Source organism: Bos grunniens, chromosome 5 (assembly GCF_055505025.1).
Source record: "Bos grunniens cultivar Pamir isolate PY7600 chromosome 5, Bosgru_T2T1.0, whole genome shotgun sequence".
NCBI classification, from domain to species: domain Eukaryota; kingdom Metazoa; phylum Chordata; class Mammalia; order Artiodactyla; family Bovidae; genus Bos; species Bos grunniens.
The window spans coordinates 76165089-76308642 of NC_141169.1; the positions used below are offsets into that span (position 1 = coordinate 76165089).

Here is a 143554-nt window from a genome sequence, read left to right on the forward strand (position 1 = left end):
TGCAAGGAGGCTGGAAAATGTAGTCTTTCTGGTGCTCAGGAGGAAGATGAAGCAGGGTGGGTTTGGCACACAGCTTTGTGTCTCCTTTCCTCCTCGGCTTTGTTCCCTGCATGAATCTCTCTCCGTGGCCCCGTTCTCCCATGAGACGATAAGTTCTCTGAGGGTGTGACAGCATCTGTGCATAGCACAGAATAGATGTTCTAGAGACAGTTAGTGAAGAAAGGAATGAACCTGTCTTTCTTGCATGCTCCCAGAGCTCTTTGTAAATACCTCTGATCTGGCACTGACATCACTGTGTTTTACTCATTCTGCGCCTGTTTCCCCACTCAGATTCCTCTCTCTACTCCAGTTTATTTTCCAGCATCTCCTGTACAGGAACCCTGTGCTGGGCCCTGAACATGTCTCTGTGAACAAAACAGACCCAGCCTATGTCCTCAGGGAGCTTGCAGTTGAGTGGAAGAGACCAGAAATGAGCAGAGAGTCAGAGAATTACAATCATGCAACTAAATTTAAGGTGACACCATTATTAAATGCCCTGAAAGAAGAGGTGAAGTAGCTGCTCTGAGCACATCTCAGGGAGAGATTTGATATCATCCAGTGGTCAGGGAGGGCTTCCCTGAGGAGGTGACGTTTGGGCTGTAACCTGAGGCAAAGGCACACATAACCAGGTAGAAGAAGGATGAGCAGAGGAGTGTGCCAGGCAGGGGAAACAGCCTGGGCAAAGGCCCTGAGATCAGAGAGAGCTTTATGTCAGTCAAGACAAAACAAAATGACATTAGTATCACTATAGCTCAGACTCAGTACCCACTATGTGCCAGGCACAGTATTAAGCATTTTACATGTATTATGTCAGTTAGTTTGCACAACACCATGAGAGGGATATTCGCAAATTGCAGAAGCCATGAATGCCCTGCCCAGATAGCTTCTGCCTACCCCAGGGGACCCGTGAGGACAGTTCACATACTTGCTGGTAGCTTCTGCTGGCTGGATGTGCCAGAGTCTGCACTTCCCAGGACTGCCCTCACCAACAACTGATGGGAATTGGAGGATAAATATCCCCGCTCCTCTCCCTTAGCGGGCATTTCCGAGGCAGCTGGAGACTGACTCTCAGAGGCTCCCAGGCGACTCGGAGGGCCCATGCCACAGGGTACCCCCATCAGTGTGCACTTCCTCAGCATTGCTCCTCCTTCTCTCACTGCCTCCCCCACACCGTGTTTCGGAGTTCACCTCAAAAATAAGTACTTGCTCCTGAACATTTGTCTCCGTGGCTGTTTTTGGATTAACCAAAACTAAGACACTATTAAGTAGTCCATTTAATAGATGAAGAAACTGAGGCACAGAAGAGTTGCAAACACAGAACTGAAAGAAGGTCTTTGAAACTGAAACACAAAGTGTGGTGTGTGTGTGTGTGTGTGTGTGTGTGTGTGTGTGTGTCTGAGATGGGATATGATGGGACAAGTGAGACAGGTGTGTAGGCTAGGATAGGGATTTGGGTCATTAACTTAGGGACATAGGAGGACTTCAAAGGGCTTTATGCAGATTGGTGACATGTTCTGATTGATGCACGGACTGTATCACCATGGTGCTGGAGGCCAATCAGGTTTAGAGGGGCTCCAGCGGATGCCGGGGCAAGGGTGGGGGCTCTGGTGGTCATTCTGGGGCACTGAGTTCTCTCATGGGTCTCTGGAGCTCTGGGGGACCCCTTGAAGGCCAGGGAGTATTGGGGCATCAGAGAGGGCTCTGTTGCCTACCCCTAGTCTGCAGCGTTTGTCTCAGGGGGAACAACACACTCGGTCTCAGCTCCACCGTCTGCATTCCCTTTCCCACCCACTCAGGCCACAGAGTCACTCTTTTCCCCCACCCCCGGGACATCCATTGGGGAGGGTTGGGGCTGGAGCCTGGCACCCCTACAACCCAGCCAGGGCTGGCAGCTGCAGTGGAAAGGCCAGCCAGGCCTCCTGACTGGGCAGGCCCCGGAGGCCAGCACGTGGCCAGCCTGGTGCTGGCTGTTTCTGCCCCAGTGCCCTGTGCGGCCCGAGCCTGGCTGAGCAGATGGTGAGCGTGGTCTGAACGGGGTTGGAGGGTCTGCCGGTCCCATTTTGTTCATCTTTGCCTCCCCTGGGTCCCGCTGCCCTTGCTACTGTCTCAGAGAAGGCGACAAGCTTGGCTGGCCAGGGGTGCCGTACAGCAGGGTGAGGTGTGAGGCGACATGGGCCAGGCTCGCAGGAGTGCTGGGTGTGTGGGACGTGGATCCCGGGGGCTCTGGGGCAGCTGACACAGGACTGGAGGGTGGGAGGGTATCAGGAGAGACTGGGGGAGGGGTGCAGGGCACCCTAGGGGAGTGCCTGACCGCACAGGGAGGCCCTCACTGGGTGGCCTGTGGTGGCAGCAGGACCTCCCTCGGGGAGGTCAAGGGAACTCACATTTGAAGGCTTTCTGTGCGCCGGGTCCTGTCAATGTGACCTTGGGCTATTATCTGTCCCCCCACCCCTACCACTTCATAATCCCTACCTCATCCTCCCTGGGGGGCCTTTCTCCAACTCCCAAAGCCCACAGTGTTTATTTTTATTTTTTTTAAGGTTTTATTTTGTATTGGGGAAGTGGGTGGCCATTCCCTTCTCCAGGAGATTGTCCTGATCCAGGGATCGAACCTGGGTCTCCTGAAGGCAGATTCTTTACCATCTGTGTCACCAGGGAAGCCTGTATTGGGGTATAGCTGATTAACAATCTGCAGTGTTTATTATGTGGATCAATTTCTCCAAGGCAGCTTCCCTGCTGGCTGTCCTCGAACATTCCTGCCCACGGTGTCCTTCCTGGGTACCTGCTTACCCACCTGGCCTGCTTCTTAGTGACCAAAAGAGCACAGGTTCTAGGTGCGTTCCACTTTCTGACTGAACTTGAGTCATTGGCTTTACCTCTCTGAGCCTGTTTTCTCACCTGTAAAATAAGCCACGTGAGAAGACTCTTGACAGCAACTGCCTTGGACGGCAAGGAAATCAAACCAGTCAATCCCAAAGGAAATCAATCCTGAATACTCATCGGAAGGACTGATACTGAAGCTCCAATACTTTGGCCACCTGATGCAAAGAACTGATTCATTGGAAAAGATCCTGATGCTGGGAAAGATTGAAGGCAGGAGGAGAAGGGGACGACAGAGGATAAGATGGTTGGACAGCATCATCAACTCAATGGGCATGAATTTGAGCAAGCTCCGGGAGACAGTGAAGGACAGAGAAGCCTGGCATGCTGCAGTCCTTGGAGTCACAAAGAGTTGGGAATGACTGAGTGAACAACAACAAAAATAAGCCAAAACACGCCCACCTGAAGAGGTGGTGGTGAGGGTTAAGAGAGATGAAGAATAGGAGAGGCCAGGCACAGGGGAGGTGCTAGGGAGGGGCTCCTCTGCCTCCCCCACCCCAGGTTGACAGTGGGGCTGGGATGAGCATTTCACCTCCCTGGGCCTTGGTGTCCTCAGCCCTCAAATGGGCACACTCTGCCCACTGGGGGGCTACATGGTATGTAGGCTGCCTGTGGCTGTGCACTGCTCGGCTGTGGGGCAGGACATCCGGTTCCTGTATTATCTTTCCATCCATGCAGTGGGAGCTTCAGGCAGAGGAAGGTGCTTCTCCACCCTGCCCAATTATAGTCTGGGGGTCTTGGAACCTCTCCTGCTCCACATGGTTCTCTCTGTCTCTGTTTTTCATTCCCACTGGAGGCCTCTCTCAGGCCTGATTTTGCAGCCTGTAGATGGGCCTGGTGATGGGTCCATCCTGTGCAGAGCCCCAGGGCTGCCCAGGCCAAAAGGAAAGAGTGGGCACCCCTGCCTTAGCTCAAGGCCCATACCTGAACATCTGTTCCCCTATATCTGGTATCCTCCCACTCTCTTAGGGGTGAGAGTCCCCTCACGTGGAAACCTTGGGAGAGTGAGGGCCAAGAAGGAAGCTCTGCTGAGAAGGGCTAAGGGACTGGAACTGCTACTCCTCTCTGCCTCAGGACATTTGAACATGCTCCCGCTGGTTGACATGCAATTTCCCTGTTTCACACACAACTCCTACTCCTTCATATCTCTTCATATTTCAACAGAGGGTTTTTTGCCAGACAACCTTCTCCCCAATTTAAAATAAGCCTCCTTTGCAGTCTTGTTCAGAGGGCTCCAGTCTTTTCCTTCAAGCAGCTTTTACAACTTGTTTGTTAATTTGCTTAGTCTCTCTCTACCCTACTAGATCGTATGCTTCATGAGGTGAGCCTCATGTTTCCTGTTCAAACTTTTAAAAAAATGTGCATTTTTATTTAATTATTTGGCTACACAGGGTCTTAGCTGCAGCTTGTGGGATCTTTGGTCGCAGCATGTGAACTCTTAGTTGTGGTATGTGGGATCTAGTTCCCTGACCAGGGATTGAACCCCAGCCCTCTGCATTGGGAGTCTTAGCCACTGGACCACAGGGAAGTCTTCCTGTTCAGCCTTGAAGATCCTGCACCTAAAACAGGGCTTGGCATGTGGTTGGTGCTCAAAAGACCAGGGCTGATCGAGATGCATCCACTCTGTGTCCAGAGTGTGTGTTGAGCCCTTCTTCTCTGCCTGCTGGACAAGGAGAGCCAAAGAAGTTAGAACAGTGAAGACTCTTAGGGATCATTAGTCCAATCTTGTCATTACAGAAGCTTCTGGGGCAAAGGCCCTCTCAGTGAGAGAAAGAGGTGGACTTGAACCTGGGTCTCCTGCTGCCTCTATCCACTATTCTCTGGGCCATGGCAAACCACTTCCCAGGGGTTATTTACAGGGGACCCAGGCTTCTCAGCCCCAGAGCTCCTTTGGATGAAGGGTGGAGGGCAGCAGACTCAACTTCTTGTGATGACTCAGGATGGGGACCTTGTGTGCATGCTAAGTCACTTCTGTTGTGTCTGACTCTTTGTGACCCCATGGACTGTATCCCTCCAGGCTCCTCTGTCCAGGGGATTTCCCAGGCAAAAATACTGGAGTGGGTTGTCATTTCCTTCTCCAGGAGATCTTCCCAACCCAGGGATCGAATTTGCATCTCTTATATCTCCTGCGTTGGCAGGTGGATTCTTTACCACTAGTGTCACCGAATGGGGACCATGCAGCCACAATAACAGTAAAGCCTGAACAGGGATTGTCCCAACATGGGCTAAGCATTTCAGAAATTCCTTAGCAACCATTCAAGGGAGGTGATGTTATAGGGCCCGGAGCAGTGAAGTGACTTGCTCAAGGTTGTTCTGTGACAAGCAGCCTGAGTGGAGACCTGAACCCAGAGCCGTTTGACTCCAGAGCCTAGAATGCCGTGGGCAGGTGCCTGGCCCCGTGCTCTGCTTCTGGGAGTTGTTATCACCTTCTGCCTGTTAGAATAGGGAGCTGTTAGAACAGCTGAAGGGAGCTGGCTGGGAGGGACCCGAGCTTCCCCAAGGTGTATTCTGAGATTCACAGGTCCCCGAAAGCAGCTATGGATGTTCCTAGAAAGCTGCATTCAAAACCAAGGTCACAGGCCTATTGTGTCCTCCGCGGTGAAACTGGAAGATTGCCTCGTCCTCCTGGGTTGCCTTGTGTGAAGGTCGGGTGAGAAGAAACAGGTTTGAAGGGGACTTGGGGAGTCCTGGCACCAAGAGGGCCTCACAGGGCTGTCTCCCCGCCAGACCCTCCTCTTGGCTCCTGAGCCCTGGCACATTTGGGAAAGGGAGCTGCTGTTGGAGTCTGGGGTGAGGCATGGGGTAGACAAGGCTCACAGATTCTGAGAAGGCAGCCCAAGACCATGGAAAGAGGCCTGAGTGGAGGAAAGGCAGGTTCAAGACGTGATTCCTACCAGCCAGGAGTCATGTTACATTCATGTGAAGTTGGGTGCAAAGCATTCGCTTCACAGAGTGGGAACACAAAATAAGATGGTGATGTGTGTGAATTGTCGATATGTTATTCATAAAGCTGCTTCTCTATCTTTGCTTGAAAACATCCTTTGATACCAGCAAGAATCCACCATAGTCTGGATCCCACGTGCTGTTAATTTAAATACCATCTTGGGACTTCCCCGGTGGTTCAGTGGTTAAGCATCCTCAGCGGACACGGTTCAACCCCTGGCCAGGGAACTAAGAGGCCAAATGCCCTGGGGCAACTAAGCCAGTAGGTCACAGATGCAACAAAGTTCTCTTATGCCCAAACTAAGACCTCACACAGCCAATAAATAAGTAAATACTTTAAAAACTAGAAAAAATAAAATAAACACTATCTTACAAATGAAACAGCACCCCAGGAAGTTCTGAACCATGAACCTGCCGCAGTCCTGATGTTAGGATGCTCCATGCTGACAGTTGGAATAGCTTTGTCACTGGAGCTTGGCTAGCACTGACCCTTGAACCAGTCCTTCTTTGAGGGTGTGTACTCCATGTGGGAAGAGCACAGTGCAAACAGGAAGGGGAGAGCAAAAGGCAAGCAGAGCATCATGACCTCTGACTACAAACCAAACCTCCAGTGTAACCCAGCCTGCAAGAGCCAGAAGCAGCCTGGTCTCCATTTTTGCACATACAGCCAGGCCTCAAATGTGATCTTAATTTTAGTTCCTCTTCTCAAACCTGAAATAGATTGTAGGTTTTAAGCAACAGCAAAAAAGAAGGAGAAGCAGGGTAAGAGCCTACACTTCCTTGTCCTCCTCTGCCGTTAGCAAGGGCAAGAATAGAAAGTATTCCCCCTCCACCCTTTGGGGATGGAGATCCTTGGCCCAAACTGAATTCCATAACCTTCAGAACGGGGTCCCTGGATTGTGCGCACAGCGGATGGAGCTCTTTCTTGGGATTTTCGGAAAATAGACAAGCACAGCTGGGCTGCAGTTTTGCTTTTTTTCCTTTTCCTTTTTTTTTTGTTTTCTGCTTTCAGCCGTGGCAGCCTGTTCCTGATTTCTCTGGAAAGGCAGCTCCTAATTAGAATGGATCGAAGAGTCTTTGCTCCAGCTTTGTTCTCAGTCTCGATGGAATCGTTGCTTTAGGACTTAATCTGCTGAGTCACTGGTGGGCTGGGACCCTTGCCTGCCTCCGCTGCTCTCAGGAGCAGGCGGGCTAGTCCCCAGGGACCACCAAGAGCACCGTCTGCAAGCTCTCACTCCAGCCCTCTCCTCCTTTCCCCCTTTTTCTCCCCACCTGCTTTCTCCCCCCTTAATCTCCTTTCATTAACAACACAAGGCCTTCCAGGGTGCCAGTTCCTGCTGGTGGGAGTGTCAATTGGTACAATTTCTCTGGAGGGCAATTTGTCAAATGCTATTAAAAACCTTAAAAATAACGCACAGGCTTTGACCTGGAAAGTCCCCTTCTAGGAATTTGTCCTGTAGAAATAATTGGACAGGGGTCCACGAATGTGTGCAAAAAGATGTCGCCCTCCGTGCTTTTCATGAGCGACAACTTGGAGACCTGGTCTCCAGCTACAGGGGGTCATTACAAAGGGTCATGTGATAACCAACTGGCAAAGAACCCTTTGGAGCTAATTGGAGAAATTTGAATCCTGACTGGGCATTAGGTGCTTGTGAGGAATGACCGTTAATTCTGTCAAGTGTGATAATGACCTAGAGATTGGTTTAGAGACACACAGCAGGAGGGTAGGTATTTGGTTTAAACTGTTACAGCAATAATAAGGGGCTTCCCTAGTGGTTCAGATGGTAAAGAATCTGCCCACAATGCAGGAGACCTGGGTTCGATCTCTGGGTCAGGAAGATCCCCTGGATAAGAGAATGGCTTGTAAGGGGGGATAAGGATGAAGCAATGGAGGCAAAATCTTACAGGTTCTGAATCTGGTGGATGGGTAGATGAGTGTCCATTACACTGTTGTCTTTATTTTTGTGTCTAACGTTTTCATGATTTAAAAAGAAATAAAATGATCACATAAAACTGTATTTTTTAATGATGTCCACAAGATATTTTTAAGCAAAAAGAGAAACATTTCAAATAGCATATACGGCATTATCACATTTCTGGTTTAAAAAAAAATGTATGTATTTTTATAAGCAAAGGGAAGAGGACGGAAGTACACACACCAGAATGTTAATGGTGGCTATTTCTGGATAGAAGGAGTTGGGAGTAATTTCCATTTTCTTCTTTATACTTTTTAGTAGTTTTGGACTTTTTTTTGCAGTAACCATACATTCCTTTTTTTTTTTAACAAGTCTTTACTGAATTTGTTACAATATTGCTTCTGTTTTATGGTTTGGTTTTTTAGCTTCAAGGAATGTGGGATCTTAGCTCCCGGACCAGGGATCGAATGTGCATCCTCTGCATTGTAAGGTGAAGTCTTAACCACTGGATCACCAGGAAGGTTCCATACATTACTTTTATGCTCATAAAAAAGCCATTAAAGAAACTTTGGAAATCACCTGTACTTTTTTTATCATGCCTTGTAGAAGGAGGTTTACAGATCTTAATCTGCACACAATAATAGGTAAGGTTGATGCTATCATCCCCATTTGATAATAGGGAAACTAGCCAACAGAGAGGGTGAGTGCCGTGCCTACAGACACACAGCAGCAATTCTAATTCCGCTCTTCTGAAACCAGTGCCCTTTCCACTAAACCGCAGATGCTTCTAGAGGACCCACGGCAGTATCCAATGTGCTTCCTGCCCCCTAGGAACCGACACTGTCTTTGTTCTCTTGGTCACTTGCCTCCATGCTCCATTCTGGAGGCACCCCGTCCACCCCTAGAACAGTTACATAATGGCTTTTTGTACAAAATAGTACAAAAATGCACTATTTCCCCCTTCACATCACAGGTAAAACTCAAACACTGGCTGTTCAATATTTTCTCCTAATGAGCCTTCCCAGTCCTCTTGCCTTTTTAGGATGGAAGTGAGCTCTCTGCTGCTGTCCTCTTCATATTTATCAGCTCTGTTTACTGGCAGAGCAGAAGAGTGAGCGGGCATCGTATACATAAATATCATAAAATCCACTGAGGGCTGGCAAGACTGAGTTCTTAATCCTGGCTCCATCACTAACTATTTGCAACCCAAAGAAGTCACTCTCTCTGCGTTTTCTCTGTCTCTAAAGTAAATAAAGGATAACACATTAAAAAAAAAATCAATTGGTGTTCTGAGGAAAAGGGGCGGGCATGGGGGAAGACAGCTCCAAGTTGGGCTGAAAATATGAAGTTTTTATTAATGCTGGAGGTAGATAAAGCCTTGTATCCATGTCTTCACCATCAGTTCTTGGCCAGAGTACTGGGACATCTCTGACCCAGTCTCCTTAAGAGTACTTCCTCTCCCACTCCCTCTTCCAGTTCCCCCAGGCTGATCTTTCTAAAGTGGAAATCCAGGTGACTCAACTGTGTTAAAAACCTTCCAGTTTCCCACTTCTGGGTCTGTGTATAAATGAGCCATGCTTTTGCTCTGTCCTTCTCTCCGGCCTCTCACCTGCTGGGTGCCCCTCGCTCCTCACTCATGCTTCCCACACGATTCCACAAGGGGGACCCTGCTTCATGCCTCAGTGCCTTTGCATGTGTGCTTCCCTTTTTCCAGAATGCTCTTCCCTGGCTAGCATCGAGTGTTTCCCTGCAAGGTCCCTGGAAACACTTCTTGCCCATAAGTCTTGAGCTCCTTGAAAGCACAACCTCAGACATCCCCAGTACACAACCCTGGACCCTGCACTGAGATGGATCCAGGGATCCAGGTGCAGAACCAAAGGCTTCTCTCTGCAGCTTCAGGATGCACAAAACTCCCCCAAGAGATTTGGGTTGGCATGATTCTCAGCTCCCCTCCTGGGCTCCACTAAATTTGTGCTGATTTTTATCTCTGTTTGGGACCAGAAATTTAAAATTTTCAATATATCATTTTAAAATACACGTCCTGAGATTTCCCTAGTGATCCAGTGGTTAAGACTTCACGCTTCCATCTCATGGGGCAGGAGTTTGACCCCTGGTCAGGGAACTAACATCCCACAAGCCTTGGTGTAGCCAAAATGTGTGTGTTTTTTTTTTTTAACAGAAGAAACCTAAAAAAAGACACATTTTAGCATCAGAATGCACGTATTTTAGCTACAGCAGGTAGCCTCCTGCTCTCTGAGTCTCTTTGCAGAAGACCGTCTAACGAAGGCCATTTTCCTAACCATAGGAAACTACGGGCTGGTGCTCATGTGTCAGTGTCAGGGGGTGAACCACTGGGCGCAGGGACACCCCCTGGAGCTGCCTCCCATCCCATCCATATCTGAATGGGGAACCCGTCCATGGTGGGACCCCAACAAAGGACTGGGCAGGCAAAGTGCCTGAGAGCCCGTGTTGGAACTGGGGTCTATGTTTATAAATGATCACCCCAAAACACGACAGGCCCCGCTGTGTTTCCACCCTCCAGGCACCTGGGCTTCTCTGCCCTCTTGGTAGGAACCCAAGCGATGGCAGCAGTCAGCAAAAGTTACCATAGAGGGGTCAGCCTCACAGAGCCAGAAGTGAATAGAAAGAGGCCGGGTGCCCGCCCCCAGCCCACTCCTTGCAGAAGGAAGGAAACTGTGGAGGGGAGGGGATGTCTCAAAGACCCTGGGAGAAGTGCTCAGCTCCTGCGCGCCTCCTTCACATTGCTGGGGGAGCTGGCGCTGGTGCTTTGGGGCCCCACTGGGGTTCAGAAGTGAAGCACTGGCTCATCGTTCTCTCCTATGGCTTGTAGTTGATCCCAGGGCAGACGCTGAGTCCCATTCATCTTCAGGTCTCCCAGGAGTCCATGCATACAGCTGAGTCCCAGTATCAGTCATCAGGTAAAGAAAGTGGAAAGTGGGCTTTCCACTTCTAAAGGGCCCATGAACCAACCACACTGAGAGGGGGTCAGATGCTCTGCCCTCGTTCAGATCTTGCTGAAAAATCCCCTTCTCCGGAGGATCTTTTCTAGACTCCTTTTCCTATCGCCACCCTCTCCCTGGCATACCCTCTGTGCCCCCTGCTGTTACCATCCGTCAGACTGCAGGACTTCTCTGTTCAAGTGAACCTTTTTATCATCCCACTAGAATGTAAGCTCCCCGAGGGGAGGAATTTTTGCTATACCCTCAAAGTCCCCAATACTTTGGCCACCTAATGTGAAGAGCCAAATGCTGAGAAAGAATGAGGGTGGGAGAAGGGGGCCACAGAGAATGAGATGGTTGGATGGCATCACCGACTCAGTGCACATGAGTTTGGGCAAACTCTGGGAGACAGTGAAGGACAGGGGAGCCTAGAGTGCTGTAGTCCATGGGGCCACGAAGAGCCAGACACAACTGAGCAACTAAGCACAGCACAGCACAGTGGACTGGGGGATCTCAAGTCAGTGGGCTCCAAGCCTAACTCGTCTTACTTTTTCTAATTGCTTCATCCTGACACGCTCTGCCAAGTCCTGCTTCCCACTGGGTCTTCATGATGCGGGTGGGGGGGCATTCCAGCACATTTCAGGCTCTCCTAGCTATTAAAACTCAGACCAGGCCAGTTTAAAACTCCAAGTCTTGGTTCAAAGCTCCTTTCTGGAATGCCGGGGGGAACACAAGATTTTCCCCGTCTCTCTGGGGCAACTTGAATAGAAGGGCAGAGGGTGGGTCCTCTTCTTTCCTCTCAGGCCCTCCCTTGGTTGGGTTCTACCTGCTGAAATCCCTCTGGAGATGGGGTGTCTGGCTCCTTGGGGGCGGAGCCTCCTCTGTGGCTGGCTTTTCCCCAGGAGGGGTCAGTCCTGCCAATGGAACAGGCACCCCTTGCCAACTTCTTTGGTGGGGTGGGGGGAGCCAGAGCCCCTCTCCTGCAGGGGCCCTTTGCCACATGGAGGGTCCCACCCTCCATGTGGCTCCCTACATGAGCCCTGGGGGTCCCTGAGCAGTGGAGGTGGGGCACTGGTTTCCCCTGCTGGCCGGCAGGCTTCTCCCCCTCTCCCCAGTCTCCCTGGAGGGAGCCCTGCACAAGTTGAGAGGATGCGTGCCAAACTCCCCCAAGGACGCCCTCAACAGCCCATCCCTGCAGCTGGCACCAGGCTCCTGCAGCTCCGCAAGCATGCAGGTGGGGAGCAAGATGTCAGCCTCCTCTTCTGGGCAGCATCCTCTGTCTGGATTTAGGATTCTCCTGGGTGGGGGGGGGGTCTCCTTTGCCTAGTTCTGGGGGTGGGGCTGGAGAGGGAGTGGTACCCATTCACCAACACCATCCACTCTGACTGCCTCCTCCTCTAAACGACTTGAGGTTCTAATGTAAACAGGAAAGAACGAGGAGCTGAGGGGCTGGAGTGGCTCCTGGCAGCAGGGCCAGTTCTGCCACCTCCAGGACACCCCTGAGGAAGCTGCCTGGCTCCAGCCTTCTGTGATCTCTTTAGGAAGTGGGTTTCTTAGCATCTTTGGCCACAGCTGTGGGTCTGGGTAATGAATTTTGGAGCAACTGGAAACGTCCCCTCCATGTCTCCTTGGTTGTTTATTGTAGATCTTCCCATCCTTGGAACATGGGCCAAAAGACCAACAGCTTGAAATGACCAGTGCCTAGAGAAATGTCCGGCACATCGCAGGCCCCTACCCTCTGAAAGGATGTCTTGGTGGGAGGACGGTTGTGGCTACAGTGAGTTTGTGCTGAGAGGTAACAGGACGGGGAGGAAGGGGCCTGAGGTGGTGGGCACTGTGTCAGATGCCCTTCACATGCTATTCTGAAATAACCTTCAGGGGCAGCCTAGCCATCACCGCCTCCTGCTCCTGGTCAAGCTCAGGTGGACTCAGGAGAGGGTGGCCGCTGTGGGCTGGGCTCTGGAGTCCGTGATCCTGACTTCGGTTCCTCATTTGTAAAAGTGGGAAAAAGACTCCACGTTGTGAATTTTAAATTAGCTAGTACGTGTAACATGCTCAGCTCATGTAGAGACATGGCAGGTCATAAACAGGAATGAGAGTAATTTCCATTCTCATCTCTATCCCTGGGACAGACCCAGGTCTGTTTACCCTCAAAGCCAGTGCTTGGACATCTCCACTCCCACCCAGTGGGGGACTGAAGGAGGCCTATGACCCTCTGGGGCACTGGAACAGAAAGAAGCCAAGACTCCGGTGTGAGGGTGACAGTCGGAGGTGGGCTGTGATACCAGACCTCGGCCCGTAGCCCTGATGTAAGAGGCACTGAGGAATTTGCGTGGGTCTTTAATCAGGGGAGTGAAATGATGAAAGTGGTGTTTTAGGAAGATTAATCTGGCAGCAGAGATAGGATGGAAAACAGTCAAGCTCAGTGCAAAGAATTACGACTGCTGCCCGGCTCGCTGAGAGGCGGGGTCATTAAAGGAAAGTGGCCTCGTTCTTGGCTCCCTGGGTGCTCAGGGTTCCTGGCAGCTGGGAGGGGGCTGGGTCTTTATCAAGAAGAGGCACCCAGGGCGGCCGGCAGAGGGCACTATTTTGCCAGGGACAGTAGTCATCACCAGGGAGCTCTGGCATCTGGAAAGCGGGCAGACAGACAGCAAAGCTGAGTCTGTTAGAACAAGGAGAGGGCCATCAGCCTCGCGGCCAGGCGGCAACATCCAAGCTGAGCATCTCGACTGTGGCAAATTGTGGGTGGGCTCTTGTTGGGGAGTGTCCTTCGGGGAGGGCAGGATGCCCACTGTCCCAAGGGCCAGCTGCCACCACTGGAGGCTCTGGTGCTACTCTGGGAGCAGCGGCCAATGTGTAAAATGGCTCCAGGGCTGCCCTGGCCAAGAACGGAACGAGCTGCTGCTTTTCCATTTTCTCCTTTTATTTAAAGCTGTCACAATAGACTGGAAGTGCCAGGCAGCTCCATCTTCTCCCATCTTCCGAGGAGACGGAGCCCAGGGCTGGGTTCCACCGCAGGGAACGGTATGGCCAGCCTCTCACACCAGCGCCTGGAAAACCTCCAGCTTCTCCCGGTACAGGTGGTGAAACTGCTTGGCCAGGTAGTGGAAGGGGGCTTCATAGTTTTCCATCTCCTTCTGGAGAGACAAGTTGAAGAAGGGTTGGCTGGCTTTAGGGATGTCACAGACAGCTGGCATTCCCCATCCCCTCCTCCCGTCAGGCGCTCCGACCTGTGACCCAACCTCTTCTTCCCAGCACTCGGGGCAGCTACTACGGTTCCGCCCATTTTACAAGAAGGCAGCTGAAATGCAGAAAGATGAAGATGGCTTGCCGAAAGCCACACACTTGCCTGTGATGGAGCTGGGTCTGAACCTAGACATGTTCCCACAGAGCCTGTGCTTTTAGCTAGTCTCACTCTGTGTGACAGGACATCAAAACGAGACTCGTTCTTACTTAGCTTTGCCTGAGGTCCCAGAGGTCAAAGCAAAACAACAGATGGCATGCTCTGGAGGGAGGACCAAGCAGGATGGAGGCGGGGGTGTGTGTGTGCTGTGGTATTTCCCCAAGGATGGGATGTGGGCGCTTCTCTTTTCCCTCACCCTGAGGTCAGTGGGAGGGTCCCAAGAGAAGCCTACAGCCCAGGGACTTAGGAAGGTGCTGGGCCCAGGCTTGGAAAGCACTGAGGTGAGGCTGGGGCTGGCTGTTTGGATGGCTGAGCAGGACAGGAAAGACTGTCTGCACTACCTCCTCTGTCAAACTGGGGTTGCAGCCGTGCTTCCCTGGACCAGCAGAAGGCCCTGCAGGAACCCAGTGTGAAGCTGTCCTAAAGGGACCTCCCAGGGACAGCCCCCAGGAGGGTGATGGGTTCCACCACCAATGGATGGCCTGGAACGGAGGTTGCAGGAAAGGTGAGCAGGTGTCACCTGTGAGGCGGAAGCTGCAGGTGAGCAAGCGCCCCCTATGTGGGTAGGGAGGGCATCTCAGACACCTGGCAAGTCCAGAAGGGCCAGAACAGGTCCCAGCAAAGAGAGCTGGAGGGGAAGCACAGGTGTAGAAACACAGACGCAGAAGCCCAGTCCTGCTTCCCACAGCAGGCTCAGGGGGTGGAGCTGACTTTAAATCAAGAATTTTGACAGTCACTCAGGACTGGCTACTTTTATAACTGAAACAATGAATAATTTTGTGACTAAAGGTGCCCCAAGGATTTTTTATTATCTGAGAGATTAAAGTTCTGGAACTTGCCCTAGATTTTCTCCATCCCGTGGGAAGAACCTGCCCTATAGGGTGAGCATGACAAGCTCTGGGGGAAAGAAAATGATACTCTCTCCACTTAGCTATCATTTGTCACTCTCTATAGGAGAAGGCAATGGCACCCCACTCCAGTATTCTTGCCTGGAAAATCCCATGGACGGAGGAGCCTGGTAGGCTGCAGTCCATGGGGTCGCTAAGAGTCGGACACGACTGAGCGACTTCCCTTTCACTTTTCACTTTCATGCATTGGAGGAGGAAATGGCAACCCACTCCAGTGTTCTTGCCTGGAGAATCCCAGGGACAGCGGAGCCTGGTGGGCTGCCGTCTATGGGGTCGCACAGAGTCAGACATGACTGAAGTGACTTAGCAGGAGCAGCAGCAGTCACCCTCTATGTGTGTGCCCATGAGTATTTAAAAAAAATTTTTTTAAAGAAATATGTTGGCAGAAGAAAGCACCCACTACTTTCAAGACAGTAGCTCAAACTATGAATTCACGAGTACTTGTTTTCAGACAATCCTTGCCTGCTGGCAAAAGTGCAGTCTTGAGAAGAGACAATGAAATAGTCCCACTAAAATGGAAGGATTTCCAAACCAAAGTATGTAACGACGTTATCAAGCTCAGAGCCTCTGTTCTACAGTGGTCTGGGGTGCCAGGCGTGCAGTGGCCCAGCTGGCTTAGGCAGAGCCCAGCCTATAATTCAGAGGCTCCAAGTATGAGAAGAGCAGCCTTTCCACTCTGCCAGACAGGGTGACAGAAACAGGTATGTGAAACCAGATCCTGCAGAGAAAGTTACTGGACTTTCCGGGAAGGCAAGTCCCAAGGTAGAAGAGACAAGTCACCAGCAGAAGAACCAGAGGTGTCAGTGTGGAGAGGGGGCTGAGGAATGAGAGGACCGCTGGCGGCCCAGACAAGTGTCGATACTAAGTTCACAACTACCAAGGACCAGAAGGCTGTCACTCTCCAGCAAGACCAAGAGGAATAACTCAGTTGTATCTGCAAGGTGCTTTGGGTTGTACAGAGTGTAACATCCTAGGACATGTCAAACAGCAAAACATTACCTCGGTTGAAAATGTAGTTAAGTGTCGAATGGGAAGAGAATGAGGCTGGCAAAGCACACACTCGAGGATTTCTAAATGAACCTGAAAGCTCTTAAAAGCTATATCTTAGGGAAAATGCAACATAAAAAGTAGGGAATTCAATGGAGACAAGCCTTTTTATACACATGGAGTGCTCCTGAAGTAGCAGATGTAAACGGAACCATTTTCCAAATGCACTAGGAGGGCTTGCCAATGACAGGAGTCCTTTTGTTAAATGACAAATCATAGTCTCACGGACATCTTTGGACACCTGTAGAGTAGGTCTGCTTTGCATGAAGAATCCTTAGAGCAGGGTCAGACTAGTGCTTAATCTGACCTAGAATTCTCCCCCTGCTGCTGCTGCTGCTGCTGCTAAGTCACTTCAGTCGTGTCCGACTCTGTGCAACCCCATAGACGGCAGCCCACCAGGCTCCCCCGTCCCTGGGATTCTCCAGGCAAGAACACTGGAGTGGGTTGCCATTTCTTCTCCCCCTAGAGACTCCCAGAGTGGGCTCTGTGGGAGGCCATAGCCCCTTCGAGAAGGTTATCGAGCTGGGCAGGGCTGTGTTCTAGTTCTGGTTCTATGCTTGTTAGCTGGGTGACCAGAGAAAGCTACGCAGTCTTTCTGAGTCTGTCACCAGTGAGATAAAGAGAGCAGCAGGGCTGCTGGAAGCCTAAATAGATAATGTGTGCAAAACACCTGGTACTCGGAGAAGGCAATGGCGACCCACTCCAGTACTCTTGCCTAGAAAATCCCATGGGCGGAGGAGCCTGGTAGGCTGCAGTCCATGGGGTCACGAAGAGTCGGACATGACAAGTGACTTCACTTTCACTTTTCACTTTCATGCATTGGAGAAGGAAATGGCAACCCACTCCAGTGTTCTTGCCTGGAGAATCCCAGGGACGGGGGAGCCTGGTGGGCTGCCGTCTATGGGGTCGCACAGCGTCGGACACGACTGAAGTGACTTAGCAGCAGCAGCGTAGTTCAGTCTGGTTGGTGATTTCTTTTTTTAATTCATGCTGACAGTCTTTGTCTTTTCAATAGTGTATTTATGTCATTGCCAAAGAAATTATATAGTTTATATAGTAGTATTGATATCTACAATGTTCATTATAACATGTATACAAGAATGCATAAGATAACAATGAGATAAAATTTTCGTAGATGTCCCACAACTTGCGGTAGCCTTGTACGAACTACTTAACATCTCAAAGCCCAATGTAAGCTTTGTTCAAGTTTCATTAGCGAGAAGTATTTGTTTCTCCATTTTTCAAATTAATAATTTTTTTCTTCTCTAATCTGCTTAGGAGATAATAAAGTTTCTATATTCTAAAAAAAACAAAACAAAACACCTGGTACACGGTGCAAACACCAGTTCCCCTCCTCTCTTCTTTCTGCAAGAGAAGCCATCCCTATGGATCTTTCTTGAACTTTCTTTTATTTAGTATTGCCCAACTTCTTAGAGCAGTAAACAATGCATTAAAATTTTTTAACTTCTGCTTAAAGAAATGCTTTAAGTTTTTTTGGTGTGAAAATGCCAAATATTGAGGGGTGTCAGGAAGTCAAAGAGGAACCACAAAGGATCCCAAATAGCCAAAGCAATCCTGAGAAAGAACAAAGTTAGAGGCATCATAGTTCCTGTTCAAACCATACTGCAAAGCTACAGTATTCAAAACAATATGACACTAACATTAAAAACAGATACAAAGAGCAATGGAACAGAACTGAGAGCCTGGATATAACCATATACAGATACGGCCATCTAATATTTGACAGGGGAGTCAAGAATACTCAAAGGGGAAAAGACAGTCCCTTCAGTAAACAGTGCTGGGAAAACCAGATATTCACATGCAAAAGGATGAAACTAGAACCCTAATTGGCACCACTCACAGAAATTAACTGAAAATGAATTACAGACATGAAATCATAAAATTCCTAGAAGAAAACACTGGGGAAAAGATCCTTGACACTGGCTTTGGCTATGGTTTTATGAATATGACACCAAAAGCATAAGCGACAAAGGCACAAATCAGTAAGTGGGACCAAAGCAGACTAACGAGCATGTGCACAGCCAAGGAAACCATCAGCAGATGAAAAGGCAACCTGCGGAATGAAAGAACGTATTTGCAAGCCACACATCGGATAAAGGATTAACATCCAAAACACACAAGAATTTGTACAACTCAACAGCAGAAACATAAATACTATGATGAAAAAAAATGGGCAAAGGATCAGCAACAGATATTTTTCCAAAGAAGGTATTCAAAGCACCAACAAGTATATGAAAAGGCGCTCAACATTATTAACCATCGGGGAAATGCAAATTAACCACATTATGTCACCTCACACCTGTGAAGATGACCATCATCAAAAAGACAAGAGATAACAAGTGTTGGTGGCGATGTGGAGAAATGGGAAGCCGTGTGCACTGTTGCTGGGTATGAAAACTGGTGCAGCCAGTGTGGAAAACAGGATGGAGGTTCCTCAAAAATTAAAAATAGAGTTGCATGTGATTCAGACTCAGACCCACTTCTGAGTCTGTAACCAAGGAAATGAAAGCACTATCTTGGAGAGATTTCTTCATCCACGACAACAGTCACAACATAGAAATAACATAAGTGTACACTGATGAGTGGATAAAGGCAATGCGGGCCACACACAGAGGAATATTATTCAGCCACAAAAGAGAAGGACATTCCGCCATTTGTGACAACGTGGATGAATCCTGAGGGCATTATGCTAAGTGAGATAAGCCAGACAAGAAAGACAAATATTGCTATGTTGTCACTTATAAGTGGAATCTAACAAAAGACAATTCAGAAACAGAGCAGATTGGTGGATGCCAGGGGCAGTGAGGGTGGGGGCAGGAGAAAGGGGTGAAGGTGATCAAAGGGTACAAAACCCCCCGTTTTAAAATGAGTATGTTGTGAAGATGGAACTATAAAGAAAAAAGAAAATCAAACAGCAGTAACTAACACAACATTTTAAAGCAAATACACTCCAATAAAAAATAAAACAAAACAAATGGCCATGTAAGACAACTGTGGCTGCATTTAGTAAGAAGAGAGGAAGAGATGGGCTTGGCTAAGTCTCAAATGGCATTTGGTTGTATTTCCTTTTTAATTACAGCTTTCTTAACCGCGCTGCTGGTGGTGCTTCGTTGGCATCAGCTCAGGGGGGACTAGTTAACCTGCACGGTTAATATCAAGTGTGAGCCGCAGCCTCCCCAGACATCATTTACACCCGCCCATTTCAATCGTGCAGAGGTAAACACCTGACCAGAGCTTGAACGTCCAGCCCAGTGGTCTCTCGTGATGAAAGCTGGGAGTGAAGGTTAATTTCTGAGTTCTATCAAGAATTCCAGAGAACGTGGGATATTAGGGTGAGGAGGCAATTTCATGAATGTGAGTGGAGGAGGAGGGAAAATGAAGTATTGTTTGCTGTGGGTGGAAGAGTTACTGCTTTGCTCAAAGGCGTGCTGCGTACAACGTGGGTAACCCTCCGTACAGTAAAAGCTCACTAACTGGAACTTCATTAATGCAGCATTTATGATTACTGGACCAGAGGCAAGACGGACATTTACCTCCGTACAGTCTAGGAATACAAAGATTTGGTGAGTAATAATAGTATAAATGAGATTACTGGGGGGAATAGTTACACTTAAAAAAAGCTAACATTGACAGAGCGTTTACTGTGCCCCAGATTTTGTGCTAAGTGTTTTTATATTCACCATCTGACTTAATTCTCATATTTATTACTCAATGAGGAATATATTTTATCATCCCTATTTAATAGGTGAGGAACCTGAGGCACAAAAGGTTAAATAACACTCAAGGGGCCCACAGATAGGGCTTCTATTCACCATCAGAGGACAGAGCACCCGATTTTACTTGCTACACTTTCCCTAAGGAAAGCATGCTGCTTTGGGGTGTTTAACAAGTTCACATCCAGGGACTTCCACGGTGGCCCAGTGGCTAAGACTCAACCTTGCAATGCAGGGGATGCAGGTTCGACCCCTGGTTGGGGATCTGAGATCCCATATGCCACAGGGCAACTAAATTTGCACCCTGCAACTACCGAGCCTGCGTGCCACGACTGGAGAGTCTGTGTACCACCATGGAAGATCCGCATGACAGTGCAACATGTACCACAACCAAGACCCGATGTAGCTAAATAAAAAAAACAGTTCACCGCCATATAGGAATTGAACAGCAGCACCCATCGAGTTTTGTAGATGCAACAAGAGTACCTGTAACTTAAGTGGAGTTTGAGCAGAAAACGACCTCAGGGCTATTTATTAAGTAGCCCACTGACTCTCTGAGAGAACCAAAGAATCAAGGCCAGAGGCCACAGGGCCGGGAGTGAGGTCCAAATGACCACTAGGGATGTTTCAGGCTGTGCCAGGCGTGGCGAGTCTACCCAGGAGCCCCAGGAAGGGGTTGGCCCCTGGCCCCTACTGGCTCTGAAGTGGATGTTTCTGGGTGGCTCCTGCAGGGGGCAGTGTTCACTTGATTCCCTGCCATCATCGCACAAACGTTCATCCAACTGGTATAGCCTGGGTCACATGCCTGCACCCTGGCTGCAGGGAGGCTGGGAACTCAGAACTCCCCATACAGGAGGGGCTTCATGTGACACTGTGAACACGCCAAAATCATGATATCTCGCATTGAAAGTGCTGGGAACAAACCACTCTGTCCCAATTCCTGAGGGCTCCTGTGGCTTGGAGTCACTCTGGGGCTGCAGCAAGGTGGCGACTGGAAGCAGTGAGGGAAACCAGAAGTCGGGGGTCCCAGTCCTGGTGCATCGTCACCCCATCAGGAAGTAGGAAGTGTGGGACAGCTCCTGGATCAGGGGACTGATTCTGAGGGCCTATAAAATAATGTGCCAACAATGCCATAACCACGTGCCTCCTGCAGACGTCCGGCGGCACTGTGGCTGGACACAACACGTTTGTATTCCTTACTAACTGGTATCCAGCTTTTCCCAGGGCTGGCTGGCTGATCCGCTTCATTGTAACCACGAGTGACTCTTGCTATATTGAGACGAGATCTCAGGCGAAGGATGTAACATCAGCTCCAAATCTGCGTATGGTGTGGTAACAACTTGATGCATGCAAGGTCACGTGAAAAACTGCTTCCAGCCAAGGCCCTGCTGCAGACTGGGGCTATGGCGCAAGCAGCGGTACTTACCACGGATGTTTCAAAACATTCCAGGCCTTGGCCCAGTGCCCACGCCTGGGCCTGGGCCACATCCACCACTCGCCTGCCCGCCAGGTCTGTCTTGTTCCCCACCAGCACACCTACTCGAAAGAGACAATCAGAGCATCACATTATAACCATGGCTGTCTGGGAGGACAGCTGGAGAGAAAAAACAGCAAGCAGCCTACTTCTGAGGGGTGTGAAATGTCATCTGAGAGAGGCCGTCTGACCCCAGGTGGTGAGCACCAGCAGACTCTGCGCTGGGCCCCAGGGGCGGAGGCAGAGGGGGCAGCATGCCCTTCCACCTGCAGTTTTTGTTCAACCCCTTTTCTAGATCTTGAAGGTACCTGCCTGTCTTGTCTCCTTAAGGCTCCGAGTGCTGTGAAGGCAAGGACCAAACCGATGTGAGCATTTGTGATCATTTCTAGCGCATGGAGCAAACTTTCAAAACGGTCATTAATACTAATCTGAGGGCTGGGCTTGGAGTCAGGGATGCAGAGGTAATTTAGTTCTGTTGCCAGCTGTATCCGCTGCAGCTAATTTTTGAGCCTGCCTCTGGAGATTGCTTTCCTTGGTCTCTAATGAGGAGAATTTGTTGATCTCACATAGGGATGAGAAATAAACTGATTGAGAGCATTCAGAAGTGACAGCGGGCCTTGCATGTTTCCTGGTGCCCCACATACAGGAGAAAATGAGGGCTGTTTCCCTGGGGTGAGCCTTCCAGAAACAACTCGCATTCATATCCCAACACCTTCCCCTTAGTATGTTTGAGTTGCTCCACAACCCTGCCAGATGGGCATCACCAGGTCCATTTTACAGACTCAGAGGTGTGGCAACTTACTGAGGTTGCAAGGGCTCCGAAGGGGCAGAGCCAGGGTACAGTCCAGATTGCTACACCCAAAGCCCAGAGCATCTTGTTTTTGCACCCACAGGTACCTCTGCAGTGACCTTGTGCCCTTGAATTTGAAGGACAGAGGAGCTGCTGGAAACCCTGGATGCCTGCAGCTCTTACCTGGGAGGGTGGTCCCTGGAATCTGAGACCGAGCCTTCTCCAGCCACTTGCTGCAGTTGGTGAAGGACTGCTCGTTGGTCACGTCGTAGACAAGACACAAGACATTGGGACTCTCCCACTAGGCAAGGCAGACAGGATTCGAACACGTCACTGACAGAGAAAGTGACTTCTAGGCGGGGAGGCAATGTGGCCTTCTAAGGGAAGGGACACGTGAGTGCAGGGAAATGAAAAATCCAAAAGGGGATATGAGTCAGAAAACTGAGCCACACCCATGGATGAAAACGATTTATCCACAGGTATGAATGGGAAGGCCTAGGCGCAGTGACCATGATGGCGAGAGCTTGAATCCATGCCAGGCTCTCTGCTGGGCATTTTCTGTGTGTCACTATGAAACCTCCCAACTCTGCAGGGCTGGTCTGAAGATCCCTACCATGTAGCTGAAGGTAGTAAGTTCAGAGTGGGTAACTGACTTGCCCAGGTCACATGGGATTCAAACACCAGGGTGGAGCTGATGCCTTTCTCTACCCAGAAACACTTTGTCTGCCTCGGTTCCATGAACTCATTCTGCTACTTGTTCTCATCGAGGGCCCACTCTTATGCAAGTTGATGTGCTTTTCTGCTCTGCAGGCCTGAAAGCGCATCCTTTTTTTTCATTAGCCAGTTGCTGGAAGCTGGTTTGCTAACATCTTCTTAATAAGGGTCAGCTTTTTAAAATGCAAAGGGTATGTTCTGCTTCTCCAGCAGTATGTCAGCCCTAATCCAAACCAGATCGGCCACTGGACAGGGTTCATGGTCCCAATTAAGAACCAAGGCTAAGCTCTCAGGAGCCGGCACCTTCTGGGGCTGCTCAGAGTCCTGGGCCAACCTGCTGCCTGGCACAGGCTATGGGACCGTGCTGATACTTGTCCTGGTCTCTGGGGACCCCCATTATGCACAATTAGAGACCGGTTTATTTCTAAGGTGTTATCACCTCCCAAGGTGTGAGGGAGAAGCCTTTTCCTTTTAGCTGTCCTTGGAAGGTCAGCCTGGAATTGGCTCTGCAGGCCTCTAGGATGGGAGGAACTTAGACTAAATTGATGATGCCCTTACACCTTCACTTCACAGACTAACTCAAGAAGTCTAGCTGAAGCCACACTGACCACCTCTGTGAGCATGCAGGAGAGACCTTCTTCTTCCAGGCCTCAGTGAGCAGACCCAGGATGGGCAGCAGGCGGCCCTGATGTCCCCAGACACTTTATCCCCTCCGCCAGGCAGTGCTGGCCATTACGTAGGCACGTGGTAAAACACCAAGAACTCATGCATGAGGCCAGCCCTGTGTGAAATTACCATCACTAGATCTATTTCTCTTAGACAAAAAAAAGAAAAAAAAAAGGAGGGGGGCAGCAAAAATTTCTATTAAAATGTAGCTGTTCTTGGAAAGGCAGGGGCTCTGGAGATCTCAAACCTTCTAATTAGCTCACTGGCCCAGATTAGCACAACTGTTACCTTGGAAGGTACAGCAAACTGGATCCTAAGAGGAAGGCTATTCCGGCTGGAGGAGCCTGGGCAGCAGGGGCGGGTCCCAGAGCAAACCTAGATGGGGTGGGCTTGCAAATATGGGCACAATAAAGGACAGAAATGGTATGGACCTAACAGAAGCAGAAGATATTAAGAAGAGGTGGCAAGAATACACAGAACTGTACAAAAAAGATCTTCACAACCCAGATAAACATGATGGTGTGATCACCAACCTAGAGCCAGACATCCTGGAATGCAAAGTCAAGTGGGTCTTAGGAAGCATCACTATGAACAAAGCTAGTGGAGGTGATAGAATTCCAGTTGAGTTATTTCAAATCCTAAAAGATGATGCTCTGAAAGTGCTGCACTCAATATGCCAGCACATTTGGAAAACTCAGCAGTGGCCACAGGACTGGAAAAGGTCAGTTTTCATTCCAATCCCAAAGAAAGGCAATGCCAAAGAATATTCAAACTACTGCACAATTGCACTCATCTCACACGCTAGTAAAGTAATGCTCAAAATTCTCCAAGCCAGGCTTCAACAGTAGGTGAGCTTCCAGATGTTCAAGCTGGTTTTAGCAAAGGAAGAGGAACCAGAGATCAGATTGCCAACATCTGCTGGATCATTGAAAAAGCAAGAGAGTTCCAGAAAAACATCTACTTCTGCTTTACTGACTATGCCAAAGCCTTTGACTGTGTGAACCACAAAAAACTGTGGAAAATTCTGAAAGAGATGGGAATACCAGACCACCTGACCTGCATCCTGAGAAATCTGTATGCAGGTCAAGAAGCAACAGTTAGAACTGGACATGGAACAACAGACTGGTTCCAAATAGGAAAAGGAGTACATCAAGGCTGTATATTGTCACCCTGCTTATTTAATTTATATGCAGAGTACATTATGAGAAACACTGGGCTGGATGAAGCACAAGCTAGAATCAAGATTGCTGGGAGAAATATCAATAAGCCCAGATATGCAGATGACACCACCCTTATGGCAGAAAGTGAAGAAGAACAAAAAAGCCTCTTGATGAAAGTGAAAGAGGAGAGTGAAAAAGTTGGCTTAAAACTCAACATTCAGAAAATGAAGATCATGGCATCTCGTCCCATCACTTCATGGCAAATAGACAGGGAAACAATGGAAACCGTGACAGACTTTATTTTTTTGGACTCCAAAATCACTGTAGACAGTGACTATAGCCATGAAATTAAAAGACACTTACTCCTTGGAAGAAAAGTTATGACCAACCTACAGCATATTAAAAAGCAGAGACATTACTTTGCCAACAAAGTTCTGTCTATTCAAAGCTATGGTTTTTCCAGTGGTCATGTATGGATGTGAGAGTTGGACTATAAGGAAAGTTGAGTGCTGAAGAATTGATGCTTTTGAACTGTGGTGTTGGAGAAGACTCTTGAGAGTCCCTTGGACTGCAAGGAGATCCAATCAGTCCCTTCTAAATGAAATCAGTCCTGAATATTCATTGGAAGGATTGATGCTGAAGCTGAAACTCCAATACTTTGGTCATCTGATGTGAAGAACTGACTCATTTGAAAAGACCCTGATGCTGGGAAAGACTGAAGACTGGAGGAGAAGGGGATGACAGAGGATGAGATGGTTGGATGGCATCACCGACTCGATAGACGTGAGTTTGGGTAAACTCTGGGAGTTGGCGATGGACAGGGAGGCTTGGTGTGCTGCAGTCCATGGGGTTGTAAAGAGTCGGACATGACTGAACTGAACTGAACTGGAAGGGGAGTCAGGCTATGGGACCTCGAGGGCACCCCCTAGTGGGGAAGGAAATCTTTGCTCCAGGCCTAGGAGGTAGCATGCATGCTAAGCTGCTTCAGTCATGTCCGAATCTGTGACCCCATAGACTATATGCCAGGCTCCTCTGTCCATGGGATTCTCCAGGCAAGAATATTGTAGTGGGTTGCCGTGCCCTCCTCCAGGGGATCTTCCCCAGCCAGGGATCGAACCTGAGTCTCTCAAGTCTCCTGCATTGGCAGGCAGGTTCTTTACTACTAGTGCAGGAGGAGGACTGAAAAAAACATCCGTAGGAGGTGGTTGCCTAAGAGAAGAGGGTCACCAAGTCGGAGGGTACTCTGGCACATTGGGAGCCCAGCTAGTCCAGAGTTGGGGGGAAGGGCAATCACAAATCACATGCAAAAGCTGCTTTACCTGCCAAGGGGCCACAAGCCCCAAGGTTGGGAGGAATGACCCTTAAAGAGTGTTGCCACGGTCACCTTTCCTGGCGACTGGAGTGCAGTGGCATTGTTAAGGGGCAAATCTTTGGAGGGAGGCGGAGGTTAGAAAAAAGACTGATACTTGCCAATTTATCCAGCATTTCAGAAAACAGCTCTTTGCCGGCCGAGTCAAAAATGAAGAGTTCCTGGAATCAGAAAGGCAGGTCTCAGAAAGTTGAGGAAACCCCTGGCTGCACACGTGGATAGGACTCCTGCTTACCTTCAGGGTGATCCATGCATGCACATGTGCACATACATTTATCTCTTGTCCTCTGCAGGCAGAAGAGGATGAGAAGAGGAACGAACTCAGGTACAATTGTTTCCCACCCCAAGCAGCCCCTTCTGGGTGGCGTCTCACCTCTTCTAACCCTGAGTGCAAAAATACCAGGAACAAGCTGACTCCCCACCTGGCAGAACAGAATGCTAAACAGGCTGACAAGTGCTCTGGTTTCCGAAAGGTCATTCTGCACTTTGTTAACCAAATTGATTTTCAAATCTTGAAAAACGATCCTGTTTAAAGGAGGTCACGGAGGAGGCCTGGGGAAGGCATTTAAAGTAGGACAGTCTGTCAGGGTTCTGGACAGCTGAGGCTTGATGCTGGCGGAGGGCTCAGGATGACCCTTCCTGCCCGTGTCCCAACCTTCGCCGGCACAGGTGAGAGCCCCTCCCCGTTGCTGCCATCCAGGAAGTCTCCCCCAGTGTCCCTGTAATTTCCCACTGGCTCTGGTGACCAGCACACGCTGTCTGAAGGTCAGCAGCATCCTCTGCTTTGCACATTGGCGATAGCTGCGTTCATTTTATCCCTTCTCACTGCATCTCGGGTACTTAAAATTGCTTTTTGCTCATGGACTGCTTTGACAATCTGGCGATTCTTAAACCTTCTCTCCAGGAAAGTACATGCAAACATTATTGTTTGGTTGCTAAGTCGTGTCTGACTCTTCTGTGACCCCACGGACTGTAGCCCGCCAGGCTCCTCTGTCCATGGGATTCCCCAGGCAAGAATACTGGAGGGGGTTGCCATTTCCTTCTCCAGGGGATATTTCTGACCCAGGGATCTTCTACATTGGCAGGCTGATTCTTTAGCACTGAGCCACCAGGGAAGCCCACAGGCAAACGTAACAGCTTGGAATTCAATTTCAAGGGTTGAGCTTTACCACAGAGAGATGTGGGTTAGGAACTTTGATACTCAGGAAGTTCTAAGGGTGAGGTCCAGAGTCCAGTCTTTCTCACTTCCTCTTCTTTTTCTCTATAGATTTTATTAACTGAATATAGACTTCTATTTATTAATAACGTAATATATGGCAGCCCAAGTCACCAAATACTGTTACAAAATATCCCCTCACTTTTGCTAACTGAAAATCAGGATATTGCTTTATTCTTTTCTTCAAATCATTACAAAACTATGGTGTGGTAGAGACAGTCATATAATTAGGTCCTGGTTGTTAACTCAATGGACATGAGTTTGAGCAAACTCCGGGAGATAGTGAAGGACAGGGAAGCCTGACATGCTACAGTCCATGGGGTTGCAAAGAGTTGGACAGGACTGGGTGACTGAACAACAACAATTAACTGTTTCAGGAGGGAACCTGGCCATGGCAATGTCACAGCTGAAATATGTACCTCTGAGCTCCCAGTCTTCTTTTCTTTTGGCAATTGTTGGCCTCACCTCCTCTTCTTCATCCCTTCCCTACAGTGCTTCCCATGTCCCTCTCATTCTGTTCCCAAATGCTCAGACAGGTCTAGACCAAGTCCTGGCACTACTGGGTAGCTAGTCAGATGTGAGCAGGTCCTGCTCCATCCTGGACATGATCCTCTTTCCTTCTCCCACCTGGACACTGGTGACCAGAGCATGCCCAGAGATCCTTCTTCTCCTAGTCCTTGACCACCTCTCCTAGTCAAGGACTACTGCTAAATTTCCAGCCTTAGCAAAATTAAGCAAGATAAAACCTCCAGCACAGGTTGGCACAGGCACACCAAGACCTAAATGGTGACTCAAAGTAACCAGGGGTTCATTATGCTGTATTTGTAATAAATTAGCACTGCACTTTCTGCCCCCTCCCCTGCTGTGGGTTACACTTGGGTGCTTATGGGTGACTGTGCATGAGGAGAAAAATTCTTAGAACCTAAAGCTGTCAATCAACTTGTCAGTCAGATGATGCAGGGCATAGGGAGGGACCACCACTCTAAAGACCCCAACTGTACACCACTGAGGGGCTGCTTCTGATTTCCAAACAACCTGTTCTTTCTCAAGAGGATACTCTTGTTTTGCTTAATAAAACTATTGCTACTTAAAACTGTTCTATGTCAAACACAAATATCATATGATATTGCTTAAATGTGGATTATAAAAAATGGGTACAAATGAACTTATCCTCAAAACAGAAATCAAGTTACAGATATAGAAAACAAATTTATGGCTACCAGGGGGCAGGCAGGGGGAGGGATAAATTGGGAGATTGGGATTGACACATATACACTACTATATATAAAACAGATAACTAATAAGGACCTACTGTATAGCACAGAGAACTCCACTCAATAGTCGATAATGGCCCATTGGGAAAATAATCTGAAAGAGTGTATATATATAACACACACACACACGCACATATATATATGGGGGCTTCCCTGGTGGCTCAGATGGTAAAGAATCTGCCTGCAATGCAGGAGACCTGGGTTTGATCCCTGGGTTAGGAAGATCCCTTGGAGAAGGGCATGGCAACCCACTCCAGTATTCCTGCCTGAAGAATTCCAAGGACAGAGGAGCCTGGAGGGCTACAGTCCATGGGGTCGCAAAGACTTGGACACAACTGAGCAACTACTGAGATATATATGTGTGTGTGTGTGTGTGTATATATATATATATATATATCTATATATCTGATTCACTTTGCTGTATACCTGAAACGAATACAACTTTATCAACTACATCCAATTAAAAAAAAAAAAAAAAGCTGCCCTATGTCTCTCCACTGAAGTCCTTCCCTCAGAAGGTGAGAGCTAGGAAATCACTGTTCCCCAGGGATAGCGCTGCTTCTCTCCCAGAGTGGAGGACAGTGACCCCCGGAGTCCGCAGGCAGAGCTGGGGCAGCACTGAGCTCCCTCAGGGGGAGCAAAGGGACCACTCACCACACTGTCCCCCGTGTCAGGGACTGGCACTGTTTTCACCACCAGATCCACCCCTGTTGTCTGCGGAGGAAAAGGAAGAACACACACGTCAGGGGGCCCCACGGGGTGTGTTGTCAGGAAGAGCACCCCACCCTGGGAGGCGTGTCCCTGGCTCCGGTGTGTGTTCTGGGCTCACTTCTTGTGCATAAGTCAGAGAGGACCTAGTCTCGTCCAACCCCCTGCCCACGAGCAAGCTGTATGTGGTGACCAGCTGACCACAGGCTAGTCTGCTCCATACGGCTCTGCACCCTGTGGCTTGTGGCCATTCGTCAGGTCTCTGAGGGTTTCTTAAGGACACTGGGAAAGTCACTCCCTTAGGGTTATCTGATCACTTCTCTTTAAGCCTCTGCCAGGCCTAAGACACCCACATCTCACCAGGGTGTAGTTCTTCTGGAAATGGGCCCCGTCGCTGCGGAACAGCTGTGCCAGGGCGGTCTTGCCCACGGTGGGGTCTCCTGTGAGGTCAGAGTAGAAGAAAAACACTGCTTTCACGCTGATTTGACTCAAGGATCTCCCACTCCAGAAACTTAGTCTGGAAACCGAAAAACTTCAATGAGTTCTCAGAGAAAACGTGCCTGATTCTCATGGGAAATTGCCCTGGGGTTGCTGGCAGGGCAATGGGTCTGTGAGACCCATTTTCCAAACCAGCCTCATTTCTTCCGGGCTAATCCTTTCATCTGCAAAAACGGACCCAGAAGGTAACAGAGTCGAAGGAGAGCTTCTGAGCACTGGAAACAGAACTGAGACTCTTCCACTGAAACATACCTGATGGGGAAAACCTGTTCCTTACAAACTTGAATTTACTTTGAAGTCTTGAAGGTAAAAAGCTTCCCAGGTGGCGCTACTGGTAAAGAACCCACCTGCCAATGCAGGAGATGTAACAGACATGGGTTCAATCCCTGGGTCAGGAAGATTCCCTGGAGAAGGGCATGGCAACCCTCTCCAGTATTCTTGCCTGGAGAATCCCATGGACAGAGGAGCCTAGTGGGCTACAGTCCAAAGGGTCACAAAGAGTTGGACACAACTGAAGTGACTTAACACACTTGAAGGCAAGGAGGTATGACCAGGCACAGACTTACGGGTTCAGGTGACTAAACCACTTTGAGCTAGAGCATTCATCCTTAGAATCCTGCATAATTACTGAGGGGCAGAGGGGGTGAGAGTTAGGTGGGACCATATTTATGACAGAGAGTCAGGGACTACATGTGCCACCTGAAACCCATTTCCAAAGGACATTTTCCACTTCCACCTCCTGGTACCCATTTGCAACCACTGTGGACCCATCTTCCCAGGGCCTCTCCTCCAAGTCTACTGGCAACAGCCACTGGTTCCTCTGGCAACAGCCACTGGTTCCTCTAAGTCTATCTTATACCTACCGGGTCCATCTCCTCAACTTTGTCAGTGGACAGCCCCATAAATTGGTACCTCCAAACTAAAAGTTAATGTCACATTTTCAAGTCTGAGACCTGGACCTTCCACAAGGTGGCAGGGGCAATTTGTTCTGGAGTTCCTCCCGGGCCCCCAGGGGTGCTAGAGACTCTCAGGGCTCATCCTTCACTCCCCTGTGCCCTCCCAACACCCCCACTGGTGGCTCTGCGTGGCCTCCTTTGATACCACGCTGTTTTCATTTGCAAGATCTTTTCCACATTGAGCTTCACACTGACTCTCCCTCCATCACCCAGCACCTTGGCGGAACACCTGTCTCCTGCTTTCTCACCCCTTTGATCCTCAGCAAAATCGCCATCAAGCTCACAGCCTTCTTAGTTGCATCCTTTGATGTCATATCCTCACCTTAATCCACATCATGGGTGGCTCAACGTTCCTTTTACTTGACTCCTGGATAGCTTGCTGCTCTGTTCACTTTTCAGTTTTGACTTCTGTCACCTCATGTGAGACAACTACTTGACTACTTGTGACATTTCCTTTCACGTTGACTTCTCTGGGTCTGAATGAGCTAGTAAGGTCTTGCTTTTCTATCTGCTACCACTTCTTAGAAGGGAACCAACATGGGTTGAGCCTCCATTATAGATGCATTGATACAAACTCATTCACTCCTTCCCAGGCCCCTTACTTGACAGATGAAGATACTGAAACTCAGAGAGCTAAGTAATCTGCCCAGGATTCCAGTAGCATACTCTTTCTGCCAGTCCACCCCTCTCCTAGAGCTCAGGGACCCTTCTGGCCCATTTCTAAACTGCCCTTGCGGGTCCTCATCCCTGCAGCCTTTCAGGAGATGACTGTATCCACCCTCCCGACTTCAATTTTGTTTCTGCATCCAGTTGGAAATTGACTCCTCCCGCTTGTGAAATTCCCCACAGATTTGTTCTGGTTAATTTCATATATCTTGCTTCCAACTGTCAGTCAGAGTTCCCCATACTTCTGGAAAACCTCCAGTGTCGGCTAAGGAAGGATCTGAGCATGAGCAGCAAGGGGAGCCAGCCGATAAACACGTTTGCAGAGCAACAAGATGACAAGTGCAAGTTCAAATAATGCAAGCTGAGAACCAAGGTGTCTGAGGGCGCAGGGAGGAGAGAAGCTGATGAGGGCTTTCGTCAGCAGGGAGGACTTCCCTGGAGGAAGCTGAACCCAGGGGTGACGGTGGGGACAGGGGACGACGGGTGCACTGCTTGATGGAGAGGGTGCCATCTGCAAGGTCACCTGTGACCTCGTAATTGCCAAGTTCAGTGGTTTTCCCTCAGTCCTCATGCTCCTTAACGTCTCTGAAAGATGTCAGCGTGAAGGAGCATCCCTCCTCCTCCACCAGGGTCAGAGCAGCCCTCTGGCCCTGGTGAGCCTGCACTGGCTTGGTCTTCCCGCTGCTCCTCCCCCTCCCCCATGTGGACATTCTTGTGCATCCATCCTTAGTCCCCATCCACTCTGTCCCATTTACTCTTGCTACCTTTGCTGTTACTTCACGTGCCACAATCCATCTCCCAAGCTTTGCATTTCCAACAACCTGCGGGTGTCTTCACTGCAACGCGGGGCCTTCACCCAGTCTCAAGTGTGTCCACAGCCACACTGGGGCCAGAGTGGTCCTGCCCCCGTCTCATTGTTCTGTTCACCATTCACTCTCACTGTCCCTAGACTTCACCCACAGTCGCCTCTGAAGTCTTCACCTCCTTCCTCCCACGCCCAGGCAGCTCCTCTTTATTCCTTACATCCTTCACTGGGTCTCCAGCCCGAATTTCCTTTGTTGTCAGGGCTGACACTGCCCTAGTTACCTTGAACTTCAACTGGGTCTCTTGTCTCAGCCCCAAACTCACCCATCCGTGGTCTGCCTTGTGATGCTGGGGGCTGGGGCTCCGCACTCACATTTCTCTGTCTCCCAGGGGCTTCCTGTCACACTCAGGGGCTTCCTGTCAGGCTCTGCCAATGTGAGTTCAAGAACTCTTCCAATGTGGAAGGCTGGTCGGGGGTAGGAAGAGGGACTTGCTCCTTCTCCTCTTTTGCAGTTTCTCCTAGCAGTCTCCTAGTGATGGTCTTCACCCCAGCAGCAGAGGTCGGCTGCTGCCTCAGTTGTGTTGTTTGTGGTTCTGCACTTCTGGGCCGGCCTGAGTACACCCCCTCAGAGACATTAGCATCGGTGGGTAGGGTCCCCTTCTCAGAGATCTGCAGCTCAATTCCAAGGCCCTTCTGAGCTTCGGGGTTCTGATACCCAGCCATCTTCCCTCTGTTCCTGCAGCCCTGGGGTGAGGCTCCTTCCTGCAGTTCCTCTGTGCTGCCTCGCTGTTCCCATTTGTCTTCCCCGCCCTCCAGTAGGTGTTTAATGAACATCCCGTGCTAAATCCTCACTATCTAGACACTGAGTGCAGTTTCAGCTTTTGCCTGGACCCTACCTCATGCAGCACTCAGTAATAGAAGTGATCTTAAGACAAAGCCCCTTGGGACGGGCTGGACTTGTCTTTCCCTAAACCCAGGACTGAGCTCCCGGCTAGTGGGCAATGGGTCCTAGTGATCTATGACAAGTGCTGACATCACACACTGGGTACCACCCCAGCCGGGCAGTGTCCCCTCCTTGGAAATCTGGATCCTGGCTCGGGGGGTGGGGGAGGTTCTTCTTTAAGTTTCTGACAACGCTGATCTCTACCTACCCCTTCAGTGTCATGACAATGTTGTCTCCTGGGTTTTTCAGTCTCTGACACCCGATGAACCAATTCCATACATTAAAACCTCTCTGCTGAAATGCCTAATGTATCTTCTGTTTTCTTGACTAGATCTGGACTGCAAAAACTTCCCAGTTGGCCCTATTTCCTTTTTGTTTTTTCTTGCTGCTTTTCTTTCACCCTGAGTTTGGCATCAACAGACAGGCCTTCATAAAGCAGAGCTTTCCCCTGGTGATGTGCTCACAGAGCCTGTCCAAAGATGCTTTCCACTGTGTACCCTTCTCCACCTTCCAACCCTGTCTCCGACTATCCCTTACACAAGATCTGGGCTCTACCCTCCTATTCTCTTACTCCCTGAAAATTCCTCGAAGAAAATCTTCTTCTAGGTCTCCCTAATACAAATCCTAATCCCGCTCAATTTTCTGCCAGGCAAAGCTCAAAGAATGTCCTTCTGATGACCAGCCTCTGAAGGTCATCCCTCGGTCCTGTCTTTACCTGCCTGGCTACTGTGGCTCACTGCTGGTGGCATGAGACTTGTCAGAGCAACCTTCCAGGGAGGCACAATTATCACCCCCATGTCTGTCAGGAGGCACTAAGTACATGGTACTCAGGGCACAGATTCCAGCTCCAAGGCTTATGAGCTGTGTGACCTTGGTTCTGTAATCTCTCTGGGCCTCAGTTGCTACATCTCCAAAATGGGGAATAACAATATCCATCTCAGAGAATCATTATGAGGATTTAAGGAGTTAACATCTACAGTGCCTGACATATATTAAGTAATATTTAAGTGATCTGGAAGCACATAAAACACAGATAAATGTTAAGTGTTGCTTTCTCTCTTCGTCTGAGGCAGCACAATTAGCAGCCGTGCCTTGAGGTATGCCTCTGGGAGCTGGCACACAAAGGGTATTTGCTGCGTTATAAGTGTTTGTGTGCAACCCAGGGTTTCCTTCAGTGTGGGAGTGGGCTGGGTTCATCCTGAGATTCCCAGTGCACCTTGTGTGGTGACTTACACATAGTAGGTGCTCAATAAATATGAGGACTGAATAAGCACTTGAATTGAGTCATCAGGACCTTTGGTAGCTAGTTCTGTGAGAGAACAGACGTAGATTGACTCCATTTAAACAACTGGTCAGTGCGGGAGGAGGTGCGTGTGGTGGGGGTGGGGTGGAGATGGGCTGTGCATAGCGATTCACTGCACTGAGGTCTGTTGTCCCTGGAAACTTCCAAGATGAGATAGATATTCTTAAGGCCTCAAAAGGAGGCTACAGATTGAGGGCTAGGTTGGAGTTTAGGAACAACTTGTAAGGCCATGGATGAAATCAGGTAAAACTAGTATTTGAGAGTGTGAGTATAAAGGACAAGGAGTCTAGAATCAAGGCCTGAGATGGTAGCCTGTGGGGCTAAGAACAAGCCCTGGAAATCAGATATACCTGGGTCTAGATACCAGCTCAGCCAAATCCAGCTGTGTGACCCAGGGCAAATGCCCCAACCTCTCTGGGCCTCAGCTGCCCCATCTGTAGAGGAGAATGACGATAATCCTGACCCCAAAGAGCTGTTGAGATGACCTGTGCTGAGGGTATAGCACAGCGCAGGCACAAAGATGATGCTCAGTAAGTTGCCTCGTGATAGAAGTTGATTTAAAAAAGAAATAGGAGAAAGAACAGTCAGAGAGAGAAGCCCATTAAAAAAAAAAAAATCTAACTTCAGAGAAAAACATCTCCATCTTATCCATGAGGAGACTGAGGCTCAGAGAAGTGCTTTGTCCAAGAGGACACAGCCAATCTGTGGAATTATTTTTGTTGCACAATACTGCCCCCGCTGGTGCTCTGGAAACTAGACACTGCTTTTGAAGACCATTCATTTCTTTTGCTCCAGCATGATCTGAGTGACTTCGATCAGTCATCTTTCTGTGTGACTCTTTTACTTCCAAACTGGAAAAGTCATTACAAACACCACCCCTTTCAGTCTGAAAGAGAAGAATTTAAGAAAAATAATCTCCTTTTCCTCTATATAATCTCTCACTGCTTCTTTCCTGAATTGGTCAGAAAAACCTGGAAAGGTCACAGGTTTCAACAGTAACACAAGTTAAGAATTATGGAGGTGAGCAGATCTGGGGGGTGGGAATCCGGCTAGGACCTTGGGCAACAGACTTCATCTCAGTCCTCAATGAGGTCAGAACAATTCAGCATCTAACCCAGGGTGCCATGCTGTGCTTAGTTGCTCAGCTGTGTCAGATTCTGCAACCTCATGCACTGTAGCCCGCTAGGCTCCTCTGCCCATGGGGATTCTCCAGGGAAGAATACTGGAGTGGGTTGCTATTCCCTTCTCCAGGGGATCTTCCCGACCCAGGGATTGAACTCGGGTCTCCTGCATTGCAGGCAGATTCTTTACCAGCTGAGCTACCAGGGAAGCCCTACTCCAGGGTGCTGCTGCTACTGCTGCTAAGTCACTTCAGTCGTGTCTGACTCTGTGCGACCCCATAGACAGCAGCCCACCAGGCTCCCCTGCCCCTGGGATTCTCCAGGCAAGAACACTGGAGTGGGTTGCCATTTCCTTCTCCAATGCATGAAAGTGAAAAGTGAAAGTGAAGCCGCTGAGTCGTGTCCGACTCTGAGTGACCCCATGGACTGCAGCCCACCAGGCTCCTCCATCCATGGGATTTTCCAGGCAAGAGTACTGGAGTAGGGTGCCATCACCTTCTCCGCTCCAGGGTGCTACCTACTGTGAAAGGGTTAAATGAAATATATGTGCCTGGCAATGTAGCAAAGACTCAGGAAAGTACATCTGTGCTCTGAGGTCCCAGGTCCATAATCCAGGCAAATGTTACCTGGAGTAACATTGAGCAGTAACACCATAAATATGCATGCCACATATGCATTCATTCTACAAATGTTTACTGAATACTTCCTATGTTCCAGTTGTATGTTCTGGGTGCTTGGGATGTATCAGTCAGCAAAACAGATACCCACTTTTGGGGGATTCAACATTTATGTCCTCAAACTTATGGGGCAGCAACCATAACTTTGGGTCTTAAAGACAACATACATGGTATTTTTGCAAACACTGGTCAGCTGGACATTACTGTCTCCTATCCCTGTTTTCAGAAGAATAGGGTCAAGGAAAAAAATTCCCGTAAGTAAGGACCACCTAAGTCACTGATGCCTAACTTTGGAGTACAGCACATGGTTTAGTTGAAGCACTTATGGTGTGCTTAGCCTGCTTTTTTTAAAAACCAGTCTGCTCCTCTTGAATACAGCTCCAATTGGTAACGGTGGTCTCAGAGTATGACAGGGAGCGAAGGAAACCAGCCGCAGCTACAAGTGTGCTCTGGAAGATAATTATCCCATGCCTAATGGAATTTACTATATCAGTAATTGCATTAACTCGCCTTTGAGAGAGAGAAAGGGAAAGACGGTAGATAATTTACGTGAACAAAAGCTCTCAACAATTTACGAAGTCTCTGGATTTCGGACACTGTATTCGCCCGCAAGTTTTCAGACTCACCTGCCAGGATGCATTTGGCTGCGAGCTTCACCATGGTAACCAACCACCTCCACGGACCAGACAAGAGAAGAGCGGCTGCTGGAGGCGTTGGTGGTCCTGCCTGGGAAGGGGAGTAGGGAGAACTGGCGCTCAAGGGGCCAGTGGCCACGGTGGGGACCTGGACAATGGGGCCTGGACCCTTCGGGCAGCCCGTGGGGCGGTATTTGGCGCTAGGGTCCCGGTGGGGCGCGGAGGAGCGCCAGAAGGGGTCAAGTTCTTCAGAAGGCAGCCGGGAAGGTCCCAGGGAGGCGATGCGGCTCCCGAACCCAGTCCAGCCCCCGGCAGTGTGGTTCGGGAACAGTGACCCAGAAATCCTCCGGCCCCCAGCCCCACTGTGGCTGTGATGTCCGAGCAACCACCGCCCGCCTGCCCCGCCTCCTCATCCCCCGCCCCCGCCTCCTCCTTGCTGGCCATCGATTGGCTGCCATCAAAAACTCCCACCCCCGCCCAGGGCTCACGGAGACCAGTGAGAGAAGGGGGCAGGGCTAACAGCCTTTCCTCGCCAGATAATTCGTAGCAGCAACTGCTCTTCAAGTTTATCTCGCTTGACTAATAATTGCAGAAGATGTCAATCATTTCCGCCTCCCGCCCCCTCACGGCTTGAAAGTTCAGGGAAAAGCAGCTCCAACCTTGTATATCCAGAAGCGGCGATAAAACAAGCTTTCTGATTGGTCAGAGGCTGGCTAGGCCTATCTTTGGGAGGAATGGTGAATCGCCGTACCCTCCTGCCCTTCTGGAAGTGCGTTCGCCCATGAAGGGGGCCGATCGCGAGCGCGGGAGACGAGCGGCGCTGGCGCACTGGACGAGGTGCGCTTGCTCAGGCCGAGCTTTGAGCCAGCTTGACCTCGCTGAAGCAGCGTTTTTCGCCCCTCCAAGTCCCAGATTCCAGGGAGCGTGGACATAAAGTGCATCAAGAAATCCAGTCTTTGGCTCCTTAAAGCCCAGGGATGTTATGCGCTTTAAACACGAAAGTGTTAAAAGTGATGTCTATGGACAAAGGAGAAGTGGAGGATGTGGAGGAGCGGTTGGACTCAGGAATTTGAAGTTGTACTTTCCTCTGAGCCCAGCCCCTCTTGTGAAGTGGAGAGCGTATTATATACCACACCTGGAATGAAAGCCAGCATCCTGGATATTTCCCCTCCCCGCTCCCCACCCACCTCGCAAGGAGGCTGACTTTCCCGGGAGGCCCCTCTTGCTCTGCGGTCAGGGACCCCAGACTGAAATCACTGTCGTCTTCCTGACCTGGGCAAGTGGCCTCATCCCTGAGTCTGTTTCCTCACTTTTAAAAGGGGCTCGTGGAATCCACCTTCTTCCGTTGTCCTGAGACTGTAAGTGCCTGAGACACAGTAGGTGCTCAGCAGTGATGAATGGATGAATAAGAGATTTACTGAACAGATTGGGTTTATCATCACCGTCATGTTGGCCAGATGCCTGCACCCCTTTTCTCACTCCTGCCGGTTCCTCTGGGATGGCTGATGCTAAAAGGGAAGAACAGCCCCTCAGGGAAGATGCAGCCTCCAGAATTTGCTATCATATGCCCTTCATTTAGGGCTTCCCAGGTGGCATTGGGATAAAAAATTTGGCTGCCAATGCAGGAGACACAGGAGCCGTGGTTTCAATCCCTGGGTAAAGAAGATCCCCTGGAATAGGAAATGGCAACCTACTCCAGTATTCTTGCCTGGAAGATTCCATGGGCAGAGGAGCCTGGTGGGCTACAGTCCATGAGGTTGCAAAGAGTTGGATATGACTGAGCATGCACACACACATGCCTTTCATTTACATGGAACCTCTCTCACCTGCCGGGTGTCTTACTGTGGCTCGCAATCTTTCGCAGGACAATGAACACACACATGTTCTACAAACTGCTGCAAATGTTTCAGGCTTGAATCAGGACTGAAACAATGCAAGTTGTCTGGAATTATCTTTCCTTGCCTGTCATTCCCGGTATTATGGTTAAGACCTGTCTCCTGCATTCCGCCTTACTTGTTTTCTTGGGAGACATCATGCAGTCTGTCTCAGACACCCCAGGTCTCGGTGAGTCACAAAGCCTCTCCTGGTCTTCCTGCCTCCGCCTCCAGACTGTCCTGTTAATCCCTTGAAGGACCTCTTGAGTGAGTCAACCTCCTGAGGCAGCTCCGTGGGGCTCAGATGCTGAGATCCATCTGGGGGTGATACCTCTGGGAACCTCAGTTTCCTCATCTGTGAAGGGGTGGGGGGTAGTAATTGCACCTCCTTTATGGGGTTGTCCTCCTCAGCACCACATCTGCCCTGACCCTTTCCTTCCTGCTCCTGGGTGTGATTTTGGTCAATACTGTTGTAAGAGCATTTTGTATCTTCCCAGAGGGGCTTCCCTGGTGGCTCAGGACTGTAAAGAATCTGCCTGCAATGCAGGAGATCTGCGTTCAATCCCTGGATCGGGAACGTTCCCTGGAGAAGAAAATGGCAACCCATTCCAGTATTCTTGTGTGGAGAATTCCATGGACAGAGGAGCCTCCATGGGGTTGCAAAGAGTCGGACATGACTGAGCAACTAACACACACACACAGAGGTGGTAAACCCCATATGGTGAATTCTCCCACCTCACTCCCCCATTCCAAGGGCCTTCTATACACTACTGATGATCAAACAACAGCCACATGACTGTCACTGGGTTTTAGGGGATCAGAGAGTTTGGGAGCCATAAGGACGCTTGAGATATTCTAGTCTAACCCCTCCTTGAGCCACTATAACAGAGCTGGCATTTGCCAAGCCCACACTGAGTGCTGGCCTCAGTTTGAGTGCTGTAAAGAATTCATTAACTTACTATTCATGTTCCTGTTTGATATTGACAATAACCCCTGTGAGGCGTGTATCATCTCTGTTTGATAAACAGGGAGACTGAGGCCCAAATGAGGTGAAATCAGATGCCCAAGGTCACAAAGCTGGTGAAGGGCAGAACTGAAGGCAGGTAGACCATCAACCTCTTGGCCCTTACTGGGACCTCTCCTGCCTCTAATCCTCTCTCAGTTCTTTCCATCCTAAAGAGTAAATATTGATTGAGTTCCTTGCACTAATAGCTCCTACTGATTGAGCACTAGATATTCCAGACATGTGCTATACACGTCACATCTTCTCTCTTATAGGATGCAATGACTCTGGGAAGTGGAAGGGATCATTCCTTCCATTTCTCAGGTAAGGAAACTGAGGCCCACAGAGAGCCCAGGCTCATGCAAGAAGAATCAGAACCAACCTCAGGTCTCCTGCTCTTGGGACCAATTTTTTTTTCCATTGCTTGGTGTACTCTTTCTGTTTTCATTAATAAGCTTTTCTTGAGTGCCTGCTCTGGGCCAGGTCCTGTGCTGATTGCTGGGTCACGAAATGAAGGTGCCAGAGACCCAGGCAACTCTGGCAAATGTTGGCTATGGGGGAATACTGGCCCAGTCATATGGAACCCTGCATTTTCTAGAGGAGCCAGGAATCTGGATTTCTTTTGTGTGTGTATTCCCCCTGACTCTCAAATTTTGGCAATGAACTTCAGTTTAAAACACTGCAGCAGCTGCAGTTGAACACGTCTGTTGTCTAGTTCTCTCTGGGGGCTGCCCGTTTGTGACATTTAGTTGAGAAAGACAGATGTGTGAATAAATCTTATGACAAGGGTAGATACAGGACCCCAAGGAGCACTTTTAACCCTGGTTAGGTGGAGTTGGGAAGGATATTCTGGAAGAAGAGCCTTGAAGAATGGGTAGGAATTTACAAGGTGTACATAGAGGTAAGGACTTCCTGGGCAGATGAAACAGCACATGCAAAGGCATGGAGTTGTGGGAAGGAGCTGAACATTTGGAGGATGGCAGGTGACATGCTGTGCTTAGGGCTGAATGGGAGACTGGTAAGAGATAGGTCTGACCCAGGCCTTTGCTTGAAGCCAGATGTACAGCAGAATGGCAAAAGAAAGTGAGGCAAGGCCTGGCATAGAACCTTCTCTGAGGGATTCATTCAACAAATATTTTTATTGGGTACTACTTACTAAATGGGCTTCCCTGGTGGCCCAATGGTGAAAAATCTGTCTGCCAGTGCAGGAGACACAGGAGATGCAGGTACAATCCCTGGGTTGGGAAAATTGCCCGGAGAAGGAAATGGCAACTGCTCCAGTATTCTTGCCTGGGAAATCTGATGGAGAGAGGCGCTTGGTGGGCTACAGTCCATGAAGTCACAAAAGAGTCGGACACCACTGAGAGACTAAACAACCATACTTACTAAGCACCAGGGACCAAACCACCATAGTGACTATTCTCAGGGAGCATCCAGCCCAGTGGGGAAGCAGATAATCAACAGTGGTTATCTGTGACTGCTTATGGTCAGTGTTGAGTAGGAAAAGACTAGTTGCTTTAAGAATAAGTATTCTGTGGTCCCTGGATCAGCAGGATCAGCATCATACAGTGACTTGTCAGAAATGCACATCCCCAGGCCCCACTCAGACCAACTGAGCTCTGGGGGTGGGAATCACAGTCTGTGTTCTCATAAGCCTTTCTGGTGATTCTGGTGCCTGCTCGTGTTTGGGAGCCACTGCTCCTAGGTCATGCCGGGACCCACTTTTATCCATCTTCTCCAATTGCTTTATGGCTTCTCAAACTCCCCAAGACCCTTCCTACCTCAGGGCCTTTGCACTGACTGTTCTCACCATGGCTGCATGACTTTCTCAGTACCTTTAGCTCTTTGTGCAAATAAAGGCCTCCCTATCTCCTTGGAGAGGCCTTCCCAAGTGCCTGGTTTAAAGAATTACTCCCAATCTATCAGACTCAACTCCTTGTCTTACTGTGCTTTCTTCTTAGCATTCAACACTACCTGGTATTGTTTTCCATGTTTATTTATTTATTTGCCTTGTATCTGTCTCCATCCACTAGAAGATAAGCTTCATGAGAACAGGGATGTGATCTTTTTTGTCCTCCCAGCATCTCAGGTCGTGCCCAGCATGGTGAGATACTTAGGAAGTACTTTTGAATGAATGAATGAATCTCCTAGGGTTTACCCTTCTGGTCATTCATTCGTTCAACAAGCACCAATTCCTGTGGAGGTAATGGGCTTATTGTTGGAAGGGGTTCCATGGCCATTTGGACAGGGGCAGCCTGATGCCTGGTCTTTCACGCCCCTCCTTCCCTCTACACTCAGCTAGCTCCAGACACAAAGAACCTCTGGATGCACCAGAATCTCCAGTTCTGTGGGCTCTATGGAGAAGGAGGAGTTAATAGCACTGCTTCCCAAAACCAAGGACTGGGCTGATTAGGAAGCTAGGACTTCGGGTGAGAAGGAGGTGGAGAGGCAGCTACTGACAAGTTGTTCTCAGGGAACATTCAATCATCCTGGGGTTGAATGCTTTCCGACAGCCCTGACAAGCAGCGTTCATCTGAGCTGCGGCTGAGTGCCAGCATCAGCCGCAGTATTCCACGCACAGTGCCCCGGATGACCGTGCCCACTGCAGTGGTTCCAGGGGGTTTCTGCTCTGCCTGGGCCACTCCTTAGAGCCCAGCGCTTGTGGAGTGTATTAGCAGGGTTGTTGGATGCAAAACAGTCCTGCTGGGGACATAAGAGGCTTTAAGAGAAATTAGTGGGGAAAGGCCTCTTGAGAGTTATCCAGCATGAATCCTCAGGAAGAATACCTTTGGTACATTAAAGCAGATTCTCCCTAATGCCTTCCTGGCAGAGGACAATGCAAAAGAGAGGGCCAGTGGATTGGTAGGAATCTTACATATTTAGATTAGGATTTCTTCATCTCCGCACTGTTGACATTTTGCATCGGCTATTTCTGGGTTGTGGGGGCCATCCTGTGCATTGTAGACTGTTTGCAGCACCTCTGGCCTCTACCCACTAGATGCCAGAATCATCTCCCTCATTATGAAAGCCCAAATGCCTCTAGATATTGCCAGATGTTCCCTGGGGGCCAAAATTATCCATGGATGAGGACCACTGATGTATGAACTCAATGTGTAGGGCATATTGATTTTAAAATGGAAATCTGCAAGGATCGGGAATCAGACTGTGTAAGTTTGAACCCTTCTTTGCCTTTTAAGCTCTGTTTCCTCATTCCTGCATCTCTGGGTGCCACAAGGATCGGCTGTTACACATAACAAGTAAAGGACCTAGACTGGGGGCCTGACAAGTCCTAAGATTCAGTAAACACCACACTCATTAACAGCCATTGGGATGGCGGTGAAGCCCCCGAGGATGATCTATAATGCAGCGGTGGCGTCTGTTTTACAATTATTTGCATAATGCACTGTGTCATAGCTGCCTCTGGTACACTGCCTTCTCATGGTAATGACCTTTGCTGTTGAGTTCTTCACTGTTCACGTGGGCCTGGTTGTTTATGCCTTCGCTGATGCAGTACTTGGCCGTGGCCACCCCAGTAAAGGGCAGAGGAAATGTGACTGACTCACCTTCTGTGCGCAGGGAATGCAAAGTGGAGCCCTGAGCTGGAGCCCGAGTTGCACAGAGACTGCCATATCCTGATTCGACCAGCAGGGGGCAGTAGCAGCTGGGAAAATGCTGGCTGCTGCAGGAGGGAGCCAAACCTTGCTGTTGTAATTTTCAAGCCTGCAAGTATTCCGAGTTGAGCAAATCATCGTTCCAGAGCCACCCGAGGTTTCCTTTAACAGCTCATGGTAGCTTATCTGCAGGAGCCTAGAGATGCTCTTCTAGAACATTCTACGTTTACCATGTCTGCCCATTTCCGGATGGCTCAGTCTGAACCTAGGGCAAATTGTGCTGTGGCAAAGTTAAACTGGTTCCTGTTTTTCTAAATTCCTTTTTCCCTCTGCTCACCGCACCCCATCCTGCCGCTTACCTGAGTGACACAATGCCCGTCCCAGAAAGCACCCCAAGCAGCTAGCTGTACCTGTCACTCATGCCCAATTTTACCTTGTTCTCCATCCCCACCCCCAACCCCATATAAACCCTGCAGTCCAGAGTCTTCAGATCAGATCAGATCAGTCGCTCAGTCGTGTCCGACTCTTTGCGACCCCATGAATCGCAGCACGCCAGGCCTTCCTATCCATCACCAACTCTGGGAGTTCACTCAGACTCACGTCCATTGAGTCAGTGATGCCATCCAGCCATCTCATCCTCTGTCGTCCCCTTCTCCTCCTGCCCTCAATCCCACCCAGCATCAGAGTCTTTTCCAATGAGTCAATTCTTCGCATGAGGTGGCCAACGTACTGGAGTTTCAGCTTTAGCATCATTCCTTCCAAAGAAATCCCAGGGCTGATCTCCTTCAGAATGGACTGGTTGGATCTCCTTGCAGTCCAAGGGACTCAAGAGTCTTCTCCAACACCATAGTTCAAAAGCATCAATTCTTCAGCTCTCAGCCTTCTTCACAGTCCAACTCTCACATCCATACACGACCACAGGAAAAACCATAGCCTTGACTAGACGGACCTTTGTTGGCAAAGTAATGTCTCTGCCTTTGAATATGCTATCTAGGTTGGTCATAACTTTCCTTCCAAGGAGCAAGCGTCTTTTAATTTCATGGCTGCAGTCACCATCTGCAGTGATTTTGGAGCCCCCAAAAATAAAGTCTGACACTGTTTTCCACTGTTTCCCCATCTATTTCCCATGAAGTGATGGCACCAGATGCCATGATCTTCGTTTTCTGAATGTTGAGTTCTAAGCCAACTTTTACACTCTCCACTTTCACTTTCATCAAGAAGCTTTTTAGTTCCTCTTCACTTTCTGCCATAAGGGTGGTGTCATCTGCATATCTGAGGTTATTGATATTTCTCCCCGCAATCTTGATTCCAGCTTGTGTTTCTTCCAGCCCAGCGTTTCTCATGATGTACTCCGCATATAAGTTAAATAAGCAGGGTGACAATATACAGCCTTGACGAACTCCTTTTCCTATTTGTAACCAATCTGTTGTTCCATGTCCAGTTCTAACTGTTGCTTCCTGACCTGCATACAAATTTCTCAAGAGGCAGATCAGGTGGTCTGGTATTCCCATCTCTTTCAGAATTTTCCACAGTTTCTTGTGATCCACACAAAGGCTTTGGCATAGTCAATAAAGCAGAAATAGATGTTTTTCTGGAACTCTCTTGCCTTTTCCATGATCCAGCGGATGTTGGCAATTTGATCTCTGGTTCCTCTGCCTTTTCTAAAACCAGCTTGAACATCAGGAAGTTCACGGTTCACATATTGCTGAAGCCTGGCTTGGAGAATTTTGAGCATTACTTTACTAGTGTGTGAGATGAGTGCAATTGTGCGGTAGTTTGAGCATTCTTTGGCATTGCCTTTCTTTGGGATTGGAATGAAAACTGACCTTTACCAGTCCTGTGGCCACTGCTGAGTTTTCCAAATTTGCTGGCATATTGAGTGCAGCACTTTCACAGCATCGTCTTTCAGTATTTGGAACAGCTCAATTGGAATTCCATCACCTCCACTAGCTTTGTTCGTAGTGACACTTTCTAAGGCCCACTTGTCTTCACATTCCAGGATGTCTGGCTCTAGGTCAGTGATCACACCATCGTGATTATCTGGGTCGTGAAGATCTTTTTTGTACAGTTCTTCTGTGTATTCTTGCCATCTCTTCTTAATATCTTCTGCTTGTGTTAGGTCCATACCATTTCTGTCCTTTATCGAGCTCATCTTTGCCTGAAATGTTCCTTTGGTATCTCTGATTTTCTTTTTTTTTTTTTGTATCTCTGATTTTCTTGAAGAGATCCCTAGTCTTTCCCATTCTGTTGTTTTCCTCTATTTCTTTGCATTGATCGCTGAAGAAGGCTTTCTTATCTCTTCTTGCTATTCTTTGGAACTCTGCATTCAGATGTTTATATCTTTCCTTTTCTCCTTTGCTTTTCGCTTCTCTTCTTTTCACAGCTATTTGTAAGGCCTCCCCAGACAGCCATTTTGCTTTTTTGCATTTCTTTTCCATGGGGATGGTCTTGATCCCTGTCTCCTGTACAATGTCATGAACCTCATTCCATAGTTCACCAGGCACTCTATCTATCAGATCTAGGCCCTTAAATCTATTTCTCTCTCATAATTTCCCTCAGTCCGTTCTTGACCTGCTTCCTTGCGTTTTCTATCTATCAGCGAAGGATATCTTTGAAATTGAGATGAGAAAAAAGAGGCACACAGAAGTTGAGCAACGTGCTTAGATTATACACTTGAAACAGGGTGAGGTAGGATTCGAACCCATGCCAGCTGGCGTCAGGAGCCATTGCCGTGCTGTTTCCAACGGAGCATCTCTGCCAAGTAGGCAGGGCTGGCCTCTGCTGCCTCTTGGCCCTCACTCCGACTCACTCAGTGACACCTCTTCTCCTGGCTCCCCGCCTACCCCCAGGCTGCCTTTCTCCAATGCATGGGTGGAGTGAGTCCTCCCTGCAGTGAGATGGTAGCCCCCAGGGCTATCAGCCTGCCCTCCAGGCGCTCCCTGGTGAGTATGCTCTGGCCATGACTTAACTCCCACTGTAGGCCACTTGATGTGGCTGGACTTGAAGGAACAATTCTTCACCCCAGCCTCTCAGAGTTCCTGTGAAGCTCAAAACCGATACCACCTGTTGCCTCAGGCATGCTTTGCAAGCTGTAAAGTGCTGGACAAAGTTAAAGGCTGTCAGTTTTACCAAGATCGACTTCTTTCTGAGACTGGTTCTCCATCTCTTGCTCCAAGGATTCTTGGGGCGTGTCATAAGCACATGAATGTGGCATCTGTGGGCTGGCATCTGGCAGCCTTTGAACAGACTGGGAATACCTTTTAGAATGCCGAGTCAAGGGCCTTTTCCGGATGGAAGCAGTGGGGCTGGTGGGCATGTTGCCCAACAGGGAGGCCTCCAGGCCCGCTTGCCAAGCCTCTGGTCCCTGTAAACAGGCGTGATTGCCTGGAGACCCTGGCACCCTCTTTACATTTACTTGAGGGAGCTGACAGGACATGAGCTGCCCAGAGCATCTTGACTTCTCCCACTGGGGGGCTGTGTGCCTGGTGGCACCAGAGGGACAAGGGGACAAACTTTTAAGTCAACAGATCTGGATTCAGAGTCTCATCTAACATAAAGATGGTTCTGTTTCCCCCTGTAGGTGAGACACCCCTCTGTTTCCCCAAAGAGAGTTCTGACGTCTCGGTTGCTGGGAAAGATTTTTAAGATCTCAAGAGGGAAAAGAAAAGCAAACAGTTGTGGGATATTTGAAATGAAGAATAGATACCAAGTCGTGTGGAGATTTCTCTCAAAGGGCTGACATTTCAGAGCTCTTTCCTGTTTTCTCAAACTTTAACAGTCAGTGCATCCATTTTCCAGAGGAGAAAACAGAGGCTCAGTTAAATGCTTTGAAAGACGTGTCTGACATCACATGGTTAATGAGAAGGTAGAGTGGGATTAGAATTCATATCGTCTGTTTCCACATCCAGCTCCACTGCTTACTGGTCAGGTGGCCTTGGGAGAGCTCAAGACCTCAGCTGAGCCTCCGTTTCATCATCTGTAAAATGGGACTAGTGACCTATGAGAGAGAGCTGTGAGAATTAAACAGGATAATTCCTGTAAACCATTTGATGCAGCCACAGAATAAACACCCAACAAATACCAGTGGTTTTTACTACTCTAGGATACGCTGTTATTAATGAATGAATGATTAACTTAAATGGACCTTGGCCATCTGCTGGGGCCTAGGAAGCTTTCCTTTCTAGAAACCAAAGAAATGAAGGCAGTTTCCTTTGCATGGAAATAAAGGCCCTAACTTATATGCAGGGTACATCATGAGAAACGCTGGTCTGGAAGAAGCACAAGCTGGAATCAAGATTGCCGGGAGAAATATCAATAACCTCAGATATGCAGATGACACCACCCTTATGGCAGAAAGTGAAGAGGAACTCAAAAGCCTCTTGATGAAAGTGAAAGAGGAGAGTGAAAAAGTTGGCTTAAAGCTCAACATTCAGAAAACGAAGATCATGGCATTCAGTCCCATCACTTCATGGGAAATAGATGGGGAAACAGTGGAAATAGTGTCAGACTTTATTTTTCTGGGCTCCAAAATCACTGCAGATGGTGACTGCAGCCATGAAATTAAAAGATGCTTACTCCTTGGAAGCAAAGTTATGACCAACCTAGATAGCATATTCAAAAGCAGAGACATTACTTTGTCAACAAAGGTCCAGCTAGTCAAGGCTACGATTTTTCCTGTGGTCGTGTATGGATGTGAGAGTTGGACTGTGAAGAAGGCTGAGAGCCGAAGAATTGATGCTTTTGAATTGTGGTGTTGGAGAAGACTCTTGAGAGTCCCTTGGACTGCAAGGAGATCCAACCAGTCCATTCTGAAGGAGATCAGCCCTGGGATTTCTTTGGAAGGAATGATGCTAAAGCTGAAACTCCAGTACTTTGGCCACCTCATGCAAAGAGTTGACTTATTGGAAAAGACTCTGATGCTGGGTGGGATTGAGGGCAGGAGGAGAAGGGGATGACAGAGGATGAGATGGCTGGATGGCATCACTGACTCAATGGACGTGAGTCTGGGTGAACTCCGGGAGTTGGTGATGGACAGGGAGGCCTGGCGTGCTGCGATTCATGGGGTCGCAAAGAGTTGGACACGACTGAGCAACTGAACTGAGTCATGTCTGGTGGCAGAATTGCCTGTTACTTCCTCTGGATCATTAACCTTCTTGAAGGATCCTTCCTAAAGCAGAGAAAGGGCCGCCCACCTCCACCCCCAGTGTAGACCATCCCTGACCTTCTCTCTGAGGGCTGCCCCCAACCAGTGTAGACCATCCCTGACCATCTCTGTGAGGGCTGCCCCCCCCCCAGTGTAGACCATCCCTGACCATCTCTCTGAGGGCTGCCCCTCCCAGTGTAGACCATCCCTGACCATCTCTCTGGCGATGCTGACAAGCGGGCCTTTTGTGATGATTATGCAAGAAGCCTTTCAATAAGTGACCCTCTGCTCCAGCAAGAAGCTTTGAATTTTGCAGAACTGCTGGAGCAAAGTAATTTCTCATCTGGCACTGGCTCCCATAAGTCTCACAACCATCTCAGAATTGTCTCTGAAGTGCTCTGCCTAACCGATTGCCCTCCACTCATTTCTCGAGAGTTAACAGATGTGAGATTTAGAGGAGAGGGTGACAAGTGGCCCGGGACCTGGAGAAGCTGTTGTGGTGAGAGGGGCCACTTCTCACTGGAGCACATCCAAATTGGCATCGTGGTGAATATAGAAAAAGCTAGAAAGTTTAACGGCCTCCATGGCTTCCCTGGTGACTCAGATGGTGATGAATTTGCCTGCAATGCAGGAGACCTGGGTCTGATCCCTGGGTTGGAAAGATCCCCTGAGGAAGGGCATGGCAGCCCTCTCCGTATTCTTGCCTAGAGAACCCCAGGGACAGAGGAGTCTGGCAGGCTACAATCCACAGGGTCGCAAAGAGTCAGATGTGGCTGAGCAACTAACAGTTTCACTTTCACACTCTCAGGGGCCTCCATTATCAGAGCAGTTTCCACGCTGGTCCCTTGGCTGCTGCTTCCCTGCTGCATTCTCCTCCCAGTGGCAGATGGTTACCTACTTACATTTTTTTTTGTGAAACTTATTTTTTGAAAATTTATTTACGTTACCATATATAAAATAGGTAGCCAATGAGAATTTGCTGTATGGTTCAGGAAACTCAAACAGGGGCTCTGGATCAACCTAGAAGCAGGGGATGGGGAGGGAGGTGGGAGGGAGTTTCAAAAGGGGAGGGGATATATGTATACCTATGGCTGATTCATGTTGAGATTTGACAGAAAACAGCAAAATTCTGTAAAGCAATTATCCTTCAATAAAAAATAAATCAATTTAAAAAAGAATAATAAATGGGACTTCAATGGTAGCAAAAAAATTTTTTATTTATTTATAGCTGCCAGGTCTTCATTGCTGCAAAAGGGCTTTGTCTAGTTACAGAGAGCAGACTGCTCATGGCTGCTGCCTCCCTGTTGCCGAGTGTGGGCTCTAGGGAGCCTAGCTTCAGTAGTTGTGAGTCCCAGGCTCTGCGCAGGCGCAGTAGTTGTGGCTCTTGGGCTTAGTTGTTCCCGTGACACGTGAAATCCCTGGTCAGGAATGGAACCGCATGTCCCCTGCACTGGCAGGCAAATTCTTAACCACTGGTGGTCCACACCAGGGAAGTCCCAACTAGCCACTTTTTAATTCGTGTTCCTAAATATGGGATGCACATCATTTACCTACCCCGTAGGACAGACAGCTGTAGTGGGTCTCAGCATGGGCTCTGGGGTCAGATAAACCAGGCGTGGGCCTGACTCCTACATGGTTTTGGTTTGGAGTTCACCCAGGAGACCCTGCCCAAGGATGTAAGCCCAGTGTTTTAGGGTGAACCAATTCCTGAAAGTACCACTTGGGGAGTGGGGTGGAGACATGAGACAGGGCGGGGAGGGGACCTCTGGGAGGGCCCAGCACTAAGCGAACTGCTGCGGAGGGCAGCTTAGCCCCATGGAGACTCGGGGACACTGCATGGAGCTGGAGTCACCCCAGCTCCACTGAGGGAGCTGGCAGGTGCTTATCCGCCCCAACATCCGGCCCTGGTTGGAGCTGCACAGCTGCGACCCTCCGTACGTCCGCCTTGCCCTGTGCGGGGGCAGGATGTCCACAGCCAGGAACAAAACCCCACTGGACAGAGAGTCTTGGGTCATCAGGGTGAGGGATGGAGGCCCTGCAGGAGCCGCGGTGACCGCTCCCCTCCCCCAACATGGGGCTGCCTGCCCTAGGCCCTTGGGAGTCTCAGATCTGATCCCCATAAAGCCCCAAATGCAGACACACCTTCTACCACTTCCCTGAGAAGGCAGAGTGGGAACGGAGGTAATTCAGGAAAGAGCTGGTTGAGATGCGGTTTGGGGTCCAGGCGGGCTGCTCAGGCCCTTCTCTGGCTGCACTGATGGAGGAGGATGCCCCTCACAAACGACCTCCTCATGCCTATACAAGCCTGAATGTCAGGTTCACCCGATTCAGATCTTCCCAGGCTAATGTCCTGCAGAGTGGTAGCAGGGGCACTGGGGCTGGGGCATCTTTACTCTAGGGGCAGAGTCGGAAGGAGACTGAGGGCTTTGGGAAGAGCTCTCAGAGTTACTATGATGACTCAACAAGGTGATGCTTCTGAAGTGCTTAGCTGCATAAGGAGCAAGTAATCATCCAAAAATCATTTGTGGAGGAGATGAGTATGCTTTTAATTTTCATTTTCTATGTTCATTTTCATTGGCTGTGTGGTTTGGACAAATTACCTAACCTCTCTGAACCTCAGTGTTTTCACCCATGTCACCCTTGGGGGGTCATGGTGTGGATTAAGAGATGGCGTGTATTACATATGGGCTTCTCTGATAGCTCAGTTGGTAAAGAATCCGCCTGCAATTCGGGAGACCCGGCTCAATTCCTGGGTCTGGAACATCCGCTGGAGAAGGGATAGGCTACCCACTTCAGTGTTCTTGGGCTTCCCTTGTAGCTCAGCTGGTAAAGAATCCGCCTGCAATGCAGGAGACCTGGGTTCGATCCCTGGGTTGGGAAGATCCCCTGGAGAAGGGAATGGCTACCCACTCCAATATTCTGGCCTGGAGAATCCCATGGACTGTGTAGTCCATGGGATGGCAAAGAGTCTGACATGACTGAGCAACTTTCACTTTCATATGTTATATTGGAGAAGGAAATGGTATCTCACTCCAGTATTCTGGCTTGGAGAATCCCATGGACTGTGTAGTCCATGGGATCGCAAAGAGTCTGACACGATTGAGCAACTTTCACTTTCATATATTATATTGGAGAAGGAAATGGTATCTCACTCCAGTATTCTGGCCTGGAGAATCCCATGGACTGTGTAGTCCATGGGATCGCAAAGAGTCTGACACGATTGAGCAACTTTCACTTTCATATATTATATTGGAGAAGGAAATGGTATCTCACTCCAGTATTCTTGTCTGGATAATCCCATGGACAGAGGAGCCTGGTGGGCTACAGTCCATGGGGTCACAAAGAGTCGGACACGACTGAAGTGACTTAGGAGCAGCAGCGTATATTATATACAAGCATCTGGTGCATACATAGTAAGTACTCAACAGAGGAAGAGGCAGATGTGGCCTTGTCCAGCCTCAGAACTGGAGCCCAACACAGTCATATTCTCCAGGTTTGTGACTGAAAGGAGAGTTCTGAGCCCTGACTTCCAATTTTCCCTATTCATCCTCCCCCATCTCTGGTCCTTCTTCACTCCCTCACCCCTCATCTGCATCCTTTCCCTGCACTTGGACATTCCATCCATCATTCAGCTTTCTGCCCAGGTGCAGGCTGCTCCCGCTGTTATCAAAAGGCACTCAGGACCCACTGGCCAGCTCCTCCTCCCAGCCCGAGCTCCCTCCCTACCTGTTCCCAGCTTCTCCCAGACAGAAGGGAGACAGAGATAATGAGTGAGTCTCCTCTGAGCATAACAATGAAGGAAAGGAGTTGTGTTCAGCTGATGAACAAAGTAGAAAGGGAGCTCGGAGGGTGACGATGAGATGTTGGGGCTATGGATGATGGGTGGTTGGAGGCTGGTGACACTCAGCCTAGACCGGGAGGATGCTGAGCAGGGAGGACTTACACTTGGCTCCTCCCTCCTTGCTGCGTTTGGAAGGTCCTTGTGGATGAGGTACCGTGGAAGGGTGGGAAGGTGGGAGATGAGTTCAAGTCCTCTTTCTGCTCTGCACTTCTGTGAGGCCTTGAGTGAGTCACTGGCCACATGGCCATATCCACATCATGCCACCTTTTGTGTGCCAGGCCCTGGGATCCAGCAGGAAACCCCACAGACATACTCTCAACATCTTACAATCTCTGGGGCACTTGGCTGTGAATTAGGTGGTTACACTCCCCCCACCCCCTCTACACCTGTAATGCGGGCAGTTTATGGGCTCTGATCCCAGCTGGGGGCATCGTCTGGGTGGTGTTCCTGAGGACGAAGAGGGGAAAGCCAGGGAAAGAGGGGCAAGGAGGGCAGAATCGTCCAGGCTGAGGGACCAGTTTGGAGGGAGAGGCAAAGTTGGAGGACAGGGGTGGGGAGTGGGAGGCTGGGCCATCCCTGGGGGCACAGATGGCTGGGCTGGGCTTCTTATTTTATAAAATGACTTGTGAAATATTTTATTATAAATATATTACAAAAATCTAAATAAAATAGATGGAGTAGTCACTGGACAGTTTTAAGCAGAACTATGTAACCTGGTCTGGCTTGGTAAGGGCACTTGGGGGCTCTGGGTGGAGAATGGATTGGGGAGGGGGAGAGGAGGTCAGGAGAGTGGGTAGGAGGCCGTGCAGGGGTCCAGTGGCCAGAGCAGCTCCCACCAGCATCTCTCAGAGTCTTGTTGAAAGCAGCTCGTACAGTAAAGGTCCCTGCTATAAAAATGCCACACCTGAGTTACCAACAGCAACTGGAAGAATGGCGTCACTGGAAGAGATGCCTAACGTGCCGACCAGAGGCTTTTCATAAGTGTGAGAATCAGGCCACGTGGCTCCACGGAGTCGTGTCCTGCCATGCCCGTGATCAAGCCTGGACTGAGGCGGTGGCTGCCAGGGCAATGGATACGGGCCAAACCAAGACGGATGCAGAAGCAGGAGGGAGAGGAGTGATGGGGGTCAGCGTCACTTGTCATGACACCTCTGACCACACCATTCCCTCCTGCCCCCGCAGGGTACCCTTACCTTGTCCTGACCTTGTCCTGCTCAGGCTCCAAGCAAATCGTTTCCAAGACAGGCCCCTGGAGCCAAAATCCTGTGTCCCCTAAGAGGGTCAAAAAGACAGGCTTGGCGGCTGCACCACGTGACACCCCGGGGGCATTGTGATGTGTGGGCGGTCGTCTGGGTGCAGGGTGAGAGGCGCTCAAGGCCACCCAGGCCAGCGGGCAGCGGCAGCTGTCACTGTTCCTGACTCAAGTGTCTTTCTCATGGAGCCCTGCACTGGTTTCTGTGGAGATGCTCCACTCCCTAACCCCCGCTCCTGCATTCCACATGGGTGATGTATAGGGGGGCCCCTCTTCATCAGCCTTGTCCTCAGGCTCCAAAATTGGGCCCCGTCAGACTTCACATAGAAACCTGGGTCCCCCAGGTCATGACTATTGTCATGAGCATGTGTGCACATGTGCTGCCCACTCATACACTCTCACACACTCTGGCTCACCCAGGCCCACTTCCAGCCATTTGACCTCAGCGTCTGCCTTCTCAGCCCCAGGCTGAGCCCCTGGTAAGGTGGCCCTTTGGAGCTTGCCACTGCTTTGGCGCAGTTCCTGGTTCTGGCCTCTTCTAGGCCTGGGTGTGCTGCCTCTGTCCACTGGTACTATGGAAGGCAGCTCAACCATCACCCGTCCCTGACTCTCAGCCTGGACCCTGATGGGTGGCCTGCCTGTGCCCCATCTTCAGTGAGAGCCCTCCCTGACAGCCCTGCCCAGGGCAACAATGCAGGGCCCAGGGGAAGGGTCAGCAGATGCCACTGGTACCAGGTCTGGAGACCTGACATGGGCAAGAGCATGGCCGCGGTTCCCACCCCAAGGCTGTTGTGGGGAAGAGCAGAGCCACTCTGCAGGACCACCGCCATGTCTGCTCACCCAGCTTCCCTCCCTTCTTCTGATTTCCACTGGTACCTCTCTCCTGATTCTTCTCCAGCCATGAGCTGGAGGCCCATCCAGGATGGGCCAGTCAGGGCTGCCATCCTTTGGGTTGTGATGATTGGTCCAAGGAGGGATGCAGGCTCTGGAGGGGGCTGCCGGTTTAGGGTCCTGACCCCACCACTTACTCACACTGAGATCTTAGGCAAACATGTATTGGGTTGGCCAAAAATTTTGCTCAGGTTTTTCCATAAGATGTCATAGAAGAAACCCAAATGAACTTTTTGGCCAACCCAATAACTTCCCTGTGCCTCAGTTTCCTCACCTGTACAATGGAGAGAATAATGGTCCCCACTTAATTGTTGTACAGATAGAATTATGTAAACGGCTCAGCACAGAATCAGTGCTCAGTAAATACGAGCTGCTGGGATTAATAGGACTAAATTTGGGGCCTTCTGATGGAGTGATTGTAAAAGAGAAGCTCTTTTTTAAAAACTGATATTATGAATGTACACCTTGAGCTACTGGAGGAATCTTGCCATCAGGAGGGAAAGCCTGCCTGATAATGAATTCAGCACAAAGAAAACCAGAGCTCAGAGATGGGGGAAGAAGGAATGAATCCTGATGAAATCACTTGAGTTCCTTGATTCAGCTGTTCCTGAAAGTGTGCCCCTGAACTATTCAGGAACATAACCAAGTCTTTGTTTTTTCTTCTTTTTTTGCTTGCATCATTTTGAGTTGGGTTTCTATCATTTGCAACCAAAAATGTCATAATGAGCATCCATCTGTCCATCCATCCATCCATCCATCCACAAGTCCTAGCTGTGGTCTAAACACATCACTTTCCTCTCCAGGACTTAGTTTCCACATCTGTAAAATGGGAATTTCATCAATTACTTGATGGATGGTTTCAGCGATGAATGGGCAAGCCATGTACCAAAGGCAGAGGAGGGTCTCAGTAAATTTCACTTCCATTTCATCTTTTCTGTCTATATCCTGCCCCACCCCCACCTGGAAAGTCAAAAGAGGATCCACGCCCTACCAGACCTTGCTCCTTCAGCAGCAGAATCTGATTGGTACAGCTTTTATTGTTTCTCTGTCATTTTCCAGAAGATTGGTGTCATGAGAGGGCCACAGGGAATGGGGGAGTAAAAAATAACATAAACAAACAGAAAGGCAGGAGGCAGCGAGAGGGGCTGAGATCGGGTCGTTCAGGGCAGAGAAGAGCCAGATCTGGGCAGTCAGAGCCTCTTAGCTTTCAGCCACCAGAGTGGAAAATTCTGCAAAAGAAAACGACAGAGGTGAGTCAGAGGGGGACCGTGGCCTGGGACACTGGCTGGGACCTGACTGTGGGCAGACACCCCCCTCCAGCTCCACTGCATGGTGTTTTTTCTTGATTCTCAAATATGCTGCAGAAGAGAGAGCTAGAGTGATGGAGGGAGTGAGCATGGGGATGAGTGAATGAAGGAGTAAATGAATGAGGTGAGATGGGAAATGATGCACCCACCATATTTTTTGTGTCATGATGTCATGTCACCCACAAATTATTAGTAATACTAACTACAATGCTAACAGCCATGATAGTTTTCTGAATGTTTATCACATACCAGTCAGTTTTCTAAGTGCTTTATATACAACATCGTATTTAACTGACAAAAATCCCACGATGTGCATTTTATCATTATTCCCATTCTACAGAGAGGAAACAGAGGCTCAGAGTCCAGCAAGGTCTATGAGGTCACACAGCTAGGAAGAAGCACAGCCAGGCTTCACATCTCTTTCTTTTAGCGCTTGGTTTTTAGCTCCTCTTCTGAGCTATTTCTTAGCCCCTTGGTTTAACTCATGAGGGTCTCCAGCAGAATCTTGAGAACACACAAAGCCCCAGGCCCTTGCTACAGAATTTTTGACTCAGAAGGTCTGCGGAGGGATGAGTTATTTTATTTGTCAAAAGGTGATTCTGGTGAACAGCCAAGTTCAGAAACAGCTGTGTGCTCCTCCTCCTCTGGGGGACCGAGCCAGGCCCTGGAGGAGACCGACCATGTGACTTCTGTACACAGCTCAGGGGGGTGAGTGTGTCCTGGTGCTCAGAATGAGCTGGGCTCTGTCTCACATGCATGCATGCTAAGTTGCTCCCGTCATGTTCCACTCTTTACAACCCCTGGACTGTAGCCTGCCAGACTCCTCTGGGATACTCCAGGCAAGAATGTTGGAGTGGGTTGCCATGCCCTCTTCCAGGGGATCTTTCTGACCCAGGATCAAACCTGCATCTTTTATGTCTCCTGCACTGGCAGGTGGGTTCTTAACCACTAGCGCCACCTGGGAAGCCCCTGTCTCACACAGCTCCTCATTTAATCATCACAAACACTAGGGAACCGGGAGTTATTATCCCCATTTTACAGAGAGGCAAACTGAGGACCAGAGAGCAGAAGTGACTTTTCAGTGACTTCAGGTAGTAATTGGCTGAGGATTCAAGCTCTGGGATCCAGACCCCTCCATGTGGGCTTGCCTGCCAGTCCACGGTGGTCACCCCCTTCTCCAGCCGTGTACATTGGCCCTGCTTTGCCTTAATATTAAGGATGTCAGGGAGAGACCAGTGTTGGCACCAGGGGGCAATCAGACATCTTTCTAGTGAATCCAACTCCATTAAAATGAACAAAGGATGGGGCAACCAGGTGAGGGGAGGTGCAGGGGAGTCCAAGATGGTCCCCGCACCATGGGAGTTTCTGGAAGAAGATGCTATCAGGAAGTGCTCTGTGCTGCTGGCCTTTTCTCTGAATCTTAAGCGTGCCGAGGGCATTCACACCCCAGGATCTTTGCCCCTGCCATTCTCGTTGCCTGGTACATTCTCCAGGCTGCCTCACGGCCGGCTCCTTCTCACTCACCTGGTCTCAGCTCAAATACCACCTCTCAAGGGGCCTTCTCTGACCCCTCTGGTACAAGCAGTGACCCACCCCTACTGAGACCCTTTTTGCTATCACCATTTATTTATTAGCTTCACAGCACTCCCACTCTCGGAATACCTCTGAGTCTATTCTTGCTTATTTACTTGCTGTCTGCTTCCTGCATTGGACCCTCTCAGGCTTTGTTTCCTCCGTCCCACCTCTTGGCTCTGCATCTGACACCGAGGGGACCACATGTGTTTGTGAAAAGATGGGAGAGGCACAGAGACTCTGTGTTCCCAGCAAGAAGAGGTGCCTTCTATTTAAGGCATCAACAAAACCCTCAAAGAAAAGGTGGCTTTTGATATAGGCATATAGGCAGATGCAGGATTCCCACAGGAGAAAGCAGAGGGAGAGGTCCAGTCTCAGAGGGCAGGAAGCAACGGTGTGTATTTGGGGAAGACTCAGTAGTCGTGCTGGGCTGGCCTCTTGCATGTAAGATGAGCTCAGCTAGAGAGGCCTGGGCCCCCGAATCTGGCTCTTCCCCTTGTGGGCTGTGTGACCTTAGACAAGGCGCTGAGCCTCCCTGAGCCCCACTAGCATCCTCTGTAAAAGACAGCTCTGCTTCTGACTCAGGGCGGTCAGAAGAGAGGTGCTGATGCACAGGAGGCCTCAGCCCCTTCTGGCAGCTCCTCTACCCTCCCCGCTCCACGTGTTCTCAACTGTGGGGTCCTCATGTGCTGGTCAGTAGGGTTTCTGCTCAGCAGTCAGGTCTTCTGAGACCTTTATTTGGAAGATTTACTTTAGGAGAGTCTTCCCTGTTGTTTTTCTCTCCAAGAAACGAGAGAAGACAGAAGGAGTCGGCCACCCTCTCCAATATGTGTCTCTGAGATGCCATGTCCCCAGCCTGCCAGACACTGCGGGACCCTCAGATAAGGCCCCGTCACCTCTGGAAACGCAGGTGTGATGTGGGGACAGCACAGGTGGGGACTGAGAACTAGATTTCGAGGCTTAGTCCGGCCCTGTTTGCTGGGCGTCCACTCCCCAATCTGGCCCGGGAGTGAAGGGAGAGGGCAGTAACAATTCCTAGTCAGAGACAAACAAAAAACTGAATGTGAAGTGGCTTCACAAAGGCCACAAGAAGTATCTGGGGCTCCCCTGAGGTTCATCCTGTCCTCCCCAGGCTTGGTATGATACATACTGTGAAAACCTCCCAGGGTAATTTCTTCAATGCACATGGTTATGTAAAATGTTATCAGTGGGGATGCTGGGCTATTGTTGGACCTACAAAGTTAGAAGGATTTAAAAAATCACCAAGTGAAGAAACAAAACCACCTAAACAACACATGGAATCATCATGGAAGTGACCTGCCAATGACCCCGCCGGGTGGAGGGCTCCTCATCTTTTCGGGATTTGACCTGGGAGATGGACGCCACCCTTTCCTGTCCCCAGCTAGTCCCTGAGGCCAGGAAAGTCAGGTGGCCTGGAGGTGGGGGACTGGGGATCAAATCCAGGTGAGAGAGGGGAGAGTTCTCCTGCTCGTCCTGAAAACCCTCAGGGTGGCGGGCTAAGGGATCACAGTGAATGTCAGGAATGGAACCCATCATCAAACACTAAAAATTCCTCCCACAGTCCAGGCATCAAAGCGTCCACTTTCTCACCAGGGGCTCCTCTGAACCTACAGCACCCCACTAAGGCAGGTGGTTCTTTTGAAATGGTTTTTTTTTTTTTGGCTGCACAATGAGACCTGTGGGATTTTAGTTCCCTGACCAGGGATTGAACCTGTGCCCCCTGCGCAGGTGTCTTAACCACTGGACCACCAGGGAAGCCCCAAGATATCTTTTACCATTAGTACTTTGATTAATATTGCCCATTTTTATAGAATTTAAAAATTCTTATTTTTATTGCCTCTGTGGGAAGCATTTTTGCATTTACCATCTCATTAAGTTCTCACTTCCTCCATGGGAGAGAGGCTTTTGTCTGCATTTTATAAGGGGGGAAACTGAGGCCGCAGTCCAGTTGCATGACCAAGATCACACAGAGGACATGATTCAAACTTCCCTCTTTACCCTGGAGGTTTCCGACCTACTTTGACCTGGGTCTAGAGTGACACAGGCACCAGCTCAAATATCGCCACCCCATGACTGTCATATTAGCCGTTTTTTATTTACTTCGTGGTACTTATCACTCTCTGAAATGATCTTACTCATGTAATTGCTTATTTCTTTCAGTCTCCCCCTACCACACTGTAAACCCCCAGGGGTCAGGGGGCACTATCTCTCTTGCTCACAGCTCTCAAGCAACAGAACAGACCTGGCCCCCAGCAGATGCCTGTAAACAAATGCCAAATGGGTGAACAGATGGATGAATGGATGGCATGGCTCATGAGTCCTCCTTAGGTGTTCAGCAAGTACTGACTTTCTGCATATAGTTCTCACGACAGCCCCAGGAGGCAAGTGGGATGATTCCCATTTTATAGATGGGAAAGTGGAGGCCTGGAGAGGTCAAGTGTCAAGGTCATGTAGCATAGAAGGGACAGGAGCAGGGATTTGGCTGTGGTCTCAGGAACAGCCCCTACATGAAGGTAGAGAGGCCGCTCCTGAGAAGGCTAGTATCTCACGTCAGATGGAAACATGAAATCTCTCTAGCTTCAACCTGCCATTTGATCTGAAAAACTGGCTGGAGCCCGCATAGTCTGTCCTTGGGCACTGAGTCATTCTCTTCTGGGATAAAGGAGACATGAGTCTGTCCACCATCACCTGCTCATGGGGTAACTGTCAAGAGGGGTAATTGGTCCTTTCCATTTCCTGACCTCCATCCACGCCACCCCTAACCTTCACCCTAGAAATGACACGTTCTTGGCTGCTCCTCAGCAAAGAGGCTGACTATTACCTTCACACCAGATGGCATTTGGGGCAGTCAGTGTGAAGGGGACCAGGGGACACCGACCATGGGACCCTCCAGCAGTAGAATGTCTGACATTCTGGAGCTATGGAGGTGTTTTCGACCTGTGAGGTTTTCAAAAGCCTCTAAAAACAGACCTCTGGGATCCCCCATGAAGCAGTCAGGGTGTCACAATAGTACATGCCCTGGCTTTTTGCAGAAAACACAGGATTCTAATTTTGTCCTCCCAGATCCGGCGGCAGGGCACTTGGGAGACAAATCGAGGGCAGGGGTCACCGCTTCTGTTCCTTTTGTGCCTCTCTCAGGGCAGAGCTCTTAGGAACCAGCCAATTAACTAATAGCCTTCCTACCAAAATGTCTCCTCTAAAACGTCTAGGTCTCTCCTGAGAAAAAAACAAACAAGCAAACCTACAGAGACTCTGTAAAGTCCAGGTCAAGTGATTTGGCAGTAGGAGACTGGCATGGGGGATGGACAGCAGCGGATGGGGGTCTGGTCTTGGTTCTGCCTTTACTCATGTCCCTGGACAGACACCTCACCCTGCCAGGTCTGGGTTTTCTTATTTGTGCAGCCTTGGGTCTAGAAGACACCTTTCCAGCTCCCCTCCAGAGTGTGGAGCACAGGAGCTGGGAGTCAACCCTCAACTCCCATTTCTTGCTTCTGTGACCTGGGACTAGGTACTTCACCTCACTGTGCCTCAGTTTCCTCATCTGTAAAGTGTGGCTCCTTGGGCTGTTCAGAGGAAGCAGCTCTAAAGCCCTTATCACTGGCTTGATCTATAGCTAGCACGCAGCATTTGGTAGCTGTTATTATCAAGATGTTTCTATAGCTCAAGAATTTCCCTGATGGTCCAGTGGTTAAGACTCCAGGTTTCCAATGCAGGGCGTGCTGGTTCGATCCCTGGTTGGGGAACAAAGATCCCACATACCCCGAGGCGAAAAAGAAAAGTATCCTTCTATGGCTTCAGGACTCTGTGGGAGAGGGAGAGGGTGGGATGATTTGGGATAATGGCATTGAAACATGTATAATATCATATATGAAACGAGTCGCCAGTCCAGGTTCGATGCATGATACTGGATGCTTGGGGCTGGTGCACTGGGACGACCCAGAGGGATGGTATGGGGAGGGAGGAGGGAGGAGGGTTCAGGATGGGGAACACATATATATATCTGTGGCGGATTCATTTTGATATATGGCTAAATCAATACAATATTGTAAAGTTAAAATACTTAATAAAAAAAAAACGTAAAAAAAAAAACCACCAAACCCATGAAATGCCTGGCTGCTGCCTGGCAAGGGGGTGTTGTGGGGGTGGGTGACACCACAGATGGCCCCATCACCTTTATTTCTTGCCCCACCCCCCCTCCCCCGCCCCTGCCATTTCCTGTCCTGTCTGGCACCTGCTGACAACCTTCCAACAATCCTGGAAGCTGGGTCTGAATCTTGCTCCATCGCATCCTGCCTGGGCTGGGTGGCCGTAGGTCACTACCTGACCTCTCCGAGCCTCAGTTTTCTCATGTGTACAATGGGTATGATAACGTCTACTTACACAGCTCTTGGGAAATTCCGATGAGAAAATACAGATAGATGCCTGGCATATAGGAGATGGTGTATAAATAAATGTTAGTTCCTTGGATCTCCTCAGCACCACTGGGACAGGTTGGGGCTTTGAAATAACAACCGTAATCACAAAAATCCTGAGACTAAGATAGGAAGATGGAAACAGACAGAAGACACAGGAAGCCCAAAGAGCAAATCACTGATGTGATGCATGTTTCTGACACTGTCTATCCCATCCGAGTTAGGGTCCCATCCCTCATGTGCCTATCCACAGACACTCATTCTCTGCCCCTCAGTTTCTGCATCTGTAAAATGGGGACACTGAGAGTATCTCCTCGTAGGGTGACAGTGAGGACTACACAAGGTACAGTGGTTCTTGGGTGGAGGGACATTCAGAGCCCTTCCTCCCAGAGGGATTCAGGTGCATCCCTACCTTTCGCCAAGGAAACCTCACCTGAGGCCCCTGGGGGCCACCTGGCTGGTGTCCTCATCATCTGATCAGGGAGAGAGGAAAGGTGGGGGGTGAGCAGAGGAGGGAGCAGGCAAAGGGTCAGAGGATGGGCGGGTTCAGTCCTCTCCTTTCCCTTCTGAAACTGAAATTAGCCTAATTAGGTCTGTCCCAGGTCCCTGCGCTGTGGGGGTTGGACAAAATTAGAAGCTATTGACAGGTGAGCGCAGCACCCGCTGATAGCCTGAGGGGAAAGTGAGACGAACTTTGAGTCAGCGCCTGGAAGACGCTTTCCTCCCCTCTGTCGTGAGGAGCAGGATGAAGGCAGGCCTCTGGTTTATCACCTCGCCTCTAAATAGCTCCTGGGCTGGTTTCTTATAAATCGGTATTGCAAACAGGGATCACTTTCCCACCCCAGAGGACGGGGAGGCTGGGTCATTCGAGGTCAAGGCGGAAGGCAGTGAAGAGTCGGTGAACAGTAATGGGGGTGCCCTCTGAGCCAGGCACCACCCTAGGAGCCGTCCCACTTCATCCTTACCAGCCTTCTTATCCCCATTTTACTTACAGGGAAACTGAGGCCGAGCGCCACTCAGCCAGGAAGATTATAACTTAGGCCTGGCTCATGGTAGGATGCGTCTCTTTCTCAGAGGTTGGAAATGAAAGGCCCTGAGTGCTGAATTAAGCTGTAACCTCCAGGGCCAGAAGAAGGGACATCTTTCTTTCTCCCCTCACTGCTGTTCCTTTTGGCAGGAGGGCGGTTATATAAGAAGTGCTGCCTGCCCTCCCTTGGCTAAATCTTATCTAGTGCAGCATAAGGCTGGGAGTTAGGGAGAGTCCACACGGGAATAAAAGCAAGCATCTTGCTAAGCACAGAAACCATTTATAACTCAAATGTCCCAGCTCAGCCTGTTGGAGGGAGTGGCAGAGTCAGGACACCCAGGTTCCATTCGGCCAAGGGCTTGCTGTGTGACTTTGACACTTCACATCTGCGGGGCCTGTTTTCACATCTCTCACTGGGGATCACAGACTCCGTCCCCTAGACTGTATTGAGCCCGGATGAGGAGGCAATGAAATAGGACAAAACACTGCACGCCTCGGGGCTCTGCCATCAAGGCTGCGGATTGGCCCTGGTGTGCACCTCCTGCCTGCCTTGGAAATCAAACCCCATAGGGGCTGGAGGGCTGGAATTACAGGGAGGCGGCAGGATTCTCCTTTTGTCCTTCTCACTGTCTTCCCGTCTTAGACTTGGTTTCATTTCCTTTGAGGGTGGGTATTCCACTATTTGCAAAGGATTTTGAGGTAGCTTATAAGAGATGCAGGTTTGATCCCTGGGTTGGGAAGATCCTCCAGAGGACGGAATGCTGACCCACTCCAGTATTCTTGCCTGGAGAATCCCAGGGACACAGGAGCCTGGTGGGCTACAGTCCATAGGGTCACATAGAGTCGGACACGACTGAAGCGACTTAGCACTCACGAGAAAAAGCACGTGAAACAAGAGGAAAAGAATCATTTCCAGAGTACTCACTTAACTCTCGCAACGGTTTTTGAAAGTGGTTATTTTTATCCCCACTTTGGGATGAGGACATGGATGCTCAGAGAGGGGAGAAGGTTTGACTATTCACACTGCCGATAACTCGCACTCTACAGGTTGTGTTTTTTGCCTGACTTCAGGAGTTCCAGCCTGAGGGCTTACTCCTTCCCTCTCGCCTCCCACATTAAATAGGCTGCTGCTGCTGCTAAGTTGCTTCAGTCGTGTCCGACTCTGTGCGACCCCAGAGATGGCAGCCTACCCTGGGATTCTCCAGGCAAGAACACTGGAGTGGGTTGCCATTTCCTTCTCCAATGCATGAGAGTGAAAGGTAAAAGTGAAGTCGCTCAGTCGTGTCCGACTCTTCGCGATCCCATGGACTACAGCCCACCAGGCTCTTCCATCCATGGGATTTTCCAGGCAAGAGTACTGGAGTGGGGTGCCATTGCCTTCTCCCATTAAATAGGCTACTTAAGGATAAAAGAGAACAGATTTTTGCCAGAAGGAAGCAGAAAAGGCAAATGCCTTCAGGCACATGGAACCAACTGCAAGGGTCAGGCAATCGTTGTGACTAAATTTCTCAGCCATGGAAGCAAAAAGCAAACCATGGGCTCTTGAGTTGGACCAGGCCTGAGGCATAGGAAATGGGATCTGCCACTGGGATCAGGTTTCAGGAAACTAACAAGGATTGCTGTGTGTGGGTGTGTGTACATGGGGCGTGCAGTTCCTGTTTACAGTGTGGGGTGGGGGAGTGCTGGTGAGAGTGTGGAGGCTTGCAGCAGGTCCCCAGTCCTGAGTAGCTGAGTGATCGTGGGTAAGCCACCCACTTCCCTGGGCCTTGGTTTGTACTCCCTTCCCTTCCCTGTCTGTACAGTGAGAGCATGTCTTGGGATGCTGTTGTGAGGCCTGAGGAAGTGCCCACGAATGGTGCCTACTCTTCTCATCAGCCTGCCCGTCCATGTGGGCAGGGATTGGGTACAGAGAACCCAGACTGTGGACACATGCAGGGTGGCAGAGGGTTCTGCTGGGATCTCTGAGTCTCAGTTTTGACTCTGCTCTTGAGTGAGCCTGGGCATGCTCCTTAACTGCTGAGTGCCTCAGTTTCCTCATCGGTAAACCAAAGAGTGATGGCATCTACTTTCTAGGATGATCATAAGACAGTGGTACTCAGAGTGTGGTCCCCGGACCATAAACACCACGTGGGAACTCAGTAGAAATGCAAACGCTTGGGCTCTACCCTGGACCTAAGGAAGCAGAAACCCTGAGGACAGGGCCCAGCCATCTGTGTTGTGGGCTGGGTGCTGCTGGAGACCCACAGTGGGGGAGGACAAGTACTTGAGAAGGAACCTGACACTTCGTAGTCTTGCCTATTACTGATGCCTGGGTTTGGGGGCACCTTCCATCTTCTGGTCAGCTTCTTCTTCCTTTCCTACTTTAACTCTCCCCTTTACCAGCTCTGCAACAGGCTTTCAAAGGTGGCTGTGGAGAATCAATTGACCACATCTATAAAAGTCTTAGAGCTTCCAGGAAGTAAGGAAGCTTCCTTTACTTTCCCATCTCTTTCCCTGAGAGACAGGAAAGCAAAGGGTTATAATTAGAACTTTGTCTTTCTACCCACTCTTATCAGTCTGGGATACTTAAGGACCTGGTAAATATCACTCATCTGCAGAAGGGCAAGCAGCTAGAGATGGAGGCAGTACCCCTGGTTCTGGAAACCCCAGGCACCTGCTACATGCAAGCCCACAGCCAAAAACGGGTCTCCACCCTTAGCCTGAGGACAGCTCCCTATACACCACACTTCCTCGTCATTGTATCCCCAGGCTGGACACATATTCATTCATTCACTCGTTCATTGAACTTTTCTTTTACCCCTACTATGTGCTCTGTTCTAGGTGTTGGGGTCAGAGTTGAACCAAACAAAGTTCCTGCTTTTGTGGAGCTGACATCCATCCCAGAGGAAGAGAGAAGCAATAAGTCAATAAATAAAGTCATCTATGGTAGATGCCTTTTGACTTGGAATGAATGAATGGATAAAGCAGGCAGCCCAGAACACTTGCTTTGGATCCAGACAGACCCGAACTCAGATCTTGACCTTGTCTCTTCCTAGGCAAACCCTTAGCCTCTCTGAGTCTCAGTGTCCTCATCTGTAAAATGGGTATAGGAGTAGTATCCTCAAAAGAAGCTGGGGAGATGAAATGAGTAAAATGCTAAGCACAGTGTGTGGCGCAAGGGGGCACATTGGAGTTAGATGTCACTGCTGTTCCTACTCCAGGTCACACAGCTGAGCTAGCTGGCAACCTGGCCCTCTGTCTAGGGGTGTATGCACTGGGGCACCTGGGGAGTCCCAGGGATTGAAGAGACCCCAGGATTGGCCAGTCATCTGACTGCTAATGTTAAGAGCAGGCACCTAAGGGTCAGGGACAAGTTCCATAAATTGTCCCAAGTCCCACCGGGAGCTGAAGGCATCCTCCAGTTGGTGGACAGGGCTTAGATTCTTTGGCCTTGAGAGGGAGTAGGCAGCAAAGCAGAGAGCCTAAAATAGAAAATTCTGGGCCCACGGAGGGCTCTTTCTTCCATCCCGCTGCTTACTGGGCTCCATCACACCCATCCTTCCTGTCGCCCTCCAGAAACAGTATGGTGCACGGGGGCAGAAGCGGGGATGCGTGTCTTCATCCTCTCATCTCCAGAGTACCAGATGTGGCCCCCCACCTCAGGGTGACCTGTTCTTGTTGCCCATTTCATCTCTCGCCCCTCTCTTCTGTTCTGCCCTGACTCCCACACTTGCACCAGGTTGGCTGAGCCTGGACTGTGCTGGCAGACAGACCCAGGTTTGGCCCCAGTGTCACCTTGGGCCCTGGAGCTGCTCTTCCTGCATCTGCATCTGTGTCCTCTGTCATCCCGAGGTCACGTGAGGTGACGTGTGTGCAGAGTCCAGCTTCGGACAGGACACACATCGTTCACCCTGGTAATCATCCTCTCTTGCCTCCCACCCTCAGCAAATCAGCTTCTAGTCCCTTTCTAAACATGCCCTAAACCTCCCAGCCTTAGTGCCTTTGCTGACTGATACCCAGCCCTCGCCTCGACCTCCCTCCACTTGCCCCTTGGCCTGTGGCAGACCTGCCCATGGTCTCTAGTCTGCACCAGTGCCCGCTGTCTCCCTCTTGCAGAGCTCGTATGCACCTCCCGGCCTCTGCCTGGTATTTACCCTGTGTTTGTGTCTGTATCATAGAGCTGTGAGCCTTGCACAGATAGAATAGCAATAGTATGACAGCCGCTGTTTACTGAGCACTTACAGTGCTCTGCACTCTGCACTGCCATAGAATCCTCACAAAATCCCAGTGAGTTATGTGGTGTCATGTCAGGAAATCAGGGCTCAGAGGTGCCCAGCCAGGAAGTTATGGGTCTAATTCCTCTTTGCCTCCTCCACTGCCTGGTACTGTAGATATTTGCTACTTAGTAAATATCTTTTTGGTTTGATTGAAGAGTTGAATTAGGGCTTTAAGATCTGAGTTGGGCAGGGAAGGAGGGAGGGAGAAAAAGAGGGAGGCCAGGATCTGGCCTGGTTTTTCTTCATTGTGTAGGTTGCTTGTGGGCAGCCAGCCATGAAGACCCTGCCTAGGGCTTCTGAGCTGTAGCATATTGGCTGCAAATAAAAATGGGAAGGAGGTCCAAAGGCCTGGCTTGGGGTCATGACAGGAACCAGGTTCTGGGTGGAACTGTCTGATAAGTGACCCGGTGAGGATGGGGGTGTGGGGAGATGTGCCATTCACTGCAATCACCTGAACCAGCCACCCATTTCCCTCTAGGCACCCTCTGCTCTGGTTCTTTTAAAACCACCTCCCTCTTTCCCAGACCCAGGAAGGGCAGCTGCCAACGGGAGGCCAGGCGACTCATTGCTTCTGACCTTGTTAGAGTTGCTCCATTCTCATTTCTGGCATAAAACTTTAATAAACTATGTCCATGTTCAGAATCCTTGTACCTTTCCGAAGGCAATTTTGTGTCTCCAGCCACTTAATTTTTACAATGAGCCCAGGCAGGTCTTAGGATAAAACTGTGCACTCCGTTTGTCAGATGCAGGAACCTAGGTGTGGAGAGCTGATGGTCAAGGTCACAACTGGTGAAGAGCAGAGAGCAAGGAGAGCATAGGGGGCTGGATTTCATACTCAAGCAACAAATGTGTATTAAGTGTGGGCTGGGTGTGGGCTAGACACTGAGTATAAAAGGATGAATGTAACCTAGCTGCTATTAAAAAAATTAAACAGGCATGAATATAGCACTTCTCTGTGCCACTGTTCTGTACACATCACTCATTAACACAGGTAATCCTCTGACAATCCAATGAGATAGGAAGCATCATTATACTTAGTTCAGAGATGAGAAAACTGAGGCCTAAGAAGTTACTTGAATTGCCCCAAATCACAGTGAGAAAGTGGCTGGGCTGGGATTTGAACCCAGACAGCACGGGCCCAGAGCCTAAGCATTTAATACAGTTTCCTTTTAAACTGGCCGAAGGGACCATCATTAGGACTGGCACAGATGTGGTGTAGCATGTTGGAAAGAGCTGCGTGGTTCTGAATCCTCACTCCCCACTTATGTCCTACCTCCCCGAGCCGGTCAAGCACCTTCAACCTCAGTTTGCCCATTTGCAAAATGGAGATGATTCTTAAGGATGTTGTGATGCTACAAAAGATAAAGATGCTGGGATGTGAATGCTGGATAGATCTGAATGGAGAAGGGTGTGGGATGGTCGACCACCAACCCCTTGCCTGTCCTGAAAGCAAAGCTCGAAAAGCAAGGTCAGGCTGGATGTTTCTTTTCCTAATTCCCAGCTGATCTCTGGCTGGTTGTTTTTTTTTTTTTTTCCCCTCTGGCTCTCCTACAGTGCTGGAATGGTATACCTGAGTGAAGCCAAAACAGGTTTTGAAATTTGAAGTTACGGGATACCCAAGACAAGATGCTGAGGAGAGGAGAGAAAGAATTTCCATCCTTGGAATCTGAGAATGTGAGAGCCAGTAGGGTCCTTGGGGATCAGTTGGCCTCATCTCCTTGGGTTACAGATGGGAGGCTGAGGCCCAGAGTAGGAGAGAGACTGCCCAAGGTCACAGAGCCCATTTGGGCAGAGCTGCGACCAGAACCCAAGCAGAAGTGCAGACAAAGTTCAGAAAATATCCCCAATTCTCCTGGATTCCTTACACAGCAGAGAGAGAGAGAGATAGAGAAAGAAAGGATCTATTCCTTGGGGGTTGTTCAAATCTAGAAAAAATAGCAATTTTTTCTTTGCCTGGCTTACACGACAGAGCTCTTAGACCTCACGGATTGCCATTTTTCTTCGTATCTTGGGGACTGCGGGACTCCCCCCTCCCCTTCTCATGATGGAGGGACATAGCTCTGAGTTTTGGCATCCAAACATCCCAGACCCACGATGTGCCCAGGTCACGGGTACTCACCATCAGCCCCAATCTTGCCATCTCCATCTTTGTCTCCAGCAGCCAGCAGCGTCTTGGTTTCTTTAACAGACAAGTCTCTGGCATCTGGGGAGAAGCCTTTCAGAATGAATCTGGAGGAGGAAAGGGAGAAAAGGGGGAGGGAATCAAGTGAGGGTCACCTTGTGGATGGTGGGCTGACGTCTGCACAGGGGAAGCAGGAGGCTCGAAGAGGAGGATGAGCAGGGAACATGCATGCCATTGTGCTGGGCCAGGTAGCCCCACCATGGCCAAGCTTCACGGATGGGTGTGCAGAGGACAGGCTGTCCTCAGCAAAGGGTTGCCCTCACTTCTGCTAGGGCACCTGAATTTGTTTATTTATTCAGTCAACAAAACAAATACCAGGGTATCTTCTCTGTGCCAGGGCCATGCTAGAAATGGGGGCATAGAGTTGGTCTTTGGAAGCCAAGTTGAAAAACAGGGAGGAAGTCAAGTATTCCAAGAGATGCCACACAGTGTGATGGAAGCAATGGTGGGAAGTGGAAGGCAGTTGCTTGAATGGTGCATCCATCCCACTGAAGGGGAGGGAAGAGTCAGGGGAGGCTTCCTGGAGAAAGTGACGCCTAGAGGATAAACAGAAGTCAGACTTTGCATGTGTATGCGCGTGCGCATACACACTGGGCATGGGAAGGTAGAGGCGCAGGATCTAGACAAAGGGTACCCTTGTGAGATGGTTTAGGGGAGAGACAGGATGGATGGGGAAGTCTCTACTTGAAAGGCCCCTCTCCACACCCTCCCCCTTCTCTTCCTGACAAAATTCAAGGCAGTCTTGGCCAGAGAGTTACATAAAGCACAGCTGGATTGGCAGACGTGGGCCAGGTGGCCGAGGGGGTTATGGTGGGAGGATTTTTGCTGATGTCATTTTTTTGCCTTTTCCTAGTCATAACCTTCTCTGCCTTGCTCCCAGGACTCTTGACCCCTCAAAGCTGGTTGTGCACCCCATGACATGCCCAGAAACTGTTCTAACCATCATGGTACAGAAGGGCAAGGGTCTGTGGGATGGCGGAAAGTGGCTTTTAGAGGAATGAAAATCAATGAAATACTCAAGGGAGCGCTCTCTGTCTTGGCTATGGTGTTAGGCAATGAGAAAAAGTGCCTCTCAGTTTGTATTAAATTATTAAGTAGCATCATTCCATTAGCAATATTAAGTGGCTATAATTTAACCTAGTTAGTTGCACTTTCTGCAGAGGATTTTATTCTTCCAGAAGCAACAGCAGATGGTTCTTTTCTGTGACGGATGCAGAGAGCAGGGCAGACAGAAAGGAACCTGGAAGCAAGTGTCCCAACCCCCACCCTGCTCCCTCCCCCAGAGCCACAGAAGATAGTCCCTGCAGGCCTCAGTTTACCCCAGCTCCTCCTCCTCGATGAAGCCGCTCTTGTCTTTATCCAGGATATGGAATACCTTCTTCACGTCTTCCGGGCTCTTTTTCTTTAGGCCAACCATCTGGAAGAACTTTTTGTGGTCGAAGGAGTCGACAGCTGTTGGGAGATGGAGAGGAGGGTGTTAAAATGAGGACAGAGAAGGGTCCTGGGAAAAGGTGGGAGAATGGGGATGTCACAGCTGGGCCAGTCCTGGGGGATGGAGGAGATACACCTCCGTGGCAGGGCTGAGGGAGTCCAGGCCAGGCAAGGGGGTTTGGACCAAGGTTGCACAGCCATGGGTGGCAGAGGGAGGATTGCACCCAGATCTCCCTGGCTCCCCAACTCCCTCCACCTTCGACTATACCCTTCGCTAAGGGTAGGGGTAGCATTTGAAGGCAGAGAAGTTTCCATGAAGCCTTTTGGGTGGTGGCTGAGTGGGGGTGGGCACGGGAATTGAAGGAAGAGTGAATATGATGTGTGTCTGTTGTTGGGGAGGAGGGTCGACCTTTTTCTTGGCCATGGATTGTGTGGCCAGAAAATCAACACGGAGAGGACAAGTTTCTCTCAAGGTCACCTAGTAGGAGGAGTGGGGGGAGGACACAGAAGTCCTGGCTTTGCTGCAGAAAGCCATTCCGGTGGGAGTGGGGGTGGGTGCTGGAAGTCTCCCCAAGAATTCCCAGTTAGGTTTCCTCTCAGAGGGACAAGATGGGTCAAGGAGAAGTGGGTGGGCTATCGCAGGGCTCTGGGAGGGAGGCTTCATGCCCAGGGGATGGAGTGCCAAGCAGAAAGGAAGGGAGCCCCCCTTCAATATTCTGTACCCTGAGCTCTTTTTTAAGGACAATCTGGGAGAGTAAACGACCTTAGACCAAGTAACATGTGTGTCGGGGGTGGTGGGGTGGTGTAGGGGCAATCCCATGGAAAGTCAAGGTATCCTCCCTGGCTGGAGGGGAGGAAAGTTGCTCTGTCCACCTCAGACACCAGATGGAGGGGGATGGGGACAGCACCTGGAGGTGACCCCCGTGCTCATCCCCCTTCTGCCCTGCGAAGTGACCTTGGGCAAGTTTCTAACCCTCTGCCTCCCTCAGTTTCCCCATCTCGGGGACAGGAGGGAGGAGGAACTTAAGCAGCTAAGCGTTCAAGTCCAGGGCAGCTCAGAGACATGAGACTGTCCGTTCCCCTCTCTCGGTGCCTGAGGAGGCTGGAAGTTGCAAGCGCGGAGGATGCTCTGCGCGCAGCGCTGAGCAGAGCAGAGCTCCAGCTTGGGGAAGGTCATCTCGCTCCCTCGCAGATCCGTTGAGCGGGGTGGGCCCTGAGCCCCGGAGAAGGGGCTTGGACATTCAGGAAACCAGCAAGCAGTAGCTAGGCGAAAAGAGCCCTCTCCGGAAAGGGGTCGCGGGGAGAGAAGCATGCGCACCTATGGCCCCTCCAAGTGCCTTGAAAAGCCCCGAGCGCTCACAAGGACCCAGAGGTCCCGCTTTCCACCCCGGTCTTCGCCCTTGGTCCGGGACCTGAGTCCTCGCAGCGCGGTTACCCAGCCTTCGGCGCCCCAGAGTTTCGGTTGTCAGGCCAGGCGCCCGGCCTCCTAGCTCGCTGTCTGCGCCAGGTCCTGGCGGGGCCAAGTTTGGGTAGTGCCGTGGACCCTCTTCCACGCTCCGCTAGCGCCCGGCGGAAGCGTGAGCATAGAAGCGCCGGGATGACTGGCCAGCCGCGGGACCCACGGGGGTGCAGGGGCCAGGGAGATGGATGAGGGGACAGGGATGCGGAGGGGAGCGCGCTGCTCACCGGTAAAGGCCCCCACTGCCTTCTTGATGTCCTCAGCGTGGAGCAAGTCTGTCATCGACATCCTGCAACTGTTTGAGCGGGCAGAGCAAGTGCGAAAAGATTAAAAAGTGCTTTTCTCATCATTTCTGCTCATATGACCTGCGCTGCAGTGCCGCGCGCCGGGCGCACGCCCGCCGGCCTGGCGCAGAGCCAGGGGGCGCGGGGCTCGGCGCGCAGCCACAGCGGCTCAGTCCAGCTGAGCCGCCGATCTGTGCTGACCGGGCTAGCCGGGCGGGCGCACGGTCCCGCCGCCGCTCCCGCCCCGCCCTGCCGGGGGTCCTTGGGACTCCAGGGGCTGCAGCCAGGGCTCCAGGGGAAGGGGCAAACCCTGGAATTTAAAGGGCGCCCGCGTTCCCAGTTGGAGGGTTTTCCTGCCGTCAAGGGCAAGCAGGAAGCGCCGGCCTGGTGCGACGCAGGGTCTGGGATCCGCGCACCTCCGAGGATGTCCGGCCTCTTCGGGGAGTATACTGGACCGACAGGGGCAGGTCTACATCCTCGTGGGCCCCTTGGCCCTACTCCCATTCTCTCTCCACTCCTACCTCTGCCTCCGCTGTCTGTCCTGGATGCAAATTTATGCTGCAAAATCTAAGCTCTGAGGTCTGGAAACCTGACCCACCGGGAGGTGGTGGCAGGGATAGGCCGGTGCTGCTAGGGCCCTCTGCGGGTGCCCCATCCCACATCTGGTCGGGAACTCGGAATACAGAAACCGATTTTATTTTTTTCATAGTCTGACTTTTCAAAGAACCCTTCTTGGATCCCCACTAACTACTTGCTTTCCAGGTCTCCTGAGCCAAAGTATCATGCGGGTCTGGACTCCTCCTGCCCCTATAAACCGTATGGGGGAGGGGAGGGTGGCAGAAGGTACTTGCCCTCTGCACTTTCAAGGCTCATGCTTGGGGAGCTGGTGCCACCCTCAGACCACACTTCCGAGACACAGGTTTTATGGCCCCAACTTCATCTCTGGGAAACATGACACTACCTGATCTTTATGCAGCCAGAGACTGGTTGCTGTCTTTCCCAGGGTTCCCCGAGGGTTCAGGCTGCAACCAGCTGTCTCTAAAGTGTGCAGAGCACTGGACAAGGAGTCAAGAGTCCTGGGTTCAAGATCTGGGGTTGCAGTAAGTCCTTATGTCACCTTGGGTTGTGACCTTTGCCATCCCTGGGCCTCAGTCTCCCTCCACTTTGTTGATGGTATGCGGGTGGTCCTTTGTGGTGGATTCTCAACACTCTGACTTCAGGTGTGGGCAGGTGGGCGGGGCTGAGACAGTGTGCCTTGGTGGAGGAGCTAGGGAGAGCTATGGAGAAGGCAATGGTACCCCACTCCAGTACTCTTGCCTGGCAAATCCCATGGATGGAGGAGCCTGGTAGGCTGCAGTCCATGGGGTCGCTAAGAGTCAGACACGACTGAGCGACTTCACTTTCACTTTTCATTTTCCTGCATTGGAGAAGGAAATGGCGACCCACTCCAGTGTTCTTGCCTGGAGAATCTCAGGGACGGGGGAGCCTGGTGGGCTGCCATCTGTGGGGTTGCACAGAGTCGGACACGACTGAAGCGACTTAGCAACTGAAGCGACTTAGCAGCAGCAGCAGCAGCAGCCCGGCTACCCTGTAGCTCAGGTTCCCTGGCACTCACTGTTGACACTATCTCCTTCAGCTTGGTGTTGGACGGCTGCCCTTCCTGGGAACCTTAGGATGCTGCTGGCTCCAGTGGGCCCCCTTCTCTGTGAGTCAGCTCCTTCAGGGGACAGCCCGCCAGCTGGTCTCCAAGGCACTGATGCTGCAGCTCCTGTCCTGATCTCTCACCGTATGAAGCCATCCGTGGACCCCTCAGCTGCCCCTGTTGCTTCTGCTCTGACTGGCCTTTTAACTTAGAGATGCTGGGCTTCTGTGTTGTCATCTCAAGCCCCAGGCTCAGCTCACTTCAGGGGCCTTGTTGGCAAATCTGCTTCCCCAGCTGAGGGATTCTTATGCTATACTAGTGGGGAAACTGAGGCCAGAGAGAGTCAGCGAGTGGCATAAAAACACACAGCAAGGCAGTGGCTCAGAGGGATCCACCCCTGGCTCTACTAACGTCAAGTCCAGAGATCCACTGCATGGGGCTCTGCCAGCGCCCAGGACCATACCAATCAGGTCCCACATGTCTCAGCCTCAGATCGGCTTCCGAGGAGTCCCCGAACACTGACCCCTGTGGCAGAGGCTGGACTTCAACAGCCCCATCCTTCCCTCCCTGCTTCTTCCAACTCTCCCTGCTGCAGAAGCTTCCCATTAACTAGACACCATAGTCCACCCAGCCAGAGCATCAGATGATGTCTTTAGGTCAGCCCATCAGCCCTCCATACCCCTTCCTCCTGTGTCCTCTGCCCAGGCAAGGGCCACCTCACCTGAGTCCATAGATGTCTGACTCCACCCATCTTGTTCTGTAAGGTGGGCTTAGCCAGTGGGAGGAATTTGCCTCAGGTCACACCACGAGTTAGGATGGAAACCCCAGGAATTGTACTCTCAACCGTGAACTTCATGGCTGTCTGCCTCAGCCTGTGTCACCAGCCTAGCCTGTGTCTCTGGCAGGGAAGGGGACATTTGGCCGTCCCGCCTCTCCTCCCCTCCATCCTCGTCCAGCCCCGGTGGCTGCCACTCACCTCAGGTGTGGGGTGGAGGGCTGGAACCTGGACCGAAAGGTTGGCTGGTGGGAGATCCCGTCAGGAAGTGAGCCTGGGGGAGGATGGCCACCTATATAGGCTTCCGCTCTGGCTATTTTGGGAGGTGGCGCTCCCCTCTGTTCCCAGCCCCCTCCCCTTCCGGTGTCAGGTACTTCCCAACCACGGTGCTGGGTGTCTGTATCACATTCACCCTCCCTGGGCCCCTCGAGCCAGGCCTATTAATAACCCCTAGTCCCTGCCTCCCTCCAGCACCCAAAACTGAGGCTCAAGCAGGGCTCTCCTCTTCCATTAAGTCTTCCATGAACACTCTAGATGCCAGTAACATCGCCAGGCTCCAAAATCCCACAAGGAAAGGAAGGCAGCACTCGAGCAGAGGGATGGAATAGGAACTGTCTTCCATGCATGGGGCTGGTTAGATTCCTATTTTTACTCAGTCTTCTCCCTCCAGCCTTGCAGTACAGGCCTGTCTCCCTCTTGCTCTTGCATGAGTGAGGCAAACAGACAGGCTAGGGGTTCTGCGATTGACTACTCAAAGCTGTGGACTGGAGCAGGGAGTGGACCCAGCATTTTCATAAGATGACCTAGTGCCTCCTAGAAACACATGCTCTGCATGGTCTCTGACAAATTCCTTCCTCTCTTTGCATCTCAGTCTCTGTCTGTAAAATGAGTTCAATTAGAGGCAAACTTGGCTCTAGAGATGGGCCAGATGAAGAACCCCCTGAAATTGTATTCCCAAAATCACATGCAAGTGCTCTTTTGTGAAGCAAGGGCCCACAGCTTTCAGGAGATTCACTAAGACATCTCTGGGGTGGTCTGTCTTGGATTGGAGATGACCATCCAAGGGGTGTGCTTTGAAAAGCATGAATGAATGTAACACATATTTACTGAGTGTCTAGTATGAACACCATGAAAGCTTCCTTTTCTCATCCCCAGCCTTAAAAAGAATTTCCAGGATGCTGACATTGTCAACAGGACATTCCAGTTCCTGATGGTGGTGTTAGGAGGCCCAGTCTCCATGCGAGGTAGATTGGAGGGAAGCTGTACTGGTCCTTCGTTGACCATCAGTTGACTCCATGGATGGAAGGAGCAGAGGGTGAACTGGATGGGGAAGCTGGTTCTGGAGCCTGAATGTGTTGTGCTAAGGGTCTGGACTAGGGTGATGGTAATGGTATCAAGGAGGGATGTAGACATAGGATAGCATCTCTGAGGAGACTCTTGCAGGCTTGAGGGCTATGAGGAACAAGTTGGACAAGTCCTAGCTGACTCTCAGTTTTCAAGCTGGGGTTCACTAGAGATTGGCAGTGCTGCTTTTGAAGGCGGTAAGCCTGGGGAGGAAGTGGTACCAAGCTGAGGAGATGATAGTTGGAGATGAGCTCAGAGATCCTCCATAGTGACCTCCTACAACCTGCTCACATTGTAGGTGAAGAAACCAAGGCCAAGATGACAGACCCAAATCATGTAGAGAGTAGTGAATGAACCAGGACTTTGTGCTGGGTTTGGGATGCTTGGAGGACATTCTGGTGGAATGTGCCCAGGAGCTCTGAACTTTGGAGAGGGCTGACTGGACATAGAGCTGTGGTGGTCATTGGGGAGGTCAAGGAGTTGAAGTCACAGGCATGGCTGAGCCCTGGGGCAGTGCGTTGGGGGATGCAGCATCTTGAGGACCAGCCATGGAGAAAGATCCCCGGCTGGGGTCTGGGAAAGTAATCACACTCGTTTGCTGAGTATTATACCAGGTATAGTGTACACTGCATCATGGTTTCATCCTCATAACTCTCCCTATAAGGTAGGTATTGCCTTCAGGATTTTGCTAATGAGGGAACAAGGCTCAGCAAGGTTAGGTGACTTGCCTAAGGTTACAGAGTGCCAGGGTCCAGCCCCGGTTGGATCCAGGGATTCCCTCAGGATGATGGCGTTGGCGATTAAGGGATAGCAAAGGCTGAGAGATTTATTAGATGCTCAATAATAACTGGTTTACACGGGAAATCAATAAAGTTCGTGACACCAAACTTGCTCTGACCACGGAAGCCGCAGGCACCCTCTCGAATAGCGGAAGGTGCCCCACCTTAGGTACCTTCTCAAGTGCTTCTTAGAAGCCCAGGCAAATAAGTGGTTGCAGAGGACCCCCGCACTCCAAATTATTTTGGCATGAAGGAAGAACAGAAGAGAAAAGGAAGAAAAGGAAACAAGAAAGAACGACACAGGGAGACCAAGCTTCGGTGAGCAAGGCCCATAGCTTTATTTTCTACAGGGGCTTTTATACCATAAGTTGCACATAGAGGATAATAGGGGGTGTGAAATCATGCAAAGTCAGCAGTCTTTGATCCTTATCGAAACCAGGGTTTCTTTTCTGCAAACTTATCGTGTACAAATGGTTTAGGTGGTTTACATCATCTTCTGGCCAGAAGGCTATTAACATTTTATGACTCTGACAAAGGTTTGTCAACCATAAGACTTATTTTCTCTAAGAGTAATTATTTTAAAGTTTGGCACCATCCTCCAAAGGTGTTGGATAAAGTTGCATTCCTATAGGGCAGAGGTGCAATGGGTTTACAACAAAGGAAAGAATTTATTACCTTAAGGGTCTAAAGTTGCTAACACCAAGGCCACCACTTATTTTTTCTACATACCAACTATATTAATTAATACACTTCCAAGGATACAATACAGGGGATGTGGAAACTTGGCAGCAAGCATTGGCTCATCAATGAAATCTTCTACTAGTTTTATTCTGACAGCTTCTAACTCTCCGAGAGGCTCTAAACTATTTGAATATCTTAAGCTTCCCGTGCCTCTTGAGGCTGGGAGACTGTGAACAATCGAATGCATAGCTGTAGGAGTCCGGCTAAACTTGTCAGGCAAGTTAGAGAGCCATCTGAGGGGTTTGGAGTTAAATACTCCTATTATGCCCAGGAACTTTATTAACTGGAGCTGTAAGTTAACTCTTTTTCAGAGAGAGAGATGGTGGTGGGGGACAGGCCCCCGTAAAGTCAGAGGTGTAGGTGAGAGCACAAAGCAGTAAAGCAGGCAGACTCTGGTTTTGGGGTAGATGCTCAGGCAGGCCCAGAGGGGCACCCCTTGAGTTCTGGCTCGCCTTGCCCACCAGAACTCTCCCACATAACCTTGTTATGGGTGGGGACTCCCGTGCTGGCTCCCGGCATCTCCCCCTTTTTTATTTCTTAAAACAGCCAGATGCAGTTCAGTCGCGAGCTTCTGAGTGCTCTGTCGAAGAATTCTGACAATACAAGGAAGAATGATTATAAGAAGCAGAATTAAAGCAGCCAGAGCAACATAGCTAAAAACAGTAGACAGAATATTCTTTCCTGAAATGAAGTTAGAGCAAGTGTGGAAGAAGTCACTTGCTGCTCCAGCGGCAGTAAAATCTAATCGGGAGTGTTCCATGGTTGCTATTTGATCGTGAAGTTTCCCTAAATCTAAACCAATGTCAGAGCTGTTCCAGACACCTGAAATATGGTTTTTAATTTTTTCCCAATCATAATCTGTCTCATTTACTTTCAGGGGTGTTACACATATCCACCGGTAGTCAGCATGACAGGACAATGCCATTTTCACTTTTAAAGCCTGCAATTCAGTCCCAATATGTGTTACTGCTTCCTCTAGGGCATCTACCCTCATTTCTAATTTCCTGTCTATAGCTTCCTGGGTTGCCAATGTTAAAGAAACGTTTTTGGACATAGTATCAACATATTGAGCAGTATGTACTTGTTGAGTCAATGATATTGCTGCCACGGTAACAGAAGTAATTGCAGTTATTAAAGCTGCTATTCCCAAGATAAGTAAGCCCACAAACCATCGTGTTCACATCAAATCCTGTAGTTGTTGTAATACAGCCAAACTGTAATTATCATACCAGTAATTAGGCACAGTTACAGGTATCATGAGATAGGGTGGACGTTTCAATACCACAAGAGAATAAACATTATATTGGGGGGTCAAACAAGATGAAAGCATACATTGTTCACAAGTTACTATATTAGGTCCGCCTGAATAATTCATGTATACATTTAGTCTCTTGGAGTCATTAGTAAAGAGAAAAACATAAGGTGAGGGTAGACAAGCTAAAATAGAATAATTAGAATTGCTATCTGGACGGAATAAGGAAATGGGAGCAGTGGCAGCAAGGGCCCTCCAAATTTCTGGCTGCTGAAAGGTTCTGTTCTTAGTTGTATAAGACAATATAGGAGGAGCACATTCATTATTATGCCATCTAGTGATACTAAATGGCCAAGGAACCAAGTCTTTCTTCCAATTATAATATCTACTGAGAAAGTCACCAAGGAACAATGGGCTCGTACCTGGGTCTGGGTTACTCCAGTCTTGAATCATGTAATTTCCTCCTCCTGGTATTCTATAATCAATTCTCGAATCATAAGTACAAGATCTCCAAATCGGATACCCTGTATGATCATCTATGGTGTTCCATATGATATCTGAAGGCTTGGTGTTATAACAACTTGGATATCCAGGAGGGGGTCTATGGAATACAGTTTTGTGGGATCAAGGGCCCCAGGCATACGAGCCTGCAACATCCAAACCGCTAGACGCTCTCTAAGTTCAATACTTGAGGCTGGAGAACGGGTCAGAATTGCTTTTTTAGAGGCTCCAATACGTCCTTCCTTAGGGGTAGTAATAAAGCTTTCTATATAGTTGGGGAAGTTGAAGCAAACAGGAAGATCGTCTGTTAATCCCCTGAAGGTAAAATTGAAATTAATAGGATATTTATCTGTTGTATGGGAAGTATATGACCCTCCCAGTAACTGAGGCTGGTTTGTGTGGATCCGTAAGGGGTTGAGAGGGTAACAGGCAGGAAGGCCAGGGGTCTCCAAATAGAGGAAATAGCCTGCAAGTGTCAGACATTTTTATCTCTCTTAAGCGGCAGGAGGAAACAAACTAGCAATATTTTTTCCTTCTCTATACAAATTTAAAGGGAGGTTTCTCTTAAAATATTGTGTTGCCATAATGACACCCGGCTTCGCCTGAAGTTAGCTATTCCCGAGTCTAGAGATAACCAATGCCTTTTTCTTATGGAAATGTTTGTCTTAAGCTATGCTAATGTACTATGCCTTTACCCCAAACTCTGTCTCCAAGTTGGTTCCGCCTCTTGGCCCAGAACCTACTTGACAAACCAGTATGGATATTGTTCCCCTAATCTATGTAAATGAAACTATTTGTGTGGTGGTCTGCCCTTCTTCAAGATTCAAGTTAATCATTTTATGGCCCAGGATAAACCATTTGGTGCCAAGATTATCCCAAAATGCATCTTATGGGTGAGGGGCCTGGTGCCATTCTGAATTTTAAGACATTCCTTTCTTTCATTAACAGACTGCTAGTGACTATATAACATCCAGCTAAAGACTAGCAGGGGGGTACTCTTTCTGCCCCCTTCTGATGCCTATGTCAGAAGCTTTCTCTATCTCCTTTATACTTTAATAAAACTTTATTACACAAAAGCTCTGAGCGATCAAGCCTCGTCTCTGGCCCCGGATTGAATTCTTCTCCTCCGGGGGCCAAGAATCCTGGTGTATTCGCGTGATTCAACAACAACCTTTCAGGGTCACGTTCCAAGTAACTACTTGAAAGGTTGGAGGATCTAGAAAGTAAGCCCATTTCTTTTCAGGAGTGGGGGAGTAGGCGCTTACCTGGCAAGATAATAAGGCAAGCATAGCAATAAACACCTTCTCAGGGGAGGCAGGAGAGCCCTGCGGGGAAGCTATCCCTTGTGCCTGGTGACAGAGCACCTTAATCTGTCCCCAGGTAGGTATGGGAGCTTGTTGAGTTGCGCGAGCTGGGCGTCCTGGTGGTCTCCTGTAAGGCAAAGACTTAGGGGGAACATTATCCTTTATGCGGAGTTGTGACATCTGTTTGGTGGGTGGCTCCCCCTCCTGTTCATCCAGGATCTCTGGCGTCATTCGTCTCAGGACCAGCTGGCCTTCCCGTGTTGGCAGAGGGAGTGGAGGTAGAGGAGGCCCCTTCCTCTTTTGGGGTCGCGACGGCCGTGGAATCCAGTATCCAAGGGGTTTAGACATGGCAAATCAATCTATCTGGAACCCAAATTGGAGAATCTGCGTCCTGTGGAAAAACACAAGCATATCTTCGACCGCTGGTTAACAATGGGTTGGGACCTTTCCATTGTCTGGAAAGGAGGTCCTTCCATTTAACTAATGGTTTTGTATTCAATTGCTCTGGGCACCAATGGAGAAGCATTGCGGTAATTCCGGCTGAATCAGTATTTAAAACATTTATTACAAAAAGAGCATGTTGCAAGATGTGATGGGGAGAACTATATTTAAACTCCCCTTCTTTTAATTTTTGAATTTGGATTTTTAACGTTTGGTGTGCTCTTTCCACAATGGCTTGTCCTTGTGGATTATAAGGGATGCCTGTATTATGTTTAATTTGAAACTTTAGACAAAATTCCTGAAAAGACTTGGAAGTGTAAGCAGGAGCATTGTCAGTTTTCAAAGCTTTTGGCAAGCCCAAATATGAAAAACAAGTAAAGAGATGTTGTATTACATCTCTAACTGCTTCCCCTGTACGAGCAGTTGCAATAATAACATGAGAAAAGGTATCCACAGTTACATGAACAAAAGACAATTTTGCAAATGAAGAGATGTGAGTTACATCCATCTGCCAGAGTGCATTAGGTTTGAGACCGCGAGGGTTAACTCCCATAGGTAAACTACTTACAGCAGTGGGACAATGAGAACTGGAATGAACAATTTCCCTAGCAGATTCTCGAGGAATCTGAAATTGATATCTTAGTGCAGTAGCATTTTGATGGTGGAGTGAATGAGAAGCCCTGGCTTCTTCAAAAGCAGAAGCCACTGTTACCTTAGTTAGTGAATCTGCCAGGTCATTTAGGGCATTTAAAGGTCCAGGCAATCCAGAATGAGCCCGAATGTGGCCGATAAAATATGCTCGGCTTCATTTCCAAATTTGCTGCTGCAGTTTAGTTAGCAAGTGAAATATTGCAGTTTTGTTCTCAGGCAGAACTGCAGTCTCAATGTGTGGAAACAGTCTGACCACCATACTGAGAGTCAGATCAGATCAGATCAGATCAGTCGCTCAGTCGTGTCCGACTCTTTGCGACCCCATGAATCGCAGCACGCCAGGCCTCCCTGTCCATCACCAACTCCCGGAGTTCACTCAGACTCATGTCCATAGAGTCAGTGATGCCATCCAGCCATCTCATCCTCTGTTGTCCCCTTCTCCTCTTGCCCCCAATCCCACCCAGCATCAGAGTCTTTTCCAATGAGTCAACTCTTCGCATCAGGTGGCCAAAGTACTGGAGTTTCAGCTTTAGCATCATTCCTTCCAAAGAAATCCCAGGGCTGATCTCCTTCAGAATGGACTGGTTGGATCTCCTTGCAGTCCAAGGGACTCTCAAGAGTCTTCTCCAACACCACAGTTCAAAAGCATCAATTCTTCGGCTCTCAGCCTTCTTTACAGTCCAACTCTCACATCCATACATGACCACAGGAAAAACCATAGCCTTGACTAGACGAACCTTTGTTGGCAAAGTAATGTCTCTGCTTTTGAATATGCTATCTAGGTTGGTCATAACTTTCCTTCCAAGGAGCAAGCGTCTTTTAATTTCATGGCTGCAGTCACCATCTGCAGTGATTTTGGAGCCCCCAAAAATAAAGTCTGACACTGTTTCCAATGTTTCCCCATCTATTTCCCATGAAGTGATGGGACTGGATGCCATGATCTTCGTTTTCTGAATGTTGAGCTTTAAGCCAACTTTTTCACTCTCCTCTTTCACTTTCATCAAGAGGCTTTTGAGTTCCTCTTCACTTTCTGCCATAAGGGTGGTGTCATCTGCATATCTGAGGTTATTGATATTTCTCCCCGCAATCTTGATTCCAGCTTGTGTTTCTTCCAGTCCAGCGTTTCTCAAGATGTACTCTGCATGTAAGTTAAATAAACAGGGTGACAATATACAGCCTTGACATACTCCTTTTCCTATTTGGAACCAGTCTGTTGTTCCATGTCCAGTTCTAACTGTTGCTTCCTGACCTGCATATAGGTTTCTCAAGAGGCAGATCAGGTGGTCTGGTATTCCCATCTCTTTCAGAATTTTCCACAGTTTATTGTGATCCACACAGTCAAAGGCTTTGGCATAGTCAATAAAGCAGAAATAGATGTTTTTCTGGAACTCTCTTGCTTTTTCCATGATCCAGCGGATGTTGGCAATTTGATCTCTGGTTCCTCTGCCTTTTCTAAAACCAGCTTGAACATCAGGAAGTTCATGGTTCACATATTGCTGAAGCCTAGCTTGGAGAATTTTGAGCATTACTTTACTAGCGTGTGAGATGAGTGCAATTGTGCGGTAGTTTGAGCATTCTTTGGCATTGCCTTTCTTTGGGATTGGAATGAAAACTGACTTTTTCCAGTCCTGTGGCCAGTGCTGAGTTTTCCAAATTTGCTGGCATATTGAGTGCAGCACTTTCACAGCATCATCTTTCAGGATTTAGAATAGCTCAACTGGAATTCCATCACCTCCACTAGCTTTGTTCGTAGTGATGTTTTCTAAGGCCCACTTGACTTCACATTCCAGGATGTCTGGCTCTAGGTGAGTGATCACACCATCGTGATTACCTGGGTCATGAAGATCTTTTTTGTACAGTTCTTGTGTGTATTCTTGCCATCTCTTCTTAATATCTTCTTCTTCTGTTAGGTCCATACCATTTCTGTCCTTTATCGAGCCCATCTTTGCATGAAATGTTCCCTTTGTATCTCTAATTTTCTTGAAGAAATATCTAGTCTTTCCCATTCTGTTGTTTTCCTCTATTTCTTTGCATTGATCGCTGAAGAAGGCTTTCTTATCTCTTCTTGCTATTCTTTGGAACTCTGCATTCAGATGTTTATATCTTTCCTTTTCTCATTTGCTTTTCACTTCTGTTCTTTTCACAGCTATTTGTAAGGCCTCCGCAGACAGCCATTTTGCTTTTTTGCATTTCTTTTCCATGGGGATGGTCTTGATCCCTGTCTCCTGTACAACGTCACGAACCTCTGACCATAGTTCATCAGGCACTGTATCTATTAGATCTAGGCCCTTAAGTCTATTTCTCACTTCCACTGTAGAATCATAAGGGATTTGATTTAGGTCATACCTGAATGGTCTAGTGGTTTTCCCTACTTTCTTCAATTTAAGTCTGAATTTGGCAATAAGGAGTTCATGGTCTGAGCCACAGTCAGCTCCTGGTCTTGTTTTTGCTGACTGTATAGAGCTTCTCCATCTTTGGCTGCAAAGAATATAATCAATCTGATTTCGGTGTTGACTATCTGGTGATGTCCACGTATAGAGTCTTCTCTTATGTTGTTGGAAGAGGGTGTTTGTTATGACCAGTGCATTTTCTTGGCAAAACTCTATTAGTCTTTGCCCTGCTTTATTCCCTATTCCAAGGCCAAATTTGCCTGTTACTCCAGGTGTTTCTAGATTTCCTACTTTTGCATTCCAGTCCCCTATAATGAAAAGGACATCAAGGTTAAATTCCTCCTCTGCAAGCATAACAAAAGCCTCTATAACAGCTGTGAGTTCAGCTCTCGGGCCGAAGTCTCCTGCATATGTAAAACTTTATACTGATCTCTTGTAACTATAGAAGCTCTGCCATTAGCTAACCGGTCAGTAAAAACCATTAGAGCGTCTGAGATGGGGGAGTATTTACATCTAACAGGGAAAATAACTGGATGTTTAGACATAAAATTTAGCAAAACATGTGAAGGTAAATGATGCAGAATTTGGCCAAAATAATTTCCTACAGCAATCTGCCAATTTTCATCAAACATTAGAAGAGCATCAAGCTGTTCTTTATTATATGGAATTACAATTTCTGCTGGCTCTTTACCAAATAATTCAATACTCCGCTTTCTCCCCTTTAATATTAAAGTAGCCACTAAACCTGGATAAGAAGCCACTACCTTTTTAGCTTGAGCGCGAAGATGGATCCACTCTAGAGGGCCGTTTTGCCATAAAACTCCTGTAGGCCCTGTTGGAGTAGCCAGGCAGAGGAGTTGCCAGTTTGTTTGTAAATCAATTCTTTTTACATAGCTATCAGATAAAGCTGCTTCTACTTTGTCTAAGGCCTCCCGTGCCTCAGCAGTTAATTGTCTTTTAGAAGTTGGATCAGGATCCCCATGTAAAATGTTAAAAAGAGGTTTTAATTCGGCAGTGGTTAATTTTAAATAGGGCCTAATCCAATTAATATCGCCTAAAAGTTTTTGATAATCATTTAAAGTAACAAGGTGATCTTTTCTTAATTGTAAAGGAGCATGAGTCACGGTTTCTGAGTTGATAACCCTTCCTAAGTAAGTTATGGGCGGATTGACCTGAATTTTTTCTGGGGCAATTTTTAAGCCTCTGGCTGTCAATGCCTAAGTCAAATCTTGGAGGACAGTTTGTAAATGAGCTCTATCAGGATGAGCTATTAAAATATCATCCATATAGTGAATCATATACAGTTGTTCATACTTAAAGCCCTAATATCTTCTATAGCTGCATTAACAAATTTTTGACATAAAGTAGGGCTATTTTTTGGAGAAGGAAATGGCAACCCACTCCAGTGTTCTTGCCTGGAGAATCCCAGGGACGGGGGAGTCTGGTGGGCTGCCGTCTATGGGGTCGCACAGAGTCGGACACGACTAAAGCGATTTAGCAGCAGCAGCAGGGCTATTTTTCATTCCCTGGGGCAACACTTTCCATTGAAACCTTAAATGAGGCTGTTTAAAATTTTCTGATGGTAAACAAAAGGCAAATCGCTTTTTATCCTCAGCATTTAAGGGGATGGTGAAAAAACAGTCTTGCAAATCAATTACAATAATATTATGTCCTTCTGGGACAGCTACTGGGGAAGGAAGCCCGGGTTGTAAGGCCCCCATATCTTCCATAGTGGCATTGATAGCTCTTAAATCTTGTAAATGTCGCCACTTGCCAGATTTTTTCTTAATAACAAAAATAGGAGTGTTCCAGGGACTACTGGAGGGCTCAATATGTCCCAATTGCAGTTGTTCAGAAATTAACATTTTAGCTGCCAGTAATTTTTCCTGAGGCAGAGGCCATTGTTCTACCCACACTGGGTCTTGAGATTTCCATGTAATGGGGTCGGCAGCAAAAACAATGGCCTCCATTATAAATTTGGATATCCCAATCCAGTGCATAGCTGTCGAGGGGTTGGACAAATTGGCTCAATTATTCCTTCCTGTTGTTTACCAAATCCTTTGGATGGATCATAGCCCATATGGAGCATTTGAGAGGGCACTTTTTCATTGGGACTGAAAAGTAGCACTCCCATTTGAGATAACATGTCCCTTCCCCATAGAGTAAAGGGGAGTGAAGGAACTACATAAAGCTGGAAAGTTCCGCAGGTATTCTCAAACTGCCAATCTAATATTTTTGCACTTTCAGCTACTGCCTGGGCTCTCCCTATTCCCACCAAGTCATTTTCAGTTGTATGCGTTGGCCAGGAACTAGGCCAATCTTTCCCAGCAATGCAGGAAACATCTGCCCCTGTATCTAACAGCCCCACAACAGACTTGCCAGAAACCAAGATAGTTTTCATAGGGCGTTTCTGAGTAATCTCTGTTACCCAAAAGACCATATCACTAGACCCAAACCCTCTTTCTTGTCTCTCACTTTGAGTAGCAGCGTGCCCTATGGCAGCGTGATAAGGTAAAAGTAAATGCTGTGCTATTCTTTGTCCTTTATGAATTTGTATAGTTTTAGTTGGGGGTGAAATCATTATTTGAATTTCTCCTGTATAGTCTGAATCAATTACTCCAGGCACAACTATAAGTCCTTGCGTGGCTAAAGAGCTTCTGCCTAATACAATTCCCACCAAGCCTGTTGGTAATAGGCCTCTAATCCCGGTAGGGATTTTTATAGTGGGACTATCTGGTGTTAATATTGTTGAGGTGGTGGAACTGAGGTCCAATCCTGTGCTGCCTGGGGTTGCTCTGATGAGCTCTGTGATGAGACAAAGGGTATGAATGGGTTCATTGTTGTTGTCCTTGCCCCAGTCGTTATCAGGGCCTGGGGCTGGCCCCTCAACCAGTTTCCCGACTGCTGGTCAGGAACTAGCGAGGTTCCGTTTTTATGGAATCTTGATCTGCAGTCTTTAGCCCAATGATATCCCTTCTGACAACGAGGACAAAGTGATTTAGGGAGATTAGGAATCATAGCCATGGAGGCAGGGTTTGGCTGAGAAGAGTTAGCTGTTCTTTGGGGGCAGGTGCATGTAAAGTGCCCCTCCTGACCCCAAGAAAAGTAGTCTCTGGATGAGCCAGCATTCCGGCCTTGATTATTGGAATTCCTCCCTGTAAGAAAAGATTGAACTGCTTGCTGATGAGAATCTCCTTTTATGGCCGCTGCTATGGCAACACCCTGCATCATTGCTGGCCCTACATCTGCACATTGCTTGATGAAATCTGACAGTGTTCCATATTTTTTTTATAGGATGTAGGATAGCCTGGCAAGTAGAGTTAGCATTTTCGAATGCTAATTGTTTTATCAATATGTCAGCTGCCTCATTACTAGAAATTACTCTGTGAATTCCTTCCATAAGCCATGCTACAAAGTCCTCATATGGCTCCTCTGGTTTTTGTTTGATGTTTGAAAAGGAAGATGCTGATTCCTTTCCTCGATACAGTGATCGCCAGGCCTTAAGGGCACAGCCTGTCGCTTGATCTAGAATCCTTGTGTCTAGAGCCATTTGATCTCCCAGTGTTCTAAATGCATTAGTTCCTGCTATCATATCTTTGGTAATATGACTCAGGTCATCTCTGCGGTTGGCATCAGCCTGCTGTTGGGCAGCATCAGATTATTCAGCTTTCCAAAGCATAAATTGCCCTCCAGATAGGCAAGCCTTAGCAACTGATTTCCAATCATGAGGTGTCAGTCATCCCTCTGGCCGCTAAGGCCTCTAACAGTGTTATAGGGGGCTGTAGGCCCATATGTAGCACAAGCTTGTTTAAGCTCTTTTATCATTTTCATAAAATGATATCATTTTAAGCTTTCATATCATTTCAAGCTGGTTTTAGAAAAGGCAGAGGAACCAGAGATCAAATTGCCAACATCCGCTGGATCATGGAAAAAGCAAGACAGTTCCAGAAAAGCATCTATTTCTGCTTTATTGACTATGCCAAAGCCTTTGACTGTGTGGATCACAATAAACTGTGGAAAATTCTGAAAGAGATGGGAATACCAGACCACCTGATCTGCCTCTTGAGAAATTTGTATGCAGGTCAGGAAGCAACAGTTAGAACTGGACGTGGAACAACAGACTGGTTCCAAATAGGAAAAGGAGTACGTCAAGGCTGTATACTGTCACCCTGTTCATTTAACTTATATGCAGAGTACCTCATGAGAAACGCTGGACTGGAAGAAACACAAGCTGGAATCAAGATTGCGGGGAGAAATATCAATAACCTCAGATATGCAGATGACACCACCCTTATGGCAGAAAGTGAAGAGAAACTCAAAAGCCTCTTGATGAAGGTGAAAGTGGAGAGTGAAAAAGTTGGCTTAAAGCTCAACATTCAGAAAACGAAGATCATGGCATCCGGTCCCATCACTTCATGGGAAATAGATGGGGAAACATTGGAAACAGTGTCAGACTTTATTTTTGGGGGCTCCAAAATCACTGCAGATGGTGACTGCAGCCATGAAATTAAAATATGCTTACTCCTTGGAAGGAAAGTTATGACCAACCTAGATAGCATATTCAAAAGCAGAGACATTACTTTGCCAACAAAGGTTCGTCTAGTCAAGGCTATGGTTTTTCCTGTGGTCATGTATGGATGTGAGAGTTGGACTGTGAAGAAGGCTGAGAGCCGAAGAATTGATGCTTTTGAACTGTGGTGTTGGAGAAGACTCTTGAGAGTCCCTTGGACTGCAAGGAGATCCAACCAGTCCATTCTGAAGGAGATCAGCCCTGGGATTTCTTTGGAAGGAATGATGCTAAAGCTGAAACTCCAGTACTTTGGCCACCTGATGCGAAGAGTTGACTCATTGGAAAAGACTCTGATGCTGGGTGGGATTGGGGGCAAGAGGAGAAGGGGATGAGAGAGGATGAGATGGCTGGATGGCATCACTGACTTGATGGACGTGAGTCTGGGTGAACTCCGGGATTTGGTGATGGACAGGGAGGCCTGGCGTGCTGCGATTCATGGGGTCGCAAAGAATAGGACACGACTGAGCGACTGATCTGGTCTGATCATTTTCATTGGAATGGGTTCCCAGTAAGGGGGTCTTCCCGTGCCATGTGCATCATACACTATCGGAAAACAGGCTTCAATGTGGAGATCAATCTCCTCGTCAGGGCCCGAGAGGACCCTCCTCCGGGGAATTCCTGATAGGGGCCTTTTATTCCCATAAGAGTGGGGAGGAATGGGAGAGTGGGAGCGTCTCCTCTCCTGTTCTGAAGATCCCCTGACTGTCTGATACCCAGATCTTACAGATGGTCTAGTTGGGAATGTTTCTCCAAAGCTCTCAGGAGCGGATGGCCTGACTGGGGATATTTCTCTTACTTTTTAAGGGATGTTTTCTGCTAGGAGAGGCCGATCCTCATCAGAATGATATTGAGCTGCTGCCTCCTCTAAAGCTGTTTCATCTTGAGGGGAAAGCTGATCTTTCTTTTCATCTTTATGACTGCTGGTTTTCATAGCAGCTAATATAGTCCTTAGTTCTTGATAGGTATGTATGGGCTCTTTATTTTCATTTTCTTTTTTATCAGGTACTGTTTCATTTTCATTGCCTTTTTCAACAGGTACCTTTCAGGCCCACTTTCTTTTCTATCTGGTATTTTTTCATTTTTATTTTCCTTTTTAGCGAGTCCCTTTCCAGATTCAAAAGCGGGATCTAAAACATCTCTCATCATATTCCACAGAGAAAAAATGTTGCTGCTGCTGCTAAGTCGCTTCAGTCATGTCCGACTCTGTGCGACCCCATAGATGGCAGCCCACCAGGCTCCCCTGTCCCTGGGATTCTCCAGGCAAGAACACTGGAGTGGGTTGCCATTTCCTTCTCCAATGCATGAAAGTGAAAAGTGAAAGTTAAGTCGCTCACTGGTGTTTGACTCTTAGCGATCCCATGGACTGCAGCCCGCCAGGCTCCTCTGTCCATGAAATTCTCCAGGAAAGAATACTGGAGTGGGTTGTCATGCCCTTTTCCAGAAACTAACATAATGTATGTTAATTTTGTTTCAATTTAAAAAAAAGAAAGAAACATTCTATGCCCAAAAATGGCAAAAGGGGGAATACTGACTCATTTGACAGGTAAATCCAAGAAGGTTCACATATATCTTGACCCAGAACTCAACAACTGCCATGAGAATGCTGTTTCTATTTCTCAGAAATACCTTGTATTGCATTGGCTACCTGCTCAGACTGACTGTCCCTTGAAGGTTACAAGATGGTCTTTCCCTGCAGCACTGTAAACCTTCAGGACCAAGCCCTATGGAGAAAAGGGAGTCTACTGCCCTAAAATCTTGATCAGTATTCCCAGGACTGAGTTTCATTGACTGCGATTAGCTTGGCCTGGTCGCCCACCACCCTTAAACAGGTCACTATCAGTGGCAGAGGTTGCAGAGGCCTGGACTGCAAGGCACCTTCAAGACTACACCAAGGGAACTGCACGTGGAGGAGGTGGGGCTTCTGGGTGGTCAAAGCCATGAACCATTCGCTGCATGAGTCTCGAAGTGGGAGGATGCCCAAGTGTGCCAGGCACTCGGGAGGTTTATGCCCCAAGTCCTTGGTGAATTTGATGACAGTATACTTTTGAACTTCTCCAGGATGATTCACTCTGGAGCCTAGAGCAGCCTTTCTGAACTTGAGATCTCCATCTCCATCTTGACCCTTGTGAGGCCTAATAAGCAACTACTCCCATCCCCTTGGGCCTCTGCTTAAAGGTAGCAGCAGAGCCCAATGGCATTTTCTCCTAGCTTTAGGGTTTCTTTCAACAGTAATGAGGTAGATGAGTAGGACATACGGATGTCACATTCCCACATTGACCTCACCTCTTCCATCCCTTCATCCCTGAAACTGTGCCTGGCCTTCAGCTGAACACTTCCACTTACACATTACTGAAATGGATCCCATTACCCTCCTTTTGGCCTTCCCAGGCTAAAGAACCTTCCTGCCAGTGCAGGAGATATAAGAGATTCGGGTTTGATCCCTGGGTCGAGAAGATCCCCTGGAGGAGAACGTGGCAACCCATTCCAGTATTCTTGCCTGGAGAATCCCAGGGACAGAGGAACCTGGTGGGCTACAGTCCGTAGAGTTGCAAAGAGTCGGACATGACTGAAGTGTCTCAACATGCACTCATACAACCTCCTTTTACAGATGGAAAAGCTTAAGTTCAGAGAGGTCAAGTCCCTTGCCCAAGGTCACACAGCAGGCAGGGACCAGAGTCTGGTCTGTCTGCCTCCACTCCTGTCCTGTGCTGTCCCCAAAGCCCGCTCTGGCCTCCCAGCTGGCGATGAGAAGGAGGCCGGTGTGTGTGGGTCAGCAGTCTGCTAGCTGCTGTCTGCCAGGAGACAAGCATTCAGCTGTCAGCTTCACTGGTGATATTTCATTAGTTCACACTATTTCCACCTGCTGTGGTGGGAACAGGATACAGAGTTCCTCACATCCAGGGGCCTGTCGGACTGGGTGGAGGCTGCGGGATCTAATGATATTTATGAGGTCAGCCCTGTGAAGTGATGTGTATTAACTCAAAGGAATGTCAGCCTCATTCCGTCTTGAGCCTGTGGCCTTGTTTCCCCTCTGGTCCCCCACTTGTATTTAAGTGCAATTTCACCCCTGAGAGAGAGAGGTCAATGGGTAGAAAGTCCTAAGAGTGTTAAGAGCATGCAGGTAGACAGCTCTGGGTCCCTACCCTGGCTCTGCCACTTACTTGCTGTGTGACCTTGAGCTGGTCGCTCTGCCTCTCTGGACCTCAGTTTCCTCATCTGTAAAATGGAGCTGAAGAGGAAGCTGTGATGAATACTGAATGAGACCCTGCCTAAGGGATTTGGAGGATACAAAATCCTACACAAATGACAATCGGAGTGGTTATCATTGTGAGGAATTTACCCTCAACCCAGTCCTGCCACTGAGGTCTGCCTTTGTGGAAACACACAGAGCAGCTTTGTGGATAGGAATATGGAGAATCAAGGAGTGCCAGCCGCTGATAACCACTGGCTTTTGGACCCAGTGTCCTTGCTGGGGAAATCAGGAGTTGCTGATAAGGGAGAAGGAAGAACTAGAGGATGTGAAAGGTACAGGGGCTGAAAATGGGGTCTCAGACCCAAGGTGGTCCTAGCTGGGGCTGGGACTCTGGCAAGTGAGCCGAGGTTGGGGTTGTGTAAGCTGAGGTGATTATAGCTCTTGGCCACCTGAGTTTGAATCCCTTCCTTGAAAAGCTCACCTATCTCAGTGATGCTCAGAGAAAACCAGGGAAGAGTTCAGTCTGTGAGGCTGGAGTTACAAAGAGGAGCAGCGCATCCCAAGGTCATGGCTGTGAAAGTTAGAAGACCCAGTAGAAACTGGTAAGCACCCAGACTGTCCCTTTTTGGACTGTACTGAGTGATGTGTGTGGAGAAGTGGAGAGATGTTGGTCTGCAGAGTGTTTAAGAACTCTCTCGGCTCCCAGATGCCTGCTGACATCAGGGAGCAGACAACATCCTACCCTGAGTGCAGCTCAATGGATAGAGCCATCCTAGATTCTAAAGGCAGGAGCCTTTCTCACATTATCATTTCTTCCTCAATGCACTTCTACCTCTGTCCGTCCTGGCTCCCATCTCCATGACAACCCACATCCCATAACGAGAGTTAGAATGGTCATCGAGGACTTTCCTAGTGATGCAGTGGGTAAGAATCTACCTACCTACCAGTGCATGGGACACAGGTTGGATCCCTGATCCAGAAGATCCCACATGCTGTGGAGCCAGAACTGCTGAGCCCACGTGCCTAGAGCCCGTGCTCCATAACAAGAGAAGCCATCACAATGAGAAGTCCGTGCACCACAAGGAAGTGTAGTCCCCGCTCACAGAAATGAGAGAAAGCCTATGCACAGCAAGGAAGATCTAGTGCAACCAAAAATAAAATTAATTAATTAATTAAAAAAAGAATGATCGCTTGAAAGAGGTTGTGTATTTCTGTGTGTATGTGGTGTGCGTGTGTTGGCCCTTGCACCCATGCTCATGCCCACAGGGGATGGCTGATAAATTTCCATGTGTTTTTCTGGGACTCCCATCCTATGCGCTCTTAACTGACTCTTGGGATAGACAGTGACTGGCACTCTCCCAAGACGGACCCAGGAGCTCTAACAGTCAGCAGGTGTCCTCTCCATCATCTAGCATCTTTGCCTCAAAAGCAAATAAATACTAATATTCTGAACTCTGCTACAGTAATGAAGGAAAACAAAGGACTCATATCTGTACCCTAGTGTTACGGATTGAGTTGTATCCCCCCAGTTTCATCTGTTGAAGTCCTCACCTCTAGGACCTCAGGCTGTGACTGTATTTGCTGGATTGGTGTTTGCAGAGGTAATTCATCTGAGATCACTGGGGTGGACCCTAATCCACTGTGACTGGCTTCCTTATGAGAAGAGGGGTTTGGGACACAGACATGCACAGAGGGAAGACCATGAAGATACAGGGAAAAGATGAGTGTCTGCAAGCAGAGAGAGGCCTCAAGAGGAACAACCCTGCAGACACCTAGACCTCGGACTTCTGGCCTCCAGGACTGTGAAGACATTAATGTCCGTTGTTTAAGCCCCCCAGCCTGGGGTCCTTTATTGTGGCAGCCCCAGCAAACCATTGCATGAATGACACAGAGAGACTGCTGACGGGGGTATAAGAGGGAAGGGGTCTTAACACATGGACCACGGTCTCATGAAAACTCTCCATGTCTTTTGAAATGGTTACCTTTCCTTTCTTAAAGAAATTTTTTATTATAAAAGTGACATATACCCTTTAAAGAAACAATGGAAAATAATGGGGTTGGGGTCGGGGAGTCTCCAGGGATTCATTGCTACCTGAGTACAACCAGCCTTTGTTTTTTGTTTCAACCACGCCGCATGGCTTATGGGATCTTAGTTTCTCAACTAGGAATCAAACCGTGCTCACAGCAATGAAAGCGCAAGTACTAACCACTGGACCACCAAGGAATTCCCCCAGTACAACCACTGCTATTATTTCTGGAGACTTTTTTGCCTTCCTGCTTCTGCCAGGCCACCCACCTGTCAATCATCCTTGGTGAATCAGCTTGGATCCCACTACTTACTGGAAGCCCTCTTTGGTTTCTCCCCCACCTCCTACCAAATGCCCCTCCTAGCCCCTGCATTTGCCTTCATCACTGCCTCAGTAATGGCCCCGTTATCCCACCTGTTCTGTGTTTCCAGCTGCCTTTTCAGCTGGGAGTTTGAGGCACAAACACCCGCTGTCCAGCTTCTCCAGGAGGGCCTCCAAGGAGAATAAATCAAACTGATGTTTTTATTTTTGGCTGCGTGTGGACAGTGGTTCTCTAAAACATGCTTGGATTGCTACTTATAATGCCATCTAAAACCATTTATCTACCTGTACTTCAGAGGCACCTACCGGTATATAATTAATGTTTCAGGAACTGCAGGCTAAGAAGCAATGTTGTAACAAATTCAATAAAGACTTTTAAAATGGTCCAGATTAAAAAAAAAAAAGGAACTGCAGGCTACCCTTTAGGTTCAAGCTTCATATTCATGGAGTTCTCACTTAGACCGAAAATTGCAGCTCATATTCTGATAGGAGAGGATGCTTTGGGGAACTGGAAACCAGATACTGGAAATCAGACTGAGCAAATCTGGAATGTTTGATACCTATATGTCTTGGTGTCTCTTCAGCCAATGGAGGGAGGCCTGATGTTGGCCCCTTGTGGGGAAGCCCTCGGTGATACAAACAATGTGTTTTAAGGGCATGGTTGAGCCATCACTTTTTCTTATCACCTCTGTATTGCTTTCATTCTGATTCTGGGTTGAATTCTATTGAAAAAATATTATAAATCACAGAAGCTGAATCCCTTTGAAAACCTAGTGCTCCCTATCATGCTCATGACCCTAGACTAATCCATAGATGGTGTTGGGCCACAGGACTGAGGCTTTGAGACAGTGACTGAGAATCAGGAAATACACATATTGGCAAAGCAAGGTGGAGAAGGACTGGCTGGGACTGCAGGCCATGCTTCCCACCCTCCCCACTATCTCTCCCCCTCACTATCTCCCTCCGTCCCTCTTCTCACTCTCACCATCCCCATCTCCCCTCCGCTTTCCCCCCTCTATGCCTCTTTCTTAGCTGGACCATTCCTTTCCTTTGTCTCCTTGGCCGGCCTTTCTTTTCCACAGCTCTCAGTCATGACTCCTTGGCCTTATAGTTCTATTGCATTGATAGGTCTTTAGACATGAATTTACCCATCTCATTTTCAAAGTTTTTCCTTCTGTTGCTTTTTGAAAAATTGTGATAAAAATGCACAACAAAATCTGTCATCTTAACCACTTCGAAGTATACAGTTCACTTGAACCAAGTATACCATTCAGTTGTACTAAAACGTGTCAACCATTTCGTTTTGCAGATGGGAAGCCTGAGGCTCAGAGGGAACGGGACATGTCGGGGGACATGGCAGAGAGAGGACTCACGCTCAGACTATGGATTGCCTTCTGGGTCCCGAAAGAGGGCAGGACATGTCAAAGGGAAGAGGAGGAACAGGGTAGAGGGAGAGGTGTGAGGCATGGGCAGGAGGTGCTGGGTCATGGTTAGACAGTGGTCCGCGCTCTGTTCTCTCCTCCTCAGCTGGAAAAGGCATGAACTATCAAATGAAAAGAACATACTCAGTGAAAGAAGTCAGGCACAAAAGTCATCCATATACTGTATGATTCCATTTACAGGAAGTATCCAGAATAGGTAAATTCATCGGTGCAGAAAGTGGGTTGGTGGTGGTCAGGGGCTGGGAGAGACTAGAGAGTGACTGCTTAATGAGTAAAGAGTATTATTATTATTATAGGTGATGAAGAGTTTTGGGAAGTAGACAGAGATGATGATCCCACAATACTGTGAAGACATTAAATGCCACTGAAACATAGTATTCATCCAAAGAACACTGTCTTTTATTACAGGTTAAATATTTAAAGAGGAACATAATAATGTATAATAATACGTGCATAATAATAATGTAACTGAAAACTACATTATATTTCGTATTTATTATTATCTACTGAATTTGCTTTCACTTATTTAAGAGGTGCAGAGAAGGCAATGGCACCCCACTCCAGTACTCTTGCCTGGAAAATCTCATGGATGGAGGAGCCTGGTAGGCTGCAGTCCATGGGGTCACTAAGAGTCGGACACGACTGAGCGACTTCACTTTCACTTTTCACTTTTATGCATTGGAGAAGGAAATGGCAACCCACTCCAGTGTTCTTGCCTGGAGAATCCCAGGGACAGGGGAGCCTGGTAGGCTGCCGTCTATGGGGTCACACAGAGTCAGACACGATTGAAGTGACTTAGCATAGCATAGCATGGCATTTAAGAGGTGTTAATTGCTTCTTATGAATATGGAACTTTGTTTTCGTCCTAATGAAAAAAAATGCCACTGAATGCTTTACTTTAAAATGGGTAGCTTTCTGTTCTGTTAATGTCACCTCAGTCAAAAACATTTTTTTTCCCCCAAGATTGTTAGTGAATCTTGCAGATGACAGAATATCACATAACAGATGTTTTCATGGGCATAGTCGTGGTGGGTGACACTCACCAGACAGAAGACAGATGGGAGACACCGCCTTCCTTCTGCCTTGAAGGATTTCCTCATCCACCTTGACAGTAGATTGTAGGAGTGACCAGAAGTGACAGTGTGCTCCCTTTCTGGATATTTTTCCACCCTCTCCTTCCTGCAGGACCATGACAACAGTCGCTCATCCCTCATGACTTAATTCAGGTGTCAACTCTTTCCTGAAGCCCTCTTTGATTGCTCCCCACCCCCAATTGCACGCCATGCTTACATTCCCTGCATTTACCAGGACAGCTGCTGTGAAGCGATTATCCACTGACCTGTCTGCTCCCACCCTGTCTATGGGCCTGTTGAGATCAGGGACCTTTCAGAGGCAGAGTGGAAATGTAGATGTAGACCTTGATGCCACATCTACCTGGGTTCAAAGCCTGGCTTGGCCAACTTATTAGCTGGGTGACTTTGGGGCAAATTGCTTAGCCTTTAGGAACATCAGTTTCACATCTGGAGAATGAAGATGAGATTTCCATTTTAGGGCTGTGTCAAGGCACCTTGATTATATAATCTTATTCCTTGAGAGATTTTATCTTTTTCTTCTTCTCCAGCTCCTCTTCCTTTTCCATTATGATTATTTTACTTTTCATTTTCCCTTAGTTTCAGCCCTTTCTGAATATTTTCAAACTGTCTCTCTGACCAGGTGAACAGCAGAATGGGTAACCTGGTGTCCATGGGGGCGGGCTGCAGTGGTGCAAGTGGGGCGAGCTGAGTGAGGTGGGTAAGTATCTGGGAACAGTGATGTCTGCTGCCATCGCCTAGGGGCAGGAAAGGACAGTATTAGCTTGGATTGCCAGCTCATCCTGTGTGATGCAGCCAGAGAGTCACCCTCTCTGAGCCTCCACTTCTGGTTGTGTAAGTGGGGGTTCATGTGAGGACTTCCCTGGAGTGTGGTGAGGGTGAAATACACACCAGTGGAAAGGTCCGTATAGTCAAAGCTATGGTCTTTCCAGTGGTCATTTTCAGATGTGACAGTTGGACCATAAGGAACCCTGAGCACCAGAATTGATGCTTTCAAACTGTGATGCTGGAGAAGACTGTTGAGAATCCCTTGGGCAGCAAGGAGATCAAATCAGTCCATTCTAAAGGAAATCAGTCCTGACTATTCATTGGAAGGACTGATGCTGAAACTGAAGCTCCAATACTTTGGCCACCTGATGCGAACAGCTGACTCATTGGAAAAGACCCTGATGCTGGGAAAGATTGAAGGCAGGAGGAGAAGGGGACAACAGGGGATGAGATACTTGGATGGCATCACTGACTTAATGGGCATAAATTTTGAGCAAACTCCGGGAGATAGTGAAGGACAAGGAAGCCTGGCATGCTTCAGTCCATGAGGTCGTGGATTCAGACACAACTGAGCGACTGAAAAACAACATGGGAAGACCTGATGCAGACAGAGGTCATAGGAATGGAGCATGTGCTCAATAGCTGCACATGCACAGACATACCACCAGATGCCTTGCTTTTGTAGTATCCCTGCTAAATTGGAGAATGATGTCATGCATAGAAATAGAAATGTACTCAGCTGTTTGCTGGGTTCTAAACAGATTCTTCCGTCAGTGAGCTTTCAGGAACTCCACATTTCTACCCGAATTCTTAAAATGATTTGCAGACAAGTAAGAAAGGAGACAACTTGGCAACTGAACAACAATAACAAGGAAAGAGTTCGGTTTCCCAGGCGGTTCAGCGTCTGCCAATACAGGAGATGTAAGAGACGTGGGTTTGATCCTTGGGTTGAGAATATCTCCTGGAGGAGGGCAGGGCAACCCACTCCGGATTCTTGCCTGGAGAATCCCATGGACAGAGGAGCCTGGCAGGCTACAGTCCATGGAGTCACAAAGAGTTCGAAATGACTGAAGCGACTTAGCACACACACAGAAAGGATACTTCTGTTCTTCTTTTTTCACCTTTTTAAAATTGAAGTTAAAGTTGATTTACAATGTTGTATTGGTTTCTGGTGTCTGGCAAAGTTTAGTTTTATATATATGTGTGTATATCTGGATAAATTCTTTTGCATGTTCTTCTCCATTGTAGTTTATTACAAGATTTTGAATATAGTTCCCTATACTATACAGTAGGACATTGTTCTTTATGTCTAGTAGTTTTTATCTGCTAATCCTAAGCTCCTAATTTATCCATCCCCCATCTTTTCCCACTTTGGTAACCATAAATTTGTTTTCTCTGACAGTATGTTTCTGTTTTGTAAATAAGTTCATTTGTATCATCTGTTAAATTCCACATATAAGTGGTATCATATGACATTTGTCTCTCTTGGACTCGCTTCACTTAGTAGGATAATCTGTAGGTCCATCCATGTTGCTGCAAATGGCATCATTTCACTCTTTTTATGGCTGAGTAATAGTCCATCACATATATGTATATATTTATATATCACATCTTCTTTATTTATTTGTCGATGGACATATAGATTGCTTCCATGTCTTGGCTATTGTAAATAGTGCTGCTATGAACATTATGGTAAATGCATCTGTTTGAATTAGAGTTTAGGGGAGTTCCATTCTTGATGTCACAGCTGGTGCCTGGTCTTGCAGGCTGAGAGGTGAGCAGGTAAGGGACCAGAGGCAGGAAGTGACACCCCCACTTGAATTCCCTCAGACCACAAGTGTGGGCTAAGGCCCCCCACTCTTGTTGGGTGAGGAAGGTTGAGAAACATGACCTGGACATGTGAAAGTCAAGTCCCAGTGTTGAGTGACTTTGGAGCAAGAAGGGAGACGGGGGTCCCACCCTCCAGGCTGAGTAGGCTATAGCAAGCAGCTCCCTAAAGACTCTAAACTCCAGGGCAAGAGCCCAGTTGAAGTCTTAGATCCATAAGTGGTAAAGAAACATCAGTAGGATGAATCAAAAACATGGGCTGATCCCTGAATTCCCTCTTCTCACTTCCATCCCTATTCAATGGAAGGAAATGTTCTGCAAATTCTTGAGCTCAGTTTCTCTATATGTCAAATGGGCACAATCTACCCACTTCAACAGATTCCTGTCTAAGATGCTACGTTAAGGCTCCCATCCAGGTTGGGGTTTCACACAGGCTCAGCAGGGCAGTTCCTCTCTCTTCTCTCTTACACTATATGGAACCACTTACCTCTCCAGACTTCCGTCTTCTCTGAAAAGTGGAGGAAGTGTGCTGTCCCCATTCCCACAAAGGGAAGCGTGTGAGCTGCAAAGGCAGTGGTTGGACTCCCCGTCCCCTCTGAGCCCAGGAAGTGCTGAGTGGGCATTGCGGAAGGGCAGAGATGTCCCAGGAGCCAACGCTGCTCTGCGGCATGGTCCCTCCTTCCATGGACACCCTCCTGGTCTGTTCCCAGTTCTCCTTGACTCTCAAGCTCTGAAGAAACAAGATCCCTGTCTGGCTCCATCCTCGTCTGTTTCCTGAGATTCCTTCAGAGGTTCATGGACTGACCGCCCATCCTGGGCTGAAGAAAGGAGTCTTCTGGGTCTTTCTTTAGGTCCACCTTATGGGCATTAGATGGGACAGACCTGAGAACCTTTCTCTTCATGATGTGAAATCAGTTAGTGGGTCCCTAACAGGTATTCTCTGAGCAAAACACCTAGGAAAATACTTCTGCCCTTAAAGAGGATGCACTTACAATACAGATTAATATATTAATATATCTACCATGGTACTTGAAATAGAGGTGGATACGTGTAACTTTGTACATGCATGTAAATATGTATATATGCCTCCAAGCATTTCTTCACCAACTCTCTATGCCCTGCAGTTCAAGCTGCTGTAAAGTCTTTCTTGGATCATCACAGTAAATATCCATATAGATATATACACAAGTAAGAGGTGATAATATTCCTACATGGTGTTAACCCTGGGCATAATTCCAGCCATTTTGCATTTTTCAACTCATCTATCATCTAAATGAGTTTGAGCAAACTCCGGGAGATATTGAAGGACAGGAAAGCCTGGCATGTTGCAGTCCACGGGGTTGCAGAGAGTTGGACATGACTTAGCAACTGAACAACAGCAATCCTCTAAAATTATCATTATTTCCATTTTACAGATGGAAAAAGTAAGGCATCAGAGAGGCTAAGTATCTTGCCCAAAGTCACACAGCAGATAAGTAACAGAGCTGGGATTTGAACCCAGGCAGTCTGGCTCCAGACCCTGTGCTCGTCATTCTATAATCTCCTGACACTCACCAGCAGCAGCCTCTGATGTGCACATCATCTGCAGAATCAGCCCCTTCAACCACTCTTCACACACTCTGGAACCTACCTCCCTATTACCTAAAACCCTCCAGCTCACCCCTCATCCCCATCTTTGGGATAGCAGTGAAACCCCTTCAGCAGGTCCTAATGTCCTCCTCTGCCTCATTTTTAGAAGTGGCTCCTTTGCAACATGCACTTGAGGATCAATATCTCTGTCTTTTTCAGTATGAAGCCTCCTTTATAATGTCAAAATAATTCTTGAACTGAGCATGGTAATAGTTCTACTTTTAGTATCTATTGATTTAGAAAACATCTACCAGCAAAGAGCTACCATGAATTCCGTAATACTTTAAAATATATTTGCTGAATTGTGATATGTGATATATTACTTTTTCAGTTTATAACCAGGCTGGATTCAGAGATAAATTCTCAGACTTATACTAAATCCCTGAACCCAGAGATTCTTATCCCTTAGCTAGGAAATCACTGTTTTTCTCCACTCTTTCAAAATTTTGCAAGTTCCCAAGGCACATTTGAACATTCTGATAACTTGTCCTGGAGTGACCCTCCCTAAGGACTCGGCTAAAGCACCACCTCCTCTGGGGAGTCCTTCCTGACTCATCTCATCACCCCATCATTGCCCAGCAAATAGCTCTGCTCCATTGTCTCTGCACCATGGCTCTTCTTTACTATTGCTCAGTCACATTGTCCCATCGTCATTTGTTTGCAAACACTAGTGTATAATTTGGCCAAGTACAGGAGCCTTGGCATCCATGAGACCCAGTTTTCTGTCCTGGCTGTGGCATCTTCTAGCTTTGTGTACTTGGGCAAGATTGAGCAAATGCCTTCTCTATTTTTGAGCATCAGATTCTTCACCTGTAAAATGAGGATGTCTTCCTAGCATCACCTGACACATTTCTGATAACAGAGCCATTCCTTCTGCTTTTCTTCATCTCTATTTTAAAGTAAAGAATCCATTCTATGTGGTTTGATGGGGCTGCAGTGGTGGTAGGTGTTCCAGACCTGGACAAAAGGAGGGCTCCATCTCCTACTCACAGTAATTGGCTTGAAAGTAGGCATGTGGCTCCAAACATGCCAATCCAGTCCTGTCTGGAACTTTCTGTAAGAAAATAAGAAGAGATTTTCTTGTCACTCAGGGGTTGCTATGCAGGTAAAATGTAGCTCTAGAGGGGTGGACAACTACCTTACCTAACACACAGAAAGAATCTAAGAAATGGAGCAGAAGATGAAACATTGACTACATCATACAAGTCTCTTGATCCAACTATTCCTGAAGACAGTGAACTCCTGGGTTTCTAATTACAAAAGCCAGCAAATCCTTCCCCACCCCCTTCCTTTTAAACTTAAATTAGCATGAGTCAAGTTTATTTCCTTTGTACCAAAAAGAATTCTATGGCAGTCCATTACGTTCGTGGTTCTTGATGAACCATGTTTTTTAGTATTCATGCCCCTGAGTTGTCAACTCCTATCGACTATGGGCAGAGCTTGAAAGTGATCAATGAAATAAGATGGAAGTGATGCTGTGCCTATTCTGGGCCTAAGTCTGAAGAAGGCTTGACAGCTTCTGTCCTCTTGGAAGGCCTGAGCGGCCCTGTAAATTCAGGAGAGACCATGTGGAGATGCCACATGAAGAGGAAGACATCCATATGCCACATAGAGAGATAGAAGCTCAGTTTTCTGGTGTCCCAGCTGGGTCCAGTTCCCTGTCAACCTTCCAGCTGAATGTAGCCACATAAGTGATCACAGGCAAGACCAGATAAATCATCCAGTCTAGTCCTCTTCAGATTACAGTATTTGGAGTGATGATAAAATGATTGCTGTTTTAAGCCACTGTGATTTGGTGTAGCTTATTATACAGCAGTAAATAACAGGAGCACTGACTAATATACTCCTTCACAGGGCTGTTGTTAGAACTAAGATACTGCAAGTAAATTGCTTAGCATAGTGCTTGGCACATAGAAATTGCTCATTAAGTATCAACTATTTCTTTTCTTATCATTGGTATTATTATTGTTACCCAAATTTTGTTGTTATCCAAATGTTTGCTGCCCAAATTAGACTGTGATCGCATTGTATCATATACATTGCTATATCCCTGGGATCCAGCCCAGAACATAACATATGTTTAGCACTCTGTCAATGCTGCTTTCAATGAATGAATGAATGAATGAACAGCAAAAGAAAAGTGATCACAAATGCAAAATTCAGTGCATCATGCATAGTTTATCCTTAGCGTGTATTTTTGACCTGTGTATATTTCAGATGGAATTCGATCCAAAGTTGTCTAGACCACTGAGGGTCTAGAAGACTTTCCAGGACAGCTGATCTCCTTGTAGTAACTCAGTGATCCAGACTGAGGGAGATTTCAGAAGTCTGTGGCTATACCATCTAGAACATGGCCTCTGATTGGGTAGTATATCAGGTGAACGCAGACATGGTGAACACCACATTGGCTCTTAAATTCTTTCCAGTAGAAGGGCACACCATACTTCCTGTTACACTTCTTTGGCCAAAGCTAGTCACATGGCCCCATCTAATTTCATATGTGACAGAGGGCTGTTCTCAGGAAGAGGGAATTCCTGAAAACTTCCCCCCCTCCAAGCAGGTGCTTATGCTTTACGGGCAAGATGGTCAACAGCTCTACCACTAGATTAGCCCTGGTATAGTGAAAAACAAAGATAATACTCCGTGCATTTCATTTTACAGAGAGAAAATCAAGACTAATAAGCAAACTGACTTCCTTAGACCCCCAAGATTGATCAATTTTTAATTTAAAAAATTTAATATATATGAGATAATACTAGTCTAGCAAAATGTTAAGAGTAATTTTCTGCAGTGGGGACATAGTGTTCAGTAGAATTCCTTCAATTTTTCTGTACATTTGACATTTTCTGTAATGTTGTAAATTTAAATTTACTTTTAAATCAGTTAACATTAATACATTTACATTATTCAAAATTCAGAAGGTATCAAAAGTTAAATATTATAAAGTCTTCCTTCTCCCCTGTCCCAGGTTCCCAGGTTCTTTCCCAAAGGGAACCAATGTTATCAGCTTTTTATGATTCCTTCAAGAGATATTCTGTGTCTGGGCAACCACAATTGCAAACAGATGCAGGCTTCTCCATTTTTAAAAAAAAATTATTATTAGGTAGCAGAGTTTTGCCAAGAGAACACACTAGTCATAGCAAACACCCTCTTCCAACAACATAAGAGACGACTCTACCCATGGACATCACCAGATGGTCAATAACAACATCAGACAGATTATATTCTTTGCAGCCGTAGATGGAGAAGCTCTATACAGTCAGTATAAACAAGACCAGGAGCTGACTGTGGCTCAGATCATGAACTCCTTATTGCCAAATTCAGACTGAAATTGAAGAAAGTAGGGAAAACCACTAGACCATTCAGGTATGACCTAAATCAAATCCCTTATGATTATACAGTGAAAGTGACAAATAGATTCAAGGAATTAGATCTGATAAACAGAGTGCCTGAAGAACTATGGACAGAGGTTTGTGACATTGTACGGGAGGTGGTGATCAAGGCCATCCCCAAGAAAAAGAAATGCAAAAAAGCAAAATGGATGTCCGAGGAGGCCTTACAAATAGCTAAGAAAAGAAGAGAAGCTAAAGACAAAGGAGAAAAGGAAAGATATACCCATCTGAATGCAGAGTTCCAAAGAAGAGCAAGGAGAGATAAGAAAACCTTCCTCAGTGATCAGTGCAAAGAAATAGAAGAAAAAAATAGAATGGGAGACTAAAGATCTCTTCAAGAAAATTAGAGATACCAAGGGAATATTTCATGCAAAGATGGGCACAATAAAGGACAGAAATAGTATGGATCTAACAGAAGCAGAAGATATTAAGAAGAGGTGGCAGGAATACTCAGAAGAACTATACAAAAAAGATCTTTATGACCAAGATAATCATGATGGTGTTATCACTCACCTAGAGCCAAACATCCTGGAATGTGAAGTCAAGTGGGCCTTAGAAAGCATCACTACGAACAAAGCTAGTGGAGGTGATGGAATTCCAGTTGAGCTATTTCAAATCCTAAAAGATGATGCTGTGAAAGTGCTGCACTCAATATGCCAGCAAATTTGGAAAACTTAGCAGTGGACACAGGACTGGAAAAGGTCAGTTTTCATTCCAATCCCAAAGAAAGGCAATGCCAAAGAATGCTCAAACTACTGCACAATTACACTTATTTCACACACTAGCAAAGTAATGCTCAAAATTCTCCAAGCGAGGCTTCAACACTGTGTGAACCGTGAACTTCCAGATGTGCAAGCTGGTTTTAGAAAAGGCAGAGGAACCAGAGATCAAATTGCCAATATTCACTGGATCGTCGAAACAGCAAGAGAGTTCCAGAAAAACATCTATTTCTGCTTTATTGACTACGTCAAAGCCTTTGACTATGTGGATTACAGCAAACTGGAAAATTCTTAAAGAGGTGGGAATACCAGATCACCTTACCTGCATCCTGAGAAATCTGTATGCAGGTCAAGAAGCAACAGTTAGAACCAGACATGGAACAATGGACTCGTTCCAAATTGGGAAAGGAGTATGTCAAGGCTATATATTGTCACCCTGCTTATTTAACTTATATGTAGAGTACATCATGTGAAATGCTGGGCTGGATGAAACACAAGTTGGAATCAAGATTGCCGGGAGAAATATCAATAACCTCAGATATGCAGATGGCACCACTCTTATGACAGAAAGTGAAGAGGAACTGAAGAGCCTCTTGATGAGAGTGCAAAAGCTGGCTTAAAACGCAACATTCAAAAAGTGAAGATCGCAACATCTGGTTCCACTACTTCATGGCAAATAGATGGGGAAACAATGGAAACAGTGACAGATTTTATTTTCTTGGGCTCCAGAATCACTGTAGATAGTGACTGTAACCATGAAATTAAAAGACACTTACTCCTTGGAAGAAAAGTTATGACCATATTAAAAAGCAGAGACATTACTTTGCTGACAGTTCTGTGTAGTCAAAGCTATGTTTTTTCCAGTAGTCATGTACAGATATTAGAGTTGGACCCTAAAGAAAGCTGAGTGCTGAAGAATTGATGCTTTTGAACTGTGGTGTTGAAGAAGACTCTTGTGAGTCCCTTGGACTGCAAGGACATCAAATCAGTCAATCCCAAAGGAAATCAGTCCTGAATAGTCATTGGAAGGACTGATGTTGAAGCTGAAACTCCAGTACTTTGGCCACCTGATGTGAAGAACTGACTCATTTGAAAAGACCCTGATGCTGGGAAAAATTAAAGGCAGGAAGAAAAGGGGACAACAGAGGATTAGATGGTTGGATGGCATCACTGACTTGATGGACATGAGTTTGAGCAGGCTCCGGGAATTGGTGGTGGACAGGGAAACCTGGCATGCTGCAGTCCATGGGGTCGCAGAGTTGGACACAGCTGAGCAACTGAACTGAACCCACTGCACACACAGCTGTACACTGAGAATGTCCCTTGCACTAGCTAAATGCTTTGTACCCAGTATCTCTTTAATCCTCATAGCAACTCTGTGAGGGAATGTGAAGTCCCCATTTCATGGATGAGAAAACTGAACCACAGAGAAATTAAGTGAATTGTTCCAAATCCCATGAATAATAAGTGGCAGCATTAAGATGCTAATCTAGGCTTTCTGACCCCAAATTCCGGGCTATGAGCTGCCACCTGCAGCACAGGCATGGAGGATCAGGGGGATGTTCTGGTATTTTGTACACAAGGATGGCATTGAAACACACTCCTTCTGACGGGACTCAAACCCAGCCATGCCTCAGACTAGGACTTGAACCACAGTTCTTGGCTTAGAGGGGAAGCAAACACACTGTCTTTTAGTTGAAACATCTCATTTGATCTCAGGACTTACTGGAGCTCAGGTTCTTTTGTCGTGATGCAGAAAGGATTCAGCGTGAGGCAAAGTGATGGACAAAGAGTGAATTTATCAGCATAAGATGCTTGTGAGAGATACAAGCAGGCAGGCGAGGGAGTGCAGCCCTGAGAACAAAGAGGGCTACATTTTTATAATTAAAGAAAAAGTAGGGAGAGAAGAAGACCATTTTCTTTCCCCAAAGGGTAGACATCAAGGCTTACATCATTAGTTCCTCCTTTGAGCCTATATGGTCTAACCGGAACTGTTGTGGTGCTATTTAAATAACTAGTATGTTGGCACAGGATGGTAACATACACTAACATATGGTGATTCAACTCAGGTTTCAAGATAATATACACCTTCCCCTAGTTTTTTCACCTTTCACCTATATTCCTGTATTAACTACATGCAGAAATGCTAGTCTTCAAGGCCCATTAACACCTTGACTTCAAGTAACAAGATTCAGACTCCATAGCTCTTGTCTTGTGTTTTAACTATCAGGATTGATGCCTTGAGGGTGCCTGGTGCTTGAATGTGCCTGGTTTTCCTTCAAGGCAGAGTAGATTGTTGCCAGGTTACTGGATTCTTCTCTTCCATGGTCATTAGCTTACAACAATCTCCCAGACTTCCTGCAACTTCTGTCTTCGATCCCCTAGCATGGTATAGAGTTTTATAAATGAAGCTAGAAATGAGAACAGGTATATCGCTGTGTGAACTAAGTCCCATTTGAGTGTCAATGAGACTCCAGTGCATCCTGCTAATTTTCACTGAGTCTTACCCAAGCAGTGTCTCCTGGGATGGAAATAGATTTACAGCTGTCACAGTGACTAAGCAGGTATAACCAGAAGCAATTTTGTCTCTTCTGTCCCACCCCAGTGCTATGGGGCTTGTTCCTGCTCTGATCCTGTAAGCAATTATCTCACTCTTTAGGTAATTAAAAGTGCTTTCATGCTGGTAGACACCCCAGGTATATCAGTTCAGTAACTAGCATGTCGAGTTTTATTTAATGGTTGAAATTCCAAATTTTATTCAGAGATAAAGCTTCACCCCTCCTCTGGCTGCCAGAGAAGGAGCCTGCAATGGGAAAAGGGAATGGGGCCACATTTCTTGATTCTCTGTATTTCGCTCTAATTACTCATCCTCTAGCTTGCTAAAAATTGATGTTAAGAGGGCAGGAGGTTCTTGCCTCTGTGGCACTCTTGGGAAAGGGTGTAGGCTCTTTCTGGGTTTGAAAGTGAAAATGTTAGTCACTCTGTCAGGTCCCACTCTCTGCAACCCCATGGACTGTAGCCCGCCAGGCTCCTCTGTCCATAGAATTCTCCAGGCAAGATTACTGGAGTGGGTGACCATTTCCTTCTCCAGAGGATCTTTCCAACCCAGGAATCGAACCGGAATCTCCCACAATTGCAGGCAGATTCTTTACCATCTGAGCCACCAGGGATCAGATGTTTAAAGTTGAGTGTTTCAGGAGACCACTTATGTGGATTCTTTGGAGATTCTCATTGCTAAGAACTTTTCCTTCCTTTGTGGGTGACATTTCTCAGAAAGGACACTGGAGAATCCTCTCTTGATCCCTGGGCATCCACCTCCAGCTTTCCAGCAGTTTTCTGCTGAGGTCTCTTCATTTATCTAGGCAGCGGTCAAGTGCAGGATCTGAGACCATCTTTTGCTAGCTTGTTCTCTTCTGTGGTCATGTCTACAGAAGATAAGCTCCCCAGACAGCATTAGACTCTCTGTAGCTAGGAGTAGTGTCACTTGTCAGTCAGAGTTACGTACTCGGCTGCCCCTGACCACTTCATCAGACAACAATCTATGAGGCCTTAAGTATCCAGAATACCTGAGTCAGCCTTTTGCTTTGGCTTGCTTGGAGCTTCTCAAGCAGTCCCTGGTGGATTAATCTGCAAAGATGGCCACCAACAATTCCTCTCATCTGTATGTACACTCCACTGATCTCAGCAAGAGGTAGTCTTTCCTCCTCTCTTTTGATGGGTGGAGATGACCTCATGACATACTTGACCAACTGAAAAGGTACTAGTGATTTGTGCAAGTTCTGAAACCTGGACTTCAAGATACTGTGTAGCTTCCACTTTTGCTTTTTTGGGATCCAGTTGCCATGTAGAGAAGCTTAGGCTAGACTTCTGAATGATGAGAAACCAGATGAAAAGAGACAGACCTGGCCAGTCCTCCACCATTCAAGCTAGTCCAGCTTTTAGCTAAATGCAGTCACATGGGTGACCCCAAGGGACATCATGTGGAAGAAGAGCTGCCCAGCAAAACCCAGTTGACCTACAGAATCATGAGACATAATGCATTGTTGCTTTAAACCACTAATCATGACCACAGAAAATTGAAATTAAATTTGGTACCTAGAAGTTGGTACTCCTAGGACCTAAAAGACATGGCATTGTCTTTGAGACTTCATGGAGGGTGCAGTAGGAGGGTATGGAGGAGATTGTTAGTGAGGCTGCAAGAGCATTGAGAAAATTTCACCTAGAGGTTGTAGAAAGGTGGATTCCTTCATATAATATCAGAACTTTTAACAACACTGTTATCTACAATAATGCAGATGATAGAAAACTGCATCATGTATTTATGGATATTCTAAGAAGATGTTTCAGGCCAAATGTTGAAATGACAGTTAGCTTATTTTACTGATATGTAATAGATATCTCAAAAGAAAATTAAATTGAAGAAGGAAATTTATAGGTAGAATTTTGAGACAACAGAGGACCCAGAACAATTTCTCTAGTCAGCAAAAAAATTCTCAAAATAAGAAATAGTCTCAGGGCAAAGATAAAACATAAGGGTGAGTAAAATATGGCCTCAGGATAAAGATCATATCAAAGCTGTAAAATTTCTTTTAAAGACTTTTAAAAACATTTAAGGTTTTTCTTTATAGACCCTCTCAGATAGACAAAGATTTCAAAAATCTTAAGGGAGTGTTCCCACACAGCCTGCCATGCTCAAAGGAGAAAGAAACCTATTTTGGATAGAATTATGGGTGGGTCTTTTGGGACACAGAGTAAACACCAATAAGATTCATGTGAAAGTGAAAGTCGCTCAGTCGTGTCCGACTCTTTGCGACCCCATGACTATACAGTCCATGGAATTCTCCAGGCCAGAATACAGGAGTGTGTTGCCTTTCCCTTCTCCAGGGGATCTTCCCAACCCAGGGATCGAACCCAGGTCTCTCACATTGCAGGCAGATTCTTTACCAGCTGAGCTATGAGGGAAGCCTGATAAGATTCATGGGAAACATAAAAATTTTAAGGAAAGTGATTGGTGAAAGGATCATTAGGCTGGACTCAAAGAGAGACAATTCAAATTGAAAAGAGGTCTTTGGGATCCCAACTTTCTACAGTTAGGAAGCAAGTTGAGAAAGCTGTTCTGCTGCAGAAGAGAGGCCATTTCCTATAGAAAAGATGACTTAGAAGGTGGAGCCAAGAGCCAAGAATAGTGGATTAAGGAATTACTCCCTAGTGAAGCAGATTTTCCTGCCCTAGAGTAGGGGACAATGGTAACATGTACTCAGCTGGATTTCCAGATTTTCTATGGACCAGTGACTGCTATGTGCTCCCCTTTCCTCCTCTTTTTGTATAGGCCTCACCATTGTATGCTGGGTACATAGGGGCAGAAATCTTGTCTTTTGGTTCATGAATCTCTGAATCAAGAGGAAACTGAACTTGAGGAGTTGCATCTGAGGAGCCTCATTTGTGCCTGGATGATGGAAATAGAGTTTTGCCAAGAAAATGCACTGGTCATAACAAACACCCTCTTCCAACAACACAAGAGAAGACTCTACACATGGACATCACCAGATGGTCAACACCGAAATCAGACTGATTATATTCTTTACAGCCAAAGATGGAGAAGCTCTACACAGAAAACAAAAACAAGACCAGGAGCTGACTGTGGCTCAGATCATGAACTCCTTATTGCCAAATTCAGACTTAAATTGAAGAAAGTAGGGAAAACCACTAGACCATTCAGGTATGACCTAAATCAAATCCCTTATGATTATACAGTGGAAGTGGGAAATAGATTTAAGGGACTAGATCTTATAGATAGAGTGTCTGATGAAATATGGTCGAAGATTTGTGACATTGTACAGGAGACAGGGATCAAGACCATCCCCATGGAAAAGAAGTGCAAAAAAGCCAAATGGCTGTCTGAGGAAGCCTTACAAACAGCTGTGAAAAGAAGAGAAGTGAAAAGCAAAGGAGAAAAGGAAAGATATACCCATTTGAATGCAGAGTTCCAAAGAATAGCAGGAAGAGATAAGAAAGCCTTCCTCAGCGATCAATGCAAGGAAATAGAGTAAAATAACAGAATGGGAAAGACTAGAGATCTCTTCAAGAAAATTAGAGATACCAAGGGAACATTTCATGCAAAGATGGGCTCAATAAAGGACAGAAATGGTATGGACCTAACAGAAGCAGAAGATATTAAGAAGAGGTGGCAGGAATATTCAGAAGAACTATACAAAAAAGATCTTCATGACCAAGATAATCATGATGGTGTGATCACTCACCTGGAGCCAGACATCCTGGAATGTGAAGTCAAGTGGGCCTTAGAAAGCATCACTACAAACAAAGCTAGTGGAGATGATGGAATTCCAGTTGAGCTATTTCAAATCCTGAAAGATGATGCTGTGAAAGTGCCACACTCAATATGCCAACAAATTCGGAAAACTCAGCAGTGGCCACAGAAAAAGGTCAGTTTTCATTCCAATCCCAAAGAAAGGCAATGCCAAAGCATGCTCAAACTACTGCACAATTGCACTCATCTCACATGCTAGTAAAGTAATGCTCAAAATTCTCCAAGCCAGGCTTCAGCAATACAGTGAACCGTGAACTTCCAGATGTTCAAGCTGGTTTTAGAAAAGGCAGAGGAACCAGAGATCAAATTGCCAACATCCACTGGATCATTGAAAAGGCAAGAGAGTTCCAGAAAAGCATCTATTTCTGCTTTATTGACTATGCCAAAGCCTTTGACTGTGTGGATCACAATAAACGGTGGAAAATTCTTCTGAAAGAGATGGGAATACCAGACCACCTGACCTGCCTCTTGAGAAACCTATATGCAGGTCAAGAAGCAACAGTTAGAACTGGACATGGAACAACAGACTGGTTCCAAATAGGAAAAGGAGTATGTCCAGGCTGTGTACTGTCACCCTGCTTATTTAACTTATATGCAGAGTACATCATGAGAAATGCTGGGCTGGAAGAAGCACAAGCTGGAATCAAGATTGCTGGGAGAAATATCAGTAACCTCAGATATGCAGATGACACTACCCTTATGGCAGAACGTGAAGAGGAACTCAAAAGCCTCTTGATGAAAGTGAAAGTGGAGAGTGAAAAAGTTGGCTTAAAGCTCAACATTCAGAAAAGAAAGATCATGGCATCTCGTCCCATCACTTCATGGGACATAGTTGGGGAAACAGTGGAAACAGTGTCAGACTTTATTTTTCTGGGCTCCAAAATCACTGCAGATGGTGACTGCAGCCATGAAATTAAAAGATGCTTACTCCTTGGAAGGAAAGTTATGACCAACCTAGATAGCATATTCAAAAGCAGAGACATTAATTTTCCAACAAGGTTCATCTAGTCAAGGCTATGGTTTTTCCTGTGGTCATGTATGGATGTGAGAGTTGGACTGTGAAAAAAGCTGAGCATCGAAGAATTGATGCTTTTGAACTGTGGTGTTGGAGAAGACTCTTGAGAGTCCCTTGGACTGCAAGGAGATCCAACTAGTCCATTCTGAAGGAGATCAGCCCTGGGATTTCTTTGGCAGGAATGATGCTAAAGCTGAAACTCCAGTACTTTGGCCACCTCATGCAAAGAGTTGACTCATTGGAAAAGACTCTGATGCTGGGAGGGATTGGGGACAGTAGGAGAAGGGGACGACAAAGGATGAGATGGCTGGATGGCATCACTGACTCGATGGACGTGAGTCTGAGTGAACTTCGGGAGTTGGTGGTGGACAGGGAGGCCTGGTGTGCTGCGATTCATGGGGTCGCAAAGAGTTGGACATGACTGAGTGACTGAACTGAACTGAACTGATGAAAATGATGAGATCCTGGACCTTAATTTTGCTATCAAACTGAGAAGAGACTTTGGGGATCTTGGGACAGTGAAGTGTGTCTTATATGTTTGATATCTGTGGCCAAAGGGCAAACTGGAGTGAATTAACGATAGTTGTGAGTTCTTTGCATCTTCTCTTATCAAAAAGTGCAGTGTCTATCATCCTCTTTGAATTTGGGCTGCTCTGTGACTTGCTTTGACTGATACAATGCAGCAGGAAGCCAGCTACCACATAAAGACATCTGAACACTCTGCCAGAGAGAGAAGTCCTGGAGGATAAATGACAACAAAGGGTAAGAGAGAGCCCAGCCATTCCACTAATTCCCAGTGGTGCCAGAGGGTGATAGAAAAGCCATTTTAGATCCTCTAACTTGCTGAAGAAACTTAGCCAACACCCCATGGAGCAGAGGTGGGCTGTTCCACCAAGCTTTGCCCAGTTGCAGAATCATGAGGCAACAAATAGTCATTATTTTAGGACACTAAATGTTGGGCTTAACATAACTCAGTAATAGAAAACTGATACAGGAGTTGTTACCAGAAGTGGGATTTGAACCTACACAAATGTTGAATCCACTGACAACATGTGCCTCGCTGGATATCATATTTCTATGGCCTATTGATGCCTATGTACTTCTGTTTTCTCTCTTCTTGTTTTTTAATGGAAGCATCTATTACAGTTATCTCACACTGTGTGGGCATGTGTGGGCATGTGTGGGCATGCCACTCCTCCCATCAAAATGCAGAATTTATTTCTCCAACCTCTTGTCTCTGGGATGTCCTTCTGACTTGCTTTGACCATCAGCATGGGTAGAAATTACACTGTGTGGACTTCAAGATGCCTTGTAGTGTCCACCTTTGTTTTCTTAGGATCCAACCATCCTCTAGCAGAGCTTGAGCTAAACCACTGAATAATGAGTGCCTACACAGAGAGACAGAGTCCCAGCCAGTCTCTAGTCCCTCCAGTTCACCCCACCTGCTGTGCCAGACTTGTGGATGAAGCCTCCTCGATTTCCCAGTTACACCTAAATCCCAGTTGAGTGTAGCCATGTGACTAATCCTCAAATGACACCACGTGGAGCAAAAAACCACCCAACCGAAAGAATCATTAGAAATAGTGCATCATTGAAGATAAGTTTTGAGATTTTTTTTCCCCCACAGTAATAGGTAATTGAAGCATACCCCCAATAATGACCCCTCAGGGTTGGGGTACATTCTCCAACACATCCCACTAAAGAAAAGTTTTCAACCTTCAGCTTCTCTGCCTCTCCAACTTTAACCCTCTTGTAGCTCCCAGTGGATGAGAGGCCAAGAGTCACACAACTGTTTTTTTTTTTTCACTTTTTAATTTTTGCAAGACCAGCATAAGGGATCTAGTAAAGGGCTGGGCAAACCATAGTCCAAATCCAGCCAACCACCTCCCCTCTCCAGTTTTACTGAGTTATAGTTTGTTTAATGGCTCGTAAGTTATGGCCCACAAAGCCTAAAGTATTTAGTATCTGGCTCCTTAAGAGAAAATTTCCAATCTAGAATCTCTCTTTGGTATGTGGGAATAGTTGGCAGCTCTTACGTTGGCCCCTGAGCTAAAAATCAGATGACAATCCTTCAATTTCAGCATACTGTTTCAGATGTTTGACAAATAGAGCATTCAATGGCCAAATAAACTTGAGAAATGCACCGTGGAAAAAGCAACACGTAAATAAGATTCTTTAATTGCAGCCTTCTCTCCAAAGGGGCAAAAAGAGGCCTCTCATAGGCTGTTCTGCTGTTTTTCTAAATATCCTGGAACCTTTTCCACTGGAGGGTCTTATATGATTTGTGTCCCATATGACACACTTTGGGAACTCCTGCTTTCTGATTCAAAAGATGGTGAACATTCAGAGAAGTGCCAAGAGGCCGGTCTGAATTCTTGATCCTGTGCCTTCATCTTAACCATTTTGCCCTCTTTCCTCCCTAGGGTTTTATCTGGCTGTCTGCCCTTCTTGGTCAGAGGCAAGTCTAATTCACACTAGGGTATGACAGAGTTAATGGTCTCTGGTGGAGCGGAGGGTAGGGGTTGAAGATCTCACGTTTGAAGGATGACAGGAAAGGACAAAGTTGAATCCAGGGGTGTTCACTTTTTCTCTTTTTTGTCACCATCAAAGTTGTGATTTGTCAGCCAGCACCTCTCCTGTAACAGTTCTGTAGCTTGCCAGAGTTACTTCTGAACAAGTTGCTTTATGATCAGAAGGAATATTTTATGCCAGGAGGAAATTAATCTGCTCAGACTTGCTGCATACCCCCCTGACATGATGGGCTCCTCTGTCAAAGGATGTTTTAACTTCCAGCTTCTTCCTTTGATTGCATTCAAAAGGACCCGACAATGCTGAGCCATCATTTCAGCTCCTAAGAGCTTTTCTCTGCATTTGCCGTCATCCCAGGAACTCAAGAAGAATTAACTTGCAGTGGAAAACGGTGGAGAGAGGGAAACTCTCTTCTCTTTGCAAAGCTAATTTTGGTCTGGAGGAAGATTTATGCAGGAAGATTAGAGAATATGTTAAAAAAGAAGCCATGGTTGTGTTTATTTTCAGCCGCATTTGCACACATGACATTTGCGGATGCTCCAACAGTAGGGCCTCAACACATAAAGCTTTGATGAATTATCCTCGAACAACAATCTTTTCTTTGATTGGCATAAAATTTCTATTTCTGATTTATTGAAATGCTGAACAACAAAGAGGCATTTTGAGTGATATACACTGCTCTGCATGTTCAAATTCAGTGAGGCTTATCCATAGTTACACGTATGCAGAACTTTGTGGTCTAAGTAGAATTTAATTGTGGAATTTAGGCTTAACAATGGAGTCATGGGGGTGATTCTTGGGCCTGGGGACCTTCTTTCTGCAAAAATGGATGACAAAGGACTTCCCTGGCTGTCAGTGGTTTAAACTTCGCCTTCTAATGTAGGAGGTATGGGTTTGATCCCTGGTTGGGGAGCTAAGACCCCACATGCCTCAAGGTCAAAAAACCAAAACAGAAAAAATACCAGAAGCAATACTGTAACAAATTCAATACAGACTTTCAAAATGGCCCACATTAAAAAAACTAATTTTTAAATTGATTATGGGACAGAGCTGACTCTGTGTGTGCATGTGGTTGGGCTCCTCCTGGGCTGGTCCTGACATTCCTGTCTCAGGCACCCCCGGGAGCATTTGGTATCTCACTTGCCAAGATTAGAGAAGAAGCCAGGAAAGCCTTGCTGTCCACCGGGTGTGCTATGGTACTTTATAATCGCTCCTCCTGTGAGCTTAACAAGCTGGCACAGGGCACACATTTGACTCAGCTCTGAGTGCATGGGCCAATTCAACTCTGGAGCCTTCAACACCGAGGACCGACCCAGTCTGCGGTGTCTGCACAGGACAGTTGTCCCCTTTCACTCCAGCCCCGTCCTCAGAGGCCAGGTGGAGCAGCTGGTGCCTGGCACTGGGATACAGGGTCACAGCTGGGCCCATGCACAAACCTTGCTGGGCCTGAGTCTCCAGCGATGGAGGGGCCTCCTCCCTCCAGGGAAGATGGATGCTCCTTTGGCCAGGAGGACCTCACTGCCTGTGTCACTGCCCAGAGCAGTAAGGGCCTCATGCACACCCCCAAGATGGCACAGGAGTGGAGATGGTACCAGAAACACTGCCATTTGAGCTATTCCAAATCCTGAAAGATGATGCTGTGAAAGTGCTGCACTCAATATGCCAGCAAATTTGGAAAACTCAGCAGTGGCCACAGGACTGGAAAAGGTCAGTTTTCATTCCAATCCCAAAGAAAGGCAATGCCAAAGAATGCTCAAACTACCGCACAATTGCACTCATCTCACACGCTAGTAAAGTAATGCTCAAAATTCTCCAAGCTAGGCTTCAGCAATATGTGAACCGTGAACTTCCTGATGTTTAAGCTGGTTTTAGAAAAGGCAGAGGAACCAGAGATCAAATTGCCAACATCCGCTGGATCATGGAAAAAGCAAGAGAGTTCCAGAAAAACATCTATTTCTGCTTTATTGACTATGTCAAAGCCTTTGACTGTGTGGATCACAATAAACGGTGGAAAATTCTGAAAGAGATGGGAATACCAGACCACCTGATCTGCCTCTTGAGAAACCTATATGCAGGTCAGGAAGCAACAGTTAGAACTGGACATGGAACAACAGACTGGTTCCAAATAGGAAAAGGAGGACGTCAAGGCTGTATATTGTCACCCTGTTTATTTAACTTATATGCAGAGTACCTCATGAGAAATGCTGGACTGGAAGAAACACAAGCTGGAATCAAGATTGCGGGGAGAAATATCAATAACCTCAGATATGCAGATGACACCACCCTTATGGCAGAAAGAGAAGAGAAACTCAAAAGCCTCTTGATGAAGGTGAAAGTGGAGAGTGAAAAAGTTGGCTTAAAGCTCAACATTCAGAAAATGAAGATCATGGCATCCGGTCCCATCACTTCATGGGAAATAGTTGGGGAAACAGTGGAAACAGTGTCAGACTTTATTTTTGGGGGCTCCAAAATCACTGCAGATGGTGACTGCAGCCATGAAATTAAAAGATGCTTGCTCCTTGGAAGGAAAGTTATGACAAACCTAGATAGCGTATTCAAAAGCAGAGACATTACTTTGCCAACAAAGGTTCATCTAGTCAAGGCTTTGGTTTTTCCTGTGGTCATGTATGGATATGAGAGTTGGACTGTGAAGAAGGCTGAGCATCGAAGAATTGATGCTTTTGAACTGTGGTGTTGGAAACTCCAGTACTTTGGCCACCTCATGCAAAGAGTTGACTCATTGGAAAAGACTCTGATGCTGGGAGGGATTGGGGGCAAGGGGAGAAGGGGATGACAGAGGATGAGATGGCTGGATGGCATCACTGACTCGATGGATGTGAGTCTGAGTGAACTCCGGGAGTTGGTGATGGACAGGGAGGCCTGGTGTGCTGCGATTCATGGGGTCGCAAAGAGTCGGACACGACTGAGCGACGTATCTGATCTGATCTGATCTGATAGCTACTAGGCAGGCTTCCCTTCATGGGAATCCCTGTCTGGCCTTTCCATCATGTAGGCTGCCATAGCAGGGAAATGTAAACCAAACCCAGTGAGAATGGAAACTAGATACCTTTATTCCCAATTCTCAACCCTCCCATGACCACCATCACGTGCGGAAAGAAATCCCAACTCCTTCCTAGGACCCAGGACCTAGAAGCTCTGGTTCTCCGCCTACCCTGCCTCTGACCTCACCTCCCACCTTGCCCTTCCTCCTTGACTGTGTGCTCCAGGAACCTTAGTAACCCTGTTGGTCCTAGGTAGTGATGCCATGGGTGTTCTTACTGCCAGGTCTCCAGCTCCTCCCTCAATCTGGAATCTTCTTCCTCAGATATCCTACTTCCATAGCGCTCTCTAGAGCTTCACTGGGGTCTCTGCGCAACTGTTGCCTAATGGGAGAAGCCATCCCCAGCCGCCACATCTAGGGAGGCATCCAGTCCTCCCCTCTGCTTCTCTCTCTCCTCACTTTTTTTTTGTTTCTTTAAGGCTCTTCCGCTGCTTGCCTAGGAATTGCCTATTCATATCTCCATCATTTGTCTCCCCCACTGGAAAGAAAACCTCAGCGTTTTCCCCACCCCCAGAACCGGTGCCTAGCAAAACAAACCAGTCAATAAATAGTTAATGAATGGATGGATCCGTGAACTAGAGGAGGTAACTCAGTATACACGGTGTCCTGGCTGCGAGACAATGGTGTTTCTGAGTGGAGGGAGATGCCTGGAGAGAAAAGCAGGGCTTTGACCCCCAGCCCTCAGGACAGACAGGGAGTGGCTACTCCCACCACTCCGTACTGGGGTGCATCTGATACACTGTGTTCACCACTCCAAAGTTTAATTTAGCTGATGCCTTGGCTGCAAGCAAGAGCTGGTAAATTTAGTTGAAGGATTAAGGAACGTATAAGATGCATAGCTCCTTAAAAGGTGCTGTATGTCAGGGGAGAAGCAAAGCCGACGCATCTCGAAGTTGGCTGTCAAAGTGGAGGTGGGAAGCCTTCCAGAGCAGGGCAGGCCGAGGGGCCATGTTTGCTGGGTCTTTTCAGGGGCAACGTTTCTGAGTGGGGATGGTGAGGGCAGTCACCCAGTCACTGAGCAACCCAGAACAACCTGCTGACAAGGAAACAGAGAGCTCTAAAGCCACCAGGCAGCCCAGAAACCATAAATCAATGGATGGGCAAATGTGACTGGAGGAAGATGCAAAAAAAAAAAAAAGCCATCACAAAGGTAAAAGCAAGCAACAAGATGGACAAAAAAATATTTACAACACACATGATAAAACAGGGGTTGATGGATGCTGATTTACAGAGTTTATAACCCGTGAGAAAATGATGAACAGTTCGATAGGGAAAAGGGTCCCGGACTTAAAGAGAAGAATAAAAAGGAAAGGAATACAGATGGATAATAAATGTATAAAAATCTGCTCAGACTCATCAACCATCAAGGAAACACAAATCAAAATGAAATGCCTTTTTCTTTTTATTGGATTGGCAAGAATTTTAAAGTATCATCCTATCCAGCAATAGAAAATAGCAGTGAGGAAAGGAAATGCAAATTTTCCCTGTGGGAGGGAAATTTGGTGATTTCTATCCAAATTAGAAATGCACAAGCCCTTTGACCGAGGAATTCCACCATTAGGTAACTACCCTATGGATACTTACGATGGTTCTCTAGACAAAATGTTTGTTTCTGAAGGTTTTTGGCAAAAAAAAAAAAAAAAAAAAAACTATAAGCAATTTAAATTTTCAGTAATGGAAGATACCTATAGGTTAGCCATACCTGAGGGTTAGCCATACTTGTGGGTTAGCCATAGGTGCGTTAGTCATTCCTATGGGAGATACCTATGGGTTAATAATGAAATATACTATGGAGGTTTGTTTTTGTTTTTACTATGTACATCATTTTTATTTAAAAAAGTTATTGGGTATAACCTGAATCCCAGGATGTTGAACCCATTTTTGTTTTCTGACTTAAAAAACAAAAACCCTATTATGTGTAATATAAGATGAAATAGAAAAACCTGCAACTGGTTTCAGCAAGCTGGACTCCAGACATGCAGTCTGAAAATTGCATCTGAATGGCTTTGCCATTTGTTAAGCTATAGGATGACTCTGGGCAAGTTGTTTCTTTCTTTCTTTCTTTTTTTTTGCACCTCACTGGTTTTGTTAAAGGGGAAGAATAATCCTTATTTTGTATTGTGACTTTAGGCAAGTGATTTTACTTCTTGGGGACTTGAGCTCTTTGTCTATAAAATATAGATAATAATAGGTACTCTTGGGATGGTTGTGAGAAGTAAATAAAATAACTCATGTCAACATTTAACACTGATGATGACTGTTGATGATAATGAAGATGATGGTAGAAGAGGACGAGGGACCAAAATGAGGCGGGTAAAATGGAGCGGGGGCGGGGGGGGGGGTGGGGAAAGAAGGCCAGTTGGAGCCTCCTGAGTGTGGGCACTTTACATGCCTCAGCTCAGCAGTCCCCAGCCTTTTTGACACCAGAGACCAGTTTTATGGAAGATGATTTTTTCATGAATGGAGGGTTGGCAGCGAGTGGGGAGGGGATGGTTTCAGTATGATTCTCAAAAGGAGCATACAACCTAGATCCCTTGCATGCTCAGTTTCACAATAGGGTCCTCATTCTTATGAGAATCTAATGCCACTGCTGATCTGATAGAAGGCAGAGCTCAGGTGGTAATGGAGTGATGGGGAGCACCTGTAAATACGATGAGGTTTCACTTGCCACCTGCTGCTCACCTCCTGCTGTGCAGACTGGTTGGTACCAGTCCGTGGTCTGGGGCTTGGGGACTCCTGTCTTAGCTAATGCAATTCTTCTAATTATGCCATGAAGTCTACATGTTGTAGATGAGATAGGTGACTACCCCATCTGCCTTGGATGATCAAGGAAATATGGATGATCAAGGAAATAAAGGTCAATGTTGTGACCAATCTGAGGTCACCCAGAAGCTCCCAATAGAGCCAGCATTCAACCCAGTGTTGAACATTCAACCCTGAAGATATTTTCGGTTCCAAGCCTCCCCATAGCACCCAACACCATGCTTGGCACATAGTAGGTGATCAATAAATGTATGCTAAATCAAAATTTATTTCTAAGAGAGTTTTTAATCCCTCTAAATGATGCTTTGGGAGTTGCTCTAAGACCTGTGGTCCATTTCTTTGCAAGTCCCCAGTGGCGAAGGTAGTCTGATTATTAAGCTATGAATTCAGCCCCAGACCCACACTTTTCTACATCCCACCTCTGTGGTGCTGGAGCTGAGATTTTGCAAACCCATTTCTGTGCTGCCAGCTGGCTCTTGTAGGGCTCTGCCACTAGCGGATGCAGAGAGAGGCCTCAGGCTTGTGGGGGAAGGAGGGCCTTGGGTTTTCCCTCCTCCTTGCCTTTCCCCTGAGCATCACCCAGCCTCATGTCTGCACCCTAGCAATGGCCCGTCATCTGCATGGCAGCACTTGTTACCATCTCCGGTTTTTCCCAACTCCCCAAAACCAGCCTTATTGCATTCCTTCAGATTCCAGAGCCATCGGGTATTATCCCCTTCTCAGCAGTACAAATCTCAGCTCTCCAGGGTCCCTCATCTGACTTGCTAGGTTCTCAGACCTGTTGAAACAATTCCCTCTAGTAAATTCTCTCTGTTAAAATAACTTGTACTTTCTCATTTTCTGCTGGACCCTGGTTGAGGACTCCAGTCAAAAGTATACATTTTTTTGTTTGTTTGTTTTGGTGGTGCAGGCTCTTTCTTATGGTGTGCAGGCTTCTCTAGTTTTGGGGTGCAGGCTTAGTTGCCCCATGACATGTGGGATCTTGGTTCCCTTACCAAGGATTGAACCTGCATTCTTTGCATTGGCAGGCAGATTCTTTACCACTGGACCACCACGGAAGTCCCTGTAATGAACAAGGTAGATTTGATTTGGGGAAGTAACTTTTCTTTAGACCCCAGTCTTGGGGGGAAAAAGAAGAAGGAAGAGGAGGAGGAAGAGGATCAGGCTGTCTTGTTTGCATTTTTGTTCATTTTGCATCAGAAGTAACTCTTGACCATGAAGAAATGAGACACATGTTCTCATATGACTTACTCAGCTATCTCCTTCCTCCTGGTTTTGGATTTCTACCTTTACAACCCTGACAGGAAAGGTGTGAACACAGGAGATGAAGGTGGAGCACAGAAAGTCCAGTTTCCTCGTGGCAATGAATAGCACCTTCCCTGGGGTCTGGATCTGTCATTGCCTTCACTGTGTCCTAAGGGGTTGGGAAGAAGGTGCTATGATCCTTTGAATGTTCTGACCCAACCAGGCCCACAAACTCCTTCCTACTTTTATCCTTGGAATTCAGGCAGAATCAGTTTGAAACTGTCAAAAGACCTCACTAAACCCTAAGGGAGGGCAGCTGAGAAGTAAACACGAAGAGGACATGAATTTAGGCACGTCTTGCTCAGCTCATCATCTGGTGTTTGGAACCTGCTTGCAGCCTGTCACTCAAGAGAATCCACAGAAAGCTGGCTTTTCTTGGGTCCCTCACTAACTACCCTGGTAGCTCAGAGGGTAAAGAATTCCGCCCGCAATGCAGGAGACATGGATTTGATCCCTGGGTCAGGGAAGATTCCCTGGAGAAGGAAATAGAACCCACTCCAGTACTCTTGCCTGGAAAATTCCACGGACAGAGGAACCTGGCGGGCTACAGTCCACGGGGTTGCAAAAAGTTGACACAACTAAGCGACTTACACACAACAAACACTGCAGCCTGTCACTCAAGAGAATCCAGAGAAAGTTTGCTTTATTTGGTCCCTCATTAACTAGCCCTTGGCCTACTTCCCTGGGCCCAGTGCCGTTTGCCATCCCCCACCCTGGGGTGTTGATCCCAAGCAAGGGCTCTTGTGTCCAAGATGCAGAAAACCAAACACTCTCAGTAGATATTTGCAGCAAAGGAAGGGTTTATTTCAGGCCTCCAAGCAAGGGAGTAGGAGACAAATCTCAGATCCACTCCAACTTGGTTTATGAGTTGGGGTGTTTTTAAAGGAGAAGAACAAAGAAACTGGGATGAATCATCTTCTTGTGACATTTCTTAATCGTAGCTTTGGGCGTCAAGGTGTCTTCAGGTTACGATTCTCTGGCCAGGTGGTCCATGGCTTGGGGACCTGTTAGCCCATCTTGCCTGGACAAACAACCTGAGTTTGTATGTTAATAATGAAACCAATAAACATCAATTTTATACCTCAAAGACAACTTCATCAACAACAGCAATTTTATTCATTGACCATCTTCATAATTCAACAGTAGTTCGAATTATCTGACTCTGATTGATTAATTTTCAGTTAGCATAAGACTGAGGTCGGAGGGAATAAGAAAGGGTTTGGAGAGAAAGAGTAAACATGAACTTGAAAAAGGAACTTGGCTTTAGAGGGGACAGTTCCAGGTTATGGGGGTGCTGATAATGGTGAGATAATTCATGTATTAACTCAACCACCCCATGAGACACTATTCTGAGCCCCATTCTATAGATAACAAAACTGAGTCACAATGAGGTTACTTAACTTTCTAAAGTCACTCAGCTGAAAGGTAGCATACTAGGATTTGAACCCAATCCATCTGGTTCCATAACCCCTTCTAAGGATGTCACCCTACAGGGGCCCCACCTCACTAGCATACTGCCATTGATAGAAAATTCTTTATATTGACCTGGCATTTCCTTCTAACCCTATACTTGGAATTTCCTTTTAAAGACACACAGAATGAATCTATATTTCTTCAAAGCCGGCATGAGTCTCTTTCTGAGTTTTCTCCCCTTCTTATACTGCTGGAGTCCATACTGCCTCTTAGCAGTATGACCTTGAACCAGTTACCCACTCTTTGCCGCAGTTTCCTCATCTGTAAAATGGGAACATTGGAATAGCTATCTTATTGGGTACTTTACACATAGAGCCCCTGGAGCAGTGCTGAACACAGAGTAAGCCCTTGATGTAGATAGACTGTTTTTATTGTTCTGTAGCCTCAACTTTCCCACTTCAAATGGGGATGGTATTTACTCTTGCTCCGTACAGTGTGGCTATGTGGAGTCAGCCATGGATTTTGTGATCCTGACTTCTATCTGTCCCTCTCTTCAGACCCTCCCTTGGATGCACAGTCAGCCTCCTACCTGATCGTCCAGCTTTGGTCTTGTCCTGTTCCCACCCATCTTCCCCTTGGCTTTCTTGATGCTCGAGGTAAAACGTAAATCCCATTCAGTCCCACCCCTGCTCAGATCCCTCTCCAGCTCTTCCTGGGCTTCCAGATACAGTTCAGTCTCCTTCTTTTGACTTTTAAAGCCCTCCTTGGTCTGTCCCCTGCTGACCTCTCCATCTTGCCTCTCCTCTCTCTGCCCTCTTGTTCCATTTTCAGCCAAATGACCCAGCTCCCAGGTCTCTGAGCCTCACCTGACTTTGAGCTGCTTCTGCATCCTGCCTGATCCCCCAGGGCCCAGCACAGGGCCTGGTGCACAGCAGAGGCTCTCAGTCTACAGAGGTGCCCATGGGCTAACACAGAGCGAATGCTCTAAGCCAGTGTGACATTCGTGTCAGTTAATGTCATTATTTTTGGGGGAATCCCATTCAAGATCTGTCACCACAATTGTTTGATCCACAGCAGTGTCCTGGAGGCTGCCTGATGATCCAGGCATTAACCCTTTAGTCGCTGGATTATGAAGAGGCTCTGGAGGTCCGTGGGGAGAGTTGGGGGTGGGGTGGTAGTACACAGGCACCAAACTGGGATAGAAGTGCCAAAGAATGGATGCTTTTGAACTGTGGTGCAGGAGAAGACTCTGGAGAGTCTCTTAGACAGCAAGGAGATCCAACCAGTCCACCCTAAAGGAAATCAGTCCTGAGCATTCATTGGAAGGACTGATGTTGAAGCTGAAGCTCCAATACTTTGACCACCTGATGCGAAGAACCAAGTCATTGGAAAAGACCCTGATTCTGGGCAAGGTCGAGGGCAGGAGAAGGAGATGACAGAGGATGAGATGGTTGGATGACATCAGTCACTGTCCATGACCCAATGGACATGAGTTTGTGCCAACTCCAGAAGACAGTGAAGGTCAGAGAAGCCTGGTGTGCCATGGGGTCGCAAAGAGTTGGGCATGGCTGAGTGACTGAACAACAAAAGAAGCATATCAATATTTTGATGATGGCACAGCTGTGCCTGCTTCTCTGGAAAGCTCCTCCCCCGCCCGCCCGGCACCTGCTCCCTCCCTTCTCCCCAGGTCCCCAGTCCTGTTGCTCTGTGGACACCTCCAGCCCCTTACCGTCTGAAGACTTTTATTTTGAAGACTTTATGGCACTAGGGTGACCCATTTTTTTCTTCCCCAGAGTTTGGCCACAGGGTTTGGAAATCCTTCCTCACCACATGGCACTGTGGACACCCATCTGGCCTGGTTTCTTTAGACTACAAGTTCCTCAGCCCTGAGGTCACACACTCAGGATGGGGGCCAGGGAGCTCCTAGACTGCTCCCCTCCCTCTTCCCCAGCACACACTACACAGACAGCAGGGGGGCATGCAAGCTCGTGATTCACCACCTGAGACCTCCATCCAAATAGGTCTGCAAGCTGGATTAGCCTTTGAGACACAGTTTAGCCACCTCATTTAGGAATGAAGGATGCGAATTGAGATGTCCTTGTTTGATGGGAGCCTGTGACCTTGGACCAGGTACTTAGCCTCTCCAGGCCTCTGGGTCCCCTTGGGCCAGGGCAGATGAGTCTCCCAAAGGAAAATCCCCTCCCCTATATTTGTTGCTTCATGGTCTCCATGGTGCTGGGTGCTTGTTGGCTGCTCAAGTTGGGTCCATTGGAAAACCATCTTTAAATTTGTAAGAGTTAGAAATGTCCGCAGGAGAATCATCAAGAGATGGCTGAGGTCAGCCCTTTGTGGACGGGGCATTATCCTTTGAGAACGTGGAGTATGTCACTCTGGTGGTGGTAGTGGTTTCGTTGCTCAGTTGTGTCTGACTCTTGTGACCCCATGGACTGTAGTCCGCCAGGCTCCTCTGTCCATGTGATTTTCCAGGCAAGAATACTGAAGTGGGTTGCCATTTCCTTCTCCAGGGGATGTTCCCGACCCAGGGATCGAACCCATGTCTCCCAGATTCTTCACCACTGAGCCACCAGGGAAGCCGACATGTCAATCTGGGGAGTCTTAGTTGCCTTATATAAAATGCGGGCTGTTGCAGCCTGCAGTGCCGAGGGAGCCAGGTAAAGTGCCAGGCCAATTCATGGCCCCTGCATCTGTGTTCTTCGTCAGAGGGAGCTCTGAGCCCCACGCTGGGTGATGAAGCCACAGGCACTCTGAAACGAGAAGGATGGAACTCCAGTCCCAGCTCAGCTCTGTGACTGGGGGAAGTTCATTCCCCTCTCCAAGCTGGAGTTTCCTCATCTATGAAATGAAAGATATACTGCAAAGGAAAGATAAAAAATGTATCGCAAATTTTTATAAAGTGGCTGTTATGCTATGCTTCATTCCTGGAGGAGTTGGGAGCAGGTGACCTCTTAGTTCAGGGGAATACTTTGATTAATTTTTGTGAGTTATTAGAAAGAAGTCCCCTGGGCATAGTCTGTGTAAAAGATGCTTATACACACAAAAAGCAATAAACCACTTTGTACGAAGAAAGGTAGCAGCATTGGATTCTCCTCCCTCCTGAGCACGAGCTGTCATTATAGAGAAAAAATATAAACAGTATAATCCCACAAGGACAAAGGGACTAGAAAGGGAGCATCAAGAGTTGAGAGATTGCAACACACTTTAGAAGAGGGATTTGTTTGGAATGATGGTAACGTATTTAGAAGGCAGCAGAAACCAGAGTACACAGAAGGGGACTCCAGTGAGAGAACCCCAATAAAGTCCAGGACTTAAGGGGTGAAGGTGGAGGGGATGATGGGGTAAGTTAAAAGCCAGCAGGCAAGGGCTTACCCTTGAGCCTCATGAAAGATGTTTATTCTCTGGAGACCATTAAGGGGAGATTCTTGGGGCACCAAGGCCACCAGCATGACTCAGGACAGGGACAAGACCTGGGGATGAAAATGGTATTAATTGGAAATTTGCTTTCCAAATGGTCAGAACATCCTCCTGATCCTACCACCCCCAATCCACCCTTGCCCACTCCTGCATTCCAAGCATAGAAGTTCAGCTGCAAGGCAAGTTACTGGAAAATTTACTAGAGAAAATGACTTAAGCATGCTATCTTTGTGAGTATTCCCAACAAGATAGTTGCCTCCTGGCCCAACACCCACATAGACACCTGTCAGTCCACAAGCCATCGCCCACCCTTGCAGAGCTGATCAGAGCCTGATCAGCCTTATCAGCATGTTTGTCTTAAATAGTGAACAACCAAAGAGCATCAGACAACTGAAGAAAGCCACCCATGTGAAACAGAGACATCAAACTAAAATGATAAAAGAAATTGAAAGAAACATTGTCCCACTAGATTGCATTCCAGAATGAATCACTGGGGAATCCCTGGCATTCCAATGGTTAGGACTCTGCGCTTTCATGGCCAAGGACCCATATTTGATCTTTAATTGGAGAATTAAGATCCCACAAGCTGCATGGTGCTGGCAAAAAAAAAAAAAAAAAAAAGAATCATTGTATCAGAATGACTCCAGTCAAGCCACAGGGCAGGAGCAAAATAAATTGCTGAACTTCACCAGTGGTCTAGTGGCTAATTCCCCATGTTTTCAAAGCAGGGGACCAGGGTTCAATCCCTGGTCAGGAAACTAAATCCCATATGCCACAGTGAAGATCCCATGTACCACAAGTAAGACTGGAAGCAGTCAAATAAATACATAGCTTATTGTTGCGTGTCACTGCGATTTTTGTGGCTGTTACACAGCAAAAGCTGACAGATACAATTCATAAAACCAGAATAGGAAGCTGTGACTACTGAAAAATCAGAGCACAAGAGAGAAAACTTGAAATTTAACCAAAGGTAGCCAAAATAAGAATTTCAGTAGTAGTTTTGGAAAATAAGTCACAGAAATATCTCTAGGGTATAATAGGAAGAATTGGAGATGGAACATATGAGAGGGAAAAACAGACTTAGAAAAACAATTCAGGAGGTCTAACATTTGACTTAGAGGAATTAAAGAATGAGAGAGCAGAGAAAATTATCAAAGAAATAATTAAAGAAAGTTTCCACAAACCAAAGATCGTGAGTCTCCAGATTGAGTTGGTTTATGTGGAACTAGTAAAGTGAACAAGAAATAATCCATATCACAAACATCATCATAAGACCAGCAACAAAGAGAAGGTCCCAAAAGCTTCCAAACTTAAAAATAGTTTTAATACATTGAAAGTCACTTACTCCTTGGAGGGAAAGTTATGACCAACCTAGACAGCATATTAAAAAGCAGAGACATTACTTTGTCAACAAAGGTCCGTCTAGTCAAGGCTATGGTTTTTCCAGTGGTCATGTATGGATGTGAGAGTTGGACTGTGAAGAAGGCTGAGCGCCGAAGAATTGATGCTTTTGAACTGTGGTGTTGGAGAAGACTCCTGAGAGTCCCTTGGACAGCAAGGAGATCCAACCAGTCCATCCTAAAGGAGCTCAGTCCTGGGTGTTTATTGGAAGGACTGATGTTGGAAGCTGAAACTCCAATACTTTGGCCACCTGATGCTGACACATTTGAAAAGACCCTGATGCTGGAAAAGATCGAGGGCAGGAGGAGAAGGGGATGACAGAGGATGAGATGGTTGGATGGCATCACTGACTAGATTGACATGGGTTTGAGCGGACTTTGGGAGTTGGTGATGGACAGGGAGGGCTGGCGTGCTGTGGTTCATAGGGTTGCAAAGAGTCAGACATGACTGAGCGATTGACTGAACTGAAGTCTTTGCTAACTATCTATTTTATATATAGTAGTATGTTGATCCAAACCTCCTAATTTATCCCTCCCCTCTGCCTTTCCCTTTGGTAACCATAAGTTTGTTTGTTTGTTTGTTTGCTTTTTTATAGAAAAGTTTTGCTTTATTTTTTAACACTTTTATTTTTTTTAACTTTTTTCTGAATTTATTAACATGATTTGTCTCCTTTTGTTAATGTGGTGAATTACCTTCATTGTTCTTTTTTAAAATTTATTTATTTTAATTGGAGGTTAATTACTTTACAATATTGTATTGGTTTTGCCATACATCAACATGAATCCACCACAGGTATACACGTGTTCCCCATCCTGAACCCCCCTCCCACCTCCCTCCCAGTACCATCCCTCTGGGTTATCCCAGTGTACCAGCCCCAAATTTCCTGTATCATGCATCGAACCTGGACTGGCAATTCATTTCATATATGATATTATACATGTTTCAATGCCATTCTCCCAAATCAACCCACCCTCTCCCTCTCCCGCAGAGTCCAAAAGACTATTCAATACACCTGTGTCTCTTTTGCTGTCTCGCATACAGGGTTATCATTACCATCTTTCTAAATTCTATATATATGCGTTAGTATACTGTACTGGTGTTTTTCTTTCTGGCTTACTTCACTGTGTATAATAGGCTCCAGTTTCATCCACCTCATTAGAACGGATTCAAATGTATTCTTTTTAATGGCTGAGTAATACTCCATTGTGTATATGTACCACAGCTTTCTTATCCATTCATCTGCTGATGGACATCTAGGTTGCTTCCATGTCCTGGCTATTATAAACAGTGCTGTGATGAACATTGGGGTACACGTGTCTCCTTCCCTTCTGGTTTCCTCACTGTGTATGCCCAACAGTGGGATTGCTGGGTGGTATGGCAGTTCTATTTCCAGTTTTCAGTTTTTTAAGGAATCTCGACACTGTTCTCCATAGTGGCTATACTAGTTTGCATTCCCACCAACAGTGTAAGAGGGTTCCCTTTTCTCCACACCCTCTCCAGCATTTATTGCTTGTAGACTTTTGGAGAGCAGCCATTCTGACTGGCATGAAATGGTACCTCACTGTGGGGTTTTTTTTTTTATCATTTTTTTTTAAAATTTTATTTAATTTTTAAACTTTACATAATTGTACTAGTTTTGCCAAATATCAAAATGAATCCGCCACAGGTATACATGTGTTCCCCATCCTGAACCCTCCTCCCTCCTCCCTCCCCATACCATCCCTCTGGGTCGTCCCAGCGCACCAGCCCCAAGCATCCAGCATCATGCATCGAACCTGGACTGTTTTTTAAGTCTAGGGTCTGTTTTTGTTTTACAAATAAGTTCATTTGTATCACTTTTTTAGATTCCACATATAAGTGATATCATATGATATTTGTCTTTCTCTGACTTCCTTCAGTTAGTATAATAATCTCTAGGTCCATCAAAAATATAAATATAAGCTTTTTATTTAGAAATATAGAGACACTTAAAGGAAATAATGAAAAGGGTTTAAGTAGTTCCTTTGTGGGTGAGAAAGACAGGGCTTCGTAATTTTCTTTTTTGTTGTGAAATAAATGTCTACATCTTTTGTTCACATGATGACAGAGGGACGAGAAGAAGTAACAGGTGCAGTCAGAGTCACTGGTAGGGAGGAGAGTTGGAAAAGAGGGCTCACATATGGGAGAAGATTCCTGCAGGGGGCCATGCCTCCGGCCCAGGACAGAGAGCTGGCGAGGAGACCCTTACACCCTCTAGTCAAGCCCATGCCTTCCAACCTTTCCTGGAAGACTGCCACTGTGGTCTGAGGGGACTGAGGGGCAGAACTTGCCCCTTAAGGGACTGCAGGGCCCAGCGGGGCTGGGGTAGGGATGGAAAAGTGTGGCTGCAGAAGAGTAGAGGAGACGTTTCTCATCCTGGAAGCACCTTTCCTCAGGTAGTACTTAGAGGCAGTAGAAATAGGAGTTGGTCAAGCAGAGAAGCTGTGGACACGACTGGGGACCAACCTGCAACATAAACTGGAGTTAGGCGAGGAGGGGAATGAGGCCTGACTTGGGCTGGATGGAGCCTGGCTTGAATGGAAGCCATCCGGGCTCAGTGTCCTGAGAGCCAGAAGGATTGGAAGGCTGAGAGTCAGATGTATTTAGGGAAGGCCTCCCTAGAGCCAGTGTGGATGATAAACTGCAGGGCTGAGATGGAGGAAGACCAGTTAGGCAGCTGTTGAAATAACTCAGGCCAGACAGGAGGGAAGTCTGAATTAAGACCAGACTGGGGACTTCCCTGATGGTCCAGTGGTTAAGAATCTGTCTGCCAATGCAGGAGGAACAGGTTCAATCCCTGGTCCGGGAAGATTCCACATGCCATGGGGCAACTAAGCAGGTGTGCCACAACTACAGGGCCCATGCTTTAGAGTCCGGGAGCTGCAAGTACTGAAGCCTGAATGCCCCAGAGTTTGTGCTTCACCAAGAGAATCCCCACGCACCACAGCTAGAGAGTAGCCTCTGCTCTCTGCAACCAGAGAAAGCCTGCATGCAGCAATGAAGACCCAGCACTATCAAACTTAATTAAAATTTTAAAACCATAATAAAGTCCAGGCTGTAGGGATGAAGAGGTGGGGGAAGTTGGAGGGAACTTGGGCAGTGAAATACATTCCCAACCAGTAAGATATAGCAGCTAGAGGGGGATGAGAAGGCCACGGTGACTCCCAGGTTTCTGGCTTTGATGAATTCGGAGACAGAATGTGTGAGGAGGATCCACTGTGAAGAGAGAGGGAGGCCACCTTTGGGGAGCTGGGGGCACCTAGATGGAATGTCCAGGAGGCATTGGGACACACAGGCTTGAAACTCCGGGGAGATTTGGGGGAACCACTAGTGTGTACATGGTCCTGGAGGCAGGGAGTAAATGAAACCCACAGCCAGAGAAAGCATGGAGGCTGAGAAGGGGGCTGAGGAAGCAGATGGCAAGGAGCCTGGGATGGAGCCCCTAGACTCACAGGAGGAGATGTCAGAGAGGTGGTGCCAGGGAACAAAGGCAACTTCGTGGGCATCAGAAGAGGCCAAGGCTGGAGAATGGGTGCCACATAAGGCATGGATTGGACACACCAAGTGTACCACTGGTCACCCTGGCAGGAGGTCCCGTCAGGGATGGGCGTAGATCACCAAAGAGTAAGAGGATGGAAGGGCGGTTATGGAATTTCTCAAACCTCATGTTGAAAGCTGTCCCGTTCTTGGGTTGTGTTTCTGGGTGGTGGGGTGCTCTGGGAAGCTCTTGCACATTGTGGGCTTGGAGAGAGGAAGTGCTTCCTTTAGCACAGAAGGTGGAGCCTTGAGGTGGAGGAAACACATACCTCAGTCACCAGGGTCCCAGCCTGGCCCAGGGAGAGGGGAGTTCCTGGGACGGGAAGCCCAGTCCTAGTGGGTCTCCTTGGCCTGCATCTGATTGCCCCCTTCGTCACATCCTCCTTCCCACCAGCTCCTGTTGGTCCTGCCTTGGACATTGGACTTTGGAGACTCATAGATGAGTATGACACAGTCCTTGACCTAAATGTGTTCATGGTACATAACCCTCAGCAGGAAGAGATAGAAGGCTAGAAGGCGCTCTCACAGAGACCCACAACTCCCAGGAGGTGGGAGAGAGGCTGCCCAGTCTTCAGAGAAAGTCTTTGACCAGCTTAGGTGATGCAAAGAATTACAAGAAAGAGGAAAAGCCATAGAGTCACAGCAGTGGGAGGGAAATGGGGAGAAGGCATGGAGAGAGGCCAAGTTGATCTGTAGAAACATAAGGGAAACGCTCTGGGGGCGCTCAGGCTGGAGGGAGAGCCTGGGCGAGGGAGGCTCCCCTTTTGGTGCCTTTAAGAAAGTCAAGTTCGTGGGGAGAGGGAGGGGCGAGATAGAGGTAGGGTATGAAGAGTACAAAATACTGTGAAGAATCTGCTGCCGGTGCTAGAGACTTGGGTTCAATCTCTGGGTCAGGACGATCCCCTGGAGAAGGAAATGGCAACCCACTCCAGTATTCTTGCCTGGAAAATCCCATGGACAGATGAGCCTGGCAGACAGTCCATGGGGAGCCTGGCAGACAGTCCATGGGGTCGCAAAGGGTCGGACACGAATTAGTGACTAAACAACAACAACAATATATTGTGCAACCCAGGGAATATAGCCCATAACTTTTAATAACTATAAATGGAGGATAGCTTTTAAAAATCGTGAATCACTATATGGTACACCTGAAACTTATGTAATGTCATAAATCAATTCTACCTCAATAAAAAAAATGTGAAAAGAAATGGAATCATTAAAAAGAAGTGTCAATTTCCAGCATGGCCAGGCTGTACAAACTACCATCAGAGGAGCCCTTCCTTCCTGGGGCAGAGTTCCATTAGAGGCAGTGACACCATGGTGGCACCAAGAAACAGCTGTAGACCCCTCAGGAAGGAGGGGGCCCTGGGTCAGGGAGGGCACGCACTTGGGCAGCTGCTCAGCCTCATCTCCACCTGAGCTCTCCTCAGCTCTCACTTGGTGCACTCTTACCAGGGAGACTCTTGGCTCCTAAGTCTGGTGCAGGGATCTGCAAAGTACGGGCCGAGGGCCACGTCTATGACCTATTTTTGTAAATAAAGTTGTATTGGAAGTCAGCCACACCCATTCAATTATTTATTGTTTATGACTGCTTTCATGCTGTGACAGCAGAATCCAGTAGTTGTGAGCGCCCGAGACTGGCACCCTGCAAAGCTTAAAATATTTACTATCTGGCCCTTCACAAAACACATTTGCCAACACTGCTCTAATGGATATAGTAGGACACAGGCTTCGTGGCTGCAACGAAGGTCAAAATCTCAGTGGCTTGAACACAACAGCGGTTTCTTTCTTTCCCATGAACAATCTGAATGTAAGCTGTGCAGTCTGGTCAGAGACCCAAGTTCCCTCAGCCATTTGTTCTCCACTTCAGGCCTCTCCAGCTAGCAGGAATGGGAGGAGGAAGGTGGAGGACATGCCTTCTTCCTTTGAGAGTACAGCCCAAAAGTTGTGCCCGTAGCTTCCCTTCCCATCCCACTGATGAGCTGTTGGTCACATGGTTACATGTAGCTGCAAGATAGATTGGGAAATGGTACCTTTTCCAGAGGGCCATGAGTCCAGTCCAACTTCTTATGGACTTCATTACCAAAGGAAGAAGAGGAAAATGGATTCTAGAGCATTCTCTAGTCAAGAACAGAGTGAAGAGGGAGAGGAATTTGCATTCCCTAGAGGATCTTGGAATAAAATTTGTAACATGCCCAACTTGAGCGGGTGTCTGTAATATAAAATGACTCCTTCCCCCATTTTCTTCCTCAAATATTTATTGAACCCTTGATTAGATCAGGCTCCAGCTGGGTGTTTTGTTTTGTTTTGTTTTTTACAGATAAGGAAGCTGATGTTCAGAGTGGTTAGGTGAGTTGTCTGAGGGCCTGTCCTTTTGCTCCAGGCATGAGACTCCGCCTGCCTGACCATCCTGCTTCCCTGGAGACATTCTAGTTGGGAGCTAGACTTGTGGCCTGTGAGGCTGCCTGAGTATTGGGGGAAAAGCACACAAATTATTTTAACAGTGAGAATTTAATATAGGGGATTGGTTGAACGGATCTCAGAAGACTGAAAAGACAAAAGGAGACACTGAGGTAACCAGATAGTAACTGCTTCCTATAGCCGTGGGAATAGGAGGAAGGGGGTGGGGTTGTCATGACTTAGAAGCCTGGAAGAGGGAGCTGGTGGAGGGAGTGTTGGAGCCCAGCTGGGGCTGGTGTCTTAGAAGCCTGGTGAAGGGTCCTCAGGGAGCTCGGACTCAGAACTTCAGACCTCTGAGGAGGGAGTGGGGAACCTCATCCTGGGAATGTGGAAAGAACTAGAAACTAGAGTCAATGGTTACTGGGACCAACTATGGCTTCCAGGGCAGCAAGACTGTTGGGGACAGTGAAGACATATGAAGGAGTGCCTTCCTCCTCTCCCTCTAGTAGCTGCTATTGGCAGAAGCTATTGGGAATCAGCTGGCAAAGCAGAAAAGTGGTTTGGAGACCCAACCCCAGCTCCAGAAAGCTGAGCATAGAAGGGTAGATTTGTTTGTTTTGTTTTTTGGCTGTGCCCCATGCAGTATCTTGGTTCCCTGACCAGGGGTCAAACCTGTGCCCCCTGCAGTGGAGTGTGGAGTCTTAACCTCTGGACCACCAGGGAAGTCCTCAGAAGGGTAAGTTTGGAGCTGAGAGGAGATAACAACTAACCCAGAGGCTATAGCTGCACTTAGACCCCTGGTCTTTACAGATGGAGCCCCCATCTCTGAGTCATCGTGGACCTGGAACCTCAAACATCTGCCTCTTGATACACTGGCTGCCAGGAATGCAAATGGTGCAACCACTTTAAAGTTAAATATGCAGGTATTAAACCACCCAGCATCCCCCTCTTAAATATTTACCAAAGAGAAATGAAAACTCATGTCCACACAAGCACTTGTGCTTGAATGTTTGTAGCAACTTTGTTTTAATAACCCCAGACTTGGAAACAGCCCCAGTGTCCATCAACTTGTGAATAGATGCCAAATTATGGTATGTTCCTACTATAGACTGCTACTTAGTGATAAGAAGAGTAATTACTGATATACACATCAACACTGATGAATTATACCCCGTGAAAGGAGCCAGGCACAGAAGACTGCATGCTCTGTAATTAATTCCATTCATATGAAATTTGAGAAATGGCAAAGTGGAATGATAGCACACAGATCAGCGGTTGCCAGGGCCTGGGGTGGGGAAGGGAGGAGATTGATGCACAGGGGCGTGATCCTTTGGGAGTTTTTCAGGGATAATGGAAATCTCCTGTATTGTGATGCAGTGGCTACATAATTGTCAAAACTCATTGAATTATACACTCGAACTTGGTGAGTGTTTTGTTTGTTTGTGTGGTTGTGCTGGGTCTTCGCTGCAGCTCGAGGGCTCTCTAGTTGAAGCACATAGGTCTAGTTGCTGCTCGGCATGTGTGATCTTAGTTCCCCGACCAGGGATCAAACCTGAGTCCCCTGCATTATAAGGCAGGTTCTTAACTACTGGACCACCAGGAAAGTCCCTAAGTTGGTGATTTTTATTATATGTAAATTATACCTCAATAAAGCCAGTTCTTAAAATGCTGTTAGAATGGGGCACATAGTCTATTTACTTCTAATACCAACTCCTGGGAGCCTCTGTTTGAGCAGCAGACAAAGGGATCTTTTTAAAACATTAATCAGATTACATCACTCTTTTTTAAAACACTCTCATGGATTCTCTTTCATCTTTGAATGAAATCCAGAGGATTACTGGGGTCTACAAGTCCCTATGCGTTGCTTACTGACCCCAATACTACAGGGGCTGCAGCAGCAGGACAAATGGAAGCCCGGGTACTGTGTGTTTAAATTCTTATGACTGCTAATAAGACAGTTCTGTTCCGCCTTGAAATTCTTATGACTGCAGAGTGAGCCAACAGACTGCTAATATGACAGTTCTGTTCTTCTGCCTTGACCAGTAGACCTTCATGGGGAGCTGGAAGGCCAGGTTCACAGTTAGAATTCTTAGAGTCCTTGCAGTTCTGTGCCAGAGGTGATGGCATGGAAGGCAGACCCTAAGCCACAGTTTGCCCCACCCCCTTGAGCTTTCCATCCAGGCTCCAGCCGACACTGAAGATACCTGCCAGGCCCCTGGAGACATCTATGTTTGTAATCCCCTGGAGGCTGAAGACAGCATTGGGTATAGAATCAGGGAAACTGGATTCTTAACATGTATCTCCTGATTTCTCCCCAGCCTGTGCTTTGCTCTGAATCCCTGAGTGTATATGTGGGCATGCATGCATGTGTGGGCATGCATGCGTGTGTGGGCATGTCTCCATGTGTGCATGGGTGCGCCTGTCTGTGTATGCTCACTTGTGTGCAGGTGCATATGGGTGCATGTGTGTGCTTGTGTGTATGCACACATGCATACATGTGTACTTCAGCAGTGGTATGAGTTCCATGAAGGCAACTACTGTGCCAGATTCATCTCCGTATCCTTTCTACCTGTACAGAAGACATGCTCAATGCTTGAGAAGTGAATATATGAATGAATTAGCCAGTCCAGCACATTTATTGACAGTGTGGGTTTGAAATCAGCCAGATTTAAGGTCAAAATCTTACTTCATCACTCATCCAGTACGTAACTTTGGTTCAGTCTCCTGATCCCATAGAGCCTTGGTTTCCTTATCTCAAGAGCAGGGGGAAAATATCTCAAGAGCATATTATAGGGGTTGGAATGAGGATTAAGTAACAGTAATCAGAGCCAACATGTATTGGGCTGGACTTTGAGCCAAACACTGTAGTTAGGGCGTTGAAAGTGCTAACTCACATACTCTTGCAATTTTGTGGTGGAGGGTTGGTTAAACAGTAAACTCTGAGTATCTTAGCCATTATCATATATGTGATTAAAGGAGAGGAGATTCCGGATCCTTACGCCTCAGGGGGCTTCTTCTCATGAATCCTGCTCAGATTCTGGCTGATGAGGCCGCCTGGAGATTTGGCTGTGGAGTTCAGCAAGCAGCGCTTTGCCAAGCTAGCTCTCACTATTTGACCCTCTTGTCGAGCCTGTCCTTTCGCTTATGACTTATGATGGTTCCTCCTCCAGGTGGCGCTGCAGAGTAGGTCGCAGCATCCCCTGGTGGTCAATTTCCATCAATGATTTTGATTAGGCACAGAGCGGTTTCCACAACTCAAGTGCAGTGACAGTGGATGACATATATGGGGGGAAAATAGAATTTGATGTAATAAGTTTTAAGTCAGAGGAGAGTGAACTGTGCAGGGGGAGAGAGACCAAGAAGGGACCAAGCCATATCAAGGAAATTATCATCAACATTAACATCAGTGATGTCCATCAGTTACTGTCCATCTTCCATATGCCAGGCATTATACTGAGTTGGCATTCACCAACTTATTTAACCCATCTACAGAAGGTTTCATGAGAACAATGGCTTTCATTGAAGCTGGGCACAGAGTAGGTGTCTGGGACATAGTAAGTGCTCACTACGTTTTGAGAAATGAATAAGGCAATAATCCTATGCAGCAGGTATAATCATCTCCATTTAGAAAAATGAACAAGGAAACTGATGGTCAGAGAGGTTACATAACTCAGGTGTGTCAGAGCCAGGGCACTTAAGTTTCAGACCCAGCTCTGCTGCATGCTGAGACATCACAGAGGAGGGCAGGGCCCTTCTGCCTTCCGGGAGCTTGCTGTCTAGTTGGCTCCATCCACACCTTCCTTGTCTTCAAATGCTGCTTCCTGGGGCCTGCCAGGTGGCTATTTATGGCTCAGGGAGGAGGTCAGTGAGGTTCCCCTCATAAATTACAAAGAGAGACACATGTGGGTCAGGATTGGGGAATTCAGTACGTAGGGGATCCCCAGGAACCTTGCTCAGTCTAATCTGGGATTTTCCTTCTCTTCCTTAGGAGAGTCATTATTCCAGGCGGTGGACACTTGCTGACTTCCTGTAAGATGAGCTCCAGGGCCATCTCCCAGTCTTGCCCCAGCCCTTGACCATCATCATGCTCTTGTTTCTGCCACTGGAGCTCTTAGCCCTGATAAACAGCAACTCAGAGTTGGGTTTCTTCATTTTATCTTGCAGACCTGCAGCACTTGAATGAGAAAGGTTTGAAAACTGCTGTGCATTTTGTGACATTAAGATCTAGTCCTTAAAAAAAAAAAAGATCTAGCCCTCATTCAGGACTGGCAGCCCTCAGATATGTTCTGAGAGTATTGAACCTTTCCTTGGAGATGTGGTTATGAATGGGTATTAGTGCATGCATGCATGCTAAATGGCTTCAGTCCTGTCCGACTCTTTGCAACCCTAGGGACTGTAGTCCGCTAGGCTCCTTTGTCCATGGAATTCTTCAGGCAAGAATACTGGAGTGGGTTTCCATTTCCTCCTCCAGGGGATCTTCCTGACCCTAAGATGGAACCTTCCGAATTGCAGGCAGATTCTTTACTGCTGAGCCTCTGGAGAAGCCTATTGAATGGATATTAGTAAACCTTCATAATGCAGCAATGCCCCTTCTCTGGGTGGCCCCTGGTTTATTTTTTTTTAATATATAGCTTCAGTGTCTTCCATTTTCTTTCTTATTTATTTATTTATGACTGTGCTGGGTCTTCATTGCTGTGCGAGGGCTTTGTCTAGTTGCAGCGAAGAGGGGCTGCTCTTATGGTGCTTGGGCTTCTCGTTGCGGAGGCTTCTCGTTGCGGAGCACGGGCTCTAGAGGGTGGGGCTTTAGTAGCTGCGGGTCTAGAACGCAGGCTTCGTAGTTGCAGCACCCAGGCTTAGTTGCCTCACACCATGTGGGATCTTCCCGGACCAGGGATTGAACCCGTGTCCCCAGCATCGGCAGTTGGATTCCTAACCACTGGACCACCAGAAAAGACCCTAGCATTTGTTTTTGAGTCCTTGAGCCTCTATTTTTCAGCGTTCTCTTTGGCACCTTACTGTCAGAATGTCACTTTACTGTCATTGCTTCCTACTGACACTCGCAATTTTCTTCCTCCTGACCTCTTGGCTTCAAACCTCTGAGCTGTTAGCTTTGGGTGTACATTCAAAGTAACCTGGTGGGAAGGGAGGGCCTGCAAACTTGTTTCTGTGAATAAAACACGTGAGCGTTACTGCCTGGACCGGAAGCTACCAATTCGAACAGTTGAATAACGTGTGTGAGTTTTTCCCACAGGCTGTGGAGAGGGGAGGTTATCACAAGTCAGTTCTCAAGATGCAAGAGGTCACTTCAGGCATTTCTTTGTACCTACTCAGAAAGACTCAATACAACTGTGCTGCTTGGAATGTGTGAAGGGTTTGGCTTCTCTTCCTGGCAATTCCTCTGCCTCATTCTCTCACCACAGCAGCAGCAGCAGCAGCAGCAGCAGCGGGAGACCAGTGGTGGGGGTGAGGGACACAGGAATCACAGCAGCAGCAGGACCGGGGCCACTGCTGACAGAGTGTCTGGCCTCAAATTACACTGTATCAGAGCTTAGGCATAAAATTAGCAGCAGTGTTCTGTGTATGAGGAGCCAGAGAAAATAGCCAGATTCAGCAGAATTATGGGCAGAAGAAAGGGAGAGAAGGAGTTGGGGAGGGGAAGAGCTGGCCCACGGCAGGCCTTCAGCCCTTCCCTGGACAATCCTGGACCGCTGCCCCGAGGCAGAGGCAGCTGCCCAGTGGCTGAGTCAGGTCCCCAGGAGGCTTTTTGGGGTGGAGGGCGCTAGGGATGGGAAAGGAAGATCTTGAGAAACCGGGAAGGTGAAACTGAGGGTTTATCCTACCCTACACACACACACACACACATAAACACATACACAAAACAGAACACACAACACGCACACATACACACTGAAAACTTGGCACAAGATGTAGATATTCCCATATCTAGGCACTTTTCGTGCATTTTTTCTCATTAAGTTTTACTACAACCCTATTTGGTAAGCCTGTTTCACAGATAAAGGGATGCCCACTTCATGTGCTACGGATATATTCATGTTTATGCTCAGTTTGGGCTCACTCAGATTCCAGCATTTCAATATAGCCTCTCTGTGGCCACTGTGGAGAAGAGAATGGAGCTTCCTTAAATGACTAAAAATGGAGTTACCATGTGATCCAGCAACCCCACTCCTGGGCATATATCTGGAAAAGATGAAAACTCTAACTCAAAAAAATACAATCACCCCAATATTCATAGCAACAGTATTTACAATAGCCAAATATGAAAGCAACCTAAATGTCCACTGACAAATGAATGGATAAAGATGTGATATATATATATATACCCCCCCACACACACATACACAATGGAATATTGCATGCATGCTCAGTTGCTCAGTTGTGTGTGACTCTTTGCAACACTATGGACTGTAGTCCCCCAGGCTCCTCTGTCCATGAGATTCTCCAAGCAAGAATATTTCCTCCTGCAGAGGATCTTCCTGACCCAGAGATCAAACCTATGTCTTCTGCATCTCCTTCATTGGCAGGCGGATTCTTTACCACTGAGCCACCTGGGGGAACACAATGGAATATTATTGTCAGTGATAAAAATAATGAAATAATGCCATTTTCAGCAACATGGATGGACCTAGAGATTATTATACTAAGTGAAGTAAGTTAGAGAAAGACAAGTACCACGTGATATGGCTTATGTGTGGAATCTAAAATAATGATACAATGACCTTATTTACAAAACAGAAACAGACTCACAGACACAGAAAACAAACTTATGGTTACCAAAGGGGAAAGGGGTGTAAATCAGGAGAGTGGGATTAACAGATACAAGCACATGTGTGCCAAGTCACTTCAGTCATGTCTGACTCTGTGAGACCCTGTGGACTGTATTCTGCCAGGCTCCTCTGTCTGTGGGATTCTCCAGGCAAGAATACTAGAGTGGCTTTCCTTGCCCTCCTCCAGGGGATCTTCCTGACTCAGGGATCAAACCCGAGTGTCTTATGTCTCCTGTATTGGGAGGTGGGTTCTTTACCACTAGTACCACCTGGGAAGCCCAACAGATATACGCTACTGTATATAAATCAGATCAAGAACAAGGACTTACTGTATAACACAGGAAACTGTATTCAATACCTTGTAACAATCTATAGTGGAAAAAGCCTGAAAAAGAATACATATATATGGATATTTACATATATATATATATATAATATATCTCATCACTTTCTATACCAGAAACAAGCACAATATTGTAAATAAATTATGCTTCAGTAATAAATAAATACATCCTCTCAAACTTACAATGTCACTACTGTATACATTGCATATTCTTAATATATACAATATAAATACCCTCACACTTGTCTACACAGACTCATATATGTTTAAAAACATGTTTGTATATATGTTTTCAACTAAGTGCATATGGTGATACAATCGCATGCCAGTGCTAGATCATACTTCCTTGCTAAAATCGTTGTCACTTCTGTTTTTCCTGACCAGCTGCAGGCCAGCGTCCTCCCGGTCCCCAGCCACAGCTAGGTGCTTGCACCTCTTGGAACTCACAGGCACCTGCCACACATAACCCTGTCCTGTTACTGCTCGTTTAGTTTCATCCTCCGGATGGGGAACCCTGAGTCACCATGACTGGGACAGAGTCATTGCCTGTATTATTTCTAGTTCTTTGGGTGTGAATTCTTTGGTATGCTGAGTCTATAAGCTATTTTTCATAGTGGAAAGGTTCTTTCCACAATTTGCATTTTTGGTCTGTAAGTCTACAGGGAAGTTTTGTTATTGCCTTGCAAGCTCATGGCATCCAAAGTATTTTGATGTTACTACTTCAGCTTGGGATATCTATACTGCGTGGGTAGCTTGGATCTGGGTCTGACACCAGTGCATATTTTAGGTTTGAGGCTCTGATCTTGTATATGTATCTCTCATTTTGCCCATGTCCTGGGAGAGCATCTCAACTCCTGCAGTGACCCCAGGCTGAGAGTGGAGATGTTCTATTCCTTTAATCAGTTCTGACACCCAGCTTCAAACTGGGAGTGCAGATTTGATTTCCTGCCAGCAGAGCAGGACTTAGAGCCTGAACCTAGTCTGAGACTGGTGGCTAGTCCCTGATGGCTCAGACAGTAAAGAATCTGCCTGCAATGCAGAAGAACTGGGTTTGATGCCTGGGTCAGGAAAAACTCCTGGAGAAGTGAATGGCAACCCATTCCAGTATTTTTGCTTAGTGAATTTCATGGCCAGAGGAGCCTGGTAGGCTACAGTCCATGGGGTCACAAAGAGTCGGACACGACTGAGTGACCAACACTTTTCACACTTTCAGTCCCCGATTAGGCATTAAGATCTTAGCCCTATGAGCCCATTTCTACCCCTGGTTTTCCCACTGGGTGTGGGGTGCCTCTCACTGGTATAGGTTCCCTTCTCTTAGAATCTGAAAATTACACTTTCTTGCTTTTGAGCTGGACTTGATATGTTTAAAACACTTAAAAATATATTATCTCGCAGCTTTTATATGCCTGGAGTAGGATGGGAAATTTTGACTTGTGTTCATCCTGCCATGTTTATCTCTGTATTCCAAATGCCCTGTTTGATAAATAGTTGGTTGGGTACATCCCTCCATTTTTCTCCTTTCTTGTCTTCTGTTCTGTCCTCCAATGTTGTTCCTGCTTCCCAAGGAGTCCATAAAGAATCTTGGTTTCTGAAGAGCCCTTGACCCTGGCCAGGCTGCAGGAAGGGAGGCAGATCCTCATTGGGTCAGGGCTGTAGTGCTGGGCCCAGAGCATATTGCCTCCTGGGGATTTGGGCTCTGCCCTGAGCTCTGTTTGGGGCAGAAGGTCCCTTGAGGTGGCTGGGTGGAGTGGGGATGAGGTTTACAGGAAGGGCTTGAGGCTGCCAGCTGTCCTTCATTTGTGAGCCAGATAGCCCTTGGGATCCTAAGAATGACTCTTATCCCCAGTCTCTGTGTGGTGGAAACAACAAAAGAACTACACTGGGAGATCCTGGTTTCAGGCTCCACCGGGCTGGCCCTGTCCCTACAGAGCCTCGTCCCAGCCCTGCGGGCCCTAATTCAGCTTGGGTTTGGGACAGAGGGCCAGAAGGGCCCATTCTGTGATGCCAGAAGGCATGTCTTCCCTATCATCCATACCCTCTTCCTGCTGCTTTCT

General features: G+C 47.6%; 2 protein-coding genes across 6 annotated transcripts; both read right to left on the reverse strand.

The window, feature by feature from the left end:
• Positions 1-13643: 13643 nt before the first annotated feature.
• IFT27 (intraflagellar transport 27) lies at positions 13644-37203 on the reverse strand. Of its 5 annotated transcripts, none has more exons than XM_086403986.1 (7): positions 36797-37203; positions 29562-29641; positions 29148-29207; positions 26105-26164; positions 22278-22395; positions 21257-21366; positions 13644-13875 (listed from the first exon to the last, which is right to left on the reverse strand). In XM_086403986.1, exons 1-7 carry the CDS (start codon positions 36828-36830, stop codon positions 13777-13779), a joined length of 561 nt encoding a protein of 186 aa, XP_086260112.1. In that variant the 5' UTR covers positions 36831-37203; the 3' UTR covers positions 13644-13776. The 5 variants fall into 5 exon arrangements, with proteins under 5 accessions (XP_086260112.1, XP_086260111.1, XP_086260114.1 ...); XM_086403985.1 differs by having other exon boundaries at positions 26239-29207; XM_086403988.1 differs by lacking the exons at positions 29148-29207; positions 29562-29641.
• Positions 37204-55437: 18234 nt separating this feature from the next.
• On the reverse strand, positions 55438-75098 carry PVALB (parvalbumin). Its single transcript, XM_086403991.1, has 5 exons — positions 74990-75098; positions 72315-72382; positions 70517-70649; positions 69135-69244; positions 55438-55649 (listed from the first exon to the last, which is right to left on the reverse strand). Exons 2-5 carry the CDS (start codon positions 72373-72375, stop codon positions 55621-55623), a joined length of 333 nt encoding a protein of 110 aa, XP_086260117.1. The 5' UTR covers positions 72376-72382; positions 74990-75098; the 3' UTR covers positions 55438-55620.
• Positions 75099-143554: the final 68456 nt, after the last annotated feature.

Excerpts from the sequence above, each read along its gene's own strand:
- IFT27 (XM_086403985.1), bottom strand. The coding sequence starts at position 26,481 with ATGACCTTTCGGAAACCAGAGCACTTGTCAGCCTGTTTAGCATTCTGT. Across the intron at positions 22,396-26,104 it reads CTGAAATGCTGGATAAATTG|TGGGAGAGTCCCAATGTCTT; the intron begins GCAAGTATCAGT and ends TGCCTTGCCTAG. Across the intron at positions 13,876-21,256 it reads AATGTTTTGAAACATCCGTG|AAGGAGATGGAAAACTATGA; the intron begins GTAAGTACCGCT and ends TTGTCTCTCCAG.
- PVALB (XM_086403991.1), bottom strand. The coding sequence starts at position 72,375 with ATGTCGATGACAGACTTGCTCCACGCTGAGGACATCAAGAAGGCAGTG. Across the intron at positions 70,650-72,314 it reads GGCAGTGGGGGCCTTTACCG|CTGTCGACTCCTTCGACCAC; the intron begins GTGAGCAGCGCG and ends ATCTCCCAACAG. Across the intron at positions 69,245-70,516 it reads ATCGAGGAGGAGGAGCTGGG|ATTCATTCTGAAAGGCTTCT; the intron begins GTAAACTGAGGC and ends TTCCTCCTCCAG.